Source organism: Schistocerca americana, chromosome 4, assembly GCF_021461395.2.
Source record: "Schistocerca americana isolate TAMUIC-IGC-003095 chromosome 4, iqSchAmer2.1, whole genome shotgun sequence".
Classification (NCBI taxonomy): domain Eukaryota; kingdom Metazoa; phylum Arthropoda; class Insecta; order Orthoptera; family Acrididae; genus Schistocerca; species Schistocerca americana.
Window position 1 is genome coordinate 333698242 of NC_060122.1, and position 144179 is coordinate 333842420.

The following is a 144179-nucleotide window of genomic DNA, read 5'->3' on the forward strand; positions in this document are numbered from 1 at the left end:
CAACATTTCGATTTTGTCCATTTGAGTAAAAACGGATCTGGGGGTTGATACCAGCAATGTCTGTTAGTGCAAAAACGATTACCAAAGGCCCCCCTCCTCATTATACGAGCCACAGAATATGTCTCACACATATGGTCAACTGTATCAACACTACCCTTAGTGGTATTGTAACCTAATACAATCTCTAGCTTTCGAGAATCTGCATCGACAGTACCTGAATCATGCATAGTTGACAAAAGCGAAACCGGCTTGTTCTTCCTCGGTACATAAGAGACCAATGTCAAATCGTTTTTATATCTGAAGGCGGATGAAGCAGGTGCTCGATTCTTCTTAGGTAGGAATATCAAGGGAATTTCTTGTCCATTCTTTCTGAGTGTCCCAATACACATAAGCCTTTCACCTACTAGCGACATAGCCAAGGGGCAACTTGTATACCAATTCTCCTTAGTTATATTCCTGTTGGATCCCTCTATATGACTCACAAGTCTGTGAACTAATTTCGACGCTGAATTTGAGCCTGCATACTGCCCTTTGGGCTGTTTTCCATAATATGCCTCAAGGTTGCTCGTGAAAAATGTTTGCGCATCACAAAGCGCAAATATCTTAATGCCATATTTGGCAAGTTTGTTGGGGATATATTGCACAAATCCACTACCACGATAAGCTTGAAGTTTCTCATGAATGGTGACAAGCTCACCGATGCTGTATGTATTTTGCAGTTGGTGACAAACTCTTCCAGAATCGAATGTACTGCAGCCAACTTATCAGATCTTGTCCTCTCTTCTCTTGTGTGCTTATCGTCGAAACGAATACAACGCAGAGAGAATAGAAACCGCCTGTAGCTCATCACATCTCTTCCAATTCCAATTCCTGATCCATCAGTATTCCCATTTCCATTACATTCGTGTGGTTAGCTTTCTTCATTCTGAAGAGATAAAGTAACCTAAGGAGTGCCAGTATTTCACTTCTCATCGTTTCTTTCCTGTCTCTTTCTCTCTGATAATCAGAAAATTCTGGTTTGAGCGGAATATATTTGTTTGTATAATTCACAATAGTATCGATCATTTCCGTATTAATTATCTTGTGGAATCCAGAACTCTTGGTTGTTACATCCCTGGCAATAGCCTTGGGTCCAGGTAAAATGATTACAATATTTTTCCTTCTTGCTTTGCTTGTGGCAGAGCTAGTACTTTTCCTCCACTTAAAAGTATGGTCTCTTCCCACAATCCAATCACCAATAGAAACTGGTTGACAATGATTGTCTTCATTTTCGTCGGACTTTCTCAAAATCTGGATCTTCATTCGAGAGCCGTTCGGTGTTCCTCGTTAGTTAAACACTTTCTTGCCTTAAAATAAAAATTTATATTGAACACGGGCCATAGGAACGTTGTAAGTAAAATAACCGCTATGTTCGAAGATATAAAAAAAACACTTACATGACCAGTCGCGCTGTGCACCAAATGCGCCGGAAGTGACAGTGTTACACTAAATTCTCCGTTTAACAGATTCTTTAGCACCGGCAGTTATTGCACTGCACACAACAGTCGTTAGAACAAGTATAATATATTGAGTTTCGAAGGTCTCCATTGTTGCCAACACTTTTAATACGCCTATTATATAAATTTGGCACACTCTCTGTGCCGGCGTGCCTGCTCGAGGGTTAAGTTTTGTGGAACAGTATATATAACGTCGATATTTTGAATTATTTGTACAAACTACTCAATAGTTTATTAGCAGGTATAACATTTTCAAGAACACGCATTGTAAATTTTGGTATTGCTGTAAACAAACTTTACGGTGTCATTGCTGCTTTTTTAATTGAGATACTGGTACTATATTTCGTTTTATTTTATCACTGATGACGTCTCATAACACCTCTTTTAAGGTTTAGTACTGGGCTACGAAAAGTGATGTTGTGGTGACTTTACTTGAACACACAACGATTTGCGGAGACGTCCAGTTAAATACAAACAAATGATTAAAAGGATTTGCTGTAGGCTATAATGAGATTCCCTACTTCACGAAGTATTTATTTACAACCTGCGGACAAAGCGGTATTTTGCCATGACGTTACTGTTCACGTACACAGAGGACTTATGATCTACAGTGTCGAACGAAGGAAATTATAATGAGAGCAGTCCACTTAATGGCATTCGCTGAAGTATTTGGACGGCGATGGGAAGGTCCACGAGACAAGTGAAACTGCATTTAGTTTCTCACTGCCATGTCAGCTAGCTTGACAGTAGCCTTGTCGCATGTTTTCAAAGTTAGGTTTACTGGCTGGTGTGACGCATGTGCAAGTTTTCGTTGCGTGTGGGAACGCAGCTTGATTGGGAGTGTGCACTGTGCAGTGTAGCTTTAGAGACAACAAATGGGGCGGCTATTGGTAGCAGTGGTATGGGTAGTCTGCGAGATGTTATAATTGTATGTGCATGGAATAGGAAATGATGTTTCAAATTTATTAAAAATGGGGTTGTCACATTCCCAAACAAAGCAAAATTTATATTATCCGTGTACATTTTTATATTCCACTGTACGCCACAGTAAAGAATATGTCATAGGTCGAAAATAATCACCTCACTGCTTACCGCTGTGCCAAGTCTTCACTGCACTGCAAACACTTAAAATTCGATTTAGCGTAATACATCCGAAATATTTGCTTGATATCCAGTGACCCATTCACAGATTTAGCGTCCCTTTTATTCACGTTAAGGTATTTTTAACCAACGCAAGTATTGAATAAGTTCTTTATTTTGATGAGTAGTTGTATGTTGAAAGAAGCCCTTCGCCTTTTCTTATAGGTAGTATTTCCACAGTGTTTGTCTCCTTGATATACGACCTCTAGTTCACCTAGCCTCATAATTGTTCTTCAGACGCTGTGTAATAAGTAGAGTGTTTCATTCTAATAAAAACAGACCTAAGTTTGGCAGCTTAGCTGGCCAAAGTAAAAGAAATGGCATTGGTATCGTGTACTAAACACTGGAAGCTAGTGGAAGTAAACCTAGCAAAGTGTTTATCATATGCTCCTTACCAGTTTACAAACCATCTGAATAAACCTAGTGAGTTCCTTGCTTCACCCCCCAAGAGGGCAAGAGTAGTAATTTGTGGAGGTGGTGTTATGGGAGCAGCAGTAGCATATCATTTAGCAGAAATGGGTTGGGGACAACACACAGTTTTGATAGAGCAAGGCAGGTGAGCAAGAATTACTTTCATTTTTTCAGTTTCTATTGCACCTTTTGAATTTGGAAACATACAGAATGAAAGAAGTGTCTTTTACTCAAGTCTTGACGTATAATACTTCATTTAGGTGGAAGCAAACTTGTTATTAGTGTTGGCCCAAGAAACTGATGCTGCTAACCAGTATCAATTAACTAAAATTCCACAAGGAACAACAGTGCTGCGTATATAGGATAAGTAAGGAGCAAGCATCAATGTTTATATATTAGATATGAACATCTAAAAGTTGGCTACTGCTTTGTGGAATAATCCTCTTACCAAGTAGATGAAAATTTAAGTTTTCAGTTACACATCTGTGCTACAATTCAAATAACTTGTTGTTTTTAATTTAATGTCTAATATCTATTAATTGAAACCAGACATACATATTTATAATTTTTGTTGTGAGATGTGAAAGAATAATGATATGGTACCTATTAAAATTGTAATTCATCTGCAGGTTATTTACACACAGAGTATTTTGTCCATTGTAAGAGTAATAATCATCAATGTCTGAGGTAATATTTCAGATACCTATTCCATAATAATAATTTTGGCTTAAAATTATGTGCTCAACACATATTGAGAACAAACTGAATCTAATGTGAGCAAAATGTAACTTTTTCAGACACTACAGCGTAATTAGCTGAGTTACAGATCACTGATCACTGTGTAACAGATCGTTTATGTACATAGAGAACAAGAGTGCTATCCTTATGATATTTCCCTGGGGTACTCCTGACTGTGCACTTGACTCTGATTAACGCTAACCATCCATGATAATATATTGAGCTCCATTATTTAAAAAGTTTTTGTGTCACTCATATAACTTAGAACCTATTCCGTATGCCTGGACCTTCGTTAACAGTCTGCAGTGGGGGCACTGTGGAGAATGCTCTGCAAAAATCTATGAAAATGAAATCTTCCTGTTGCAATTCATCCACAGTTTGTGGGATATCATACTAGAACAAGTCAAGCTAAGTATTGCAGAAGTGATGCTTTCTAAATCCAATTCAATTTGTGAACAAAAGCTTTTTGCTCTCAAGGAAGTTTATTGTATTCAAACTTAGAATATTCTCAAGAATTGTGCAGCAAACTGATATGAAGAGTATTTATCTGTCATTTTGAAGATCCATTCTTTCATCTTTTTAATGTAGGAGTCACAAGTACTTGTTTCTGGTCTCTTGGTACCTTGTGATAGGTAAGAGATTTGCCATAAAGGCAAGCTAAGAGGACAGTGCTAAAGAGTAATCTCTGTAAAACTGAATTTGGATTCCAGTCGGACCTGTTAACTTATTTATCTCCAATTCTTTAGTTGCTTTTCATTGCCAAGGTTGTCCATTTCTATGTCCATCATGCACAAGTTTGTGCATCAGTCAAACGATATGTTAGTACGGTCCTCCTGCATGGAAGACTTCCTGAATACTAAATTTGAAACTTCAGCTTTCAGTTTGCTCTCTTCTGTTATTGCTCTAGACCTATTTTATGTAGGACCAAATTTTTTTTAGGATTCTCATAAGATCTCTGTTCTAACGAACAGTACAGCACTGAAAGTTGTACGCATTGCATATCAATCTTTTTATACGCACACAAATTTCTACTAGCCTTTGCCTGATGACATTTCTTCCAATAACTGAATGATTAAAACACATCAGCTCATATGATGAGACATACTGGATTAAAGTGTGTAACCTCCACAACAGCCATTTAAAGACAAATAGCAGCAAGATATTCTGTTAAACTAAACTGTAGATTTAGTTTATTAATTAATAAAATATTTATCTTTAAAGCAACAATTATTGAGAAGAAGCAGTGTTTTCTCTTAAAAATAATCCCCACATGATTGTGAAAGAATGTTTACGCACCAAAGAACTTTGTTTTTCAACTTCAGCGTAGTCCCCTTCTGGAACTATGCATCTTGTTCACTGTTTTTCCATGAGTAGGTTCCATATCTGAAGTTGATTCTGAGGGGTCTACAACATAGTCTTACGTCTATGAGTGTCATAACTGGACTCAAAATATTTTCCAGTCACAAATTTCCTTAAGTGAGGCAATAAGTGGAAGTCAGAGGATCAAACCTGTTGGCTGGGATGAGGTTCTAACAATTCTATGTTCAAATCATTTAATTTTGTCATTGTTGTTCATAACTTTCTCTTCTTTCCCTTACCGTTATATTGTGTAGTCAATATTCAGCAATCACATTGTGTTTCCGTGTACATCTTGTGAAATGACCATGACAGGGAAATCAGAGGAGTTCTAGCTCATGCATAGGCCATATGTAAATCAAGTGAAAGTGCTGGTCCAATACATCATTATCTTGCTGTGTGTAATGTGTAGTAAAGTTAATGTTAGGAAAACAGAAAGAACATTGAAATTATCTTTTTGGGATATGCTGATGATAAGTAGCAGAGTAAGACTACATCTAAAGGAACTATCTACACTGTGCTTGGGTGTCCTCTTCTATATTGCTGTGCAGCATGGAATCCATACCAGATAGAATTAACAGAGGGCATAGAAGAAGTTCAAAGAAGGGCAGCTTAATTTGTAAAGTCACAAAATGGGGAGATATTGTCATGGGTATGGTACGTGAGTTGTGGTGGCAATCAGTAAAACAAAAGCGTTTTCGTTTGACTGAGAATCAGTTCACAAAATTTCAGATACCAACATTCTCCTCTGAATGTGAAAATATGTTATTGACGAACACCTACATACAGGTGAATGATCATTGCAATAAAGTGAGAGAAATCAGAGCTCACCCAGAAGGATTTTTGCTGTCTGCTGTTTGAGAGTAAAATGTTAGATAAATAGTGTGAAAGTGTTTTGATGAGCCCTCTGTCAGGCACTCAAGTGTTAATTGCAGTGTGGTCATGTAGGAGTAGAAATACTACGTTGCAAGGTGTGGTAGCAACTGATCTACAATGCCTGATACCCAAACAAATTATTTACCTCAAACACACCAGAGGGTTTAAATGAATATGTGAGCTGCAACATTTTTTTAGTTGTCTACAGGGAATGGGTCTGGAGAGCTGGTGTTTTCAGAAGTGAAAGTAGTGGATGTAATGTTGTGTGTGTACAGGTTGATGGAAAATCCAATCATTGAGAGTTTTTGTTAGTGTGCATAAAGAACATCCACTCATTGTTGGGATCATACTAAATCTAAATCAGCTTTAGAAATATTTGTATTGGAATGAATGGAAGATCAACTAATATCAGTAACACAGAACAGAAACAACATTGCAAGATAGTTACATCTGTATCCATACCCTGTAAGGCACCCCATGGAGTGTGGCGATGGACACCTTGTGTAACACTGTCACTCCCCTTTCCTGCACCAATTGTGGATATTACATGGGAAGAATGAGTGTTGGTGACCGTTCATGTGAGCTCAAGTCCCTGTGTTTTACTTTTGTGGTATTTTCATGAGATATATGTAGGAGGAAAAACTTTATTGGTTGACACTTCTTGGAACAGTGCTGTTGAAATTTAGCAGCAAATCAAACTGTAATGCACTGGGTCTTATAGCGAGTGGAACTGAAGTTGGATGAGTATCTCAGTGACACTTTGGTACTTAATAAATGAACTAGTAATGAAGTGTACTGCTCTCCTCTTTTCTGTTTCCTCTATCATTCTAATCTGGTAAGAAACCCATATCACTTCTACAAGGATTTTTTAAGCCACATTCTTAATGGGTGAGGTACCATCCTGATGATTAATCCAGTGACATTTTGTCTTGAAATTGCTATTTCTATGATTAGTTTTATATGGCTGTTTTATCACTATATAACAGCATCATTCACAATCAGCTTCAAGGGGCTTCCAGAGCTATCCGCTACGTCATTTATCTATATCGTGAACAGTAATGCTCATATCATGGGGAGCTGCATCAAACCAGTCTTTGGGCCAAAGACTTCAACAACAACAGCAACAATGGTCCTAGATACTCCACTGGGGCATGCATGAAATCACTTTATACCTGAAGATTTTTCTCCACGGCTACTTGTCAGGAACTCTTCAGTCCAATACAAAGATGAATTGATATTCAGTATGCTCCTATTTTGTTCAGTATGCAGACGTGGTACCATATCTAATGCATTCCAGCAGTCAAGGCGCAGATGATGAGGATAAACTGACTGTGACTAAGCCTGTTCTGCGTGATAGTGTTCATACAATAAACAGTGTCACATAGGTTCTTCTCTTTGTGAAGAATTATTATCCCCTTCTAAAGAACACTCAAACAGGAAGAACCAAAAGAAATGAAGAAGAGAAAAAAGAAAAATATGAGTTAGTGAATTTAGAAATTAATTTCATATTAATGTAAGTGTAATTACATGTATGACTATGATATTAGTTATTAATAGTGTAGTGTGAAGCTGATTTCTTTTTCTAGGCAAATCTTTCTGTGTTGTTTACAAGCTTGTACAATTCCTCATAATTTGAAGTGTCCCTTATACTAAACAAAATGATCCAAGGGCAAAGAATATAGTATTAATAATAGTTATAATAATAATGAACAATAATATAAATCTGTTGTGAGATCCAAATGGTGACAGTATTAACAGCAAATGAAAAATTGAGGAATGTACAACGTCAAGCTGTTAAATCAATTTTGTACCTATTTCAGGATGGAAGGCACCTGTGGAGAACAGTTTAGAAAAGCATTCTACAGTTACTTATCGCAGAATCTGGGCTGTAAATCGATAGAAAGAAGATTAGTGTTTAATGTTCTGTTAGTAGTGCCTGATAACAAGCTATAAAGCATAAGTAGTGAAATGCATACATGGGGCAAATGATAGTTACTCTGTCGATTTTCACCCAAATCTTTATCAACACTTAACTATTGCAAGTGAAGCACATGTGCCAGAAGCTTTTTTCAATTACAATCAGACAGAAATGCTGACCATTACTTATCCTAAGATGGTACATCTCCAAATACTACCAGTAGAATCCCTTGAATAGGAAATGGTACTCCTAGCATGGGTGTCTTCTTCAGGAATAAAAAAGAAATTGGTTTAAGGTGTAAAGAGAATGGACAAGAGCTGAAGTAGAAGGGTGGGGGGGGGGGGGGGTGCAACAAGTATCTGAGATCCTGGGTTAATAGGGGGCCACAAGTTATGAGGAAGAAATGAGGCGAAGATGAATGAAAATGTATCATGAAGTGTAGATGGTCCAAGATAATATGAGAATCGTGCAATACGGAAGTTTCCCTATTTTATTTCTCTGCAAAATATACTTCCCATGATGTAAGGGCTAGTGAGTTCAACTGGTAAGTGTTGACAACACTCACACCAGCTTACGAAGCATACCGCAGCATCTTGCCAGTACGGTGCCAGCTAAGATGGAGTTACCACTACAAAATGTGTCTGCTTGTGGGTTGAACTCTGTCATTTGTTTTTTCACAGCTATCCACTGTCAACAGCCAGTGGAATTTACATCTGTTCGTGCAAAAGCTGTATGAACATTCAGATGGTTGTTCTGCGGTGTGTGCAGTTTGTGGAAGGACGTGAAGATGTGCATGATGACAGTGCACAAGGAGATCCACTACAGTAACATGATGATTACAATTCGTAATATTGTGGAGGAAGATCATCCCATTACCGTTCATAATCTCCTAATGCAGCTACCTCCTGAGCCAACTGGATGCATCCATAATGAAGATCCTGACAGACCATCTTCACTATCAACAAGTGTATGCAAGATGGTTGGTTGATGTCCACAGATGGAAATGGAATGATCGGGGCAGAATGTTTCTGGGAATGCATCAGATAGAGGGAGATCTGCTCGTCTGATGGCTTGTCATTGGGGATGAGACCTGGATTCGTGATTTGACTCCCGAGTCAAACCATCAGGACATGGTGTGGAAGAAATCTGACACAAGTGCTCCAAGAAAGGCAATGGAAAAGTTATGGCAACCATCTTTTGGGACCATCAGGGGGTTTTACTCATTCAGTTCCTGCCTTGCAACACCACAATGAAAGCAGAAAGGTACTGTAATAACTTGAGGAATATGTGAGCTGCCATCAACAGAAAATGTCTTTGATTTTTGTCTCACAAAGTTCTCTTCCTTCAAGACAATGCTCGGCATCATAGAGCCTGAATGAGCCAGTCAGAGTACGAAAGATTCAACTGGGAAGTGTTCTCACAATCTCAACATTCACCAGATCTTGCCCCAAGTGACTTTCACATGTTCCCCTAACTCAAGGTCATTGTGGAGGTAAGCACTTCAACACTAATGATGAAGTTACATCAACAGTGAAGAGCTGGTTTCGAGCAGAGCACCTGACTTGGTACAACACTAGTTTGGAAAAATTTTTGTTACATTACCAAAAATTATTGGAAAAAAATGTGGCAACTATGTAGAAAAGTAACAGAAGTATACTACAATGTCAATAAAATTGTTTCAGCATGATAAATTGTTTAAAAACTTACTTATTGGATGCCTCTCATACATTAGTATGCACTGAGCTAGCTTCAGTTTAATGATGCGAGGACCAGGGTGAGAAGTAAAGGTGGATCAGATGATGGCGAGAAAAAGAAAGTTGGAAAGAATTATTGTCATTAAGAAATAGAAAGCAAAGGGAAAGAGACAGGAAAATGAAGAGAGGTAATGAAAAAAAAAGTAACTAATAAATTTCTAGTAACTCAATAGTAGAAGAGTAGTCGAGAGGCACCCACATAAATAATGAAAACTTTGTTTCTAGCTTTCAGATGAAGTTCTTTGATGAGCTAGAGTACAAAATACACACACACACACACACACACACACTCCCCCCCCCCCCCCCCCCCCCTCCCCCACTCAACCCCTCCCCTACCTGCCTGGGCACCTACAGTGTGCTGGCTGGACCCACTGCCAGGATTGTAGTTTGCCAGGTGACATTGTGTGGATATTGACTCGGATGGGGTGAGTAGAGGGAGAAAGAGGCGGGAGCAAGAGAGGGTTTGGGGATGGGTTGCTAGCGGCTTGGAGATAGACAGCAGTTCTGCCTGATGCCTCCCTGCCAGTCATTATCCATCCCCAACCCCTCCTGCTCTCTCTCTCTCTCTCTCTCTCTCTCTCTCTCTCTCTCTCTCTCCCCCCTGTGTGTGTGTGTGTGAGTGATAGAGAGATAGACATATGTACTCTAGCTTGTCAGGCATTTTCTTTCAAAAGCTAGCAATGGAAGCTGAGCCAAGGATGTACCCATCTCTGGAGTTCAGAGAAACTGATATTGAATAGAAGGACCCAGATCTGCTGTGTGGTACAGTAGGCACTCAGGTCTCATGAGTCAAGTTATATAGCATGCTCAGCAACTTGGTTCTGGGTGACGAGATGAACAGTTCTTTAGTGACCATTCAGGCATTAGGCCACTTTAGTGGTGGTTAGCCATATAGAAAAAGCAATGTCGTGCACATATTTCAGTTGCTAAACATCGTGAGTAGTTTCCCATGTGGTACAGTAAATAATAGGTCAGTGCATGAGGCAGGTGTAGCTGTGGGAATGGCCGCAAGGGAAAATAATTTTTTGTACTGAGTTGGTAATTATCTCACTATATTTGACAATAAAGTTACTCACTTTCTCCAACTAATCTTCCTTCTTAAATTTGGTTCTGTTCTGTAAAAGTGAGTTTCATTTTAATAAATGCCACTTACATTGTAGAGTGTATTTTTTTTTAATTAATTAATTTTTTTTATATATATAGTGATACAGTGACTGATGGAGACTTTAGTGACATGCTAACTCTTAAGTGTTTTCACAACCTGAAGCAATAATTCATATATGACTAAACATACGAGAATGAAATAAATACTGACATTGTTTAATGAAAAATTACTTTTATAGGAATTGTGAGATGTTTTTTGCATTTTCTATATAGGTGTGGAGGTGGAACAACATGGCATTTGTCAGGACTGGTTGGCGTTTTCAAACCATCATTGACCCAGGTTAAACTTACTCAGTCAAGTGTTCAGCTCTATAAGCATTTGGAGGAAAGTGGACTTAAAACAGGTTGGAAAATGTGTGGCAGCTTGTGCCTTGCAAGAACACATGATAGAATGACAGTCTTCCGCAGGATGAAGGCACAATCAGTGTTAGTATCATACTTACTGGTGCAACATATAAAATTTAATAAAATTAAGTCTCTCTCTCTCTCTCTCTCTCTCTCTCTCTCTCTCTCTCTCTCTCTCTCTCCCCTCCCCCCCCCCTCCCCCTCCCTCTCCCTCTCCCCCCCCTCCCGCTCTCTCCCTCCGTCCCTCCACTCTCTCTCTCTCTCTCTGTGTGTGTGTGTGTGTGTGTGTGTGTGTGTGTGTGTGTGTGTGTGTGTGTTTTAAAGTATAATAATTCTGCTCATAATTCTAACCATTGATAGCTTTGAATACAGAGAGATCATTATTCATGCACTAGTATGAAACAATACTTAAAGCCATATTAAATGAGAATATTAAGGAGATTATTGTTAGTTTCTATGATTCTTTCTATATGTTTATTTTAAATGGAGTGGTGATTGATTTGTCGTAATTTGTTATGGCATTTAATAGGGAGACGAACAACATTTTTGTATACAGTGCAATAAGGAACTGGCATTAGATGTAACTACACTTTTTATATCTAAATGAAGAAAGCACAAAATTATGGGTGTACTGCAGTTTTAATTTATTTAGTTAACCAGTGCTAAGCACAAAATTATGGGTGTACTGCAGTATTAATTTATTTAGTTAACCAATGCTGGGCTTAATACAAGTTCATCATCAGGCTATAACTGACTTGCCGTCAAAGGGGATACAATATTTATGAACAACACTGAAAAAGACATTACACAGAGTAAATGTCATATTTGACAGTGCAATAGTAATACAGGGTGTTACAAAAAGGTAAGGCCAAACTTTCAGGAAACGTTCCTCACAGACAAGTAAAGAAAAGATGTTATGTGGACATGTGCCCGGAAACGCTTAATTTCCATGTTAGAGCTCATTTTAGTTTCGCCAGTATGTACTGTACTTCCTCGATTCACCGCCAGTTGGCCCAATTGAAGGAAGGTAACGTTGACTTCGGTGCTTGTGTTGACATGCGACTCATTGCTCTACAGTACTAGCATCAAGCACATCAGTACGTAACATCAACAGGTTAGTGTTCATGACGAACGTGGTTTTGCAGTCAGTGGAATGTTTACAAATGCGGAGTTGGCAGATGCCCATTTGATGTATGGATTAGGATGGGGCAATAGCCGTGGCGCGGTATGTTTGTATCGAGACAGATTTCCAGAACGAAGGTGTCCCGACATGAAGACGTCGAAGCAATTGATCGGCGTCTTAGGGAGCACGGAACATTCCAGCCTACGACTCGCGACTGAGGAAGACCTAGAACGATGAGGCCACATGCAATGGTCAAGGCAATTCTTCGTGCAGTTGACAAAAACCCTAATGTCAGCGTCAGAGAAGTTGCTGCTGTACAAGCTAACGTTGGCCACGTCACTGTATGGAGAGTGCTACGGGAGAACCAGTTGTTTCCGTACCATGTACAGCGTATGCAGGCACTATCAGCAGCTGATTGGCCTCCACGGGTACACTTCTGCGAATGGTTCATCCAACAATGTGTCAATCCTCATTTCAGTGCAAATTTTCTCTTTAAGGATGAGGCTTCATTCCAACGTGATCAAATTGTAAATTTTCACAATCAACATGTGTGGGCTGACGAGAATCCGCACGAAATTGTGCAATCACGTCATCAACACAAATTTTCTGTGAACGTTTGGGCAGGCATTGTTGGTGATGTCTTGATTGGGCCCCATGTTCTTCCACCTACGCTCAGTGGAGTACGTTATCATGATTTCATACGGGATACTCTACCTGTGCTGCTAGACCGTGTGCCTTTACAAGTATGACACAACATGTGATTCATACACGATGGAGCTCCTGCACATTTCAGTCAAAGTGTTCATACGCTTCTCAACAACAGATTCGGTGACCGATGGATTGGTAGAGGCGGACCAATTCCATGGCCTCCACGCTCTCCTGACCTCAACCCTCTTCATTTTCATTTATGGGGGCATTTGAAAGCTTTTGTCTACGCAACCCCGGTACCAAATGTAGAGACTCTACGTGCTCGTAATGTGGACGGCTGTGATACAATACGCCATTTTCCAGGGCTGCATCAGCGCATCAGGGATTCCATGCGACAGAGGGTGGATGCATGTATCCTCGCTAACGGAGGACATTTTGAACATTTCCTGTAACAAAGTGTTTGAAGTCACGCTGGTACGTTCTGTTGCTGTGTGTTTCCATTCCATGATTAATGTGATTTGAAGAGAAGTAATAAAATGAGCTCTAACATGGAAAGTAAGCATTTCCGGACACATGTCCACATAACATATTTTCTTTCTTTGTGTGTGAGGAATGTTTCCTGAAAGTTTGGCTGTACCTTTTTGTAACACCCTGTATAGTTGAAAATGTTAAATATTAAATAATTGTAAAAGGGATATGCAAAAAAATTTAACTCAGAAAAAATACATTGTGTTAATGGATGAGGCAAAGGAGGAGAATGTGCCAAAGAATTAAAAGCCTTGAAAGATAAGGTGTACATGTGGGAAAACAACAGAATAACCTATATAGCTGTTTAAATTAAATTTACAATTCCAATTTTAAAAACACAGCATAAGAGTATCAGAGCATATCTTGAAAATGTATTACATAAAGAAGGTGATGCACTAACAGAATAAAAGATACTGACAGTTATGATGTAGTTGGAAATACATAAGCTAAACTGTATAAAAGTGAGTGTGAAGAAATGTAGGGAAGATGTATATATGGTAAAACAACAGAATATATAACAATTTGGGATATGTTAAGAGTCACAGTAAAATAAATGGAAAGTAAAGGAATAGTCTGGAACTGACTGTATGGAAAGAACTGGAGAAAGGAGGATGTAAGTGAAGTTTAGGAGAGGGGGAAGTATTACACTGAGCTGATCATTTGGCATTAGTTGAGGACTGTGTGCCAGAAGTTTATTGGTCTACAGGGCTTCCAAAAGATTCAGTTTTGGCCCTTTGTTTGCCAAGTGGAGCACTTGCAATTGTGACTGGTAAAATTGGGACCTTCACTTAATACATAATCAGCTACTGTAGAATCAGAACTCTGCAACCTCCAGCTATGTTCATGTTCAGCCCATCTGATTGCATGTCTTTGCCTTGGTGGCCAACATAAAACTTATTACGATCTAGCCAATTAATTTTATATAGTCTGCTTCTGTCTTGTAATTGGGCCTTAGTTCCTCACAGAGTAGGAAATTTTATGGTTGCAGGATTTCAGTGCTGTAGGTACACTCTCTGATTTCAGTCATAAGAACGGGATTGTACACCACTTTCTGCAAACATTTGATTACCAGTAGAGGTAGAGCTAAGATATAAGTTTCAGCATTTGTGTCATGAGGAAGAATTGAATCAAGAAATCATCTTTAGATTTTGGAACAGGTATGAGATGGTGCACCCCTGAAAGGAAAACAGCATGTTCGTGTGCTGGTGGTTGCCAGTGTGTGTGTGTGTGTGTGTGTGTGTGTGTGTGTGTGTGTGTGTGTGTATTGCCATGCAAAATATATTCTTGTGAGAGAACAGGGAATTAGATTAGAGAAGTAATGAGGTCCATGAAAATTTCTGCTAGAAGTGGACTAAGAACCATTTAACTAGTTGTAACAAGTTCGTTGAACCCAGAAGTAGTTTTTTGCTAAGCATGTATAAATGGACAGTCTCAAGTTATCCACTTTCATAGGGTTGAAATTAAATCTGTACATGCAAAATTTCCTTTTAATGTGCCGTAGTGATTATGTATGTCACAATCTTTTTCACACTGCTTACATTGTTAATTACACTAAAAAAAATTATGTTAGTGTGTATCATTGCTGCTTCTACAAAGAACTGTGACAGATTCCACATGTAATGTAAACATGTATTCAATCCCAACAGGCAGATATTGTGAGAAGTTCGCAATACAGACAATTTAAAAAATTGAATATTTCCTAAAAATGTTAATTAAGGTTTTGATATTATTGTGATTAAATATTATAAGCAAAAATACAGCATTAATAAGGTACCCATTTGCATGATTAGTAACCTGCACAAGGAGGTGAATACTGTATCGCACCATGCAGGAGACCTGCAGAATTTCATTACAGATAATTCCGTAAAATGTTGAAGGCAGACTAAAACCATGCATTACACTAACAAAACAGCGAGTTCTCAGAATCATAACTTCATGGTGTGGTATGCAAGGATTATTAACATAGAAACAAGATGATCAATGTGTTACATCTGTACGGTAAAAAAATCTCATTCATAGAAAAAAATATAGTCATACATTTATATGTTGCCCATCAAGTGTGATAAGTAGGGATTAGCATAGCCATTATTAAAAAGGAATGACACAAGCATACATCAAAATGAAATGTTATAATACCTTACCGTAATTCTTTTGCTGTATCAAAAAGTGTTTCATTGTGGAGGTCTGTGTGTCCATCAGTGCTGACTTCTACCCACACTACTACCTACCACTAGAACATTACAAATTATTACACACAGTTGTAGTTTTATTTTCTTGGTTCTTCATCAAAAGCTGCAACATTTCTTTCCAGTAGCATAATTAGCCCACCCAAGATACTTTAGCAGAGAAGGCAGCACTCCAGTAACTGTAAGAGATAACTTCCCAAGGAACTCAACATTTTGCTTGAAAAACGTGAGTAGTAAAGTCAGTGAAATATTGTTTTAAGATGAAATTGACACTTGGATGATAACACGAGAGGTATTATAAGTTATAGGGTGCAGAAATCAATTATCCTTTTTTTGTAGGTTTTATTACGCAAATCCAGATTTTGGCTAGTGCCTAGCCATTATCAATGCAACATTTTATACTCTCAATGCATGTTAATTCCCTGTTGTTCGGGCGTGAGTCACAGTTATTTGAATACTACACATTATGTAACACGCATCGAGATTATAAAATTTTGCATTGATAATGGCTGAGCACTAGCCGAAATCTGGATTTGCGTAGTAAAACCTACAAAAAAAGGATGACTGATTGCTGTGCTCTATAAGTTATAAATCACATAACAGTTCCTGAATGCACCCACTTTCCTAATGGAAGGTAACCTGACTAGAGGTTTTGTTATTGGAATTTTTTGTTGCCAAAAGTTGTGGTATTAGTAATGGATTATTGCAGGTGTTTGCTTGAGTATACATGAAGAGATAGTGTTGTTGTTTTATGGACATGTAGACAGCAATTTGAAGGGTATGACATCATTGAGAAGATGATAATACAATTTCTTGACCACAGTTGCCTCCATTATTAACAAAAAGGACACACTGGTAGGCAAGTGTAAGTGGACATACTGGCTTACGGTGTGCATGAACATTTTCATAAAGTCTGCAGACATCAGTGCAAAGAACAATCACCATCAGCTGCAGTGTATGGGAAGATGTCACCCTTGAGTGACTGTAGGAGGATATGGGATGACTTAGACAAAATTTATAGTTGGTGTGATGAATTGTGGCTTGCTCTAAATGTAGAAAACTGTAAGTTAATGCAGATTAGCAGGCAAACAACCCAATAACATTCAAATACAATATTAGTAGTGTGCTGCTTGACACAGTCACATATGATTAAATATCTAAGCCTAACATTGCAAAGTGTAATGAAATGGATCAAGCACGTAAGGTTTGTAATCAGAAACAAATGATTGACTTCAGTTTATTGAGAGAAGTTTAGGAAAGTGTGTATATTGGTAAAGGAGGCCATATATAGTACACTAGTGCAACACATTCTTGGCTGCTGCCTGAGTGTATGGGATCCCCACCAGGTTGGATTAAAGGAGGCCATCGAATCATTTCAGAGGCAGTCTGCTAGATCTATACTTGCATGTTAGATCAACATGCCAGTATTACAGTGATGCACCAGGAACTCGAACGAGAATCTTTGTAGGGAAGGTGACACTCTCTTCAAGGAACACTATTGAGAAAATGTAGAGCCAGCATTTGAAGCTGACTGCAGAACAATTCTACTGCTACCAACATACATTTCGAGCAAGGACCACCAAGATAAGATAAGAGAAATTAGGGCTCGAGTGTAGGCATTTAGGCAGTTGTTTTTCCCCCATTCTGTTTACTCTTGGAACAGGAAAGAAAATGACTAGTAGTGGCGCAAGGTACCCTGTGCCACCCATGATATAGTGGCTTGTGGAGTATGTATGTACATGTAGATGTAAGGAAGATTCTTCAAAAACAGTTGCACTGGATCTTGTGTAAGCTGCTCCCTAATATTCAGTAAAGAGATATATGTCTTGTGAGTATTTTAGATTGCCACAAAGAGAACTATCACATGCCATATGTACCTGAACATGTTTGAACATAGTTTACATGATATCACAGGAAGGAGGACAGGGTTCATTTTCTAACAAGACAGATCCCTACCACACTGCCACACAAATCTCTAGCAGTACATTAATTGAAAACTGCGAAGTTGCATCAACCACACACATCACTCACACAAGATGAACCCTCCTACTGGATCTCTCAAGTGTGACTTTTTTTTTGGGGGGTGGGGGGGTGGGGGGGGGGGGGGGGGGGGGTTAGAGAGCAAAGTTTACATCCCTACATTACCTGCACATTTTGAGAATTAGCAAAGCACATTTTCACAGTCACAAAGAACACAAAACATAACAGGATCCCTGCATGGTTGCTGTCATGTTACACATGGATTTGACATTCAGTGCATTTAAAGATAGTGTAAAACTGATCCCTCTAGGATAGTAATAAGATTCGTATTTATGTTCAGTAATTATTAGAAGCAATCTGGTTCACCAGGATAGCTGTGCATGTTAAAGCACTCCATCTGGGAAAGGATGGTATGCCACCCCCAGATCAAATCCGCTCACTGGATTAATAACAAGGGTCAGTGTACTGGGCAGCCTGGGTTTGGTTTTTAGGTGGTTTCCCACATCCCACTAAATGAATACTGAGCTGGTACAGAAATCCCACATCAGTTACTTCAGTTGCAAACATTTAGAATACTTTCATCACCTTTCACATGAACAACACTACACATAAACAGTTGTGGTACACACATTCTGTCCTGGGGGATAATGGAGTGGCAACAGGAAGGGCTGTTCCACAAACTAACCATGCCAAATATGTGAATAATAATGCTGATCTTTCATGGACACAGAACAATGGCACATGGAAAAGAAGAATTATTAAAAGTAATCTCAAAGTTATTGATACCTGGTGACAAGCAGAGATTTGTACCAAACCAGGATTCCAATGTTGATATCTGCTTATCGATAGATGTTGCCATAGCCATCAGACTGTTTGAGCTTACCTCCTCATCAAACTCACTTTCTGTCCAGCATAATTTTCAGTGGTTTGACTGATAACTTTTCATGTCATTGCTCGTTACTGATTTCATCTACACCAATCTATTCATTTCATTTTCTTGCATTTCATCTGTATATCCCCCCCCCCCCCCCTTTCCCTCTTGTGGCTGTGAAAGCTGTAGCACTGTTCCCTCAGTGCTGCAATTCCAACATACCCTGTGGTAGCAGCATTCAGAAATCATAGGTGGAAAAATTAATGACTGTGACAGTTTGAGGCTTCCTTAGATAACATAATGATTAATGTAGCTGCTAGAAATGACCAGGAAGTCCAGGTTTAGTTCCCATTCTTCTACAATTTTTCGCTTTCCACTATAACTGCCAAATATGTTTGGGAATTGGATATACATCCTAAACTACTTACCCCACATCCCCCTCTGCCTATCATCACCTGTCCCATCTCTACAGGCATCTTCCCCCCCCCCCCCCCCCCCCCCCTACTATGTCCTTTTACCTCAATCTCTGATCGTGAGTCTTGTTTATTGTTATCCCAAACAAACCCTTCATTAGGAACGGAAGCTTAAAATGAATTCATTGAGATCATAGTTTACATGCCTTGCTACTATAATTGAAACTGATTGCAAGAAGAAAATGAAACCACACATTTCACAGCACAGCACATTTTGTTTCTCACAGTCACTTTACCAGAATACCTGTACATTGTCATTATAGAAAAAAATGTATAGCCTATGTCAGGAATGTTCCTTAGGATATCATGTAAAAATTTGAATAAATTGGTCATGAGCTTTTCAAGATTTTTGGTAACAACATTGAACAATGACATGTCTTCATAACACAGTAGTATAGACTGCATTGGAGGCACAGCATATCTGAACAGTGTGCACTGAAATCATGATTTCATGACACTGTTCTTCCTTTATTGAATTCCCATCAATCCATTCATGTCATTTTCATGTATTTTATTGATTTCATTAAAATAATTATGCTGTCTATTAATTACTGTATTTATCATAAGCGCAACAAGTGCTGCAAAGTGCACCACAAAAAATATATTTTTGAAATAGCTACAACCTTTCAGCTCATTTGAAGTTGCTATAGTTCATAGACTACCTTTTCATCATTGCATTTCTCAGTTCTACATCATATTATGAGTAATGCATTAGATAAATGTAGCTCTATGCAGAATGCCCAATCTTAGCAGATGCTGAAAGAATGCATTATGTTGGGGTAATTTTAATCAGTTAATAGTGAACAGCTGCTGCCACTGGTGCTTCTATTTTTAAAAAACGTGTAAGTGTATCACAGAAACACTAGCTTTTATAACTTCTTTCATTTCTCAAAATATAGCAAACATCTAGAAGGACAATTAATTATTAGTAGACAGACTAAGGATATGACGAGAGGAAATAGCACAAAGTGCCAACAATTATTGAGATTTGAAAACCTACACAGACATAGCAGGAGAAAGGCAGTTGGGATATCAACAAAGTAAGGAAAAGATAGATTGCTACTTACTATAAAGATGACACATTAAGTTGCAGACAGGCATAACTGAAAAACAGTTGCACATTAATTTTCGGCCACAGCCTTCTTCAGGAAAGGACACACACACACACACACACACACACACACACACACACACACACACACACACACCACTTTCATTCACATCCACATGACCGCCATCTCCGGCAGCTCGGACTGGAATGCAACGGTCACATAGAATGGAAGCAGCAATCTAGAGGGGGTGGGGAAGGGATAGCAGTGTACAGATGGGGGAAGAGAAGAGCGCTGTCTAGTGGAGTGTGCATTGCTAGAATGCCATAAGGAACAAGGGGAAGCTTTGGGGCTGGGAGATGGGGAGGGGGAAACAAGGAACGAAAAGGAGAGGAGCAGGGAAAGATAGGCAGGTGCACTGGCAGAGGGTAGCACGCAAAGAGGGTGGGAGATGGGAATAAGGTAGAGGTGATACAACAGAAGGGGGGGGGGGGGAACCTGTTGGTTGGAGGACGTGGGGACAGTATGTTACCATAGGTTCAGGCCGGGCTAGTTTCGGAAGTGGTTAATGTGCTCGAAGGATAATTCCTTCTGTGCGGTTCAGAAGATCTGATGGTGGAGGGGAGGCTCCAGATGACTGAGATAGTGAAGCAGTCATTGAAATTGAGCATGGTATGTTCAGCTGCATGTTGTGCCAATGTTGGCAGTGGCAGTTGATCGTGGTGGACAAATGGTTGGAAATCATACCAATATAGATAGCTGTGCAAGATTGCAGCAGCACTTGTATGGCTGCTTTCACAGATGGCCTGGCCTCTGGTGAGGTGGGATAAGCCTGTGACAGGACTGGAATAGGAAGTGCTGGCTGGGCGGATTGGGCAGATCTTGCACCTGGGTCTTTCACATGTATATCATCCTTGTTGCAAGGATGGGAGTGGAAGAAGGATGGACTAAGGTGTGGTGGAGGTTGAGTGGGTGACAGAACACCACTTTAGCAGGGGTGGGAGGGGTATTGAATAGGATGTCCCTCATTTCAGGGCATGATGATATCTGGGATGCCTCCTTTGAAAGGGCATGGTTGACTTCCTTCCCTATCCTTCCGTAATCCAATGGGACTGATGGCATTGCTGTTTGGTCCCCTCCCTCAGATCAACCAACTGACAACAAAGTAAACATGGTGAGAGACAATAAAAGCCCTGTTGATCCAGTTGTTCCAGTCTGGGACGATATTGGATGATGAAAGGAGCACTCTTTTCTGGCTGGTTCTAGCAGGTGGTGAAAGTATCGGGACTGTGAGGGGAAATGGCAGAGTAGATCTGTTTGGGGATTAGGTCTTGGGTATAGTGCCTGTCAACGAAAGTATTGGTGACAAGTTGTCACTGCAGATAGGCCATCCACAGGTGGTTGGGCTATATAGGAGGGATTTCTTGATGTGTAAGGGATGACAGCTGTTGAAATGCCGGTACTGATGGTGATTGGAGGGTTTAATGTGGTTAGAGGTGTGTATCAAGCCATCAGAGATGTTGAAATGCAGGCACTGTTGGCGGTTTTAATGTGAACAGAGGTGTGTATGGAGCCACTGTCACTGTTAATGCCACCTTCCAATACACCAACATCCTTCATGCCCATGGCCTTATTGTTACTGAACACTACCTTTCCCAAAGTCCTTCAGATTCCATACTCACTACCTCATTCCTCATACTTCCTACTAACTTTATCCTAACTTTCAACTACTTCTGCTTTGAAGGGAAGGTACAAAAACAAGTTGTGGCTCAGCCATGTGCAGCTGCATGGCACTCTCTTATGCCAACCTGTTTATGGTCCATCCACAGGAGACCTCCCTAGCCTGCTATGATGCCAAGTTGTTAGTCTCCTTCAGCTTTATTGGCCTAACTCAGGGCCACGACACCCTATCTTCATCCCTTCATTCGACAGCTATCATCCCAACAAAAAATCCCTGCCAGAGAACCTGGCCACCAGCGGGACAACATATTTGCAGTGACAAGAACTTCCATGCTCAGTATGCTGAGGGTCTGACCAAGGCCTTCACAGACGGGCACTACTCCACAGATCTAGTCCGCAAACAGATCTCCCATGCCATTTTCCTCACATGCCCAATCCTCCCATTAACCCCAAGAACCTGCCACAAAGGAGTACCCCTCTTCATCACCCAATGGCACCCCAGACAGTATCAACCATTCTACATCCTTTGCCACAGTTTTGATTACCTATGATCATGCCCTTGTATGAGGGACATCCTACCGAAGATCCTGCCCTCTTAATGTAGTATTCTGTCACCAAACCAATCTCCACAACATCCTAGTCCACCCCTATACCAATCCCAATCACTTCCCACAGGGATTGTATCCCTGTTGAAGACCCAGGTGCAAGGCTTGCCCAATCCACCCACCCAGCACTTTTTATACCAACCCTGTCACAGGCTTATCCTTCCCCATCAGAGGCTGGGCCGTCTGCAAAAGCAGCCATGCCGTATACAAACACTGCTGTATTTATGTGGCACAACATTCAGCTGAATAAACATTCTTGATTTCAAGGCTGCCTCACTACCTGAGTCATCTGGATGCTCCACTCCACAACCTGCCATTGTGCATTGTGCAGATGGGAGTAATCCTTACAACATATTCTCCTTTCCCAGAATTATCCTGCTCTCAATCTATGGTAACATACTGTCCCCACATCCACCTCCCGACTGTTTCCACGCCATTTGTCCTGTCACCTTCTTTGTGTGCCACCCTATGCCAATGCACCAACCCAACTTTCCCTGCTCCTTTCCCTGTTCACTCTGTTCTCCCTCCCCACAGTGCTCTTCTCCCCCCCCCCCCCCATGTCATTAGCAGTGAACCTCTGTACAATCTACACAAATAATAAATCTGTAAAACCGGATTTTTAATGGGTTTTCATAGACATCATGAACATAGTTAATGTCACCATATAAGCTTTAGTTAATAAAAACTGGATCATGGGAAACAGATATTCATAAATAGTAATAAAAAAAATATGTGTATTTATATATGTTCCACACCTCCGAAATCGCAGGACTGATTTCCACAAAACTTTATAGACATATTACGTACTGTCTGGAAAGAATACTATGGGGGCAAGAAGTACCTAGCTATCAAAGGGCTGGGGGTTAAGGTGGGGGTGAAAAAGAAGTGTAGGCCACAACACATGAATACCCAGATTTTATTAATCTACTATTTGGGAATGGGAGCACTTAATGGCTTGCAATAAACTTTACACATAATTTCAAACATTTACATCATTTTTTCTCACTGACACCCAACATGATGATGAAAGGAAAAAAATTTTCACATACTACATTTTTTGCTGTTTATTTTCACACCAGGCATAGGGTTTTAATGTATTGCTTCTTTATTACTAATTGTATTCGTGACTAATTCAGCTGGCGGTGTGCACATATACCAATGAATGGAATGGAAATGAAGTCCCATGCTTCTTGATACAGCATAGGGGAACGATGTGGGAGACCCGCACCGCCGTACTAGGCTAGGTCCTAATGGAGGTGGTTTGCCGTTGCATTCCTCTGACCATAATGAGGATGAATGATGATGATGAAGACGACTCAACAACATCCAGTAATCTCGAGGCAGGTGAAAATCCTTGACCCCACTGGCAATTGAACCCAGGACCCCATACTTGGGAAGCGAGAACGCTACCTCGAGACCACGTGCTGCAGACTACCATTGAATATACCTGTAAAATTATATAAATATAATAGAGGGAAACATTCCACGTGGGAAAAATATATCTAAAACAAAGATGATGTGACTTACCAAACGAAAGTGCTGGCAGGTCGATATACACACAAACAAACACAAACATACACACAAAATTCAAGCTTTCGCAACAAACGGTTGCTTCATCAGGAAAGAGGGAAGGAGAGGGAAAGACGAAAGGATGTGGGTTTTAAGGGAGAGGGTAAGGAGTCATTCCAATCCCAGGAGGGGGAAAAAAGGACAGGTATACACTCGTACTCGCACACACACACACACACACACACACACACACACACACACACACACACACACACACACGCGCGCGCGCATCCTTTCGTCTTTCCCTCTCCTTCCCTCCAAACATATCATTGAGGAAAAAGACCTTGTTTCACAAAGGGCCTAGCATCCAGCACACGTTGGTCAATCAATTACTCATATGATTTTCGACGCACCCCTGTTGGTTTTTGAACTTTTTTTGATCAAATTCTAAGTTGATTTCTGAATGAATCGTAAATTGATTTTTGAATGCGTGCATAGTGTATGTGATGTCTCTGCCAGGGGAACCCCCATCGCATCTAGAAAAATACTGCAGACAAAAGGGGACGGGTCTATACGAGCTGAGCGAATAAAGCCGAAAGGGTGAATGACAATCGCTGTTTTATGTGGTTGACTGGGTTTGCAAATCATCAGCATTGTTATAATTACTAGCGAATTCCATAGATTCAGGCTTCCAGAGTGGAAATAAACGACTAACAGGAATAACAGGCAACTAAGATTACGTGTTGTCTTCTCCGTGTATCCAAGAAAATGAAATTTTGACAGAAAATTTTTGGCCAGACCGGTACACTACAGTCCCCGGCTAGCAGCCGCTAAAGTTCTATTCTGGGAGTAGCACGGAAAACGCGTTGTACGAGCACTTAATATCTCCTAACCGGAGAACAAATGCGGGATAACTAAACTGGTGATTGTGGCAGGGTTAGTGAAGTAAACCAGAGAATAAATTTTGACACTGGCAGGAATAGTTACAGATTTAGTGATGACAAGATTGTTTGTTAGAACGAGGAAGGAGAAGAAATGGAGACTGTCACAAATTATGGAAGTATATGACGATTCCAAATTTATATAAAAATTACATACTACTACTTTTCGATCTCATGCTTCAGAAGCTAGAGAGTATGAATGAAGGGGACTGATGGCCGCAGAAGTTAAGTCCCATAGTGCTCAGAGCCAAGTATGAATGAAATTATTTCCTAACATGAAACGTTTGCTTGTAGTAGGCCTAATGGGCTTTTGGTATTGGTACTTCCTGAATCATATTGTGTCGTGTTATAAAAATGACCATTTGTGCCAAAACAGTCTCATTTATTTGGTGTGTGTAACAACTGCTGCAGTATTAGGCAGGCCTATTTCGTTTTATCGAGCAGACAGTGACAAAATACATGTAATCAGATCGAGAAACCACACCAGTCTTGGGTACTATTTGTATTAACAGCTTTTCTGGTATTAGACAACGACACTTTGTTTTTTCATGTAGCAAAATGTTGACGAACTTTGATGGCGTAATAGATTCTTTCCCAGAAAGGGAAGTACGCCATATAAAGCTGTGGCAAGATTAGAGAGAAAAAAAAAGCTGGGACTTAAGGATTGAATAAATGTGTACTGTCTTGCTTGTCTCGTTTTATGTATCCTGTATTTAATTTTATGTCACAAAGAACAGCAAGTTATTAGCTAATAGGCAGTAAAGATTGCAAATTTTCTGGAGAGTTCTTGTTCTCCCGGTTACAAATAATCCCATCCACTATTTATTGCGAGATTTTTTTTTTTAAGTGGGGCAGGATGACAAACTGGCCGACTGCAGGAGAGGCACCACAGGACAATTTCCACTGTCCTGAATACAGTTTGACGGCACCCATTACAAAATATTACACGTTTGAATTCCACAGAGCGAAATAGAGAGGCGTGCGATGGAAGAACGCTGTGTGAAGAGGCATAGCACTGCACTTCGGCACACTTACGACCAAATAACATGTCTTACGTTGCCTCGATCATATATGTTTTATGTATCATACACTTCAGAAAGACGTGCGCTACAATATGTAGATATTTTTGAAAAGTCGATCTTTTAAATTTTTGGTGTCATACCTCAAACGCTCGAAGGATGGGGAGTGCCACTATCTAATATTGGCCCGGTTCGGGAATATCGTAGATCCAGACCTGGTGCACAGAGCAGTCTAAGTTGTAGTGGGGAGGTGGTAGCCTCCACGTGACCCGTCTTTACGTTAAGTAATTTTGCTGTTTCCTCTTCGTTTATTGCTCTCATGTCAAATGAAAACAAAACGGATTTCTGTGGTTGGAAGATATCAAGTGAATTAAAATACATGCTCGTAATTATGGAAGGCTAAAATAAGTTATTAGTTTCAGATTTTATTTTGTTCTACCTTTCTGACAGTCAAGCATTAATCGCCTTGCAGAACAATGAAGTTATCTTTGTCGGTTTGTTAAAGGAATTTGACTTTTATATTAATCTTTTCTGCTGAGGCACACTGTTGCCTAGTTTCAACTGCTCGCTACATTTCAAGTGCATGTTTTCATTGTCTAGCACATATGGCATTATGCCATAATAAAGAACCAAACATGAGATAATGCGGTACTGGTACATCTGAATCTGGACATACGAATGTGCACTTTAAGCCAAATTATGCATTTTAGTAGGGTTCACAAAATTTCCATGCTCTTGGAGTATCCTCTAATGTCTTGTTTCTTTTATGACATAATGTAAGATCTTTTAATGTTTTACACGTACGAACGTACGGGCTTCCTGCGTCATCATAGCTGCGCAAGTGCGGCGATGCCTGTCATCTGGCGCAACTACTGAAACGAATCTAACAGGTCACGGGAAAATATTCCGAATGTTTGTTTGAAAAGCATTACTTTCAAGTAAAGCAAATTTCCTTTTACACAAGATGAAATCTGTGCGCGAATGTCCGATGAATTTCTTAAATCACACAGCGTTTGACTCTCATTCAAAATTCAAATCTTTGAGAACGACCATTTAGAATATTTTCAAACCCAGTTCATCAGACATTTATACCATTGTTAAAAAATTTGCTGGCACATTTCTGTGATGTATCTTGAAGTGTAACACGCGCAAAAAGATCAACATTACGTGTGAAAGCCTAGCTTCTCTTGCAGCTTATTAATCTTAGAGGCCAATATTATAGGGTACGTGAAAGCTTTTCTTTTCTTGTAGCAACACTATGTATATTAATTTAAACCATTAACTTTTCCTGCTTGTGTGTTCGCGCTACTTAACAGTGATGTTGCTATTGGCTGACCACATCGCGTGTCCTGTGGTCTGAATATCTGCTGTCATCGGCTGGCGAGATCGCTTGACATGAGCTACGATCGGCTTACAAAAGCCTATCACAATCTCGATCGCAATCCTTCGGAAAGTAACATGTGTGGTGGAATTCCAATGTATACTTTCGTAATACGAAAATACGCAGCGTACGTGTTGCTGCACATCAGACATCTTTCCAAAATTGGTTTTCCCCCCCCCCCTGAGTTTAGTTTTCTAAAGTGTTGCGAAATTCTACGATGGTGTATAAAACCACAACCATTGAAAGGATTAATAAGTTTTACAGTTCCGTGGAAAAGTATACTGTTACTTAAGACGGAAAAAGTGTATTTTCATCCGGGAGAAAGTGTATTTTTAACCGGTAAATACGGAAAAAATCCGGGAATTTTTTTTTCCTCGGCCACGTATACACCCTGTTGGCTGAGATGTCCTATATGATATGATTCAAAAGTAATGAATACAATGCTTATACAATCTTCAGTGTGTTTATTCCATACTTCCACATTATCTGTTGCATAACGTATGTGCCGCATAATGTATAGCTACTATGTGCACTGTCCAGTGTTTGAGCCTGACAGAACGTAGTGACTTGCAGCAAACTTTACACATAATTTCAAACCTTTATGAAACTTTTTATTGCTGACAAGCCCTGCAAAGTAGTGAAAGGGATGTCATTTATCACTTAATACATTTTTGCAGTTCGTGCAGTAAAACTGTCGCATCAGGCATGCTGTCATGTCATTTACATCTATTGCTTCTACAAGAAGCACATATTAATGAAAATACTTTGGTCATAATGACAGTACACCTACTTTACCATTTTATTAACATTTTTGAGAAATAATTCAATGTAAGTTATTTATTTATCCCTCCATAGACAATATGAATTGTATGGATGCTGTGAGTTACTCATTAGTACATAACAAAATTGACATATGGGAGAATAGACATATTTCTTTCTTTACAAAATTAATCTTCTGTTTCAGGCCCTGGGGGATAGAATGTGAGCTTGTATCTCCAGCAGAAGCAAGAGAATTGTGTCCATTTATAGCCATACATGATATTCTTGGAGGGCTGTGGATACCTGGTGATGGTGTTGCGGATTCTTATCAGACTTGTCTGTCACTGATAGAAGCTGCCAAAAAAGGCGGTGTGTTTTTGTACATAAGCAAATTTTTTTAGCAAATGAATAAAATAACATATCCACTTCAAGCTCGCAACCCCCTGTGTTAAACTTTACTACTGTTCTATCAAGACACAGTTTTGTGTGAAAATATCTACAATGTGCATGAGACGCTCCAAAAATATTTGTAATTTGTGTTTCAGGAGTCCAAGTATTTGAAGGCTGTTCTGTGAAGAGTGTTCTTAACCAGGATGGAAAGGTTGTTGCTGTTGAAACAAACAGAGGAATGATAGACTGTGATTTCTTTGTGAATGCAGGAGGTTTCTGGGCACGACACATAGGCAAGAAAAGTGAACCATATGTCAAAGTGCCACTTCATGCTTGTGAACATTATTACCTCCATACAAAACCCATCCCCGGCTTAGATCCAATGTTGCCTGGTGAGTAAATCAATGTATTCTGCCTTGTAAAAGTTTTCCAATTTTTTATATGAATTATGACTTAAAATTCAGCAGAACAAGTAAAACAAAAATTTTTTTAGTATTCAGTCAGATATTTTTTCCCTGCATAGATTTTTATTCTGCATGTAGTAAGGTTAGTCAAAGAACCTGTGTACTTTTTGTGTAGTTTGTATTTTGTTAAAAAAAAATACTGAAATTTAGTCTCACTAAAGAGTATATAAAAGTCTTTCATGTCCTCTCTCAGTTCAATGATTTCAAGAGGGAAATTCTCATCTTTATGATTTATAGCTGTAGTTAGTTGTGCCAATTACCTTTTACATCAGTTGCATTGTATACTGGTTCCCATTTATCATTCTGTAATGCCTTCTTAAGTTTATCATAATTAAATTATGTTTTATGTATAAATCTATCACTTTTTGATATATCTACAATCCCTTCATCAGTTTCCGTAGTAAGGGCTCTGTAGTCAGATATGTAGTTTTCTGTGATTGTTATGTTTATTTTCTTCTTTGTTATGTTTGCGAGAATGTAATCAATGCATGTGTCTGTAATTTAAGTACTGTATTTACTCCAATCTAAGCCGCACTTTTTTTCCGATTGTTGAAATCCAAAAGACCGCCTACGGCTTAGAATCGAGTGCAACGTAAGAGGAAGTTCTGAAAAATGTTGGTAGGTGCCGCCACAACTAACTTCTGCCATCGAATATATGTAGCACTACACAGGCATGCTTTGCAGTCACAATGATAAATACTGGCGCCAAAACCTCTGCGCCAGTAAATAAATTTTTTAAAAAAAGGTGGAAAACGAGCTTTTTTCTCCGCCCCGAGTTTCGACCACTGCATTTTCATACATTATCCAACGAAGTAAATACAAATTCCGTATTTTTCATCTTTGAATGTAGCAGTCTTTCAATGTACTACGAAAATCCGACTGGCAAGACTGTTCGGGATGTTTATCAATATGGCCAACTCTACGTTCTGAATTTTTTCCTACCTGTGAGAAGATATGGTTGCTAATAGTAACTTTTGTGAATTGTGAATCACATGCAGTATTCTCTTCATCATAAGAATAATACGAATATAAATATTTTGCCATGTATTGTTTCGTGTTTGCTGCTATCTTATTTAAATCCTGTCTTCCTAATAAACTACGAAACTAGATGAGACAACAGCAAACGCGGAAGAATGTACATATCATGTCATGTTCATATTCGTATTATTCTTATGCCTAATAGTAATACAGTCAGAAATGAAGCACGGCAATTGACTAGATTTTTAAATCTAAGATGACTCTAATTTCTGTGCAGAATGTTATGTACTAAAGAGGTGTGTGCAAAGATTTATGAACGGAGAAAAATTTTCGCTAAACTCTCGTTCAGAACATCATCTACCATACGCAGTCTATTATCTGGTTCTTGTTGATCCTCTCTTTTCTTAAAAAAAAAAAAAAAAAAAGAGCGGCTGTAGCACGCACAAAAGTAAGCCATGCCACGAGCGGCGACAGGCCGTAAACACTCATTATCAGAATGCGGCAAACAATGCATGACACAGTACAGTAATGCGTTTTCAGCTTAGAGTGACGTAAACACCTATAACAAAGAGACCGGCAGTTATCAGATCAAAGAAAAATAAGCAATCAATTCAATCCAGATGAAGCACGTGAAAAAGGGAGGGTACCGGTACCCGTATAAATATGGACGGAGCGCCTGACACATAGCAATGGCTACCTGGTAAAGCGTAACTGCTAAATTTGTGACTCGAACCACACTACCGTAGCTGTATCGTCATTCATTCTACCTAAATTGTGTCTCATATTACAATGGACCAACTTTGTTTCTCCCCTTGAATTTCGAGTCTCAAATTTCAGGTGCCGCTTAGATTCGTGAATTTTTTTTTTCCTTGATTTCGAGTCTCGTTTTTCAGGTGCGGCTTAAATTAGAGTGCAGTTTAGATTCGAGTAAATACGGTAGGCTGCGGGTGCCACATGCGAGTACTAATAGTAATCTTCAAGGGTGTAAAAATAATACTGGTTAGTAAATTTCCAATGTAAACTGGCAGCTTCAGCATTGAAAGACTTAAAATAACACTGGACAATACAGTTGCTATCTGTTTCATTCAACAGTGAATTCTTCCCATATAATGCTTTCCTGTGGATATCAGTGTGGTATTTCTCTTTGGTTCTCATTGTATGATGGTATAGATTAGAGTTTATGGTTAGTGACAAAGCTCTGACTGAGTAAACCACTCTTTTTATATTTGGGATCAGTACCCTATTAAATTACACAGACATGCATTGATCACAAACATGAAAACGGACAAAGTAAACTTAACCAACTTAAGAAAACTACATATCTGATGGCAGAGCCCTTATCATGGAATTGATGTAAGAAATGTGGGCTCAACAAAAAGTGATATAATTATACATAAAAGACAATTTAATTATGATAAATTTAAGACATGGGGAAATGAAAAGTAGTAACCAGTATACAAAACAATAGATGTAAATGAAAATTTGCAAACTACATCTAGAACTTTACTCTGCAAACCACTGTGAACAGCATGGCAAACAGTATGCCCCATTGTACCAGTTATTAAGGTTTCTTGCCATTCCATTCATGTATGGAGCACAGGAAGAATGACTGTTCAAATGCCTCTGTGCATGCTGTAATTAATCCAATCTTGTTCTCACGATGCCTATGGGAGTAATACATAGGGAGTTGTAGTATATTCCTAGAGCCATCATTTAAAGCTGGCTCTTGAAAATTTGTAAATAGGTTTCCTCAGGATAATTTATGTCTATCTTCAAGAATCTGCCAGTTCAGTTTCTTCAGTGTCCCTCTGACACACTCCCATGGGTCAAACAAACCTGTGACCATTCATGCAGCCTGTCTCTGTATACATTCAGTATTGCCTGTTAGTCCTATTTGGCACAGGTCCCACACAGTTGAGCAGTATTGTAGAATGTGTTACACAAGAGATTTGTAAGCAATCTCCTTTGTAAACTGATTGCATTTTCCCAGTAGTCTATCAATAAACCAAAATCTACCACCTGCTTTACCCACAACAGAGCCTATGTGATCATTCCATTTCACATTCCTACAAAGTGTTACACTCAGGTATTTGTATGAGTTTACAGATTCCAGTTGTCATTTACTGATATTGCAGTCATAGAACGACACATTTTTTTCATTTTGTGTAATACACAGTTTTACGTTTCTGACCATTTAAAACAAGTTGGCAATCTTTGCACCTCTTTGCAATCTTATCAATAACTGACTGAATATTTACGCAGGTTCTTTCAAATAGTACTTCATTATAGATAAGTGCATCATCTGCAAAAAGTCTGAGGTTGCTATTAATATTGTCTGCTTGGTCATTAATATACCGGGTGATCAAAAAGTCAGTATAAATTTGAAAACTGAATAAATCACGGAATAATGTAGATAGAGAGGTACAAATTGACACACATGCTTGGAATGACATGGGATTTTATTAGAACCAAAAAAATACAAACGTTCAAAAAATGTCTGATCAGAATAGCAATAATTAGCATAACAAAGTAAGACAAAGCAAAGATGATGATTTTTACAGGAAATGCTCAATGTGTCCACTATCATTCCTCAACAATAGCTGTAGTCGAGGAATAATGTTGTGAACAGCACTGTAAAGCATGTCCGGAGTTATGGTGAGGCATTGGCGTCGGGTGTTGTCTTTCAGCATCCCTAGAGATGTCAGTCGATCACGATACACTTGCAACTTCAGGTAACCCCAAAGCCAATAATCGCATGGACTGAGGTCTGGGGACCTGGGAGGCCAAGCATGAGGAAAGTGGTGGCTGAGCCACGATCATCACCAAACGACACACATCTGTCGGACATTTTGTGAATTTTTTTTTTTTTTTTTTTTTTGTTCTAATAAAACTCCATGTCATTCCAAGCATGTGTGTCAATTTTTACCTCTCTATCTACATTATTCCGTGGTTTATTAAGTTTTCAAATTTATACTGACTTTTTGATCACCCGGTACATCATGAACAGCAAGGCTCCCAACACACTTCCCTGTAGCACACCTGAAGTTACTTGTACATTTGACGACAACTCTCAATCCAATATAATATTCTGTATCCTTCCTACCAAAAGCTCATCAATCCAGTCACAAATTTCGCTCAATATCTCATATGATCATACTTTTGATAATAAGTGTGGATGTGTTATTGAGTTGAATGCTTTTCAGAAATCAAGAAATACTGCATCTCCCTTAGAGTCCTGATCCAAAGCTTTCGGTATTTGAAGTGAAATGAGTGTCAGCTGGGTTCTGCATGATTGATGTTTTTGGAATTGATGCTGGATGCTGGTTGGGCATGGAGGAGCTCATTTTGTATGAGATATCTCATTATGTTTGAGCTCAGGACATGTTCTAAGATTCTACAAAAAATCTATGTCAAGAACATTAGACAATTATTTTTAATGAAATACAAACTGTAGTACTCAAAAAATACACAGAGCCATAGAGAATTCCCTGACCTCTTGAAAATCACTGTCTTTCTACCAGTGTACAAGAAGGGAATAAAAACTGACACAAAAAACTACAGCCAGTATCATTAACATCAAAACTTGGTCAATTGCTAGAGAAGTAATATTAAAACAAATTGAGGCATATTTCATCAGATATAAGTTATTCAACAAACATACAGCATGGTCTGAGAAAAGGAATATCTGCTGTAACAGCAGTACCAACTTTTAAACGTGAAGTGCTAAACAAGCTGGATAAAGGAAACAAGGTACAGTTTGCTGAATCCATTTGTACTGCCATGTGGAGCATATCCAGGTGGGCAGTGCATGATCACTTTTGGGAGATTTACTTCCACATCACAAGAGTTCATTCATAATTGCTCTCTAACCAGCTGTGATGCCACAGGCATACCAGAATTTTTGACAACAGTACTATTCACCTCAATCTACTACCCAAACTGCCATCCTTGAGCAACTGGCTACATGGTTTGCTACTGCCAAGTGGATTCTCTTCAGCCATGGCATTTGTGATGAACAGCAAATGTGCCAAGTTATTTATGATCAATGATTAGGCACCAAGACACTGTCTCAAATTTGGAGACACCTTCAGATATTATCGGTGCCACACTTACGTTGAACCACACCCTATGGACGCTGTGGATTGTAAAGTTATCTCTTCAGTTACAACTAGCAATGATATTGTATGAGAGCGAATCATTAGAAAAGAAACTAATTTTGGTAGATAAAACTTCTCACCATGCACAACATCAAAAATGTATTACTTCATCAGACAACAATTACCGGCTCTGCCTCATTGCATGAACTCCAGTTTGCAACTCTTCCAGTTGTACAAGAAAGAGGAATAACTCCAGTTCAGAATCTAATGCATTAACTGTGGAGCTATTTACACACTAGAGTCTGTTAGAACTATAAACTATTTCCTGTTTGTTAGGCAAGATTTAGTCAGCTCTTAGGTATTACCTTTAATCCAAATATTCCACAATCAGCTCATAGGTATTACATTTAATTCCAGTGTTTCACGATTTATCTAATAATACTGTAAAACTAACAAAGTTAAAAGCTTTTTCAAGGTCAGACTTTGCAAGTTTTTAAGAAACCATTTTGATTCTCAATAATTATGTTTGTGTTTGTAAAAAAAAAAAAAAAAAAAAAAAAATAAGTTTACTGTAGACCAACTTTTCTATTACCTTACAGAGCACTAGCAGAATGGTAATTGGCCTGAAATTTTCCATTCAGTATTTATCACTTTCTTAATAGCTGGGTTACCAATTTTACATATTTCTGGAAATGTACCAGTTTTAATTAAATTAATCACTGCTGCAGATAGAAGTTCACAAATACCTTTTTACAAAAGTTTTTGATGTGACACTGCTTGGTCCATCATATCCTGCAGAGAGGGAATATATAATGAACTGATGATGTTGCTTGCTTCTCTGCGGCCAGCGGGAGTAATGCCTGCTATCAGATTACCTTTGAAACTGTACTGAAGGTGATCATTGATGCTTCTACCAACTGAGGTGAAATAGTCGATATTCATCATTTCATAACAGTGGCATTTGTCTCCCACTATGATTAACGGTGAAAGCCCTCTAGCGTTTGTCACTCAATACTCTAAAACTATTAATTACATTTCGTACATCAACCCCTAGGTTATTCACAGTAATTGATGAAGACAGCAGTAAGTTCACTATTTTTACCTTCTTGTAGAATAGTTATAATTTATATGTAAAAAATACAGTGTTATTCCTGACCCAGATACTTTTATTTGTGTGATTCACAACTTTAGTTTTTGTAGGACATAACAGCTATAATAGAAATCTATGGTAAAGCAACATGCTCTTAAGGCTACTGTTGTCACCATCGAAAATAAGATCAGTAGTATTTGAGGTCTGTCCAGTAATTGTATCAGTTCCTTCCCAATAAATCTTAAGCAGGCAGTATGCATGAAGCGCACAAATATCAACTTAAACTCTTATTTATGAACACTTGTCAAAATACAGACTAATTAAATACAGTGTATACCAAGGACTAGTAATGGTGCCCCTTCTTTTAAAAATGATCCAAGCTTGAATGTGGATGCTTATAAAATGAACACATTTGCAGATGATATCACTATTCTATTAAAAGAGGGAAGTATGAAAGAATTATAGCAATCGGTAAACACTGACACAAAACAAATTAGCAACTGGGTACATTCTATTTGTCTCTGTCAATAATGAACCAATGGGTAACAGTACGGAAACCAAATTCTTATGTCAATGGCTGCAAAGCAATTTATAACGGTTGATCAAAATGTTTCCATCGAAGGCTTTACAGTCCAAAATCATTATGATTGTGAGCATTGAGGCAATGGTCTCACTGTGTCCTGCTGCATGAAGAAGTCTGTAACTGTTTGCTGCACATCTTTGTCCCGTAAGAATCGTCAATCCTTCAAAGTCTTTTTTAAAGGACAGAAGGTGTGAAATTTTGTGGGGAGAGATCAGGACTATAGTGCAGCTACTCAAGTGTCTAACACATGAGTTTATTTGTAGTAGATGAGACTGGCCTCCCAGATCAGCTGATGTCTTGTGTCGAATTGCGCCCAGCATGGAACTTGGTGCACCATTCCACAATGATGCTTTTCAACAGACATGCTTTCTTCATTGTCAGATGGATGTCTACCACTGTTTGTCATTTGGCAGCCAAGAAAAGAATAACAGCATGTTGGTCCTGTTTTGAATGCATTTGGTAATAACGTCGCCATAGTTCACATTTCTGCATTTACCACAAACACATTGGAAAGACACAAATTCCACACTAATACCTTACTGCTTGATTGCCATATTATAAAATGAAATAAACACACTATACGTTAACAGAAAACTGAGCAAGAATGCTACCTTCTTTGCTCACTAAAAGTCTGCTGCAGTGAGAAAACAATAACAAACACATGTAATGCCTACTTTCATTCTTGTCTTAAATATGGGGTTACTTTATGGGGAGACTCTAAAGCAGCTATCAGCACTTTCAAACTGTAAAAAAGGGCAATTAGAGTAACATTTGAACGCAAACCTAGAGACTCCTGTACCACTCTATTCAAAATCTCTGGCATTTCTCCTTTACCATGTATCTACATCATGAAAACCCTTACATTCTTTAAAATAAATATAATAGGTAAGGGCTGCAGATTATGTTGGTTTGGAGAGATGCTGTAAACATGTTAAAGGGGCAGATAAACTGCATTGCTGAAGAGCTATTTTCCATCTTGTTAATAAGATGAATGTGAACACTCTTCAAAGGAAATAATATAATGCTATGCGTGTTCCACCATGCATGAAAAAATATAGTTGGGGACTGTGGAAATCTGTAATACATTATTAAACACAATTGTAATAGTTAATATGATACTTTCAAACTAAATATGAAAGAGCTGGCAGTTTTATCTGGTTATGTTTCTGTGTATGTTGCTTGTATATTATACAAAATGGCCTATATGGTAAAATTTTCAGTGAGCAATCTGAAGATCTCATAAATTGTAAAGGAATGTTGAGTTTGTATCTTTTCCATATGTTACCTAGAAAGGGACAAACCTGTAATGATGTCCGTCTAAACCTCCCTGTTTAGTAACAAACTCCTTCGCAGCAGAATTTCAAGATTTGAATAAAATTACTCTTGTGTGTCATAGACGTCTTGGAGTTGCTTACACAAGTGAGTGTAACTGAGTGTTCTGCCTTTTCAGTGGTCCGAGACTTAGATGGCCACATTTATCTCAGAGAAAATGATGGAAGGCTGCTTGCAGGTGGTTTTGAGCCAGTAGCCAAACCAGCATTTGAAGATGGAATTATTCCTGGTAAATATAATTCACAATAATTCAATTTCATTTTTTTAAATGCCAATGATAAAGTGTTATGTTCTTACATACTGTGTGTACAAAAAGTCAACAAAATAAAACTGTGCCACACTGGATATTGAAGCTGTCTTCTCTTCCTTTTTATAGGCAGTAATCCTATCAAATTATTCCAGCTCATTTTATGATCTGATAAGTGAATGAAAATGTTTGTTTGTCAGTACCTCTCTCCCATCTTCCAAAATCTACTAATACCTTATGCATAGCTTACTGGACTAGCAATGCTAAGGCTTATTAACATCATACAAAACATAAGCATCAGTAATTTGAAACCTCAGTTAAAGATAATAATTTCAAAGTAGAATTTGTTAATAACAGCCATACTGCTTCTCTCCTACATTGAGCAGCTGTGAATTGTAACAGTAGCAAATTAAATTTTTGCTGGCCTCAGATGTTTAAATATACCTCAGCTTTAGGATATGTTTTTAAGCACAGAGACCTAAGCAAAGAACATAGACAAATAGCACCTTGTTGAATGGTAACATATACAAAACTTCTTTATGTAGCTAGCTACTGGAAATTTTATTAATTTATATAACCAAAAAATGGCTGTTGGAACAACTACATTAATATAACTAAGGAGCAGCACCTCCTTTCAAAGTAGCAGCTGTCTTAACACATTAGTGCCCATTGTCCTTGATTGAGGACAGTCCATTTTCCCGTCATTATTGCAATGTATGCTACTCCAAACAAACAATGGGTTTTTGTTGTAAAGTCAGCTAAGTAAGTAAAGTAAAGTTGGCTACCATTGTTATCTGTCTACTACAATTATTCAGTTGAAAACTGTTAACAGAAGTGGAGTGTTTTTGCAGAGCCTGCTGGTTTTTTCTATTTTTATTTTTGTGGCTGCATCTAAGGTAAGGATCAGTGTCATTTTCTGGCTGCTGCATAATTGAGTACTGTGATATTGTTTGGTACTTATGAAAGTGAAACTAGTTTATTACATTTTGAGTCCCAGTGCATGAAAAGTTGCTGTTCTTGTTTAAGGGCATGGGATGTTTCCATGATAAATGTTATGTTTTTCAGTCTTTTCAGATTTATTTGCCATGATTTTAAAAGTGTTGAAGAGGCAGTAGAATACTTATTTCCTGAAGGAATAGAAGCAAACTTAGTAGCTCTACCTCCAGATGTAAATGACCAGACTGGCAAGGAAAATATTGAAGACGACTTGTCAGGAAATATGTATCCAAGTGATATTGCAGGTACCACTGCAGATTACAGGAGAAAGACAATGAAGACATTCCTCATGTCTCTTCTACAAGAGCCCATAAAGAGGAAGTTTAATGGTGTTACCAGGTTCTGAAATATTCATGTCCTGACTTAGGGAAGAAAGCTTCTTGTCTGTTGGATGAACTGAAAGAAAAGTTGTAGTGTCTCACTCCCGTGAAGGTTTCTGAAGAACTCTTTTCAGACCAAGTTGCAAGCATTATTGTAGAGGAAACTGAAAAACGCATTAGGAAGTTTAAAAATAAAATAAATTTTTCAGTTTTACCTGATGAAATTTGTTTATTTGTTAGGTTCTTGAACTTTACTGTCTGTCATAAATTGTCCAGTGAAAGAGATTATTGGTCTGATAGTGGTAATCTCAGTGTTAAAATAGTGAAAGATGCAATGAGTTGTAACAGGTCTTGAACTGCAATAACAGGTCTTGAACTGAAATCTGTAATACATTTCAATGATAGTAAAAAGGCCAATGAAAACAAGATTGACAAATGTCTCAAAATAAAACCATTATCAGAGGCTATGATTAAAAAAATTATCAAAAATGAGGAGTATTTCAGAAAAATATGGCAGTTGATGAAATTTGAGATACTATGGGCATTATTTTATCAGACTGAAACCCAGGTGCTTTGGCTATAAACTGTGGGCCATGTATGATACTGATGGCTATTGTTACAATTCCTTACTGTATTATGGGAAGGACCAGAATGATGACAATGCAAATCTACCACTGGGTTCCAAAGTAGTTTTGAAAATATTGTTCATTATTGATGAGCCAAACAGTTGCAAAGTATTTTTTGACAATTACTTTATGGTACTAGTCATGACCTGCTTCTCCAACTGAAGGAACTGGGATTCCTTGCAAGTAGAACTACAAGAGAAAGCAGAACAAGGCAGTGCCCTCTATCGCCAGAAAGTGTTATAAAAAAGAAAGAAAGGGGATATTTTGAGTTCAGATTTGACAGAGAGAAGGAAGTTTTGACCATAAAGTGGAATAACAACAAGTGTGTTATACTAGCAACTAATTTCAACACTGTGATTCCACTGACAAAGTCCAATGGTGAAATTCATTCGAAAAAGAAATGACAGTGTTCCCTTGTCATGTTTCCTAGGAAGCAGTTTAATTGCAAAACAATTGCCAAGCACGCAGCTTCCTCAAATGAGAACAGTCAATAATTTTCACATTTATGCTCCAAGAGAACAAAATTTCTTCATATTTCCATAAACTGGATAGGCAGGACACAGTTTTCCAAAAATACAGTATATATGTTAACTAAAAATAAATTGGGAGCTAATGCTTTTATAATTTAATTGAATAAGTTTAGCTGACAGGGCGCTGAATAGCATCAAGCAGTTAGTGACACTATATTGTTAGCGTAGTATAATTCCTAAGTTTTTAAGTTTTGCTTTCTTTTCTCAATGTACATCTTGGCTTGTCCCAAATCAGTGGAAGTTTTTCTTCTTGATGGAGCTATAGAGTATGATGAATGAATGAACATACAACCAAGTAATTGCTCCATAACAATTTCCTTAGCTTTAGCTTTGGCACCAGCATGTGTAGTAACCAAGTAATACATAAAATCGATCCAAGAAGCTCAAATATGGCTTTATTCATAAACCTCTGAACAATAATGGAAATAAACCTCTTGTGAATCCACATATAACAAGAGAAAAGAATCATACAGAAGGTGCAACATAAGTGATACACAGAACAACAACTGATGCCCACTACACTTGGTGAACTCACACTCACATGCACTAGTATCAGCATATGACAGCATGTTTCTACTCACACTAAAACTTTCTTTACTGTGTGACAGATTCCCCTTCAGAACGCTTGCTGCCAGAAGACTGGGATCACTTTCATGTCTTGCTGGAACAACTACTTCTCAGAGTGCCGTCACTGGGAGATGCTGTCCTTGAGAGGCTGTGTAATGGTCCGGAGGCATTCTCACCAGACTGCAAATGGATTGTTGGAGAAGCACCAGAGGTTAGATGTCATATCTTTAGTAGTAGTGATTGCGTCTGTTTCACTGTAACAACTGTACAATTTAACCATGAAATTTATGTTTTAAAATACAAATAAAAATGTTTGTTGAAAACTCACAGGTGCTATAATGGATGCAACTGAACTTGATACAATAAAATGTTCAATATCCATTTGAAGCTCAATATTTTACCACATGAAAGTATTACTTAAGGATAGCACTGTCGATGAAAAGTGCCGTAATATACAATGAAGAGCCAAAGAAACTGGTACACCTGCCTAATATTGTGTAGGGCCCCCAAGAGCATGCAGAAGTGCTGCAACATGACATGGCATGGACTCGACTAATGTCTGAAGTAGTGCTGGAGGGAAGTGTCGCCTCGAATCGTGCAGGGCTGTTCATAAATCCATAAGAGTATGAGGGGTTGGAGATCTCTTCTGGACAGCATGTTGCAAGACATCCCAGATACGCCCAGTAATGTAGGTGTCTGGAGAGTTAGGTGGTCAGCAGAAGTGTTTAAGCTCAGAAGAGTGTTCCTGGAGCCACTCTAGCAATTCTGGACGTTTGGGGTGTCGAATTGTCATGCTGTACATGATGGGATGCAGGTGATCAGACAGAATGTGTACATAAGTGTCACCTGTCAAGAGCCGTATCTAGATGTATCAGGGGTTCCATATCACTTCAACTGCACATGCCCCTCGTCATTACAGAACCTCCACCAGCTCGAACAGTCCCCTGTTGACATGCAGAGTTCACAGATACATTACGTTTTCTCCATATCCATACATGTCTATCTGCTCGATACAATTTGAAACACGACTCGTCGTACTAGGCAACATGCTTCCAGTGAACAACAGTCCAATGTCAGTGTTGATGGGCCCAGGTAAGGTGTAAAGCTTTGTTTTGTGCAGTCATCCAGGGTACAGAAATTGGCCCTTGGCTTTGAAATCCCATATCAATCATGGTTTACTGAATGGTTCGCACTGCAGCAATTTGCAGAATGGGCAGACTTCTGTCACATTAAATGATTCTCTTTAGTCGTCGTTGGTCCTGTTCTTTCAGGATCTTTTTCCGGGTGCAGCAATGTCAGAGATTTGATGTTTTACCGGATTCCTGATATTCATGGTGCACTCGTGAAATTGTTGTATGGGAAAATCGCCACTTCATTGCTACCGTGTCCTATTGCTCATGCGCAGATTATAACACCACATTCAAACTCACTTAAATCTAGATAACTTGCCATTGTAGCAACAGTAACTGATACAACAACTGCGCTAGACACTTGTTGTCTTATATAGGCATTGCTGACTACATTGCCATATTCTGCCTGTTTATGTATCTGTGTATTTGAGTTTCTTTGGCGCTTCAGTGTATGAGATATGTGCCTGATGGATGGATGAGTTGTTTGTATAGTATAGTGGAAAATAATTTCAGGGATGTAGTTCTTTACTAATTGCCAACAAAATTTTATTTAATATAAATACAGAAAACTGCAACCACTCACTTTTTTGACGTAATTATTTATTCCATAAAGCAGTCTGGCTCATCTTTAGATGGTGCATGGGAGCTTACATGACAATTACAAAGTGTAATGCTGGATGCTGGCTTGTGACAATACCCAATATTACACTTTTAAATAGATATTTAACATCCTGTGCATCACCTGAAGATGAGCCAGAAAAGGCTCAAAAACCAATTTATGGAATAAATAACTATTTCAAAAAAGTGACTTGTTGGCAGTTTTCCGTATTTATTTTGAATGAACAGTTTCGGGTTCTAAAACATCCATAACGGATAAGCTTAACATTTTATTTAAAAGTAGCTATCAGTGCTTGATAAACACAAAAAAGCAATATTTCACTATGTGCTCAGGAGAGATTTAATATTGGTAACTGGAGACAAATAAATAAATATGTGAATAATATAAATAGTAAGATTGCTGGATATGACAGGTGTCTTGATTGCTTTATGGAAGAACATCTTCATTAATGAAAAGAGAACAAACAATATCAGCACTCAGAAAAACTATCAGTCACATATCTTGTTGGTTAATTTAATTTCAGATAATTGTCACCCAGTGCAAGCTTGGATAGTTAAAAATAAAAGGCGTTTGGTTTATTTTTGTGACCTCTTTATTATAAATTCTGTGTGTGTAAGTGTACGTACACATGCATGTGTGTTCCCTACATTTTCCTGCCCTTGATTTCATATATTGCTTTCTGACATTAACACCAATTCATAACTCCTGTGTCAAAGTAACTTGTGCTACAAAGAGAAAGCTCTACCTAATTCAGAGGACAAACTGTAGTCAAGAGTTTAAACTCCATTACAGCCATTAGCAAAATTGATCAGTGTGTTATTAAAAATATGAAACTGGAGCACTAAGCTCATAAAATAAAACACTTTAAGAATAAGATGAAAACAATGTGGAACTTAATTGAACAAAAAAAATTGACAAGGTGAGAGCAGAACTCTCACATTGAGGGCTCCAGGGAAACATTCCACGTGGAAAAAATACACTACTGGAAATTGAAATAAGAACACTGTGAATTCATTGTCCCAGGAAGGGGAAACTTTATTGACACATTCCTGGGGTCAGATACATCACATGATCACACTGACAGAACCACAGGCACATAGACACAGGCAACAGAGCATGCACAATGTCGGCACTAGTACAGTGTATATCCACCTTTCGCAGCAATGCAGGCTGCTATTCTCCCATGGAGACGATCGTAGAGATGCTGGATGTAGTCCTGTGGAACGGCTTGCCATGCCATTTCCACCTGGCGCCTCAGTTGGACCAGCGTTCGTGCTGGACGTGCAGACCGCGTGAGACGACGCTTCATCCAGTCCCAAACATGCTCAATGGGGGACAGATCCGGAGATCTTGCTGGCCAGGGTAGTTGACTTACACCTTCTAGAGCACGTTGGGTGGCACGGGATACATGCGGACGTGCATTGTCCTGTTGGAACAGCACGTTCCCTTGCCGGTCTAGGAATGGTAGAACGATGGGTTCGATGACGGTTTGGATGTACCGTGCACTATTCAGTGTCCCCTCGACGATCACCAGTGGTGTACGGCCAGTGTAGGAGATCGCTCCCCACACCATGATGCCGGGTGTTGGCCCTGTGTGCCTCGGTCGTATGCAGTCCTGATTGTGGCGCTCACCTGCACGGCGCCAAACACGCACACGACCATCATTGGCACCAAGGCAGAAGCGACTCTCATCGCTGAAGACGACACGTCTCCATTCGTCCCTCCATTCACGCCTGTCGCGACACCACTGGAGGCGGGCTGCACGATGTTGGGGCGTGAGCGGAAGACGGCCTAACGGTGTGCGGGACCGTAGCTCAGCTTCATGGAGATGGTTGCGAATGGTCCTCGCCGATACCCCAGGAGCAACAGTGTCCCTAATTTGCTGGGAAGTGACGGTGCGGTCCCCTACGGCACTGCGTAGGATCCTACGGTCTTGGCGTGCATCCGTGCGTCGCTGCAGTCCGGTCCCAGGTCGACGGGCACATGCACCTTCTGCCGACCACTGGCGACAACATCGATGTACTGTGGAGACCTCACGCCCCACGTGTTGAGCAATTCGGCGGTACGTCCACCCGGCCTCCCGCATGCCCACTATACGCCCTCGCTCAAAGTCCGTCAACTGCACATACGGTTCACGTCCACGCTGTCGCGGCATGCTACCAGTGTTAAAGACTGCGATGGAGCTCCGTATGCCACGGCAAACTGGCTGACACTGACGGCGGCGGTGCACAAATGCTGCGCAGCTAGCGCCATTCGACGGCCAACACCGCGGTTCCTGGTGTGTCCGCTGTGCCGTGCGTGTGATCATTGCTTGTACAGCCCTCTCGCAGTGTCCGGAACAAGTATGGTGGGTCTGACACACCGGTGTCAATGTGTTCTTTTTTCCATTTCCAGGAGTGTATATCTAAAAACAAAGATGATGTAACTTACCAAACGAAAGTGCTGGCATGTTGATACACACACAAAAAAACACAAACATCACACACAAAATTCAAGCTTTCGCAACCAACGTTTGCTTAATCAGGAAAGAGGGAAGGAGAGGGAAAGATGAAGGGATGTGGGTTTTAAGGGAGAGGGTAAGGAGTCATTCCAGTCCCGGGAGTGGAAAGACTTACCTTAGGGGGAAAAAAGGACAGGTAGACACACACACACACACACACACACACACACACACACACACACACACACACACACACACACACACACATATCCATCCGCACGTACACAGACACAAGCAGACAAAATGGCCAGTCATGGATTTGAGCATGAGTTTGAATGCGAGTTCAGTGTGCTAAGCACTGTGCCAGCTGGCACGGTTCCATGTTTTAAGTCACTGAGCTCTCCTGACCAACCCATTCTGCTGTTACTGCTTCCCTACTGACAACACAATACTCCCTGCCTCCATTATACTGGTGGGTCCACCTCTCATGAAATCTCGTGGTGAGTTCCGCATTGCATAGAATTGTCGGAATGCTTTTGATCAGATAGTACGAGGGGCATTCAGTAAGTAATGTAACACCTCTTTTTCTGAAAACAGGTTGGTTTTAATCAGGATTCCAATACACCATATTACTCTCCACTCTCTTGGCAACATAATCGTATTTTTCAACATAATCTCCATTCACTGCAAGAGCCGCCTTATGCCACCTTATGGGGAGGACCTGTACGTCTGCATGGTACCACTCTACTGGTCAGTGTTGGAGCCAACATCTTGCTGTGCATCAGTAACCTCCTCATCATCCACATACTGCATTGCTTGGAGTGCATCCTTCATTGGGCCAAAAAGGTGGAAGTTGGAAGGTATGAAATCAAGTCTGTAGGGTGGGTAAGGAAGAACAGTCCAATTGAAGTTTTGTGACCTCCTCCTCGTATTGCACAGACTTGTGTGAGGCCTTGTGTTGTAATGCGGAAGGGTAGTTGTTTCTTCAATTTCCAGAGGGTAGTACAAACACTTCAGAGATGATTGCTGCACCATGGAGGACATCAAATAGAATAACCCCTTCAGAGTCCCAGAAGACTGTCGGCATGGCTTCATTGGCTGAGGGTGTGGTTTTGAACTTTTTCTTTGGAGGAGAGGTGGCGTGGGGTCACTCCACAAATTGCCATTTTGTTTCCAGTTCTTTGCCTGTGATGATGATCAACAAAATATGGTAATGATCAGCCTTGTAATGTGCAAGCAATTCTGCACAAATGGTCCTTCATTGTTATTTGTGGTCTTCCCTTAGGCAGCGAGCAGTCTAGTGAGCACACACTTTTGAGTACCCCAGTTGGTATATGAGTGTATCAGCACTACCACACTATCAACAAAGACGTCCAGTTGTGTGTGCAGTGAGGTGCTTGATTGTCATCCATCGATCACCTCAAATGAGTGTGTCCTCAAGTTCCAACATTGCAGGAGTCACAGCTGTGTGTGACTGGCCAGTGTGCAGGAGATTGGACAGGTTTGTGTGATCTTGTTGTTGTGATGACAGATGCCTCACCCAGTGACTCACAATTCTTAGCTCAATGCCCCTCTGTAGACATTCTGCAAGCACCTATGAATATCCGTGATGCTCTGGTTTTACTCCAAATGAAACTCGATGACAGCTCTCTGCTTGGAAAGCATCACCAATACAGACACCATTTTGAAGGCTACGTGTAGTGCCTGTACCTGTTGGAACTTCATGTAACTATTGGGGCTGAAGCGGGAATATTCCATGATGTCCTACAGCAAATTCTACATTTTTTCAATCACAACAGGCAAGAAAAACATATATGTTGCATTACTTTACCCTTCAAATTCAACTGTCAGCTTGAAACAAAGCAAAGTGGATCATCACCACTTGCTAAAGGTAAATAAATGTTCCGTTTTATCTTTCTTGTTTTTGTTTTCTTTTTGCACATAATTTTGCACAACAATTAACTACTAAATATCAAAAGTATTTCACAAGCTGTAATGTCCAACTTCTTATTATTCAGACAATAATTTATGTTTTACTGATTTGTATCAAGTTCTTAATTTTGCTGGGGATTTTTTAATGCACAGAATAATCTGAAATTTTGTGGTACTGTGTGTTCTAAAAAGTCTACTGTATTAGTAAATTTTTGCTATAAAAATGACCTATACTGATTTAGAGGCATCTTATAAGCTTCCTAAGTATAGAAATGTGTTTGATCTTACTTGATATGCAGCAACCTGGAAGTTATTTTGGTGTAAACATTTTATTGCCCATATAAAACTTAAATTTTGCTCCATAATAGATAGATCTGACAAATCAGTGTTCAAAAAGCATACAGGTATAAGGAAATTCATATTTTTTGAATGATGTTATTAACTATAATTATATTACCATAAACTGTATAAGATAAGGCTATTTAAATAATATTTGTATACATATTTGTATAAATATGCTCCAATTTAGATTATGTAACATGAAACGAGGTAGAGTAGGAGTTGTTATAGAGTATTTTTAGTAGTAGCAAGTAATACCCTGTATGTAACTGTTGCAAAATGTTTTTGAATACAAATACCTCATGCCATCCAGTGAATTGTAATTTATTAAAGGCTTGGTAAAAGCCGTTGTGTCTACAACCAGAACTCTGCATAACAACAACACAAGAAGTGGATTTGTATGAACAACAATTGTTTAAGTGTGTTAGGCTTTGGACACTCAGTCACTGACTTGCTCTTTGTTGAATAAATGACAAGTCAAAGCTTATTGAATGTCAGATTTATCATTAACTGTAAAATTTATTGGAGAATTGAAATTTCAGTAGTAATTGGACTGTCAGCTTTAGAACATTAATGGGAGAGAACATTACAAGATGATAGCCTGATGTTTAGATTTATATAAAAATTGTACTATGAAACAGTTCAGCTCATTCTAAATTCACTCGTGAAAGATGAATTTAATTTGGCCATGTTCATCTCATTAACTGTGATACTTATATTGACCCCAATAATCTTGTGTTTTACAGTGCACAAAAGATATAAAATGTGTCATGTACATAGAAATATAGAAATGTGGCCAATGAATATCATAATGTACAAGAATAAGCTATAATACTAAAAGTATATAGTACAGCATGCAACAGATATTATGTAACTTACCTGTCACACTTATACAGTGCAATATAACAACACTGTGCCATTCAAAGTAATAATTATATTACTAACAATAAGTGTAATGAAGGTTAAAGTAGAGACAATACAAGTAATTGGCCTTTATATATTCATCAATTAAGAGGAGTGTTTGAGTAAATTGTTCTTAATTCCTGAGTGTGTTGTTGTTTTCATGAACTGAAAGGGATAATTTGTTGTAGAGCTCACTGCTCTTATTTCTTACCCCAACTAGATTCCTGTACAGCTTTTGGCTTGTTCGATGATTGTTTACCTGGAGCATGTATTGTGAACAGACTTATTAGTCTCACACAAATCTGCATTCCTGTTAACATAGGCCACAGTTCATGGAATAGCCAATGCTTTTAAGTCCCTCAATATTGGCCAAGCAGATGTGTTGAGGAGACAGCATTTCATTCTTGTTATGAGCCCCTTTTGCATTGGTAAGTTTTCTTATCTATTGACCCCAGAATGGAATGCCACAAGAGATAACTGAATGTATTAATGCAAAATAAAGTGTCTTCAGTATTGTGATATCGCAGGACAGACTAAGAATTCAAAAAGCATTACACGGATTGCTCACTCCTTTAGCTGATTTCATCTGTGAATATTTTATTGTAAGTTATTGTTTGTCAGCACCCCAAGAAATTGTATTTCCTTGGCTTGATCTATTGCTTCATTAATGATTAGTGAGAGTTCCATAGAGGTAGGGTCATTTTTGGAGGCACTGAATAGCATATGTGCAGTTTTGTTTGTATTTAGTAGTAGTCATTACTGTACAAATGTGAAATCAGTTTGTTTATTACATCAGTTACTTCATCCCTCATTATTTGAATTGATGGTTTTTGGAAAAGGAAATCTGCATCCTCTGCAAACAAGACAAGTAATGCTTTAGACAGATCACTGATAAATAAACAGAGAAGGAGGGGTTCCAGAAATGAGTCTTGAGGCACACCTTACCCAATCACAGTTCCACTGAACAGAACCGTATGAGCAACTTTACTAGAAATTTGAACGAACTGCCTCCTATTTTTGAGGTAAGACTGAAACCACCGATTGTAACTGCCTCTGACATCATATGACTTCAGTTTTTGTAGCACCATATGACTTCAGTTTTTGTAGCAGTAATGAATTATTAAGTCAGTGTAGTCAAAATTATGCAGTAGTTGTTACTGGTTTCAGATTCAGAACTACTATGTTGCAGCAGGAATGAAAACTGTTGGAATCTCAGCAGCTGGTGGAGTAGGCCGTGCAACAGCTGAAATGATAGTACATGGCTCGACACAATATGACATGTATGAAATAGATATAAGCCGCTTTCTTGGCCTTCACAACAATCGTAAATTCCTTAGAGACCGTGTAAGGGAAGTCCCAGGTAAACTGTCTTTTTCTTTAATTATCTTTTTTGTTAATAGTTTTAGTGTACTGATTAGTTTTTGAAAAATTGTTTTACATAATTTACAAAATCAACATGCTGCAGTGATAGAGATTATTGTATTTTATGTCCATGTAGAAAAAGCAACACAGATAGCATTTGAAGAAAGAACCAATAAAATAGCTAATGAAAGTGATGAGCCAATGCAGTGGAATAATATCAAGATGAGTATCATTGGAGCAACAAATGAGGCTTTAGGAAAAAGGATAGTAGAACCCAGACAACCTTGGATAACAAAAGAAATACTACACCAAATTCAGGAAAAGGAGTAAGCTCAGGAAGGAAAACAATGTAGTTGACAACAGAAGAATTAAAAATCACATCACAACCACATTCAGAGAAGAGAAAGGGAAACAGCCCAAAACCATTGCTGAAGAGACAGAAGAAGGCCCGAAAAAAGGGAAACAGGACCAAGTTTATAAGAAAGCCAGTGCTCTCGAGTAAAAACCTAGAACAAAATCTGTAGTAGTTAAAAATAAAATGGGTATACCACTGATAGACAATTACGAGATATGTGCTCATTGGCTAGAACACAAGGAAGAGCTGTATGATAGGGATTTCACGAATGAAAGTAATCTAATTGGAGACATCATTGAATGTGAAAGAGAAATGTAATGTCTGTCAGTAATTAGACATGAATTTTAACATGTCCTTCAGAGTATCAAAGAATCAAAAGTGACTGGTACTGATGACATTCCTGCAGAATTGCTGAAAACTTTAGATAACAACTTGAAAGACCAATTATTTAGAGTAATAAATGACTGCAACAAAAGAGGTGTCATTCCAGAAGACTTCATACAATGCATAACCATTACCATGCATAAAATAGGAAAGGCAGTTGACTGCACCAATTATACAACAATATCAACGTTATCAAGTCTCCAAAATACTTTATTAATATAGTTAACATGAGGATAAAAGAAAAAGTAGATAAGTGTACTGGAGAAGACCTATTTGGATTTGGAGAAGGCATAAGAACAAGGGAAGTAAGGCCTTGTGGATGCTGTTGGAGAGAAGTCAAATAATGAATAATCCAGGATGGAATAATGTCATTATTATGAAAAGGATATAGTGCTACTCACTATATAGTGGAGATGTTGAGTTGCAGACAGGCACAACAGAAAGACTGCTAAACTAGTAAGTTTTTGACCAAAAGGCCTCCTTCTGAATTTGATGACATACATACGCACACAAACAGTGAGGTATGTGTGTGTGCATGCGTGTGTGCGTGCATGTTGTCTAATTTGGAAGCAGCCTTCTTGACCGAAAGCTTACTTGTTTATCAGTCTTTTTGTTGTGCCTGTCTGTGACTCAACATCGTAATATTGCTATTGGACAGGATGGATGGATATGAATAGAAGAAGGTATTCTATTTTCAGACTTAGAAAAAACTTTTCACAATGTGAACTGGGAGCTCCTCTTTAGCACTATGAAGAAACAGGACTTGACTGGAAAGACCAAATCATGAACATAACAGTCAGTAAGCACATGCGTATACATCATTAAGGTAGAGGAAGAGGTCAGGGTTAAAAAAGCAGTTACACAGGGATGTCCTCTATCTCCATATTTATTTAATGTGTTCATTGAGGAAGCTATTCAAATCTTGAAGATGAAGACAAAAGGAATAAAAGCCAATGGTGGAGGATATATTGTATCAGATTTTCTGATGACATTGTGATATGAGGGCTATTCAGAACGCAGGGAACATTTCTGACTGACGCCGCTAGGCACGCGCTGATTGCGTATATTTTGGTATGTGCATGCTCGGCAGCTCAGTTGGCATCCATCTGTGACAGTGGTAATGTCTCTGGGCATCTGGTTTTTTTTATATTCAAATTTGAAATTTGCGCTGCAATCTAAAATCCTACCAGTTGTGAGGTCCAATCTTTGATACGGTTTTTGTTGGCAAAAAACCTAAAACCTACAGAAATTTATCGTGAACTGTGTGAAGTGTATGGAAACAACGTAATGAGTGAATGTTCCATCCTGAAATAGTGCATTTGGTTTTAAAATGGCTGAACCAACGTTCATGATGAAGAGAAGAGTGGACGTCTGAGTATTGTGATTGACGATCTTGTCAGTAAAGTCGAGCAATCAGTTCTTTAAAACCGTCACTTCCCAATAACGGAGCTTTCACTTTCTTTTCCACAAGTTTCAAGGACTTTGTTGTTTGAAATTGTCACTCAAAAGCCAAGGTACCTCAAATTTTGTTTTTGCAAGAAAATGCCCGATCTCGCACAGCAAACCGCACTAAATTAATTCATTCAAATGGGAAATTTTCCCTCATCTGCCCTACAGCCCCAATCGTGCACCAAGTGACTTCCACTTGTTTCCCAAGATGAAGAACTGGCTTCCAACGCAGCACTTTGATGACGACGCGCAACTCCAGGCAGGCGTGACTCTTTGACTGAAGTCTCAGGCTGCAGAATTTTACGACGAAGGTCTTTCAAAGCTTGTCCACCGCTATGATAAGTGCCCCCATATGTTTGGTGACTATGTGGAAAAGTAGTATGTCAGTTGCTCTTTCAGATGTATATAGTAAAATGTATTTCTTGTATTTAGTGTTCTTGTTAATGCCAAAATGTTCCCTACTTTCTGAATAGCCCTTGTAATTACAGATATTCCTAAATGAAATTAATGGAATGCTGCAAGTCCTATCACACATTCTTAAACTATGGAAATTAAAAGTGAACAAGCAGAAAGCAAAGGTAATGACAGAACAGAAAAATATGGGAATAATTAAAACCAATATAAAAATTGGTGACATTAGAACTGATCAGGTGAAACAGTTTTGGTAGTGTAATCACAGAGGACAATAGATGCTTAATGGAAGTGAAGAGAAGAACTGCACTGGCAAAACAGCCATTTGAGACTAAGAAAAATTAAATCAGAGAATCCTGCGATGAATCATTTGTATTGAGTACACTGCTCTATGGAAGAGAAAGTTGGAAGCTGAGTAAACTGGAATGGAATCTACTTGAAACTGCTGAAATGTGGATTTAGTGGAAAAAGACATGATTGAGGTAGACAAAAGGGAAAACTAATCTGTAAGTCTAAATGGGAGTAAACGAAGAGAGAAGATTAGCAAAGGAAATGAAAAAGAGAACAATGAAATTTTCTGTCTGTGTCATCATTAATACTGTTGAAGGGAAAGTGCTGCCATCGAAAAGAAAAGGATGGCCTGGGATGAAATATTTGAGACACATCGTGAAGATGATAGGATCTGACAATTACATGGGAACTGAGATGAACAGCTAATGACAGAAGGGAATGGTTGCTTGACAAGGCATTAGCATTTAGTGTCTGTGCCAATTCGGCAGTGCTGTTCCTGTGTTTGGAATCCTTATAAAGTAGGCAAAAGTGCCATTACACTTTACAATCATCAGGGAGCAAATAGAATGATTATTTACTCCCAGCGGCAGCAAACATTGCTCATAATGATAAACACTGAAAGACAGAACTATTATATTTACTTTGGCAAACACTGCCTGCACCACCAACAGATACCAATTTTAAAAAAATCAGCCCTTAAGAAGATTACAAAAATCATCAGACCACCAAAAACTGGCAATTCTTCTAGTTAAGGGTGTTTTTAGGTGTAAAATCATTGTAATCAGTCAGTTGTTGAAGCATATTTGCAGAGAAGCTTAAATTTGGTGTAGTATCATCGATATATAAAAATCATTCTAAGCAATCAACTACTTGTTACCGACCCGTTTCACAGCCTCCAGGCTTTTCAGAGACTTTTGAGAGCATGGCCTATGATAGAATATGACTCATTTTTCTGATCAAAACTTTTTAATTGTTTTCCAGTTTGGCTTTTGTCAAGGAACTTATGTCTAAGACCTTACAAACAAAATCCTGTTGGAGCAAGCAAAACTAAGTATGCTTTTTGTACACTCTGTATGCTTTTATGTAGTATCTGTATCCATTTGTGTACTCTGTGACCTTATCGAGGCCTTTAATGTGCAAAACTTACATGTTTACTTGGTAAGCAGAACTTTGTGTGCCATTAATGGAACCCCTTTTCATCGATGAAGACTTACTTTCATAACAGAAGGAAGAAGGTTATGTTGAAACATATAAATAAAACTAAAATCAGAATGGGGCAACATAAAATACACAGACCAACAGTGTTCAAAACTGCTTCCACTCCTTTTCTTAACATTCATAAATGGCCTTCCAATCACAGGTCTGTTAACAAGGTTTGCTGCTAATCCAAGCAAACTCTAACCACATCAAACACAGGACATGTAAGCGAATAAGGCTACAACTGGCTCTCAACTGTTAAAAGCCAATGCAGGTGTAGGGTGGTCATGAAATTATAATTATCACCTTAAAAAAAAAAAAGCTGTCATCATGAAACTCTGTGATTGGGAGAATCATCCTGTACATACACACTCTTCAATTTGATACATTTTTTCCAATCATGGATAACTTGGTGGTAACCTTAGTGGTATAAATCTGCATGTTTACTATTTAGAAACTGTTTTGCTTCAAAAAACCACTCATTGCTGTTCTGAAAATGACTGCCACACAGCCGTTTTTTACCCACAGGAGGAGACAATAAATGATAGCTCAAAGGAGCAGAATGGGTGTGTGTGTCCTTAGCAGAATTACCTGGGGTGTCGTTAAGCAAAGAAACCCTGTTGGACAATTTGCCATGATGCTTTATCTTGACAGTCTCACACACCCTAAACAGAAGTTTTGCAGGCCAAGGCAGGTTCAAAAAAACACTGAGTACCCCTTGCCCAATAACGATTTGGACTTCACATTTTTCAGCAATGGTGAATACCCTAACTGCAAGAATGTACATAGATTGTCACAAACGTTTATTTTGACAAAATACTACTCACTTTTCATCATTACCAATGAAAATAAAAAAATCATGTAACCATTAATAGTAAGACAATCATGTAACCGTTAACAGTAAAAAGGTTCTCAGGATTGTTACTGAGGTTTTAATTGTGGTTGCTAAAGGGACAAACAAAACTGCCAGGACTTTGATGGGAGTGCTGTAGTGCAAGTCATTTACCAGACAATGGTTGGGCTGCTGATGGCATGGCTGAATGCTGGCTGGAGTCAGCTGGCAGCGTCAGCTTGAAGCAGCATGAATGTGGTGAGAAGTATGTCTTTCGGCAGTAGTCAGAGTAGAATGTTTGGCTTTAGTGGCAGTGACACTCACAAGCGAAGTCTCACCCAGGTCCCTTCAAGTGACCACTCTGGAGTCTCAAAGTGGAATTCCTTCTCTCAAGGCTTGCCGAGAAGTGTCTCTTGTTTAGTCTCAAAGTAAAGTCACCCACGTGGGTTATCTCTCTCCTAACATTCTGCAGAGATGTGACCATGCATCTGATTGGCCAACTGATATTCTTTTTCAGGCCAATGAAACTATTTTGCAACAACTTCCTTAACTGTAGAATAATGCCCACAATTCCCATAGTAGGAGGACCACATACAGCTGCCAAAAAAGTTATTCTTAGAAGACATTCCCTTACTTGACAAGTTGTGTCTTATGTGTAAAGTTTTAATGTTCTGTGTCCTGTAGACATGTCCTTTTGTCATTCCTGCCTTTGAAAAGTGCCTTTACATCTGCGAATGTCTGCTCTCACTCCAGCGTGACAATATGGACCCACGTCCAGTCAGTGCCCACTCAAACATACAATGGAGGCTGGGGAGGAGAAGGTGGTGAACCCTATGGCATCCTTCACCCCATGGCTCCAAGCTCCACAGATGCCAACAAGTGGTTATTGTACCTGGGTGCCAGGCTGAGTATCTCATCTGGCTGATATCTTACATATCCTCAGTGGAGTCCTACCTTCATCTTCAGTTTTAATCCTGTTTATGTGTTTTGATTATCTACTTTATACAGCATCTTAACCATTTGTTTACTGCAACATAATACTTTGTCCTTCCTTGAAAACTGTTGAAAGAACTGTTATTTTTAATGGTACTGCAAAAGCCCCCCTTTCTATTCTTCAGGAATGCATTATGGTATTAACTACCCGTTCCATGAGTTTAAAACTGGCCGCAAACTGCGAATGTCACCAATCTATCCAAAACTGAAAGATGCTGGAGCAGTCTTTGGACAGGTCATGGGATATGAGAGACCTTCTTACTTTGATCCAGAGAACACTGTTCAGAGTGGTAAGTTACATGACAAATTTCTTATATAAGAGTAAATATATTTTGTGTCTTGATATCAGATATTCTTTTATTTTATGCATTGTAACAGTGTTGATCTCATATACACTGTTTTCAAAGTAACCCTTGTCATATCCATGACTTTGAATAAATTTTGTGGGATTGTTTGTTACACCTCAAAGCAATATCATATGTGGCCATAACTTGGTATTCGTTATCTGCCAAATTCTGTAGTATTGCTTGGAAGAAAGAGCAGATGAGTGTGTTAATTCATATGCCTTGTAACCAGACGTTCATTATTGTGTTAAACTGTACTTTCAGTAGACAGAAGCTATAAAATTCATAAAAAACAACAAAATGTAAGACTGTGAAGCAAATGAGTGAAATCATAAAGTAGACAGATGAAGCTTTTGTAATCTGAAACCACACAATATATCACCTTCTGAGTTATTTTACTCAATGATGCTACTGAGAAAATATTTATTAACAATATTGGCTTCATTTCTCGCAAAATACTGTGTAATGTATATTAACACAATTACTTATGTTATCATCTTGAGTTTTCCCTGTTTAGACTTACTTCACCTAATCCCTGTTTGCATTGCATCTTTTCTGCTAATTTTGGAAACCTTCTCTTCACAGTTCATCTCTTATATTCTGTTCTGTTATTGCTGGCATTTCCATTAAGCTCACTGTCAACAGGATGTTAAACCCTGGTCTTCTCTCCTTTTGTGATTTTCCTGTTCTGCTTGATTCCAAATGTTAAATTCCATGTCCTTGTATTTGTTGTTCTGCAGTTTAGTATAACTGTTGGCTGTTGTGCCATGAATACAAATTTCCACCATAACTGAGTTGAGACAGCATTCTTGTCCTGGCACCAGAAGTGTTAATTTAGTAAGTTCATGCACAGGCAATTTGGACGTTCAGTAAAGTATTGACTGTGAGAATCTCTAGCCAGTATTGTAGCTCTTCTTGCTGCAGCCACTGCACAAGTATACTCAACTCTTATAAATTAAAACTGAGAGAAAGTATTAAATGTGCAATCAACTCTAAAGAGAATAAGTCAACTTCTCATCACATTCTTAGGATAGCATACAGTTTTTTCTCCTGGTTTGTTCTGACAAGGAAAATGAGAAAATTAAAAAAGTTACCATAATAGAAAAGTCAAAAGATGGAAGAATCAAACAAAAAATGAGGAAAAGCAGACACTCACTCACAGCTGACTGTCATATGGTGCACACACACATTTAACATCTCAGAAAATTGAGATAGCTGTTGAACGATCACTTTTTTTCTAGTTAATGTACTCAGGGTACCTGCTCACCCCTTCCACTCACACACAGATTAGTATAAATGACCAGACCCATTAGTATCTCCCTTCCAGTTTCACAGCCTTTGTTCATATCCCCTATGGTAGTTCTGCATTCAAACCAAAGCTTACCTCTTCTGCTTTAATATTCTCAATGGTTTTGTCCTGCACACCTACCATTATTTTGATGTCTTCTGTGTTAGCACTTCATCTCACATGACAATTTGTGTTTGATCCTGGAATTTTCACTCTCTCTTTAAAATTTGCAGATTATTCCACCATTTTTTTCTCATAAAGTTCATAGTTCAACTGTAAGCTCCTGCCTAAGGCCTTCCAGTGATCTTGTGCATTACTTCAGATATTATTTTAATTATTCTAATATTATTTCCCGTTAACCATTTCCTGTGATTCATTTGATGTTTCTGTTTGCCCTTGCTTTATGTATTCCGTAAGATATTCATATTAATTATACCATGTTCTGCATTTTTGCATTTCTAAAGTGGAACTGGTTATATCATTAAGTATCTTCAACAAATACCAAATTTGAGAGTAGTTCTGAAATGTTTTCAGCACCATTGGATATTCCTTGTTTGTTGATTATATTTTTTCTCCTGTTTCTCATTAACCAGTGAATTATATTTTTTCTCCTGTTCCTCATTAATCATTGAGAGTGTCTTCTACTTCCTGTCCACAGACCTGAAAAGGTCTCAGATTTGGTGTAGTCACTGTACACAATCAATTTACAAATTGCACGGTGTATTCAGAGAATGTAATAACTTTTGATGTGATTTACCACAACACTTTGGTGCACACACAATAGTTTTTGATTTGCAGGTATTGGTCGCATTTGAACATCTCACCATATTGTTGCTTCTCGTTCTGTCGATAGCGGTTCATTGCTTATATCATTTTTCAGCTGGTAGTATTTGGAATTTGAAATTTCTATAAGTAATGAGACTGACTACATGTGGGAGAATGTGTGACTTGCTATTCAGTCTGCCTTCAACAGTCTGAAATAGATACCTGAATGAATTCATTCTTCTCTTGTGGAAAAGTGGGTGGAATGATTTCCTTAATCCTAATTGGACAGCAGAATGAAAGCTGTGATAGAGTGAGATAATAATTCTTACTTGGATGGAAATACCATGGAACAGAAGAATCGTTGCCCTCCTTGTTTAATTTTTTTCTGTGACTGTGTTGGCTGTTCCACATCATGAAAGATCAAAAAAGCTGAGTGTTTATATCGGCATCTAATGAATCAGTGTACACTCAGTGTTCAATTGGATTTCTTCTACCGCACACTTTAGAATGTCTTTCTATCAATTACAGTTTGTTTCCAAATTTGTCACAAAGACTCTACAGAAGTTTTTCAGTCGTTCTTCTGCAGCAGTTATTATGCCACAAATATGACTCAGTATAGCTATGAAGTCAAATTACAGTAAAGTAAGAGAATATTGATATTTAATACATTCTGTAATGATGTATTTTTTGCAGTGGATATTTTGTTGGAAATAATATAATGCTTACACCTTTTACAGACACTTGTGGACCTGTTCATGGGTACCAAAAAGGTAAAACAATTCCATTTCGGATAGCACGTACAGGAACATTTGTGAAGCCCCCTTGGTTTGATGTTGTTAGTGAAGAATATGCAGCTTGTCGGGAGGCAGTTGGTCTCAGTGATTATTCCTCTTTCACAAAAATTGATTTGTGGGTATGTAAATACTACGTAGACATTGAAAATAAAATTTTGAAATCAGTAAATAACTTAATTTCAAATTTGCAAGAGACTGGGAGGCTTTCAATAAGCAAAGAAATTTCTTATTTAATGTGCTGATTATTTAAATCTCATCATGAAAAACATCAACAAAAATAACCAATTTTTGAAAACATAATGTAATTGGATGGATAAAAAAAATCTACACATGAATCGACAGTAGGAGGGAGTGTTCTCCTGCCACCACCATGTGATGAAAACTGATTTTGAAAGCTTTCTTGGGATGATAGCTAACACACACTCCTCAAATAAACTTTACGCAATATTTCAGCAGCTTTATAAATACAACTAGTGAAAATTGAAAACAGTTTTTAAAAAATTGGCTAGATGTGGGTAGGACTCGCATTCTGTGGGTTCTGTACAAAGTTAATTATGTATATAGATTGGTTATTCATCCCAAGAATCGAGAATCTTGATGATTTTTGCCTGTTATCAACACTGATACTGGCATGATATTGGTCTCATGATTTCCAAGACTTGTGAGAATGTTTTAATTTTACAGTTGAAGTCAGGTAGCAAATGACAAAAGAAATATTTTTTTCCTGTATCATAATTACAAATTAATAATTTTCAAATTTTTCCTTTACTTGTAATGTTAAACATTGCTTCCTGCCAAATTCCATGATTATAGTCAACAAGAAGTACCTGGTATTGATGAGTGTATTTGCGAGTATCAGAATATGTGACGTAGACAGACTTATCTTTTGATTGCATTAAGTTAGATGATTACATTTTTTAGAGTGCCGAGGGACACTTGACCTTAGTATTTGAAATAAATTTCAACATGATACCTTTACCCGACCACAAGAAAAAGGGGCCCTAACAGATGGACGAACAAACAGACAGGCAGTTGGAAAAGAAATGCAAAATTTTTTTTCATGTGGTATAATTACAGATTAACAGTTTTCAGACTTTTTTCTTTAGTTGTACTTTGAAGCCTTGCTTCTTCCAAAATCTCGTGATTCCAGTTGTACAGGAAATACCCTATAGGTTTTGATGAGTAGTTTTTTGAGTATGAAAATATGTGACATAAATGGCCACATTTTTTGACTGCACTGGCTTAGAAACTTCAGTTTGTATACCGCCAAGGAAACATAGACCTTAGCGTGTGCCATGAATTTCAAATGATACATCTGCCCATTCCTCAGAAAAAGGGCTTTTAAAAGGCAGAGATACAGAAGGACTGTAAAGGGTTCCATTTTTGTCGATTGACGTACAGCACCCTAAAAATGGATCCTTTAATGTAACTGACTGCCCAAAAAGAGTCTATTAAAAAGATGAATGTTTAAATTATAGTCATAAATAAGACAGTTATACTGCCAAAAGTTTGTATATGTTTTCACAATGAAACTGGTGGAAGTAAAAATGATGAAAAGAAGGAAAATTCCTGCAGATATATAGGGCGATTATAATTAAAGTTTCTGTTTCCAAATGCTGTAAATAAAAGAACCGCTGCTCATAATGGCAGCAAATTTGAATGGAATATTATCAAAGGAGGGGGAAATGTTATGGAAACAAAAATTCACAAAAATTTTAACACTGCTGAAAGCAGCAGAATATGCAAAGTAAAAGATGCGGGGTATATGGCTGTTCCTCAGTTTGCACCCGAGATACTCGGTGTGACTGTCTCAGTGCAGAATCACACACTGCTGGGAAACCTTTACAAGAATGGTGACTTGCACCAGTAGCACTGCAGAACTTCTGGACACTGGAGGGCATGAAAAAAACATTGGTCCAGTGCCTGCCAAGGGTCTGGAGAAAATGATTACAAAATTTGAAAAGACGGGTTCTTTTGAATTACAGTGTGGCAGAGGGAGGTAAACATTTGATCCCATGCCAGTAGAAGATGGAGCCACAGCTTTGCAGTAATGTGCAAACATGCAGGGAATTGCCTGAACTTTGCACGTGGCTATGAACATGACACATAAAATTCTTTGAAACGTCCTGCATTTCAGTCCATACAAAATTACCCATTTTCAGAAGCTGCTTCATGCTGACCTGTTAGTAAAACAAATGTTTGCTCTAGAATTTCTTGCTTGCATGGAAGTGGGCAATGAATGACATGGAACACACTGTGGACAGATGAAGCCCATTTCCATTTCTAAAGAAAAGTCAATACACAGAATTTCAGAATATGTGCAACAGAAAATCCACTCACATATCAACTGGTACCACTTCATTCTGCAAAGATAACTGTGTAGTGCAGGTTGAAGGCATTGCTTATCGTAGATCCATATTTTTTTTAAGGGGATGTGTCTACTGGTCCTGTTACCTGTATTGCCATGGGTAAGTGCTATGAGAACCATTTGCACACCAATGTAATTCCAACCCTTCAACAGCATTGATGTGTGGGTAGGATTATTTTCTTTTTGCAATACAGAGATCCTCCACACGTTGCACAGCCATTGTAGCAGTTGCTGCAGACGCAGTTTGGAAATGCTAGAATTATCAGCCATCATTTCCTACATCTTGGCCATCCAGATCACGTGATCTTAATCCTTGTGACTTTTGGCTGTGGGACTATCTGAAAAATATGCTTGTGTTCAGTGCTCTGATTAGAAATGTAGCTGAACTGAAGGGCACATTGTGCTACACATTCTGAACATGACCCCTGACACACTCAGATCTGTTGTGGAACATATTTCTCGATTTCAGCTTGTGGCAGAAAATGGTGGACGGCACACTGAATATGTCTTGTGCCCATCTCACATCAATTAAAAACCCATGTCATTGTTGCTTTTAATGCAATTTTTGGCCTCAGGGCAATTAAAAATCAGTTTTTCCCGTACGGTGTTATATGACATTGGCACGGTGGATTGCCTTACCTAACGAACAGTGTCACACCTGTTGAATTTAAAACTTGTGCAGTCATGCCCATTACACAGTATGGTTGGTTTAATGTGCAACTCACACCATAGCTGTCATATTGCGTTTCATCTGTCATTTCTGCCAAGTCCATTGACATTATGATGCTAATAATATTATCTACTGGTAAAAGTTTTATTACATATTATTTGTTTTCTTAACATTTCCCACTTTTTTGATAATATTGCATTCAAATTTGACATCATTCTGAGCAGTGGTTCTTTTTTTACATTGTTTTGTAACTGGAACTTTATTTACAGTCACCCTGTAAATCAGATTCCTGCACAGATGCATGCAAATGAAACAAGTTAGCTACAAAAAGTCAGAGATTAATGTGATCAACTGGCTTGCACAACAGCTATTATTATTTTGATATAATGTTTTAATTGGTAATTATGTTACGCTTCTCTCGTGTTGCTTTTAGTATTTTAAAAATTAGCTCCAGTGTCTTACTGGTAATCATCATGGCATATCTTTACACGTTATAACAATATAACATAACTCATGACATGTTCTGCATCTGAATGCTTCTGGTAAGAGGCTGCTTGCACACCTAATTGGCTAAGAGCATACAGTCTCACCAGAGTAGTAATCATCTTACCCCAATTATTTCTAATTTTTACATTTGCTGCCTTTTATTTTACATTATTCTGAAAGAAAGAGCTCAATAGCAAATACAGTTACTGCTGAAAGGGGTAGTAGCAAAGTGAAACACTTCACTTTGGAGTGAGCCATGCCTCTGAAACAGCAATCTTTTAGCATCTTCTGTGTGTGAAATGGCAAGCTGCACTGCACAGTGGAGGTCCCCTTTAATTGGCTGCGTAAGTGTTACTGCAAAGGTCAAAGGTAGGGCCAAGCTGAGTGAAGCATTGTGATGTTCAAGTCAATTGTCAGATTGATGGCTGATTTACCTTTTTTATCAAAACATAACAGCCTCATAAAATAGCATTTATTTCTCTTATCACTGTAAGTGACTCAATTGGCAAATGGAATATAAGATGATGTGTTTTCTTTAGCAGAATACTGTTGAAATCACTATAACTTTTTGAACACTGTGTCACAGCACTGGATCTAGAAATATACATGCTAGTGGCACTGACAGTATACATGCTAGTAGCAGAAAATATCTGCAGTTTCATCAAACAGTTAGAGTATCAATAAGATTATGTAGACTTAACTGGAGACTTGATTTTTTGTATGTTAGTACTGAGAACAGTTTGTTACTGGTGTCCAAATTTGAGAATTTTTCATACACTTTAGATCCCAGTGGCTACTAAAAGTAATAGTGAACAGGTATTCACTTCTTATTTCTGAACTGAACTAGCTTCAGTGAATTACATGTAAAAGTGGTGATGAACTATTTGTCTAATTAAGATGATAAAACGAGCCTTAGAGAAGAGTCCTAGTGGCACTAGTGTTATTGTTTGCTTATTAATGACATGGTAGATAATAACTGCAGTAGCTTCAGATCATTTTCAAAGTCTGCAGTTATTTAAAATAAAGTGTTTTCTGATGCTGTTGCAATATATAGTGCAAAGCTCAGTATCACACCAGTAATGTAAGGCAGAATGTAGTTTCTAGTCAACCATTGATGTCGAGGAATGTACAGCTGTGCATATCGCTAAAAATATAGTGCCAATTAATTGAAATATCAGTGAGTCAAAATTCTGATATGTGACACAAATTAATATCTGGAATAAGAATGTGTGAGGTTACTTTAAGCAAATGGATTATCTTTAAATTTTGTTCAGTTGTATTCATAGAACTCCAGAAGCTATGACCACAGTCTGTTCAAATAATGAAATACAAAGAGTGGATAATACTCAGTTTTCCAGATTGCTGTCAGTAACAACCTGAATTGGGAATACAGTACCCTAGAAGTAATGAAGCACTGTAGCTCAACTGAAGGGTGTCCACAATTAAAGCTCCAGTTTCAAAATACTGTAGAAAGTGAACCACTGCTCAGAAAGATGTCAAATTTGAACAGCATATTATTGATGCATTGGGAAATGTCATGGAACAAAAAAAATAATTATAAGAATATGCACACCATCAGATGCACTGCACATGGCTGTTTCTCAGATTGCATCTGAGATGCCCTACATGACTGTCTCCTAGACAGATCGTGCACCATTCGTAAGAACTTCCAGACACTCAAGGGCATGAAAAAAGGCATTGGTGCAATACCTGCTAAGGGTCTGGAGAAACTGATTACAAAATTTGATAAGACAGGTTCTTTTGAAGTGCAATGTGACAGAGGGAGGAAAGTAGTTGATCCGACATCTGTCGAAGGTGTGGCCACACCATTGCGGAGGAGTTGTGGTGGTGTGTATACATGCAGTGCATGAGCAATTGGCTGAATGTTGGTCAGGGCTGAAAATGTTGGACGTGGCTCCTGTGAAACATCCTGCATTGCTATCCATACAAAATCATCCATGTTCAGTAATTTCTTTCTGCTGACCTGCCAGTAACACAAACATTTGCTCTAAAATTTCTTGTTCACATGGAAGTGGGCAATGAATGGCCATGGAACATTCTGCAGACAGATAAAGCTCATTTCTGTCTCCAGAAACATGTCAATACAAACACACCTCAACTGATACCACTTCATTCTGTAAAGGTGATCATGTGGTGCAGGTTAATGGCATCTTTCATTGTAGGGCCTCATTTTTTTTTTCGAGGAGATGAGTCCTGCACGTCCTGTTATCTGTACCATCAGTGGTAAATGTGATGATGATACTCCTTCGCACATTGCACAACCAGTAAAGTGCTGCTGCAGAGGCATTTCAGAAATGCTAGATTATCAGCCATCATTTTCCTACAGTCTGGCAATCCAAATCACTTGATCTTAATCTGTGTGGCTTCTGGCTGTGTGGTTATCTAAAAGATGTTATGTTCAGTGCACCAGTTTTGAACACAGCTGAATTGAAGGCACACATTGCATAATAAACTCCAAATGTGACACCCTCCAGTACACTCCAGTGTGTTGTGGAACATGCTAGTTCTCTATTTCAACTTGGGAAGAAAACGGTGGCCATTGTATTGAACATGTCTTTCGTCATTCTTGCAAAAATTAGAAACCAATGTCATTTTGCTTTTTATGAAGTTTTTTCCCCAGAAAAATTAAAAACTGACACCATTTCACTTTTAATGCGGTTTTTGACCGCAGAACAATTCGAAACAAATTTCTCCCATCTAATATGGTGCGACCTTGCAGTGACAGATGAGCTCGCCTAACTATTATGGACACCCTGTACATTTACAGTATGCATGATTATAGTTATAGCAAATTTAAAACTGAAGAAGTAAGTTTATTCTACATATTTTCATTAACTAATGAATAATATAATTTTTTGGTTGGGGGTAGGGGGGAGGGAGGAAAATAACTTACAGGGATTAAGTTCTATAAAAACTTACTACTCCCAGAAGGTTTGTTACCACCTGTGGGGGGACGTCATCAGTGATTAAACAGTGGCAGTAGAAAGCAACAGAGGCCTTGAATTTATAGGAATGAAATGTTACTGAATTATATTCTGCATTGAAATGATCCCTCAGTCCATAAATTTTAGCAGAAGTAAATACCAGCTGTGAAACATTCATTGTATTATTACATGGCTAAAAGTTTCAGAATGAAAAAGCGTCTTGAGAGATTTTTATGTGGTATTAGTTCTAGTACATGCAACAGAGACCTCTTCTGAAATTTGTATTATGACAACTATTTCACAATACATTCATTAATTTTAGTATTTTATCTATCCTGTAATCATATATAATGAAATAATAAGCAACCAGTTGCAGAAAAAAAATTTAATTTCTTTTCCAGTTTTGAGCATTTAATACCCTTCTTCAGGTAAAGAACTTAAATTTCTTTTATGCAACTGGTTGCTTAACATACAGTTATATACATTAATGTCCTTTTTTGTTACCAATACTTCTCTTTCCTCAAAAAGTAGTACAAAGTGTGATTATAATAATACTAGGAACAAAAAAATATCTGAAAAGACTACATGAATTAAACATTAGAGTAGAAAGGAGTAAAACATGGGTAAACATGTATTCAGCTACCTGCCAGAGCATATTAAATGTCATGTGGGAGTTCAAAAATTAATTAAAGGATATTCTACAGGCCAGCTCCTACTCCACTGAAAAGTATCTTTACAGGATCACCTAGCATTAATACATTAGATTATGCATGGTGCTCTAAAATTCTCTTTACAAAGTTCTAGAACTTTTGGGCAGACTGAGAAGACAATCTTTGAACTGGAACTTACATCTGGAAATACACCATTTCTATCCTACAGCCATCTGACAACATGTTTGCTAGTTAGGTATGCAATGGAGTAGCCATTGTGGGATCGGTGGGTGATAACATCGGATCAGCTAATGTCATCTGATGTCTGTCTTACCTCTCTGACCTAGTTCAAGCCTCATTCATTTGTTTGTGAGTGTTAGAGCAATGTGACAGCATCCACTCACTTTTCACATAATGTTCAGGAACATCTGGACCATCAATTTGGACACAGATTGGTAGGACAAGGTGATCCAGTCTCATGGCCTCCATGACCACAGGGTATGACTCCATTGGAATTTTTCCTCTGGGGTCAAATGAACATTTTGGTTTACAAGACTCCTGTAGAGACAGAAGAAGATCAGGTGGCTTGACTTGTGGTCAATGTGAGACAGTTGGAGATTCACCGGGTATGGTACTGTGTCTGTACCCCATCATTCATAGGTACAATGTATGCACTGAGCTTGGTGGTGCCAGCTTACTTGTAGTGGATCAGAACAACAGTGTTTATGAAAACTGATGCAGTTTCCTATTTGTTTCTTTGGTCATCCGTGAATGGAATTGTAAAACAAATGAAGTACTGGGCCATATCTAATAAATTACTTGTGAAAGTGGTCACATTACCAACACATTTTCAAATGGTTGTACCACAGAAATGGTTCATTTCCATACCAGGGCTCCAATTCAAAATATCATCTATTCAGACCCCTCTACCAACCCTGGAAGTTTGTAAGGTGAATTTTAGAGCACCCTGTGTGTAAGTATATTAACAATTATGCAAAGGATAGTTTGCTACTTACGGTACATATGACATGTTTCATTGTGTTTGTTTGCAACTCAACATATCATCTTTATCATGAGTAGTCATTTTTGTGGTGAGCAGCAATATATTTTTTTCACAACTGTTTATATTCCAACCTGAACTTTTCGTTGTACAATTAATATTAGCACTGTAATACTATAAAGTTAAGCTATTTCATTGTATTACACAATAAAATGTACACCGTTGACTTCTTTCCACAACACAGCTCACTCCAATCCTCCATGAAATATGATTTATATAATATATAATTTAGTGTTCACACTTGTGGGTAATGAAAGGAGAGTGTTTCCATGTATAAGAAGGATATAACAGAATGTTTTATCAAAGGGATTACTTACGAAACACACACACACTTTTATTAGATACTGCTTCCATTTATGATATACATATGAGCTTGGCCTGACAGAGTTGCCAGTCATTTAAAAATATTGGAATAAATAATAACTTATAGAAAAGCTGAAAAACCTGACTTGGCAGACACATGAACAAAGATACCAAGTATCACTCAACAGTCTGCTTACAAAATATCAATACCATGTTCTCAGTGAGAAATTCAGCAAAATCATTCAGCTTTCTACACATTTTTTTGTACCAGTTGTTAAGATTAGGATACTTAAAACGGGCTTATCAACTTACAAACAATTATTCTCTCTGCAGTCTGCACGTAAGTGAAAAGAAGAACCATTAATTAATATATGATAAGATCTAAAGTATTCACTGCCGTACACTTGGTGACTGTTTTCCAAGTATACAGGAAAACGTATAGACAAAAAACTGTGTTGTGATTTGTTAATGTCTCATTCAGTTTCATGTGAAATTTGAAAACCAAGCAAAACAGCTGCTGATTTCAAAATTACGTGTCCTTAATTCGTAATTTTATCTGTAAAATAAAGTCATTCTTCCATGTTAGGTAGGACCGTTGGGATCTTCTGGTATCACTTATTTTAAAAGAGGCACAATAATTATGTTGTTGAATTATTACACTCCTGTATAAAATACGTACTTATGTTTTTAAAAGGTTCGTATGTTTAATTCAGATTCACATTTTTTACAGTGTGTCTTACAAGATTCCTTTTGTATTGCAGTCCAAAGGAACAGAGGTGGTGGATGCTTTACAGTATTTGTGTTCAAATGATGTGGACATTTCTATTGGTGGCATTATTCACACTGGGATGCAGAATCAACGTGGAGGCTATGAAAATGATTGCAGCTTAGCAAGACTGGCCGAGAATCAGTAAGTGGACCACAAAATCCCACACCAAAGAAAAACTGTGCCCCAGGCTTTTAAACAATTAGCTAGGTTGAAATAAATTCACTGAATGTGAATAACTTTGTGTCAGCCGATTTATGTACAGATGGTCTACCTGTTTCTGACATTTGAAAATTTGTGCCGGGCTAGGACTCGGACCAGGATTTCCCATTTATCACGAGCCTTGCCATTAGGCTATCAGTGCATGCCTCCTGGACTGATCCAGACTTCTGTATGTCGTATTGTCTGCATCTTTGTACCGTAGTCTCTTATTTGTTACTCACATTCAGTGAATTTATTTCAGTCTAATTTCAAGTGGCTGTCAGTCATCATCAGTGTAAAAAAAAACATTTTTTGTAACAAATGTATTTACTAGGATATATAGGGTCATGTACAGGTATTGTGTAGACAATAAAATTTTTTTGATTAAAACAGGGGATGGTAATCTGCTCAGACTTCCATTCATTCTCAGTAGCAGAAAAGTTCTTTGTGATATTTCTCTTTGAGTAACAAACAGCTACAGAATTATTTCCACAGAGATTTTCAGGATATAAATTCAATAAGGCTTCATGGGGAAAAACTGCTTTTAAAAAACTGAAAAGAAAATATTAGGGAAGAACTGCTTTTGCTGTTTAATTTTGTGTTTTGGTAGTTGTTTAAGCAGTCATTTTACTGAAATAGAGTGTTTGTCATTGACTGTAATGCTCTTCTTTTCATGTCCTATAACCCTTCCCCTTCTCTCATTTCTCCTGAAATTTGTCTATGTCCTTATGCGACACAGACATGTGAATTATGTATTCACATCTTACTAAGAAAGTGTTAATGGCGGAAGCTGCTGCAACTGCTACAAATTAAATTTACAATCTTGACCACATGTGAAAAAATTGAAACAAAGTTGTCTTTGATTTGTGCAGTGGGATATTAGACAGTGGTTATATTAAAAATAACTTGTTAATTAACACAATGAATGTAAGTTTAAAGACGCAATGCTTATAACAAAAGAATTGTTTTGCCATGTAAGTATGCATTTTATTTTCATTGGGTTCCAGTCACAAGAATTTAAAAATATGTATATACTTTTAAATTTGTAGTTACATGATGATTGCTCCGACAATCCAACAAACTAGATGCAAGTCTTGGATAAAACGACACCTGCCCTCTGACGGTTCTGTTATGATGTCTGATGTTACATCAATGTACACTGCAATCTGTATAATGGGACCTTTCACCAAACAACTGCTTTCTCTACTAACAGATTCTGATCTAAACCCTAAGTCATTCCCCTTCTTCACATTCAAGGTAAGTGCACATTACATTGTAGTTATGCAGTACAGATCTTAGTTTTAAAGAAAGGTTATTTGGCATTTCGTAAGTTGCATTCCATTTCCATTAGCCACATGTGTGGTGCCTAAAGGTGGACTGATCACCGTATTCTTCCTAAAAATGAGAATACAGATTGAAACACAGTTAATTGGAATTATGCATTTACTCCTAGGAAAAGAAAAAGAAGTAATATTTTGAAGAATGTTGGCAAAACTTGATTACATTACATTCATTGCTATATCTAAATTTTCTGGTCAGGTCTCATATCATCAGATGGTTAAACGAAAGCAAAAAATTTAACTTTACATTTAGTGATATTCTCATAGAGAATGTTCAATGTCATCTTGTGTTATACAGTCTTAATTTGGAAATAGAAGTTTGTGGTATTTTTTATGTTTTCAAATCTGGTGATAAAAAAACAACCAGTAACTCAAACTTTTCTGCATAAATGCTAAAGTTATGCATATGCTGTGTGCTATCAGAGCACTGATTTATTAAAGCTGACTTGTAAATCAGGTACTGAGACAGAATTTTTTTTGTGTATGTTAGGAAAATACAGCTAACTCAAATGAATTCTTCTGTGGATACAATATTTTTACTTTTTGGTAGATTGTAAGCCACAATGACCATTTGTATTGAGTTGAAAGTATAAGTTGCATGGGTTTGAACCCAGATCCTTGTCATTTGTGCACAGTGCACCACCAACTGTGCTTTTCAAGCATGCTTCACACATAAAATCAAAGCTTCCAGTTTCACTGCCTCACACATAAAATCAAAGCTTGAAGTTGCCACTATTTTCTGAACTTGGTGACTTATTTGTTTAATACTCTTTCAGTGGCTTCTGTGTGCAAGGGATGCGTATTTTTATGCCCTCCATGTGGGAGGCAGTACAACAGTCAAATGATGGTGTTTGTATGATCCTCCTGTGCGAATGATTTCTTAAATGTGAAACTTAAAACTTCTGCTTTGTTCTTGCTTTCTTCTAGTGCCATCTCAGACTAGTCAGTGAGTGACTGGACAGAAGCCTTTGACCAAAGGGACCAGGGCATCAATATTGGTCTAATTACTGGGCATAGAGAGGCATTTAAGCAGTTATTCTTCTGTGCTCCATATGTGATTGATATTAGAAGAAAACCTAATATGTGTTACAGTGCTAAACATCCCTGTGATGCATTCCACAGTAGTTTGCAGTGCGTGTTTGTAGATGTAGATGAGCTATGGTTATCTCCTAATAATGCAACATAGGTGGAAATGAAAAACTTTACTGAATTAATATTATTGATAATGGCTGTTCCAATTTCAAAGAATATGCTTGTTCATTGTTCATTAATTAGCATCTTTCCCCACAGGAACTTGATGTTGGGCTGGCAAATGGTATTCGAGCAATGAACTTGACACATACTGGAGAACTTGGTTATGTGCTTTACATACCAAATGAGGTAATGTATATTAATTATTCATGACTCATAGAGAAGGTTGTCTAAAGTGGTCTGGATAAATATGATATAACTCATTCCTCACCATGTGTTGATTAGTAGAAAAAACATATTAAACAAATAAATTCTCTTTGGGAGGATTATTATAATTGTTCATGCTATTCTTCTTTTAGCTTTTAACATTTACTAAATACTGCCTTCAATAAAACCAAGACTCTTGAGTATCTGAAGCAAATGATATTAAACCAGTAAATATGTAAACAATTGTGACCACTGTCTAATTTTTGTTTTTATTTTAAGTCTCTTTTCTTTTTATTAACACTGTACTGTTTGTATTATTTTTCAACAGTATGCTCTTCATGTTTATACAAGACTGATGGAAGTTGGTAAAGAATTTGGAATAAAACATGCTGGATATTATGCAATGAGAGCTATCCGAGTAGAAAGATTTTATGCATTTTGGGGGCAAGATCTGGACACAACTACAACTCCACTAGAATGTGGTCGCTCTTGGCGTGTTAAGTTTAACGTGAGTTTTTTATTTTGCTTGTCTTCTGAATCTGCATTTCTTTTTCATATCCAGTTGCATATATGCAGAAAGCACACTCAAATCTACTTCAAAAGTTAAGCTACACCGTGAAAAGTATCAAGCCTTGAGTATGCTACTGACACCAATTTTGTTTTGATTCAAGTTAGAAATGTTAGTCAGGTGATTGTAATGGAGTTATAATTTAAAGCTTATAATCAATTTTTTCTAATTAACAGAAAGACCTGGATTTCATAGGCCGAGATGCTCTTTTAAAACAAAGAGAAGAAGGAGTAAAGCGAATGTATGTGCAGTTGCTCCTGCAAGACCATGACCATGAAGTTGATTACTGGCCTTGGGGAGGGGAGCCAATTCTTAGAAATGGTCGCTATGTCGGTGCAACTACAACTACAGGTTATGGCTTTACCTTCAAGAAACAGGTCAGTATGATACACAGCGATCATCCAGAAAGTGATTTCTGAATGCACCTGTATTCTGTGCAAAATCAAAGTAATTTTCTCAGTTCATATATTGTTTTATACTGAAATTTACATAACCAGCTTATACTGATGTTTTGTACCTTGCACACAAATATAAAACTTTTGCACAGTCAAACACCAGGAGGATAAGTCATGTGAAAGAGAGAAGGTACCAAAGTCCACTTTTGTAGTGCTAGTGGCTAACAGAGGATCAATGCTTCCAAAAATGATCTCCAGTGCTTAAAGAAAAATGTCCAGAGCATTTTACAATATTCAGATGGCCCTGAGACTTACCAGATGCTCATTCTTTGGGTCAGCTTTACCCATCAGGCACTTTAAGTGAATGTTGATGAAATACAGGAACTAACAGAGTATAATTTGTCATGTATTTATCCGTTAACCACTTAACTTAATAGAGTAGGATATTTAAATACATATTTCGATAGTTACAGATAAACAACAAGATATCCTGCAATATAGTACTAAATGCTTTATCTGAAAACTACTTAGGACAGGTAGTTCAGAAGTGCACTAATGATGGAAATATAATATTAGATCTAATGACAACAAATACACCTGACCCCTTACCAAACTTTAGAGGGTAGCTAAAATGAACAAAGGTTTACATGGCCTGTAAACTAGACAGAGATAGGAATGTGAATAATTTAGCTTTGGGCAGGACCATGTAGATAAACTTCGCCTCAAGTTTAAAAGACTAGTTAATCAAGCCTCTGACAACTTCTGTAGCAGAGTATAGCTGCAAAGACTTCTACAAAATGTGAAGAAATTCTTTCCATGTGGTAAGACTGACAGTGGAACCAAAGTTAATGTCCAGACATTCATGGATACACAGGAACCAAAATTCAGAGTAGGAAATGTGTTGTTATGCCTCTTTTGCCCTGTAGTTGTCTTCCTATTATTTTAAAGTATTGTGCCTCCTATTAAGCAGAAAGTCACACATTTGCAAACCATCTTTCACACAGTTTGCTTTGTGTACTTGTGTGTGCAAATTTATGAGTAATGACAGTACTCTACAACCACAACAAAACTATAGGGCAATAGAAACTTACCAACACAAACACAGTCATCACATGCAGTAATAATGTAAACACCCAAAGCTCTTAAAAATGGGAGTAGACTCCTGAAACGCATCATACTAAGTGTGAAAAAACATGAGTGGTGCAGTATGTTGTCATTTAAATAATTAAATGCAAATATTGAACTTTTCAAACATTCTTTTAAAAAGAAAGATCCAACAGTATCAACTCAGTTTAATTCTTGCACCACTGCAAATCTGAGTAATACAGATATTAGGAAGTGAGCCACAAAACTACCATTCAGTATCGTTGACATCCCTCTGTTGTAGAATCTTAGAAAATAATCTTGAGTTCAAACGTAATGAGGTGTCTCTGAGAAACTGACCTCCTCTCTGCCAACCAGCATGGAGTCTGTAAACAACATATTGCAAAACCCAAATTGCACTTTTTTTATATCCATGAATCAAGCAAATACACACAGGGCTTCTTGACCTCTAAAAAATTTGTCTTTGTACCACATCAACACTTATTAATGAAAGTACCATCATAGGGAATATCAAGCAAAATTTGTGACTATATTGAGGATTTCTTGATAGGGAGTATGCAGCATGTTAACTTGGATGGCATGTTAACTTGGATGGATAGTCATTGACAGATGTAGGAACTTCAGGAATGCTCCTGGGAACTGTGTTGAGATGCTCCTCTAATGTTCTATATGAAATTAATAGCGACTTAATACTTTTTGCAGATGATACAGTTAGCTTTAGTTAAACATTAACCAAAAAATATAGAGAAATGTATAACAATGCACTTCACAAAATGCAAAACCATAGTTTCCTACAAATACAATATCAGTGTGTTGCAGCTGGAATTGGTCAGTTCATTCAAATACATAAAGAGGTGGACAAAAATAGGGGAACATATGAGAAACACATGCTTGAACATAAATGCAGATGCTAGCCAAGTCTGCAGGCTGCATTTGACCATGAACGGCACTTGTGTAATGTTCTCAACATGTTGCATGTGTCAATCATGGTCAGAAAAGAGTTCTGTGTAGATGTGTGTCCTCTATGTCAGAGCTAAGTGAATTTGAGCATGGGCAAATTGTTGGTGTTCGTATGGTGGGTGTTTTCATAACTGAGGGAGCTGAAGTGTTTCACGTTTCAACAGGTACCATATCAAGGATTTCTATCACATACAAAGAAAGGGGGGGACATAATCCGTAAGTCATAACATGGACGAATGTGGGTGTGTGTGTTTCGGGATCATTACAGATGATCATTGAAAAAGATTGTAAAGAAACAGAAGAGGGCAAAGGCTGCAAAAGTAATTATAGAATTGAATGTCGCACTCGTGAACTGTGTCAGCATCAAAACAACATGAAACAAGCTGCATAAGGTGGGAATCGCAGGGCAAGTTAGAATTCCAAAATCACACGTTGGTAATGCAAATTACTGTGTCAGGAAAACATGGTGTTGAAGCCTAAAAGCTGGACTATGGAGCAATGGAAAAAAGTCTTTCATTCGAACGAGTCTTGTTTCAGACTTTTTCCAACTTCTGGAGCTGGCAGCCCAGGAGTGAAATATAGTGGGTGTTTAGCGATGATTTGGGCAGCCATATTGTAGTATTTGTGGTGTGCAGTTAGGACTGCAGTATTTTACAAATCGTGGGCAAGACTACAACAAAACCAATTACTTATTATCAGTGTAACATGAGGTGTCATTTGATCACTGCCTCTCCTGGCTAAAGATAGTTATCCTGTTAAAGAAATCTCCACCTAGGAACGTGTACCAATGTTGTCTGTCATGCAGTGTAAATGGCACAAAATTTTTTCACAAGTGTGATCTCACACAATTTAGCAAACTATTATTCAAGATGGAAACACTTTTCCTTAAACAAAATGAACTATTTTTACACAGAATACCACACGCGCACAACGCTAATGTATTCCCTCCTGTCAAAAAATATTTCCTAAAAGTTCTTACAAAATAATCAGGGTTTATACATTATTAGAGAACAATTTTGTCACATAAAATGGTGTTTGGACCACATTTAAAGATTATTCATAATCTAAGTTGAATTTATGATTTCTGAGACGGTTCTGGGCCACCAATACACAATTATTATTGCGAAAATTGGCCATCAAGATTCATGTGTCCTTAGTAGTTTGATTTAAAACTGCCGGTGCAATATTTCACCAAGATGGTGGCTAATATAAGACAATCATTTATCGAATCTGGTTCAGGCATTGTTTGACTCTCAACAAATAATATATATTAAATCTTTTCTATACCGTAACTACATGCATTAACATTTAAAAGTATTTCTCCATGTTAATCACTCATTATTCAGCATTTTACCAATAATCCGTGCTGTAGATCAATAGTGCTAGAGTGGGCGTCATGTAACTTGGCGGGTGAGGACTGGATGCGCAGTAGCATGGAAGTCATGTGACCTGCCGACCAATAGGAGTCAGTCAGCCATAGTGAGCACCTGACTTAATGTTGTTCTGTGCGGAGCAAGTTTTCAGCTGGTTTTAGCATTGTGTGCGGTGGTTTTTCAGAAGTTACTGCAGGGCATTGTAGTAATATGAATGGTGACAGCAAATCTCACCCAGTATTACACAGGCAGGCTGGAGAAATAATATTTCGTGTGTATGAGGTCTATAGATGGGAGCTGGAAGCGGCAGCCACAGCTGACAAAAAAGCGTTGCCCCCAAGAACGAACAGCTGAGGTGTGTTGTATTGGTTTGAGAACTGTAGAACAGATCGCCAGTGAAGCCAAAACATCTACTGAAGAGAACGAATCACCTATTTTTAAATAACCTGGTAAGTTGCTGAAATCGAAATAAATTCGTAAGTGAGCTTGACGATTTCAGCAAGAATGTGTTACAGCGCACAAACTATTCAACATGTATAGCCACGGTGAATATCCTACGGCAGATAAATTATGTTCCTACATGAAACAGGCCAAATGTTTCAAAGGCAGAAATACTATCATGCTCAGAATATTAAGGGAGATGGGCTTTAAATACAGAAAGAATAATGACGGAAGAAAACTGCTCTTAGAGAGAAGTGACACTGTAGTAGCAAGAACTGTGTTCTTGAGAGAAATGCACGAGATAAAACAACCCAGAAAATCATGCATTTATATTATCTCAATGAAACGTATGTTCACCAGAACCATTCAAGACCAATGTGCTGGAAAACAAGTGACGATGTTGGTGGCCTGAAGGTTCCTGTGGGAAAAGGGACACACCTTATTGTGCTTCACGCCGGTTCTGTAGAGACAGGCTTCATACCAAAGAGTAAATTAATATTTAAAGCATCGAAGATGAAGGAATCAGATGACTATGACTCTGAAATGACCTATGCTGTCTTCAAGCGGTGGTTTGTGCAACAGCTACTTCCATACATGGCAGAGAATTCTGGTATTGTCATGGACAACGCAAATGTGCACTCTGTACAGGTGAATAAGGCTCCTACTTCAAATACCAGGAAGGATGAAATAATTTCATTGTTACTGTCTAATGGAATTCCTCACACAGTGTCACAGACCAGGGCAGAGTTACTCATGCTCGTAAACGCATATAAGACTAAATACTGCACTTACGAGATAGATGAACTGGCAAGACAGCATCATCACCGAGTAATCAGGTTACCACCATATCACTGCCACTACAATCCTATTGAGCTGGTATGGACGCAAGTTAAAGCCCACATCTCAGAAAGAAACAGCACCTTCTGAACTGCTGACATGGCAAGACTCATACATGAAGCAGTGGACAACGTAAACATATCTGCATGGGCAAACTGCGTCAGACATTCGGAAACACTCCAGGAAGAAGATTTTAAAAAGGAAATCGACAGAGACTCTGTGACGGAGCTTTTCATAATTAATCTTCACAATTCAGATTCATCTTTATCAGATAGCGAAGATGAAGACAGATTTTTTGGGTTATCTGTGACAGTATTGCAATGCTGTGGTAAGCATTTAAACATATATCATAAGCCTACATTATGTAACTTGAGTCTAGGTTTGCCTGGCCGGTAAAGTAATTATAAAAAGATATTAGCTTCTTATGCAATTTCGATGTGGGCTTTGTTTAAAGCTTGTCTTCAGTGATTAAACTAGTCGATTTTCTTATTGAATTATCTATCAAAATTTGTAAAATTTTGATTGTATTTATGCTAGTCGAACTGCTGACTTCATTTTTGGAAAAGTAATTGTTCTTGCTTTCCCGAAAATTAGTCCCAACAAACAGCATGTGGAAACTTGTTTTATATTATGTATGACAATAAATATGTACAATAGACACAATATCAACAACTATAAGTTATTTGTTGTAAGTGAGGTGTCTAGAAACAGAAAGTGCCTTTGATTTTTTTAATAACGATTTTTAATGTACGACAGACTCTTTTTATATTTTCTGAAATATGATTCTTTCAGCTATGTACCGAAAAGATGCTCTACATGTAGACTGCTCAGGCATTTGCTTAGGTCACGTAAAAAAACTGGCATGTAAAAATTTCACATGTTTGACTATTTCCCCTGCAATCCAAATAAATAATTTGACTACAGATGCCAAGCCATCACAGGGTGAACGTATTCTCTGGGTTCAAAAGGGAGACAGAAATACTCCTTTATGTGCTGTGATTTTTCCCAGTACTCACACGTATTGCAAAACATTTTATGTGTATTATAAAAATCGTTTGAGTATCAGTAGGTATACATTTTTTCACGAGGTTTCTTCTACTTTTCAAATTTTATTTTTCAAACAGCACAAGAAGATTGTATTTTCTGAGTTAGAATAGGGAAGATAAATACATGCACAGCAGTTTTTTCAAATTAGTCAACATGGTATTCTTGTGTTGATCGACAGACACAATAAACAATGCAAGTCTGTCTATTATTGTTACCAATGTTTGTAGCTTTCTTATTTTTACACATTTTATACAACTCCATATTTTAAAGGCAAACGATTCGATGACAATGCCTTTTTCACAAAGACGTATAGATATTATTGCGTTTGTCACCTTTCCTGAATGCACGCGTACTTCAATGTGTGGTGGCCAGTAGCTGACAGTCGAATGGAGCGGTAACGTATAGTGTGGCTACACTGCCGCTGCTGGCAGCTGGCTCCCACCACTCCACTGCGCAGAATTCCCCCACCACCCACAAAGATACGTGATGTCCGCTCTAATGGATGCGCTCCATTGTAGCTGAACAGAAAACTTAACATTTATATAGGACGACTATCATATTAAAATAAAAATTCAAACACACACATTGATCTCAATGACACAGAAACTGTACTTTTCAAACATTACTTAACAACATAATACAGTCTTTTACTGATCTCAGTGCTACAAGACCTCAATCACATCTGATCATTACAACAGTTCGAACAAGAATTATTCTAGAAGAATCATAGATAACAAAAGATGAAGATTTCCATTATCTTATGAGTATTGTCTTGAGATATAGGTTTCACAGAAAATTAAATAATTATTTAATATTGTTTTAGTATTGATGAAGTCCTTTTTTATTAAGATCATGAGAATGTTTGCTCAAATTCCATGTACAATGCTGTCGTTCTGAATAAAATATAGTCGTAGATATTACATATTCCATGGGCCCTATGGTTACTTTCAAGGGCACTTTGTTACAAAGGATAATGTAACCATTTTGGCTGATCAGCTACATCCCATGATACAATGTTTGTTCTCCAATGGTGATGCGGTGTTCCGAGATGAGAAGGCCCTTATTCACATACCTTGCATCAACCAGGACTGTTTTGTGAGCACGAGGATTGATTATTGCATCTCCCCTGAGCATCAGAGTCTCCAGATCTCAATATTATTGAGCATCTGTGGTCTATTTTGGAGAGAAGAATTTGTGACTGCTATCGATCTCCATTATTTTTACGTGAACTTGCCACTGTTTTGGAGGGAGAATGGTATAAGACTAACTTGAAAACCATACAGGACCTTATTTATCCATACTGAGATGATTGGAAGCTGTTTTGAATGTCCATGGTTTTCCTGCACCGTATGAGGTGCGATTTTAGTGTTTCCTTGGTTTTTGTCCACCCCTGTAGGTGTGATAGTTTGTGTGGGTAAGAACTGGAATTATCACATAGGTCCCATCAAAGGTAAAGCAGATTGTAAAATTATTTCCTTGATAGGATACTGAAAAAATGCAGTTTGTTTACAAAGTAGACTGCTTACAAAATACTCATGTGACCCATCGTAGAACTCGTGAGTGTGGAACCCAACCTGACTAACGGGGGATATTGATTGTTTACAAAGAAGGGCAATACAAATGGTCACAGGTTTGTTTGACTCATGGAAGAACATCACAGAAATGCAAAAAATCTGAACTGGCTGATGCATGAAAATGGAAGTCCATCATCCCACTATAGCCCAAAGTCCCAAGTGAGTGGATAAAGCCTAGGTGACTCTATTAGTTAAGAAGGGTAAAAGAACAGATCCACATAGTTACAGACCAGTATCTTTAACATCGGTTTGCTGCAGTATTCTTGAACACATTCTGAGTCTGAGTGAAATAAATTTCCTTGAGATGAGTCCCTATTCATTAATGGTAGTAAAATCAAGAAAGTAACCAAATTTAAGTATCTAGGATCTGTGATAAACTCGAAACTTGATTGTGATGTGGTAATTAAGATTCACTGTGACATTGCCAAAGAAATGTTCTGAAAGCTATGAAATGTGTTGAAATTCACAGACATGCTGCTCCATCTGAGAATATGGGTGGTACAATGTTATATTATCCTTGTCCCGCTCTATGGAGTTGAAACTTGGTCAATTAAAGCAGCTTCTGTAAAGAGATTAGAAGCAACAGAAATGTGGTCCTTGCGCTGATTACTAAAAATACCATGACTTGAGAAAGTGAGCAATGCTGAAGCACTGCGTAGAGCCGGAGTGGATAGAGAACTAATGGGGACAATTAAAAGAAGAAACACAACTTACCTGGGGGCACATTATGAGAGGAAAGAAATATGAACTTCTGCAATTAATTCTAGAAGGCAGAATAGAAGGAAAACACCCACCACGTAGAAGGAAGTGGTCACAGTCACGGAATATCAAGACATGGACTGGCGTCAACAATCAACAACTTTGAAGTGCTGGTTCAAGAAGCAAGGAAACGCCACCTGTGAGCAGCTGACGCATTACAAGTGCATGGCACCAAGAAGAAGAAGAGACAGAAAAGCTTCCACCTAGAAATCAACAGGGATTTAAGAGAGTGTTGCTTGTGCAAAACTCAGCTTGCCCTTTTCTCACTGATATCCTGTGAACCATGGATGAAGGGCGAGAGGCAGATTCCGTATTTCTAGATTTCCAGAAAGCATTTGACACAATGCCCTACTGTAGACTGTTGATGATGATATGACTGAAGCATGGATTAGTTTCTGAGATATATGAGTGTCTGAAGACTTCTTAAGTAATAGAACCCAATACATTGTCCTCAATGACGAGTGTTCAACAGAGACAAGGATATTGTGGGGAGCGCCACAGGCAAGATTGAAAGGATTGTTTTTATTCTCTATATGCATAAATGACACGACAAACAGGTGAGTAGCAATCTGTGGCTGTTTGCTGATGACACTGTGGTGTATGGGTTGTTGAGTGACTGTAAGAGGATACAAGCTGAGTTAGTCAAAATTTCTGGATGGTGTGATGATGTAAGTTAATGCAGATGAGCAGGAAGGACTTGGTGTGCTTGGTGGACACTGTCATGCCGATAGGAGTAACTACACATAGCAATGTGAAATAGCATGGTTAACTTTGGTTTATTGTGCGAATTCCGGGAAGGTGGTGTTTATCTGTAAGATAGACCATGTGTAGAATGCTGGTGCAACCTACTCTTGAGTACTGCTTGGGTGTTTGGGATACCCACCAGGTCATATTAAAGGAAGGTGCTGAAGCAGCAGAGAGGTGGGCTGCTAGATATGTTACTGGTTGGTTCAATCAAGATGTGAATATTATGGAGATTCTTTGTGAACTCAAATTGGAATTCCTGGAAGAAAGGTGATGTTCTTTTCATGAAACATTATTGGGAAAATTTAGAGAACCAGCACTATGGGACGATTCGGCTGCTATCAGCATACATTTAATGTGAGGATCATGAAATTAGATAAGGCCTTGTATGGAATCATTTTTCCTCTCTCTATTTGTGAGTGGAACAGGAAAAGATGTGACTAGGGGTGGTACTTTGGTGCCCTCCGTTATGCGCCATACACTGGCTTGTGTTGTATGTATATATGTATGTAGATGTTGATATCCTTAAAAATGCCTGCACCAACAGTTTTGTTAATTTACAACACACCATTAGAATGAGGAAGCCTTGCACTTTGTCAGCACCTCACCTTCGTAACCAACGTCACTAATGCACACTAGCACATGGATCCCAGCACAGAAGTACAGGCTGAAACACTTACATGCCAGTGTCTTGGATTCATCTCCCTTGGAGAGTGTGACAGTGACACTGGCTATGGCATATGGCGAGTTGAATGAAGTCATTAAGATCTGTGACAGTTCTGGTGTAATACAAGAGAAACAAGTGGCTGGACCTGGATTCACCCACTACCTTTTTTAACTGCACACTCGTCAGTAACTTTACAAACATGACGCTTCACTCAACATGTGATTATTACCCTCGTCCTAGTGAACAATCGGCACTGACACTGACACATACTTTGTGTTAAAAATTTATTAACTCTTTATCAGTAATAATTCAGGGTATTTTTTGGTTTACACATAGGTGACTTTTTTATTCCATTATTGTTGATGAATCTGTAATATGAGGACATAATTGTTGCCACAACACATTAAGATAAATACTATTTGCTAGATGTTCCACTGGTCCATAAACACACGTATTTTCTTGTGTGGCTCATCGGTCCTTAATATATATTTTACCCCTGTTTCACACACAAATGACAGTTTTGGAGAAATTGTAATCTTATTGCGTCTCGGGAGAGCATTCAGCTGTTGAGCTCTTTACTTGAACTGCATGTTCCTGACGTTTTGTAACAAGTTTTGATGGGAGAAATTGTTAGTCCAGTGCGCAGCACCCAGGCATTTTCAATAAATGACAAAGATGTCTGATAGCAAGTTTTTACAGTTGAGTTTACAGTTCACTAATAGGTTTTGTTCTTTCTTACTTTTTCTAGTTCAAAACAAATCGTTAACAGTAGACCTGGACATGTCACACCAGTGAAATCACTGACAGAATGTCTGAAATTGTGCTTTGCTACAGTAATATTATCCAGTATTTGAATTTAGTGATTTCCCTTCGGTGACTAGCTCTGACTGTAACCATATATGCAATAGTGACACATTATTCTTGCACACATTTACCTCCAAATGTGTAGCCTGACATCACACAGAGCACAGTTACCAAGATATCTGTAGAATTTTATCCATGTATTGTATAAATCAGCCACATTTGCTGTAATTTATTCATATATCTTTCATGAGTAATCTCATTTAAGATTATCTGATGTTATGATTAATCTATATCAAGGTCATACCATATTTTACAGACTATAAGATACTACAGACTATATGTTCACCTTAATTTTTAAGCAATTTTTAAATAAAATAATATTTTTAACATTTTTATCATTAGTTTGCAAAGCTAGACTAGAAAAAAATTCTTAGTTTATGAAACCGAACTGACCTTTAAAATCCCTGAAAATCATCATCTGAACTTTCTTCTTCTTCTTCTTCTTCTTCTTCTTCCTCTTCTTCGTAATCATCATTGTCCTCTTGATATGTAAGATTGTCTTCACTGCCATTGAGAGCATTAATTTCTTGAAAGATTTAACAATAATATCTTTTTATCACTCTACACCATCACTATTTTATCTACTGACACACCTGTTTGATTGTAGGTAGTTTTAAAGCTCCCTTCACCGTGAATTCATATTGGGCTTCACCCATCATCCATTTCTTCCATTCCTCTCTCATATACACTTTAAATGATTTATTTATCAAGGCATCAAGAGGTTGCAGTTGTGAAGTAAGTCCTCCCAGAGCAAGCTCTGTATTTCTCTGTCTCAATTTCGTTTCACAGAATATTTCAAATGGCCTCTAAACTGATCTAGCAAAAGAAGAGAACTCATTTTCAGTAAAGCACCTTTCCTTCTCTCCCACACTCAGTTAATCTATAACTTCATACCAGCCTTGTCCATCCAACCATTATCATGTATATGAACAACAGCATCTGCTGGTATTTCAGGTTTTTGCACTGTTTTGCACTTGGAAATGATCACTGGAGGTTAAGTACTGTCAGCACAACATGAAAGACCAACAGTGTAGTGCATTTTTTCATGTCCACTTGCAGTTTTAGCACTTTCTTGACAGCAGTTCTTTTACTTGGCACATCAAATGTCAGAGAAGTTTTATCCATATTTGCTATTGGGGTTAGTTCTAAACTGCTTTTCTTTCAATGTTAAATAATAAAGTGATGGAATGGTAATATTTTCTCTTCATACTCTTATGGTATTTTCTGAGATGTTTTGGTTTTGGTGTATGCTAAGTCGATGACGCTTCATAAATCTGTAGCAACAACCAACTCCGCCCTTAAAGTTTGTTACGCTGCACTGTAATGCTAACTTACAAGTGTATATTTGAATTATTTTTGTATTAATTCCATTGTCATTTTGTCAGTGTCCTTGAATCCATTTCTTCTATTTTTGGCCATTTTGCATTCAGTCCTCTATTTGCACATTTATTTTTCATAATTTTTTTCAGTCCTTTTTTACTAGCCTGCCAATTGCAAATGGTATTTTCTGTTGGCAGAGTGCCAAAATGCCACTACGCTGCTCTGTTTCCTTGTTCTTCTGCATTTCAATTTATAACATGCATTGTATGAATACTTTTTATTTTTTCCGTTACGAAAGTAGCTACTAACAAAAATATTGTACTATTACTGATAACACAAACCACAGACTGGAATAACACACATCATAAGCTAGATGTTCTGGGATTGTGATGGTGAGACAGGAGGGAGGCAAGTGTTAGCAAGCTTGTAAATCCCCACAACACATGTCCATAGTGTTGGTTAACAGGTGCTGCCCGTTGAATCCAATATTGCCAGATAGAGATATGTTTCCTGTGGCACTGAATATATGGCCATTGTTAGGTTTGGCAGAAATTTTAAATCAAACACTGGACATTTTTATATTAATTTCAAGTATAAGACGAACCTGAATTTTGGAGGCCATTTTCCTAAACAAAAGTACATCTTATAGTCTGTAAAATATGTTAATACGATGAATGCGTAGTACAAAATATGATACAGGTAATGCACTTTTTGCAGGTATGCTTGGGCTTTGTACAGAATTTTGATGATGATGGCCAAGCACAACCTGTTACGCCGGATTATGTTATGTCGGGCCAATATGAAGTAGATATTGCTGGCATCCGCTACTCCGCAAAAGTGAATCTACATTCACCTAATCTGCCGACACAGTATCCAGACAAGGAGAGGAGTGCCTACAGAGCAACACGTGACATTGCTGTAACTGGGTAGATTCTCATTTGCTGGCACTGGTAAAATGTGTGTATAAATGTACCTGAGATGTTATATTTATTGTTGCTATGATAGAACATTTTCAGTTCATTGTCTGTGGTACTGGATAAATCAGAATATTTTCTTTATTGATCATTGTTTGGTAAATGCCTGTACATATTCCTTGTCACCTTAAATTAAGCACACCAGAAAAAAAAAGTTAGTCACCCGCAGAAGACCACACATTTATACCATGTAACGCCAATGTCTGGCATTGTTAATGGCTTCAGTTTAGCAAGGAAGGAAGCCCACAAGTTCATTTATGTGCCATGTCCAGCCTGCAGAGCTACCAAATTGTGGGGATGATAGCTGCATGCCACCCACTGTTCCAAATAATCCCAGACATTTTGTATGGGCTTATTATTACGTGATTTAGCAGGCCAGTCAAGGTGCCGTACAGTGCTTGAATGTTAGTCAAATTAGGAACACATGCATGCAGCCCTGTCAATGTGGCTGTTGTCATGTTGGAAGATAGAAATGTTTTAGCTCACCATCAAAACTGCGCTCTTAAAAAAACAATAAAACATAGTATCGTATGACTATAATATCAACGAGTCACTGTTGAAATTGGCCAACTCATACAAACACCTGGGTGTAACACTTTGCAAGGATATGAAATGGAATGATCACATAGGCTCTGTTGTGGGTAAAGTAGGTGGAAGACTTCAGTTTATTGGTAGAATACTGAGGAAGTGCAATCAGTTTACAAAGGTAATTGGTTATAAATAACTCATGTGACCTTTTCTAGAATATTGCTCAAGTGTGTGGGACCCATACCAAATAGGAATAATGGTGGATATTGAACATATACAGAGTAGGTCAGTATGAATGGTCACAGGTTTGTTTGATCCATGGGGGTGTCTCACAAAGATACTGAAGGAACTGAACTGGCAGACTCTTGAATATAAACAGAAACTATCCCAAGGAAGTCTATTAATAAAGTGGGTCCTGGTGATGGTAAGAATATACAGCAACCCCCTACATAACTAACACATATGGATGCACCCAAGAACGTTGATGTAAACATCATGTTTCATGTCCAAGGCAACTTGAGGGAGTGGGTCCAAGTCATGGTACCAAAAGGACCCCCAAAACACCAGAGAGTCACCTTCAGCCTGAACTACATCCCCCACACAGTGTGAGTTAAACACCTTATTGGACCATGGGTGTGCTCAGTGCCTTGCGTAACTTGAAAAAGGAGCAAAATCATGACTTATCAGACCACATTATTTGCCTGCAGTTAACTACTGTCCAGTTTCTGTATTGTTTGGCCCACTGCAGATTTGTGTGCCATTGCAAACAATGACCTTTTGCAAGGTACTCAACTCCAAATTCATGCAGTTTTCTTCACAGTGTTCACACAGAAACAGGTTGATATGGACCTCAATTCACTGGAACTAGCAATTTCCTTTGGTTTGAATCCAACTGTCATTGACAGGGCTTAACACCTGTCTTTGGTCCCTGTTGATCAGGTTCTTTTATGACCATTGTTGTTACACCACGTTACATGGCACTAAGTTGTATACCATTCATTTTGGACATATTAAACTACCCGATCAGTGGACACCTCCCCGACATGATAACTTCTTTCTGTCATTCTGTCTCAACTCCACGTCGACTCACCTTGCTGTGCTGATTTCTTACAACCAACTGGCATTTACATACTACTTCACTTCCATGAATGACATCATTGATGGAGGGTTCTACACCTTCTGAAGTGCTTCAAATTGTCCATTGTGCTCTTTTAAGGGGGTGACCAATATTTTGACCGGTGAGCTTATCTCCTTACTGGAATCACAATTTTGCGAAGTGAAATGGAGCCATAAGATCGGTGACTCTGCCTATGAAAACGGAGCAATTGTTCTTGCTATTGTGGTTCACGGTTTCCAGAGGTCAAGCTTTTGCACCATTTCAGTTGGAGTGTCATACTTGCTCCAATGAGATGCAGGTATTAAGTTCATTTTTTAAATGGAACTTATGACGTTTTTTGGTTTCAGAATAGTAATTATAATTGATTTCTACTGCTCTTTGTGAAGTTTCCATAAATTAGTACACTGTCAGCCAATTTTTTTTTGCTAATATAAATCATTGTAGACCTAAAAAAATTACAATTAATGTTACAATGCTGAATATTTTGTGAGCAGCATAAATTAAATGAATTTCAACATATGTTCCAATATGGCTGACCTATGCAGTCTTTGATCCGACTGTGCTTGATTTACATTTTCAGAATGGAAATACACAATTAATCAAGTATTTCCTCTCTCAACAAATCTTTTTCTTTTCTTTTTTTTCATGTGGTGTGTGTAAGTTTTTCATTGTTGCAGCAGATTGACATTTTGTGGCAAAATGAAGCAGAAATAATGCCCAAATAATTAAATGTAAGGCTCGAGAATGAAGTTATAGATACAAGACATGTTGTACTAAAACAGGAAAATTAAATATTGTGACTGAGGATGGCATATTAATAACAAAAACATTGCCAAACTACAAGTTACAGTCACAGACAGCCCAAGACAATATGTCTAAATATATGACAACCAAGTCTTTTCTTGACTTTATTAAGTGTGCCACTGTATGTGATAAATGCACTAGGTACAACTTTCCCCACCTCCCCTATTAGTGTAGGGCATAGTGTCTGCCAAATCTATTGCTTTGTGTTGTTGTTATTATGTGAAACAACCTTTAGGTGTTTGAGTTCTTTGGTGAGATTCTCCATCTCAGAGTGGATGTGAGTCCTATAAACAAGTGGTTTGAGCATTACTTTCCTGTGTGGAAAGTGATGGTAATTTAGCGTCAATGTACAACTACAAGTTATTTTGTGTCTTCTTGTGGTTTATGCTGTACCTTACTGTGCAGTCTATTCTCCTGTTTACTAGAAGATCCGGACAGAGAAACACCTCATTCGCTTAAACTTTTATGGTAAAGTCGATCTCCAAATGTACAAAGTTGAGATATCTGAGGAATTCATCCAGCTTGTCTCTTCCATGTGCCATATAATGAAAGCATCACCAATGTGACTGAAGAAACACATCAGTTTCCACCAAGCTGTTTCCAGGATCATCTTCTCAAAGTGCTCCATGTATGTATCGCTGACAACTGGTGAAACTGGAGTGCCCAAAACTGCTCCTTCTGTTTGTGCATGGTAATTATTATCAAGAAATACATGAAGTTGCAAGTGGTCTCCAAAGTCAAGCTTCTGGCCAGAAAGTTTTAGCGATCCATGTACTGGAACTATGGTAAAAATAGGAATAATATCAAAGATAACAAGAATGTTGGCAATTGTTACTCTAAAATTGCTGAGACATTACATAAAACCTAAGGCTTAGTGAAAATTATGTGGACCTAGGGGTGTGTAAGCCTGATACCCATCAACTCTCCTGCTAGTTTAGCGTGATGCATACGGAGCAAACTGTACATATAATAGAAAATTGCTACAACAGACAATAGCAGCTTCAGCGTCTACTGCCGTCAAAAAAGTCTGCAGTCAAAAAGCACTGTCTACCAGAAATACAAAAAATGGTACTGGCACAGATTTCTTAACTATTTGGGCAGTCTCATTAACATGGTGACTGTCATGTAGCTACCAGCAACCACAGCAGATCCACATGCCTGATGCTGTGTGGCCAAGGTCTGCCACAGCAGAGCCTCATACTTAACACCATGTGCCTGGCATGGTCATGAAACGTCCATCAATGAACCAACAACTGTCAACATGTTAAAGAATCTGTTGAGATACAATAAAGTGACCAGCTGGTCAGCTGCAACTGCAATATAAGTGAGACAATTGGAGTCAGTCGACTCATACCCATGTGTAACTATTTGCAGGAATGTGAAACAGAGTGATCACATAAGCTGAGGATTAAATAAAGCAGGTGGCAGACTTCAGTTCATTGGTAGAATACTGAGAAAATGTTGTCTGTTTGTGAAAGAGACTACTTACAAAGCCAGCTGGAGTGGCCGAGCGGTTCTAGGCGCTACAGTCTGGAGCCGCGCGACCACTACAGTCACAGGTTTCAATTCTGCCTCGGGCATGGATGTTTGTGATGTCCTTAGGTTAGTTAGGTTTAAGTAGTTCTAAGTTCTAGGGGACTGATGACATCAGAAGTTAAGTCCCATAGTGCTCAGAGCCATTTGAACCATTTTTGAACTACTTACAAAACTCAAGTACATACTGTCTTACAATATTGTTCTGGAGTGTGAGCTCTATACCAAAACTACTAACAGTGAGTATTGAATATATACAGAGAATAGCAGCATAAATGGTCAGATGTTTATTTGATTCATGTGTATCACTGAAATGGTGAAAACCTAAACTGGCAGAAGCTTGTTGGTAGATACCAAGTATCCCATGACAATCAGTTTACTAAGTTTGAACTCCATAGGTAACACACAGACAAAATTTGACTAATCAAAGTGTGGACATAGGCATGTAAGTAGTTATTCTATCTGTGTCCCATACAAAATGGAACATGGAAATCCTATAACATGTTTTACAAATGAAAACATTTAGAGGCACACAAGGAAACAAAATCCTGTAAAACATGATACAGTTGAAAGTACCCTCTGCCACGTGCTTTATAGTGGTTCAGGAGTAGATTTACATGTAGATGTAAACAGTATCTACAAACTTATTAAGGACTGGGAACCTACATAGAGTTTAATTAAAAAACGGAAGAGAGACCATGCAACAACAGTAGACTGGCATTCGAGACAGACAGTGTACCTGCAGACACATCTCCAGAACACATCGCCACATACAAACGTCAGAGTGGCAATGGCAAGCAAAGGGGCGGGGGGGGGGGGGGGGGGGGGGGGGGGTTGCAGTTGATCAACAAACCTGAGGATAGGAATATGGTTAGCTGCCAAATGTACCCATTGGACATCAAGTTCTGGCCCCACACTAGCAAATTATTGTATCAACAATTATGCAGAGAGAAACTGGAGAGACACTTGACTTTCTTACATTCACAAAATATTTTGTATGTAATGAGCCCCTTTTGTGGTTCATGGTGTGGGTTCCTGTAGTCATGTCCTAGTTCATGAACCACGGGCAACGTATGAGTAGCCAAGTAAGTGGTCCCAACAGTCGGGATACCAGTTACTTTGGAATAAGGCTGGGCATCTCGGACATATTCAAAGTCGTGGTCACCTTTGTGCTCATACGGCAAAGACTACCAAATCCACCGGTTAGTCCCTCAACCGTTAGGGGTAAAACTCAATGGGACTCGGGGCAAGTAAGGCTAGCAACCTGCTTCCCTGGTACTTTAAATATGATTCTGGCAACAATCAGAGCAAAATGCCTCGGACCTTGGGAGGTGACGGAGCCCCACCTCTAACTGACAAACCAGGGACTCCTAAGATACGACTTGGCAAACATATTGTAATTAGATGGGGAGCTACTAATATCAATGGGGGCTACTCTGGGAAGAAGGTAGAGCTGGCAGAGGCTGCAAGTAAGATGGGGCTGGACATTTTAGCTGTTAGTGACATTCGGGTAAGGGGTGAGAAAGAAGAGGAAGTGGGAGAATACAAGGTCTACCTGTCAGGAGTCAAAGCAGGAATAGCACAATTGGGTGTAGGGCTTTACATCAGGAAAGAAATGGAACCCAGCGTAGTTGCGGTAAGGTATGTAAACGAATGACTGATGTGGATAGATTTGACAGTGTCTAGCAAGAAAATTAGGATTGTGTCAGTATATTCGCATTGTGAAGGGACAGATCAAGATAAGATGGCTAGTTTTTATGAGGCACTCAGTGATGTAGTTGTTAGAGTAAAGGACAAGGACAGTGTTCTGCTCATGGGTGATTTTAATGCCAGGATTGGAAATCAAACAGAAGGGTATGAAAAGGTTATGGGTAAATTTGGAGAGGATATAGAGGCCAACAGGAATGGGAAACAACTCTTGGATTTCTGTGCCAGTATGTGCTTAGTGATCACAAACTCTTTTTTTAAACATAAGAACATTCACCGGTATACATGGGAAGGCAGGGGAACCAGATCTGTCATTGACTATATAATAACAGATCAGGAATTCAGGAAGGCTGTGAGGGACACACGTGTATTCAGGGGATTCTTTGATGACACTGATCATTATTTAATCTGCAGTGAAATTGGGATTGTGAGGCCGAAAGTGCAGGAGGTCAGGTCCATATGTAGGAGGATAAGAGTGGAGAAACTTCAGGATAAGGAAATCAGGCACAAGTACATAACAATGATCTCAGAAAGGTACCAGTTAGTTGAATGTAGTCAATTACAGTCATTGGAAAAGGAATGGACAAGGTACAGGGACACAGTACTAGAAGTGGCTAAAGAATGTCTTGGAACAGTAGTGTGTAAAAGTAGGATGAAGCAAACAGCTTGGTGGAATGACACAGTCAAGGCAGCCTGTAAAAGGAAAAACAAGGCGTATAAAAAATGGCTACATACTAGAACTCAGGTAGACAGAGAAAGTTATGTTGAAGAAAGAAACAAAGCCAAACAGATAATTGCAGCATCCAAGAAGAAATCTTGGGAAGACTTTGGAAACAGGTTGGAGACTATGGGTCAAGCTGCTGGAAAACCATTCTGGAGTGTAATTAGCAATCTTCGAAAGGGAGGTAAGAAGGAAATGACAAGTATTTTGGACAGGTCAGGAAAACTGCTGGTGAATCCTGTGGATGTCTTGGGCAGATGGAGGGAATATTTTGAAGAGTTGCTCAATGTAGGTGAAAATACGGTCAGCAATGTTTCAGATTTCAATGTAGAATGGGATAGGAATGATGATGGAAATAGCATCACATTTGAGGAAGTGGAGAAAATGGTCAATAGATTGCAGTGCAATAAAGCAGCTGGGGTGGATGAAAGTAAGTCGGAACTCGTCAAATACAGTGGAATGTGAGGTCTTAAATGGCTACACAGGATAATTGAAATGGCTTGGGAGTTGGGACAGGTTCCATCAGACCGGACAAAAGCAGTAATCACACCAATCTTTAAACATGGAAACAGAAAAGATTGTAACAACTACAGAGGTATCTCTTTAATCAGCGTCGTGGGTAAAATCTTCTCAGGTATTATTGAACAGAAAGTGCGAGTATTAGTTGAGGACCAATTGGATGAAAATCAGTGTGGGTTTAGGCCTCTTAGAGGTTGTCAGGACCAGATATTTAGCTTACGGCAAATAATGGAGAAGTGTTATGAGTGGAACAGGGAATTGTATCTATGCTTTATAGATCCAGAAAAGGCATATGACCGGGTTCCTAGGAGGAAGTTATTGTCTGTTCTACAAGATTATGGAATAGGAGGCAAACTTTTGCAAGCAATTAAAGGTCTTTACATGGATAGTCAGCCAGCAGTTAGAGTTGCCGGTAAATTGAGTTCATGGTTCAGAGTAGTTTCAGGGGTAAGACAAGGCTGCAACCTGTCTCCACTGTTGTTCATATTATTTATGGATCATATGTTGAAAACAATAGACTGGCTGGGCGAGATCAAGATATGTGAACACAAAATAAGCAGTCTTGCATATGCGGATGACTTAGTTGTGATGGCAAATTCGACTGAAAGTTTGCAAAGTAATATTTCAGAGCTAGATCAGAATTGTAAGGACTATGGTATGAAGATTAGCATCTCCAAAACGAAAGTAATGTCAGTGGGAAAGAAATATAAACGGATTGAGTGCCAAATAGGAGGAACAAAGTTAGAACAGGTGGACGGTTTCAAGTACTTAGGATGCATATTCTCACAGGATGGCAACATAGTGAAAGAACTGGAAGTGAGGTGTAGCAAAGCTAATGCAGTGAGCGCTCAGCTACGATCTACTCTCTTCTGCAAGAAGGAAGTCAGTACCAAGACTAAGTTATCTGTGCACCGTTCAATCTTTCGCCAACTTTGTTGTATGGGAGCGAAAGTTGGGTGGATTCAGGTTACCTTATCAACAAGGTTGAGGTTACGGATATGAAAGTAGCTAGGATGATTGCAGGTACTAGTAGATGGGAACAATGGCAGGAGGGTGTCCACAATGAGGAAATCAAAGAAAAACTGGGAATGAACTCTATAGATGTAGCAGTCAGGGCGAACAGGCTTAGATGGTGGGGTCATGTTACACGTACGGGAGAAGCTAGGTTACCCAAGAGACTCATGGGTTCAGCAGTAGAGGGTAGGAGGAGTCGAGGCAGACCAAGGAGAAGGTACCTGGATTTGGTTAAGAATGATTTTGAAGTAATAGGTTTAACATCAGAAGAGGCACCAATGTTAGCACTGAATAGGGGATCATGGAGGAATTTTATAAGGGGGCTATGCTCCAGACTGAACGCTGAAAGGCATAATCAGTCTTAAATGATGATGATGATGATGATGATGATGATGAGCCCCTTAAAATGTATTTGTGAACATGACATTACAGGTTTGTAACTTATTGTGTTTACGTTCAATAATTCATCTGTGGTACAGAAGTAGTTTTCACCAAGAAACAACTGTAATTTATGTTGGTCAGTAGTTCTGCTGTCTGTCAAATGTCTTATATTTTGTGAAAGTGGTTAATGAATGGAGAAGAGTTTATTTTATACATATGGAAAATCTACTCTCTGACTGCCAGAAGACGGAACACAAAGATAGATGTAAAAAAAAATATAGCTTTTGGAGCTGGAGACTCTTTTTGGTGGAAGAGAGGAAAGGTATGGTGGAAAAGATATTGTTAAGGCTGAAGGATACAAGCACTGTCACAAGGAAAGTTGACCAGGACTCCAGATCAGGTGAAAAGACCATAGAGAACAAGTGTGAAAGTGAGTTGTTGGTAATGGACAACATTTGAAAATCTTAAAACGTTGAAATGAAAGAGAAGGTGGCAAGCAGGTCAGAAATGCCATAAATGGGTCAAAAATAGGGGAAAATAAGTCCAGAAAAATAAAAAAAGGGAGAAAAATTTAATAGAAAAGACTCTTTGACAAACAAGAACAACAAAATTAGAGATATTACTATAAATTGGGATCAAGTTGTGGCGTGTAGCACATATTGTAGAAAAAGTTCCTCTCTAAAATACTCACCAAGTACCAGTGCTGTTGTGACTGTTGTCTTGAGGCAGCACAACATGCCTTCCTAGTGTTGATTTCCTGTTAATGTGTCACCACTGTCAGTGATCATCTTTTGTACGTCAATGTCAGTCATTCCAGAGGAGAGGCGAAATGCCATCATTGTGCATTAATGAAGGGAACTACAGTAACCAAATAAATATTAATCTAATAATATTGTGCTTGCAAGGTTGTTCTGTCAGAGTAAGCTGAACCTAAGGGAAAGAATTTAAACCTTTCAATGGTCTTGGCAATCAAAAATCTCTATATGGTAAACTGTTCTGAGAGACTCAATGCACACAGGATAAAAAAATAATGTTTGTGGAACCCAAACTGACATTCGGTGTGTTGGCTGATGGGTGGGAGCAACTGTAAAGTTGTTTCCCTTTTACTGTCACTTTTTCTTGTAATGTGGATATAGTCTCACACAATAGTTTACCATATAGAGATTTTGCTTGTCAAGACCAACATTATTTGTATCTATTGGCTGACATACTGATCTCACAAGATGCAGCTGCACTGGCCCATATCAGTAATCACAGCAACAGGAAGTATTTATTATCACCTAACTCTGTATCATGTTGTTTCACATAAAACTGATGTGAACAACATTATAAAATATTCTTTAGTGATGTTAAATACTACTATGTGGGAAAAATACTTTTTATGCCCCAAAAACTAACATTTTGTTTTAAGTACAATGATTACAATTACCAGCTGCCATCCAAATTTATAAAGAAGAGGATGTCAAGGGGCTGTGGAATCCTTCAGTTGTATAGAGTAGACGCTGGATGACCTGGCATAAAGGCGTAAGCACAAACTGGATAAATTAAAAGCTCGCGTGAGCTGTAGTTTTGTAATTGGCTACTTCCTGCCCAGCCTCTGTGGTTAAAAACACACATCAGGATTTCGCAGCCATATTTGCAGATTTTTCCACATGTTCATTTCTTTGAAGCAGGTTATCATCATCAGTTTCCTGATGATTTGCTGATATTCACAGTCAGGATTGTCAAAGACATGAAGGGAAACATTACTGAAAATGTCTGCACTATCAAAGGTGTGAAGGGATGTACTTCAGATAATACAAAGCTGTTGGCGAAATGTCAGAAGGCAAGCTGTACTGCAGACAATGGCCGCTCTGTTGGAAAAACGAACCTGTGGAGGATTCTGCACATTTTTGTTAAGCAAAACCCACTGAAAATTATATGTTCTGAGCTCTTCATATAGGCCAGTACTTTTATAACCTGCAGTGTTCATTCTAAAACTGCTTACAGAAAAACAAATCCAAGAATAAAAATAAGTGTTGTACTGTACACATTTTAAGGTACTGGAATAAGCAATAATGTTTGACTTAATTATATAAAAGCAAGAGGTGCTACTTAGGGATATCAAGGCAGACTCACTAATGCAAGACATTCACAATGCAGCAGTTTTGCAAGCTTACTACATAGAAGAGTGAAGAGTGAATGTGTTCGGCAGTGGTCGGGTGCATCCACGTGAGGTCACCATGGAGATAACAGTGCAAGTCATATTCTCATGTCCAGCTGTGGTACTATTCCACTTAAACTAATATTGATTTGTGAAAAGTGAAGGGCAATGTAATGAATTATGAGGTGTATGTAAGCATAAATACAAAGGGTTTGAATGTTACTACTTTCTGTGGTAGGGTGACCAAATTTTCCACATGTAAAAATGGGATGCTAGCAAAAAATTAGGATAAAAAATGGGACACTAGATAAAAAGAAAATATTCTGCATATATGACTGCATCGCTTTACTAAAATAAATAAAAACTAAAGTTTATACACATAAAAAGGCATACATTGTAACAACACACTTCAAAACATACTTGTAATGGCACTGCATCATTGTTTTTCCAATACCTGATTATAATTCAAAATGTTGAGAAATTAATAGAATGATTTCTAACACATGAACACTAATGTAGACATCAAAAATCTATACAATGGGTAGCTACTGTATCAGGAATTGCTGCTACTAATTTTGTACTTAACAGAAGTCTAATATCTTTCAAGAGCTTTGAATTAGTTAATAGCTGATTGTAGGACCTCTTGCAGATAAGGTCTTGATAATGAATCTTAACCATTACAATTGCTTCAATAGTTTCAGCAGTAAAATGGTTTTTCTCATCAATCCAAAGGGAATTCACAATTGAAAATACTCTTTCCAAAACAGCATTTGTGCCTGATACAGCAAGAGCAAAACTCACATACGTCTCTCTATTTTTTCATGAAGTACCTGTACTTTTAAGTCTGTGGAATACATTACACCATCTGTTATCTGTTTCCAAAACAGCTTTTTCCCATTCCTCAAGTTTCTTGGATACAATTATGTTCACGCATCCTATCTCATCAAACAATATGTGAAACGTGTTTTATTCATCTCATAACGTACATAATTTCAGAACATATGTCTGATGTATGGGAGACATGTCGAGGTTACAATCTGCTTATTTAAAATTTTTTCACACTTACAGTAATACTTTGTGGAAAATTTACTTGCTTAAAATGTGTCACATTTACAGTATAACTATCATAAATTTTTATTCCATTTTAAGGATCCAGCTCAGAGTATCACTTCATTCTTCATGAAATCTCTCACAGAATAGTAGCATCATTTAATTACAAAATCATGTAACTTGCTTTTTAAAATATTTACCGTCATATTCATTATGCCACACCCTTTTATTGTGTTGTGAATTTTCATGGCTATATACTGAGGAGTCTGAGCACACAGATTTGAATGATGAAAGGTGAGCATAAAGTTTCCTTTATATCTTGTGTTGTATGAGTGTTCAAACTGATTTTTTAAAATAGATCAGCTCTACTGTGTAGGAAAAGAACCACCTCAAAGATGTATAAAAAGGAGACAGTTAATATTTTAAGTCCTTAAATAATGGTCTACTTGATGCCCTCGACTGTGCAGAACACATGCGAATGGTCCTTTTTTGCAACTTTAAAATTCATGTAATGTTTCCTGAGTTTCCCCAAAAAATCCTGCCATATTGAATGACTGATTCAAAGTAGCTAATAATTTGCTATTTTCCTGGTGACCAAATCACAGGCACAGGCTAAAATTTCCATTGCAAATGCAAGGCTCTTCAATTTATTTGTTAGATATTCTACATGAGAATTTCAACTCAAAGTTGTGTCTAAGTTTATTCCCAGGAACCTGACTGAGTCAAGTTCTTCCATTTTTTGATTTTTGTGAGTGATACAGATTTCTTCAGTTTATGACTGTTTGGTTTTAAAACTCATCATGGCCTTAAGGCATTTAGACTGAACTACGTTTCCAGGTTACTTAACGTATTCAAGACACACTGTGGTACATTGTCCGAATTTTCATTTTCAATTAGGGCAGAAGTATCATCTGCAAACAAAGTTAAATGAGTATTTATATTGAGAGGCAAGTCATTTTCATAGAACAGGAATAAAATGGGTCCAAGGATTGAGCCACAAGGAACACCTTGTGACACAGATTTCCACTCTGAGAAGTAATCTGCTCCATTTGATATGATTACTACCCTTTGTTTCCTCTCCAAAAGAGATGATTCAAACAATTTCAAACCAATATCCCATTTCCATACCTGATGAGTTTGAAAAGCATCAGGACAAGGTTTACAGAGTCGAATGCTTTTGTAAGATCACAGAATATTCCTGTGACCTTAGCTTTCTTATCTAGTGATGAAGTAATTTTATCAATAAACTCATTTGTCGCTAACATCTATCTGAAATATTGCACCTGAATCTACTGCCTTAAGAATTTTCGGACAGTTTAAAAGTTCAATCCAAGAAACAGAATTTTTCAGTTTTATCCAATGATATGATTTCAGAGGCTGAAATGGAGAAGTCCACTTTTCTAAATAAGTCACAAAAGTGTCATAATATAAATTGGTAATCATCTCGTATTTTGACTGAATGAAAATGCTTTCCTTTACCAAGTTAACTAAAATTGAAGAAATAACTGAAGTTAGAAATTTTCTTAATTTCCTGTTACTGATTTTTTTCTTTAAGCAACTGTAACTCCTCAGCTGGTTCTGTAGCTCAAATTATGGTTCTTTCCACCTTCTGGATTGACTTTGAAAAAAAAAAAAAAAAAAAAAAAAAAAAAAAAAAAATATTAATTGGCTTTGTGTGAAATGAAGCCAAAGAAGTGACTATGGATTCTCATAAAACTGTTTCAGCAATGTAAGACTCATATCCTGAGACAGAAAATAAGATTTCAAGCACTCATTCATATCAGTAACTCTTGTAACTCCTAGCAACGACGACAACCATCTAGTTTTAATACTACCTAGAACTTATTTGTATTCAGTATCAACAAAATCACAGAATGGTTTCATTTCCTCCACATGCACAGTGTAAATGTGAAAACAATGAAAAATTTTATTCACTATTGTTTCTGTGTCAATGGGAAGAATGTCTGCACTTGTTGAACTCCATTTGTACTACATGAGCTGCACAACTGTTGCCTTGAATGTTCATCTTGAGAACACTGTTCAGTTTGGAATAACCACTGTTTGTTCCTGTCCTCTTGTACCCACCAAAGTTGGTGCTACAGTTATCTGCAAAGTTAGTATTACAGTTATCTGCACAGTACGGGACAATCTGTATTTTTATTTCTTAAAATGTCTAGTTCATAGCTGGCTAATAATTCTGCCATTTCTCCACCAGTGTTCAGAAGACAGATTACTTCGCACTGAACACCTTGGATAGAAATGTAATACCTAGATAGAACTGGCACTAGCTTTAATCTTTTGTGATTTAATGCATTAACTATCACAGCAATGGTGTATGTAGCTAGTAAGTGTGGCACCCGGGGGCGGATATTGGTGGTATTGACCGTGTAGAGAAAATTCATAAAATCAATAAAACTGTATACATGTTAAGTATAAATATAAATAAGACCAATAGAGGCCTTAGAGTCATTAATCATCAAACTGCAATATATAATAGTATATTTTATTAAGCATTATACATTGGCATAATTATAGCATTATACACTAAATTAATATATCATATTTTACTCTATACATTAACATACATCCTTCAAAAACTATTTGCTAAAGCGAGATAAAAACACTAAAAATGTCTTTCTAGCTTTAACAGCCACAAACTCTGATATCACATCTTCAAAATTAATATTTTGTGTTGCTTCATGTTCGATAGTTAACATGGCAAGATTATTTAGACTTCTGCTGCTCATTGTTGATCGTAAGTAATTTTTAATTCATTTTAATTTACTAAAGCTCCTCGCACATGAAGCAACTGATATGCAAATCATCATAAATAACTTTAGAGTGAGTGTAAGGTTTGGAAAAGTGTCTTTAGAATCCCATTCCACGATAAATTCGAAAGATCAGTGCATGCCCAGTCAGAAACTATAACATTTGCCACTTTTAAATGTCTTGTCAGCCTTAGAATCTCATGGAGTTCTCCATCTGATACTTCATCATAAAAACCAATGCATTTTGAAACAGCTACTTTCAACTCCTCATTGTTGACCAAAAGCAGTGCAACCTCACACAATGAGGCGGCATCTTGAATGGACTTTGATCTGGTTTGTAGTTCAATAGGTCGGAATATTCCAACATATCCTCTTGATGCTCTGCTCTCAGGCTGATTCCTGTATCGGTGGCCAAGTCACCAGCCATTCGTTTTTTATGACAAATTCTTCTTTCTGTTGGAATGTTGTACTTCTCTGACTTTTTCACAGCAAGGCATATTGCCTCTTCTGGATAATGACCTTGTTTTTGTTCAGTATAAAGACGAAGTGCCTCTGTTTTTATAACTAATCAATTAAGACTGAAGCCTTTACTTTGCAGTGCACTTGAGTACAATTTAGTTCTCTCAACACATCATTCCAAAAATAAAGATAGCAAAGAAATGTGAAATTACATACAGCTGGCATAAGATTTTGTGCAGCACCTCCTGGTGTCCAAATTTTCTTGTTTGCCACATAATTCATCAATTGCACTGACAAACCCATCAAAATTTTCTGGCAGCACTTTTTCTGCAGCACAATGAGCACTCCAACACATTGTTGAAAGTGTTTTAACAGATGCTTCTTTGCTAGTGGAAGCAGGAAAAAAATGTAAAAATGGTCTCTACTGTTCCGAAAAATGTTACACAAGATACATTTTCTGCAAAGGAATATTGGTCACATAAATTAAGTGAATGATCAATACATCCAACAACAATGGCTTTATTCTTCTTAAGAATTTCATCACTTAGATCAGCCACATGTTTTCCTTTTAGAGGAAACGATCCAAGGAATACTTCTTGTACTTCCTCTTTTCTATTATCAATTTTCATGAAATGAATCACTTCAGATCAATATGTGAAATGTCAGCTCTGCTATCAAACATAATACCAAAACATTTAGATGATTAAAAAAAAAATTTGTTGACAAGCTTAGATATTACGAGGTTTTCTCAAACATTTATAAATTCATTCTGTACTTTTAGTGAAAATATGATACTTTTTGAGATTTACCATGTTCCAAGTTCAAGACGTGTTCTTTCAACACTACATCATACTTTGACAGTAGTTTCACTAGTTCTAAGAAATTGCCTTCATGTGTAGAGCCTTGTACTTCATCAGGTCCACAAAAGGGTAGGTTTTGTTTAGCTAGAAACAAAGTTATATCCAGTAATCTTGATAAAAGATGCTTCCACTTCAGTTTTTCAGCATCCATTAATTGCAAGACTGCGTCATCTATTGCTTTATTCAATTTTACAATGGAAACTCCAGGTAGGAATATCAACAATGTAGAAACAATAGATTGCTACTTACTGTAAAGAAGACACGTCAAGTTGCAGACGGCACTATTAAAAGACACTTATTTATAGCTTTGCCACAGCCTTCGTCAGTAAACACACACACACAAACAATGTTCACAACCACACACAGGCAAGCACACCTCATGCACACATGACTGCCAACTCCAGCATCTCTGGCCGGAATGCAACATCACGTGGAATGTAAGCAGCAATCTGGAGGGAGTGGGGAAGGGGAAAGCGAAGGGGAAGGGATGCCCACTGTCTGGTGGAGTGTGTAGGGACTAGACTGCCAACAGACACAGCATCAGGAGGTTGTGAGGCAGAAAGGTAGTAAAAAAGGAACAAAAAACAAGAGGAGCAGGGAAAGACAGATGGATGCAAATAAACAGGGTGGGAGACAGGACTGGGGAGGAGATGGTAGGACAGAGGGGGTGGAAACTGTTGGGTGGAGGCTGCAGGGACAGTATGTTACTATAGATTGACACCGGGATAATTACTCTCATCTGTGCAGCTCAGAAATCTGCTGGTGGAGGGTAGTGAAGCAATCATTGGAATCAAGTGTGTTATGTTCAGCTGCATGTTGTGCCACAGGGTAGTCTACTTTGATCTAGCTACAGCTTGGCGGTGGCCATTCATGCTGGTGCACAGCTGGTTGGTAGTCATCATACCAATACAAAAAGCTGTGCAATGATTGCAGCAGAGCTGGTAAATAACATGGCTGTTTTCACAGCTGGCCGGTCCCTGATGGGGTAGGATAAACCTGTGACATGACTGGAATAGGAAGTGTTGGGTGGGTGATTTGGGCAGGTTTCACACCTGGGTCTTCCACAGGGATATGATCCTTGTAGCAAGGGGTTGGGATGGAGAGTGTCATAGGGATGTACTAGGATGTTGTGGAAATTGGGTGAGCAACTGAACACCACTTAAATAGGGGTGGGAAGTATCTCGGGTAGGATATCCCTCATTTCAGGGCAGAATGTAATCAAACAAAGCCCTGACGAAGGATGTGGTTCAGTTGTTCCAGTCCAAGGTTGTACTGGGTGAAAAGGGGACACTCCTTTGTGGCTGGTTTTTTGGGGATTGTGGAAGGATTATGGCTGTGAGAGGAGATGGCATGGGAGATTTGTTTGTGTACTAGGTCTGGGGGATAGTGTCTGTCTGTGAAGGCCATCATGAGACCCTCCGCATACTGAGCAAGGGAGTTCTTGCTACTGCAGGTACACTGTATGTGGGTACCCAGGCCATATGGGAGGGATTTTTTGGTATGAAAAGTCTTACCGGTATTGAACAGACCCCAAACCCATCGCCTCATTCCTCATACATCTTAATAACATTATCCGAACCCAGAACTGCTTCTCATTTGAAGGGAAGGTATATAAACAAATCCACAGCACAGCCATAGGCACCAGCATGGCAACCTCCTATGGAAACCTTTTTATGGGCCATTTAGAGGAGACCTACGTAGCCTCCAAAAACACCAAACCCCCTAGTCTGGTTCAAGTTCATTGATGGTATCTTCAAGATTTGGACTCAGGGCCAAGGCATCCTATCTTCATTCCTTCAAAACATTAACACCTTCTCTCTCATCCACTTCATGCGGTCCTCTTCAACCCATTGTGCCACCTTCCTAGACGTTGACCATCTCCTCTCAGATGACTCCACCCACACCTCTGTTCACATTAATCCTACCAACAACCAACAGTACCAGTATTTTGACAGCTGCCATACCTTTCACCCCCACCCCTACCCCCACCCAGCCCCCCATATAGCCTGGCTACCCAGGGACGGCATATGTGCAGTGACAGAAACCCCCTCGCGCAGTAAGCTGAGGGTCTCACAATCGCCTTCACAGACAGACCTAGTCCGCAAACAGGATCTCCCATGCCATTTGCCCATCACAACCCCAATCCTCCCACCATCCCCAAAAACCAGCCACAAAGGAGTGTCCCCTTTGTCACCCAGTACCACCCTGGACTGGAACAACTGAACCATGTCCTTTGCCAGGGCTTTGATTACCTGTCACCATGCCCTGAAATGAGGGACATACTACCCGAGATTCTTCCCACCCCTCCTAAAGTGGTGTTCAGTCGCCCAACCAACCTTCACAACATCCTAGTTCATCCCTATGCCACTCCCAGCCCCAACCCCTTGCTACAAGGGTCATATCCCTGTTGAAGGCCCAGGTGCAAAACCTGCCCAATTCACCCACCCAGCACTTCCTATTCCACTCCTGTCACAGGTTTATCCTACCCCATCAGGGACGGGCCACCTGTGAAAGCAGCCATGTCATTTACCAGCTCTGCTGCAATCATTGTACACCTTTTTGTATTGGTATGACTACCAACCAGCTGTCCACCAGGATAAATGTCCACCACCAAACTGGGCAAGAGCAGAGTAAGACACCCTGTGGCACAAAATGCGTCTGAACATACATGTTTAATTTCAATGGCTGCTCACTACCTGAGCCTTCTGGATCCTACCTTCCACCACCAACTTTTCTTATCTGTGCAGGTGGGAGTCATCCTTACAACGTTTTCTCCAGTCCCGTACTTATCCCGGCCTCAACCTACAGTAACATACTGTCCCCATAGCCTCCAACTAACAGTTGACACCCCCTCTGTCCTGTCATCTCCTCCCCATTCTCGTCTCCCATCCTTTTATTTGCAGCCCTCTGCCAACGCATACAGCCGTCTTTGCCCACTCCTCTAATTTTTTCTTTTTTCCATTTTCCCCACTTCCCTGCCGCACAACTCCTGACACTGCACCTCACACTCCACCAGACAGTGTTTGTCTCTCTCCCCACCCGTACTCTACTATCCCCTTTCCCTTTCCCCTTCCCCACCCCTCCATACACACCCATGCCTGAGGGAGGACTCGAACCTCCAACGGAGACAGCCGCACGGACTGTGACAAGGCGCCTCAGGCCACGCGTTACCCTGCATGGTGCATTATTATTATTATTATTATTATTATTATTATTCTATCGATAGGATTGGGGAAACATCACATCTATTACTGTTAGGGAAACAATGTAATTCAAAACCGAACATTTCACAATTAGCAGTGTCGGGGTGAATCATGCAGAACAATATCTGTCAGAAGGGTAAGGTGCATTAGGTGGAACAGTGCACAGGACTGACGGCGTGTTTATATGTATGCGCTGTCCACCAGACAGGGACTTGGTGCGAGAGGAGTAACGCGCCCGTGGCAGACTCCAATATACATGTATACACTTATCAAATTTTCTCATTGTAAATCACTAAATCAATGTGGCATACATATGGCATAGAAAAACAATGTATATGTGGATATGCTTCTGGTCCTTGGTGCATCTGATAACCGGCCTGGTGTTGCCGCTCATGAATAAGCTGCTAGATATCCTCGTCGACGCCATCCAGAAAAAATGTGTTTTGTCATCTGGAGCTGCGCCTTCGGGAGTCAGGTTGTGTCCTTCCACCGTCGCGTGACAGAGGTCATACACAGACTCGCTGCATCCAATCTACTGAGGAATCTATTCTGGAGGTTATACACCAAGAACCTCAGCGACGTACACGTAGCGTAGCAAGGCAGCTGCGTGTCTTGCGAAGCACGGTTCCAAAAATAACAGGAAGCCAACAATGACTTTGTGAACATTGTAATTTGGTCAGATGAACCAGCATTCACTCGTAAGGGTGGCTTCAATATGCACAATGCCCACCATTGGTGTGAGGTTAACTCACACATCACCCATGACCGTGGATACCGAGTTCGCTTTGGTATCAATGTCTGGGCCGGAATATTGGGCGACAGGTGGTTGGGCCCTACATGTGCTGCCTGACCGGTTGACTGCACAAAGGTATCGTGCATTCCTCTCTATCTGCCTGATACGCTGGAAGATTTACCACTACATGTTCGGCAGAGGGTATGGTTTCAACGTGATGGTGCACCTCCTCACTCTGGAATTAATGCGCGACAGTATTTGGACAGAACATTTCCAGGGAAATGGCTTGGATGTGGAGGTTCAGTTGTATTGCCACCGCTTTCACATGACTTAAATCCCTTGGAGTTCTTCCTGTATGGATACCTGAAGGGGCACATGTGCTCTACTTCGCCGACTAATGTGGAAGAATTGGTAGCGTGTGTTCATGCTGCTCTTGTTACTGTGGATGCACCTTTAGTGTGAAGGCATCAGAGCATTATGATCCGGCGAGATGCGCAATGTTTGGACGTGGAGGGAGATCGCTTTGAGCATCTGTTGTTCTGAGGACAACGTATTCTGTTGTGAAGGTCATGTGGTCGTTAATATGGACATTATTATTGTCACTGGTGCTAATGTGCGACATCTGAGCGCTCATATTACATGTAGTATAAATGACAAGTGCACTGTGCGGTCACCTTTAGCATTTCGAAACTGATATTGTTTTCACAGTCATTCTGCCCTATGACAGGTCATTTGTTTCAACTGTCTATTTCTTATTTGTCTAACCATGTATTTGTTATGTTCAGCGTTACAAAATGTCGTAAATTTAGTGTAAGTGTGACCTGAGAAATGGTGTATATTACAGAATAAAATGTCAGAATGAAATTAGAAAAAAAAAAAAAAAAATGCACCCCAACCAAGGGTCGAACCCTCAACTTCCTGCATGCTAACTCAAAACTTTATATACTGCACAAGCTGCACAGTACAACTAATATGTGCTGCCAGAGGAAGTCACCATACATGTGGTTACAGTGTTGCCAGATTGCCACTCTTTAACGTCCTTTTTCTGGCGGATGTATTCACCAGACGAAATTTTGGAAGACATTTTTTTATCACTGACATGTGAGGAGTTGCGCTGCGAAGCCCAAGTGCGCGAATTTCGTTTCACTCTGTATATGTTAGTTTGTGAATAAAACATGCTGAAGAGGAGTGACAAACAGATTCTATTTAATATATTTTAGTTTCAAGAGAAGTATTAGCATGCTGCATCATTAAATCTTCCTAACTGCTAGACTCAAGCCTCTCCTGAGAACTGCCTGTCTACTACTGTACAATATATGTATCTTCCGTTTGCATGGATTTAAAGTTAATACAAATAGGTATATTAAGAAGTTTCATTTTAACATTACTAACCTCACTTGTACATTTATTTTATCATCTCCCTTCTAGAACATCTCAAGATGGCGCCGATAGATGAGTGTTGTGACACATCTCAGTCCTCAAAAAAGGTTAAATAGTTCATCGTGTAGGGAATGTTCGAAACGCGTCATGAAAGGCATCTTTTGTGTGAAGTGTAACTACTGGTGTCATGAAAAACGTGCGAAAGTGAATTTAAAACTCATAAAAGACGAGTTTCCATGGTCGTGTCCACATTGTTTGCGTATTGAGACGGCTGAACTCGTAAGTACCGTGAACTCAAAAGAAGAAATTATTAAATTGCTTCAAAGTGACATTGAAGCGCTGATGGCGGAAATTTTAGCATTGAAACAAGAAAATTCTGAACTGGTTATTGAAAGAAAATCCTGCGTGTTTAGAAATTAACCCATTACTGAACAAAGTGGCAAACATCCGCATATGTGTAATACGGCGAATAATACCACAGAGAGCTCTGTCAGTGAAACAAGTGATAAGTATAAATGGAAAACAGTTTCCTATAATAAGGACAAACGTAATAGAGCAACGAACAAAGAAGATGACAAAAACGATTTTCTGTTAATAGGTGTTTCTATATTAAAAAATGTTATTGTGCCGGACTGCAAGGTCGATGTCCGACCTGGAATCCGATCGCATCAACTCAACAAACATTTTAAGAATGTATTGTCCACGAAAAGAAACACGGGCGAAACTGGTAACCATACTTTAAGTACTGATGATTACAGAGGAGTCTTAATCCACGTGGGCACAAACTCCATCCGCAGTAACAGTGAGGAAGAAATCTTGAATGAAACACGGAATGTGATTAGATCGGCGAAAACTGTATACACAACATCCAGGCTGGTAATTAGTGGAATTATTCATCGAAGATCGGTAAGTGATACTTACATCAACAGGATAAATACCGGCATTAGGGAACAGTGCAACACTCGGTGCAGTATTCATTGACCCAAACAAATTCTTAAACTGCAAGTGTCTGGGAAAAGACGGCCTGCACTTGAATAGATTAGGCTCTGTGAACCTTAATAAAATGTTCATAGACGTGTGTAAAGTTCTAAGAAGCAAGGGAAACTAATTCATTCTGATAGGGGTGACAAAGAAAAAATTCAAACTGCAAATAAAAAGTTTAGGTACCAAACAAAGGATGCACGTGAAATAACTAAAAGCAAAAATGATCTATTGATGCACTGGAATATAACTGGCTTAGGGGCAGAACTACCAAATCGTAAATTCTCAAAAATCGACGAACTAAAAATTCTGCTTTCAGAATCCGTAAATATTAAAATAATCTGCCTAAATGAACACTGCTTAACAGAAGATAGTATAAAAGTACTAAATAGTATTAATAATTTTAAGGTAGCTGCTAGCTTTTGTAGAATAAGCAAATCTCGTGGAGGCTCCTGCATTCTTGTCAATTCTTCCGTAAAATATATAAAGTAAGAGATAGTTTTAATTATTTAAATGAAGAGAGCGTGTTTGAAAGTTGCTCTGTAGAACTAAGTGATCTGAATACACCGGTTATAGCAATCTACAGAATTCCTGGATGTGCGGTAACAAAAGTGTTTATAGCCAAATTCGAATGCCTCCTGGAAAAACTCCAGAAAGAAAGTAAGAAAAAAGTTGTTATAGCAGCAGACTTCAACTTAAATGTCTTAGTTGAAAGCAATGATTCCACAAAATTTCGTGACTTAATTCAGAAATCTGGTTTCAAGCTAAATTTTTCTGAAGGCACTAGGGAAAACAGCAGATCAGTGACCTGCATTCATAATATTATTACTAACTACAAATTTGACAGTGGAAATAAGCACAAATACTGCTTAGACTTGGGTATTTCAGATCACTCAGCTCTGTTTATTGACCTCCCAAAATAAAAAACCTAAAGCCTCCAGAAGTGTGTATAAAAAAGGATCTCAGTAAAAGTAAAATGGATTTGTTCTGCAGTAAATTAAGTATAATAAGCTGGCCTGTAGACTACAATAGTTCAAGCTCAATAAACTATGACAAATTCTTAAATTGTTTCTTATAGGTATTTAATGAATCATTTCCTCGTAGATATAAGCAAAAGAAAGTTAATGGTAAACTCAAATGGATTACAACAGGAATAAAAATCTCTAGTGCCAGAAAGAGAGAGCTCCACAATGAGTTAAAATCAAACAGAAATCCAGATTTTGTTATTTATGTCAAACAGTATAAAGCTGTATTAAAGAAAGTTGTAATGGCAGCTAAAAAAATGGCAAATAATAAATTCATACGAGAACACAGAAATAAGACAAAAGCAGTGTGGTCAGTTGTTCAGTCTGAACTAGGAGCCAACGTAAAAATTCATGAGATTTTGAAAATTAGACATGAAAATGAAATTATAGTAAACCCTGTTCAGATGTCAAGTTGTTTCAATGAATTCTTCCTAAATGTAGTAAGATCGGATGTGGATATGACATTCTATCAGGGCATCACAAATTTGGAAAACAGCTAGAACACATACTTTAAACAATTTGAAAAAATCACCCAAAGGAATGTGGAAAAGGAAATATTGTCTCTAAAAACCAAAACCTCACATGGGTGGGATGAAATAACAACATCTGTAATCAAGTATGTGTACGATATTGTTTCCTAACCACTGTCAACTATTATAAATCAATCTTTTGAACAGGAATGCTTTCCAGAGGTATTGAAATATGGTGAGATCAAACCTCTATTCAAGAAAGGATCGACCAAAGATCTGGGGAATTACCTCCCTATCTCTCTGTTGCCAGTCTTCTCTAAAGTGTTTGAAAAGATTGCAGCAAAACAAATTAATAACTTTCTTACTGTAAATGATATGATTTTTAACAACCAGTTCGGATTCCAACAGGGTAAAAGCACTGTGAATGCTATAAATGAGTTTATCCAAAAAATATGCTCCACATTAGATAAAGGTAGAAAGGTCACAGGTATATTCTGTGATCTGACTAAAGCTTTTGATTCAGTGAACTCCTCCACAAATTACAGATGTATGGAATCAGAGACACTGCTTTAAAATGGTTTAGCTCTTACCTGTCAGGTAGGAAACAAAGAGTAATTTTAACTTCAAATGGAACCAATTATTCATCAGACTGGAAAACAGTTCCCCAAGGAGTCCCACAAGGTTCGATATTGGGTCCCTATCTGTTTCTTTTTTACGTAAATGACCTACCACTTGCTACTGATGTTCATTCAGTGTTATTTGCTGATGATACATCAGTTCTAATTGAAAATGAGGTATCTGAAAATATTCCAGAAAAAGCCAAAAATACTTTAGAAAAACTTGAATCTTGGTTCTTTCAAAATGGACTAAAACTAAATGTAACTAAAACCAAAATGATGCAATTTGAAGCTAAATCAGTACAAAAGGAGTGAAATAAAGATAACTTGCAATGATCATGATATCACAGAAGCAAAGCACGTGAAGTTCTTAGGCCTAAATCTTGACAAAAATTTAAATTGGAAGGTACACATAGATTACTTAGCAAATAAACTGAACAGCTTAGCATTTGCAATGTGTATTTTGTCAGGTGCCACAAACATGGATACCAGAAAGATAGTTTATCACTGCTACTTTGAGTCAGTTATTCGTTATGGCATAATCTTCTGGGGAAATTCAGCAAATGTAACTAGGCTCCTAGTATTACAAGAGAAAGTAATTAGAAACATGTGTGTTGCAAAAAAACGAGAATCCTGTCGACCACTCTTAAAAAATTTAAAAATACTATCTATCCCCTCACTTTACATATATGAGATGATGGTGTTCATACATAGAAATCAACATACACTAGACCCTTTCCGTTTTGACCACATCTATGGCACTCGCCATATAGATAACTTCAAACTTCCAACACATCGTTTAAAACTTTATGCCCAAACGCCAGAGTATATGGGGTTAAAAATTTTCAATAAAATAAAAGGCAGTAATATATTTAAAATGGAGATGGGTTCACTGAAAAGATTGCTCTTTACTCTTCTGGTGGAAAAGTGTTATTATTCTGTCGATGAATTCATTGAGGACAGCTTTACAATCTGAACACAGGGATTGTATTACATTTATTATTTTATGTACATGTAACTTAGAAATGTAAAATATAATCTAAACTTTTGTATTTCTCTTAAAAAAAGTGAAAAAAGTTTATTTTGTGAACCTTGACATGTCTCCTGTACATCAAATCAAATGATTTGAAAATTGTATGTAATGAGATGAATAAACCACATATCACCTATGTAAACGAGTTTCTGCCATATACGGTTTGACTGTCCACATAGACTAGTTTTCGGAACTCCCATTTTCCCTAATTAGTTCAGATAATCGACACTGTGCCATACTTAGCCAGCAGAATGTTGGCTCCTCTAACAGCTTATTTTCACAGAATGAAATGAAATATTGCTTGCTACTTGTGTCTGCAAAGTGCAATGTTAAATACTAAAAATAATAGGATAACATGGCAGTCATTTTGGGTTAGCATAAGCCATCCATTTTGTAAAGTTACATGAGATGATTTGTTTGTGCTTACATAAACCTTAACAGAAGTGGTATTGTCAGCATGGGCAAGCTGACCACCCTACAGTTAACTGACAAGTGATTATTATCACTTCTGTTATGACTTAGGTATGTGATATGCTGCCCCCACACAGACATGTCAGAAATATGTCTGATGCAGCTTTTGAAAACAGATAGCTTGATGCAAACTGAAACCAGCAATAATAATAATAATTCTTTTCAAACTCAACTGGTCGCTGCATTTTTCATCCTGAATTACATCATAGTTCCTGAAGCAATGGCAAACATGTATAAATAATTGATATATTTTGTTACAAATTATTAAACCATCCTATCCACTTACCTTGGTTTTAGTTTCTTACACGATATCTCTTCAGCTCTTTTAGAACACATTGAAGTAACAATGAATTACTTCACGTCAATCAGAATTCACAACATGAAAGACATATAAAATGCAGTTATGCTGATGAGAAGTCGTTTCCTCCCAATTTTTACCCTTAAAACAAATATGTGAATGAAGCAAAAGCGTTATGATTGCTGCTAGAATATCAATATTGGTCACATTGTGAGTGGCATATCCTAGAGGCTAGGATACAAAATTAATGTTGTGGGAGGAGAGAATGTAGGGAGAAGTGTTCTCCATAGAGTGGTGCCACCTCGTGGAGTGTTTGGTACTGTTTCTAGTCGACTGCAGCTCGCAGTGAAGTCACCGCATTACTACGATGTGCTACAGATAGCCCAGTACTCGACCCTGTCCCAATTTAGATGGGCTGCGCTGCCTGCCAGAGAGATGCCGTAGGGTGGCAAGTCCCTTGAGTTTGTGTTAATGGTACAATGTTAATGTTTTCTTAAAGAAGCAACAATGTATTTCTTTGATTTGTGTTATCTTCTGTCTCTAGATGCTTTGGCTTTTCCTGTTAATTCTGTGTGTGTGTTGTTGTCTGCTATTACTTGTAAGCTGTTACACATTGCCATAAACTCTGCACAAACAGGCTTATTCTCATGCTTCAGTTACTGCACCTGATCACAGGTTATTGGACCAAGTGCATAAGCCTGTTTTTCACTGTAGTGGCAGAGATTTGTTTGGGGTGTCATGCGCAACAGCAAAATTTGATGTTATTGGCGTAGGGTTGGTGTGGCGCAATAGAGAAACTATGCATCAGTTTAAGTTGTCTGGAGGGGACAACTGGGCAGTGTGGAAATTTCAAATGGAAGTGATATTCAGGGAAAAAGGTCTTTTAGATATTGTCAACTCATTGTTATTACACCACCACAGGAGAAAGAAACTGAAGTAAAAACATACCTGGAAAAGGATACAAAAGCACAGGAACTTATGATGCTGGTGGAGGTAGCACCACTCACTCATCTGCTTTTGTGTCCAATGTCAGCCAGGACGTGGAAGACTGCGTATTAAAAAGAGTCCGCAGTGAGTATTCACCTACTTCAGCAGAACGTTTTCTTGCCCCAGTTTGGCGATGACTCGGTGGTTACTGTTGTGTTGAAAATAGAAGTAATCAACACAAAACTGAAGCAAGGGGGTGAACCACATTCAGGTAAAAAGATAATAACTTAAGTGTTAACGTCATTGCCAGAGCAATGTAAACATTTCCATTCAGCATGGGCATCTGTTCCCTTTGAGTAGCAAATGCTTAATGAGTTAACTTCAAGATAGCTCATTGAGAAAGAAAGAAATAACCAGTCCGATCAGCCGGAGGCTGCTTTGGCCGGTGTAAGCAGGCAGCAAAAAATTACGTGTTAAGCTTGTGGTAAGGAGGTCCATTATGCAAAGGACTAAAAGGAAAATGAAGAGAGAAACACAATGCTGCAATTATAGTAAGAAAAGAAGTCATCTGAAAGATTGCTGGCTGTTGACATTGATGGAAGGCGAAAAGGTTCAGGACGTGAATGCCTTCATGTCTATGAATCGTGGAGTTGACCTAGAGGATTACTGAAACATGGATACAAGTGCTAGCGAGCATATGTGCAATAAGAGAAAACTGTTTATGAAACTGTACAGTGTGCAAAGCTCAATGAAAGTTACTGTGGGCGATGGTATACGTCTTGATATGATTGGGCTTGGTACCGTGGATCTGTATACATGAAACAGAGTTACATTTATCGAAACAGTACTTAATGGAGAACTTTTTGAGCCTGAACTGAAATTCAATCTGTTTTCTGTATGAACTGCATTAGACAAAGGTATGTGTTTAGTGTCAAACAAGGAACAATGTGAATTCTTGAACAGTAAACATGAAGCTCTTACTTTGACGTGTGCAGATAAAACACACACTATGGTTGACAGTAATGACATTAGTGAGCTTTGGTCAGTCAATACTGACAGTGGCCTGGTAAATTTGTCTAAACGTGTTGAAAACTTGAGTGTCTGGCATAAAAAATTGTGCCGTCAGAGCTTTATGCATGCGAAAGAATTTTTTGTCATGTAAAGGAGTGAGCTTCATTATGATTGTGTCACTTGTGAAGAATGTTTGACAGGTGAGTTCGTCAAGAGTTAATGCCCCAATTGAACCATTTCATGCAGATGTCTGTGGACCCATGGAGATGCATTTGCTTGGAGCAGGAAGATTTTTTTGAAGGATGGCTACTCTGGTTATACCAAAGTATTCTTTATGAAACAGAAGAATGAAGTTAAAAGTTTGACTAGGAATTTTATTGCTAAAACTGAGAGAGAAACTGGTCTGAAAATTAAAGTTTTAAGGAGTGATAATGGACTGGAATTTATGAATACTGACTCAGGTATATTTTTGAGTGAAAATGGCATAACCCATCAAAGGAGCATTGAGTACATGTCATAGCAAAATGGAAGAGCTGAAAGGGAAGTGCGCACCTTGGTTGAAGCTGTTCGTTCAATGATTTCAGGAACGCCAAAACATTTATGGGCCAAAGCAGTTCACTTGGCAGCTCATGTACTAAATTGAACTGGTCCAAGTCCTGTTGAAGCTTTTTAGGCAGAGAATTGCCCTTAGCAGATTTGAAAAATATTTGGAACCCCTGTGCCTGTCCTTGTACCCAAAGGATGGAGACTGAAACCAGACCTCAAAGACAAGATAGATTTATTTATGGTTTATGCCAACGATATCAACGGGTACAAAGTATTTATACCTTCAACAAAGAGAATTGAGGATAAAACTTCCTGGCAGATTAAAACTGTGTGCCGGACCGAGACTCGAACCCGAGTTCGAGTCTCGGTCCTGCACACAGTTTTAATCTGCCAGGAAGTTTCATATCAGTGCACACTCTGCTGTAGAGTGAAAATTTCATTCTAGAATTGAGGATGATCGAGAGGTAATTTTCTTGCCATCAGCAGTATCTGGAAGGGAGAAGAAAACTATTATTCATGTAAAAGAATCAGTTACTATTTGTTGTGATGAAGAGAACATAGATAAAACTTCAGATTCAGAAGATCAGAAAGAAGAAATGAGGACTGAAGTTGTGGAAGAAGATAAAAGTCAGCCTTGAGAAGAACGAGAAATCAATAAAGATTGTGAAAACACTTCTTTTGAGGATGCAGAGGAAGATGTAGTTTTTGATGACAAGAAGATATACAATCTTAGACCCAGGAGGAAAATTCAACACCCGAATTACTTCGAGGATTAAAAGCTGGGCCTGTTAACAACAGTGAATGATCATGATTCTAGCACCTACACTGAAGCAATGTAAGTAGTGAAGCTAAAAATTGGAAAGATGCTATAGCAAGAGAGCTGCAAGCCCTGGAAGAAAACAATACATGGGATTATGTTTGTAAGCCAAATGATTGTGATGTTATTTGCAGAAAGTGGGTTTTTTGGCAAAAAAGAGATGAAAAAGGTAATGTTGTCCTTATAAAGCTCGTCTCATAGCAAAAGGTTTCCCACAAAGCTTGTCTTATTCAGAGATATACAGTCCAGATGCAAAACTAACGCCAGTGAGACTTTTTCTGGTTTTTCATAATAAGAAATAACTTTCCTGTCTATCAACTGGTTGATTGAGTGCATTTCTTTATGGAGAAATAGTCAGAGACTTTTATGTTAAAATTGCCTACTGGATGTTGCAGTAAAATGAATGGTAAAGTTTGTAAACTTAGAAAGGCTCTGTATGGTTCAAAGGACTTACCCAAAAATTAGAACATTAAATTTCACACAGTAATAACTGGCTTAGCAGTTGTAAGAAGTGGTTTTGAGTATTGCTTATATGTAAAGACATAAAATAGACATAAAGCATACATACTTGTTTGTATGCATTATCTGCTGGTAACTTCCTAGAGACGATTTTAAGCTGTTGTTGAGTGATAACATTTAAGTGAAAGGTTTTGGTATAATTAGGAAGTATTCGGGAATGAATATTGTTCAAAATGTAAGGGTGGGTACTACTACTATGTACCAAATTGCCTAACCTGAAAAAGTGTTGTAAGTTTTTGATATGCTTGAATGTAATTCTGTTTCAACCCATGGAGGAAAATTTTGATCACAGTATGTTAAAAAAAAGAAAGAAAATCCTGAAAATGAAGACATTGAGAAAGGTGTAGAAAATTAATAAGTTCATTTATGTACACTATGTTAGGTTTCCACATCAGATATTTGTAGCTAGTATTGTAAGCAGATACCAATCATATGCAAGCTTGGATTTATGGAATGCTTTAAAACATGTCTTGAACTATATTATGGGTACCCTAAAACTGAGTCTGTTATACGCTAGGTATGAAAAATTATGTGGACTCTGATTGGGCTGGTGACAGAGTAGACAGAAAGTCCACAAAGTTTCAAAGTTTTGGGTTGCAGTGTTTCATAGGCATCTTAAGAAGCAACCCACAGTGTGTCTGTCATCAACAGAATCTGTATTACCTGAGCCTTTTGGTTCAGTAATTTGTATCATTGTCTTTGTGCCAGTCCAAGAGCTGTTGTACTTTATGCAGACAATATGCCAGTAATAAGCCTTTACAAGAACCCACAGTTCCATGACAATATGCCAGTAATAATAAGCCTTTACAAGATCCACAGTTCCATCATAGACTGAAGCATATAGATGTGAAAATTTTATTTGTTAGAGAGAAAGTGTTTACTAAGAAAGTTGTGTTAAAGTGCATTAGCACAAATAACCAAAAAGCGGATGTTCTAAAAAAGCCACTAGGTAAAACAAAATTTGAAAAATTTAGAGCCTTGTTAGGGCTTATTTAGAGCTTGTAATTTGTTTTTGTAACCGCTGATAATTAACATTGAGGGAGGATGTTAATGGTACAGTGTTGATTTTATCTTAAAGAATCAACAGTTTTTTCTTCGATTTGTGTTATCTTCCATCTTTAGCTGCTTTGGCGTTTGCTGTTTATTCCATGGAGGAAAATTCTACCTCCATGGTTTATTCTGTATGTATATCATTGTCTGCAGTGAGTATAGAGATCACTGGTTGTCTGCCATTAGTTGTAAGCTGTTACCCAGTACAATACTCTGCACAAACAGGCTCATTTTCGTGCTTCATTTACTGCGCCTATAATCAGTTTGCTTCAAGCCCAGTTGCGTTTTTGAGTCCTTTATGAGCCAACAGAGCGTTGCACGACCAAAGGTAACATATTTCGTGGAGCGTATTAGGCTTATTGAACCAAAAAGTATACAAGACAAGGGAAAACATGAAGTATAAAATTACAGGGAATAGCTTAACACTGCAACAACACCACGCACTGCCACTGCTTTCCAGTAACTTGGTTCGATGTATTACGCATGAACTTTGTGTGCTGTTGCTCCCATATTATTTCACATTTAAATGTGAGAGACCTTAAATTCCGCTTACACAATTTTTATAGTTCTGTGAGATACTAATACCACAGCAAATAATCAGCACGAAGCACCGCCAATCCTCTCCCGGGAGTAATATTTCCGCAAACTTGAATGGGGTGAGCTCATTATAGACATACAGACAATATACATACTTGTGTCGGTATTCTACCTAATCTCGAGATCACCAACAGAATTTTCACGAAAATAAACGAACAACGGTATTTAATAATAAAAGTATTACTTCCATAGGGGTGGCACTCGGGGCGCATTCGTGCATCCCCTAGCTACGCCGCTGCATCACACATACATACTTAGCATCTTTTGAATTCTCACAGAACTTCATGCGTTGCATACAGCCATAAGACATTCACTAAGATCGACTCGCATTTTGTCTAGGAACACGTGAATTTCTACTCATATAGGTGTCTGATGAGAAAAGCCGTGCAGTCTGTTGAATGGAAAGGATGAATGTGTTTTGCGGTATGTAACGCAAACAGCCCTTTTTCCGCAGCGATACGTTTATCTTCCTGTGTTTGTACTTTATTCATACTTACAAAGAAATTATGCTGCTAGAAGTTCTCACAGAAACTGGCAAAAAGTGCTGCTTCTTTCTGTATGTGCTGGGTTATGTCGTCACGCCCTCCATGTTATTGTAAAAAACGACTAACGTATTATATGTTCTGTCTTCGTACTCTTGGTTTCCGTCAAGAAAGGGGAATCTTCTTTCGTGGTTTTCAAGAAAGAACACTTTATTTTCCCCATATTAATGGACAAGAGTTAGTTTCTCACATAGCAAACAACATACAATGGAGCGCACTGAAGCAAGCTTGCCGAATCCAGAATAGTCTTGTGTAGTTTGCGAACGAACTAGTTTGGAAGAGCACTCCCACAGGCGAACTAGTTCACGGATAACCTCGCTACTTAGTTCGTTCGCTCTTTTTCGAAGAACGACGGACAATAGCGAGACGGAGCGAGAGCCCGCAGTAGGCTTAAAAAAAAAAAAAAAATCACGTGCTCCCCCCCCCCCCCCCCCCCCCCCCCCCCCGCCAATGAGCGTCATATCGTGCTGAGCGTCTGCCAGCTGCAGTTACGTAGTTCAGTGCTGCGAATTTTCTGTTTTACGGTATTCTGCACTGCAGTGTCTGAAATATAACCATAGTGTCAAGAAGTAAAATCGTACACAGCGTTAGGTAAGTACAGTACCTAAAATGTGTAATGTAAAATGACAATCATCATATAACAATGGACTTCCACAATGCGATGATGTGGAGTACGGTAATGCGTATCGGTTGACTATACGGTTACTATGTTTTGTTTTAGGCTGTTTATTACGATGTCATCAAAACGGAAAAATAGTTCCCTGTGGACACATTTCACTGAAGAGACAGATAAAAGAAATGCAAAATGTAACCACTGTTCAACATTAATAAGTATTGCAGGAGGCTCAAACGGAAATTTAACCCGGCATATGAAAACAAAACACGCTTTAATCCCAATAATCATGGAAAAACAACCACCGATAATGTCTAGTTTGAACTCACTGCAAGCAAATCAAACTACATCCTTATTGCTGAATATTATTTCGGTATCAGCCTCCCAACAATCAATGAACCAATATATTCGAAGACCATCGTCAGTCCGAAAGGTTGAAGAAATAGACAAGTTGTCAAGATGGTAGCTAAAGGGCATCACACTCTACGAATTGTGGAAGAAAAAATTTTCGAAAACTGATAGAACTAGTTTTTCATTGCCCAAACTACAAACTTTCATCAAGAAAAACATTATCGGAAAATTTAATATCAAGGGTTAACAATGACATAATGGATGAAGTACAAAAGAAGCTGCAAGCTGTATCTGCGTTATCTCTCAGTACTGATGGTTGGACGTCGAGGAATAATGAAAGCTATATAGCCATTGTAGCCCACTTTATAGATGATGAGACTAAACTTCAGTCGGCGTTACTTGGTTGTATTAATTACAGATAGCGGCATACCAGCCAAAACTTGTGCAATTTCATGAAAGACGCTATGACAGACTGGCATATATCCCACAAAGTTGCTGCTATTGTTAGCGATAATGCTGCAAATGTTTTATCTGCTGTCAGACTTGGTGAGTGGCGATCAGTCTCATGTTTCGTCCACTCTCTAAATCTTGTTGTACAAGAAGCTACCAAAGAAATATCTGACGCTTTGGCGCAAGTTAAAAATATTGTCGAGTTTTTCAATAATAGTACACAAGGCCAAAAAAAACCTGATTGCTACTCAACAGCAAATGAATCTGCCTGTTCTCAAGCTCAAACAGGACGTCCAGACCAGCTGGAATTCTACTTTTGACATGCTTCAGCGAATAATGAAGGTGAAGGATGCAGTGATTGCTATGTTAGCACTTCTGCGTTCTGACCTAACACTAAAAGAAAGTGACTGGCAAATAATAGAAGGAGTTTTGCCCTTCCTCAGTCCATTCTATGAAATTACGGTAGAAATAAGCGCCGAAAGAAATGTGACTTTGCCAAAAGTTATTGTGTTTTGTAACCTGCTCAACTGTTTTCTGCAGATGAATGCTTCTAACAATTAAAAAATTGTCGCTGTGAAATCAGTGCTCAAGAAAAGCATGGAAGACCGTTTTAAAGATTTAGAGAATAACATTCTATACACTGAGTGTACTATTCTGGACCCCTGATTTAGACAGAGAGGATTTAGAAATCAAAAAGCTTGTGAAGTTGCAATACAACGCCTCAAAAATAAGGTTGGCAGAGTGCAGCTACTTCAGAGGGAGAATCGAGATATTTTAGTGGCTGATCCTACTGCTAGCGACCCTTCAGCGTCTTGTTCTAGTAGCAGCAGTAATGAAAATAAAAAAGACTATATGGGACGCGTATGACTAAAAAATAAGAAAAATCACCAGACCAGATAACCAACTTGCTGCTAGTATTCGCGAACTCGATAAATACCTCAATGAAGAGTATTTAGATCAAGAAGATCCGCTTGGTGGTGGCACGAGCGTCGTCAGTTATATCCTCATGTATATGCATATGTGTTAAAGAGATTTTGCATAGTAGCGACATCAGTGCCCTGCGAACGCGTTTTTTTCGGCGACGGGACAAATCCTTAATGAAAGAAGAACACTATTATCAACGAACAAAGTTTCCAAATTAATGTTTTTACATAATAATATGTAACTTTTGTAATATTTCACTTGAAAATTAGAAGACTGATCATTTAAAGAATGATACTGCAAAGCACAAAAAGTATGCTTTAGAATACGATCTCACTCAGGGGTCATAGTTATTTTTTCTATGTCTAATTGTTTGGTAACAAATTATAAGTGTTAGTGTTTCTTCAGTTAACGATAAAGGTATTATTGTTTGTGCCATATAGTACTTAACCTGTACCTAAAGCAGAAATATTTTTTGTTGGTTATTTCCAAAACTTTAAAAAAATAGATCATTTATGAAAGTGTATTTTTATTCTGTAAGTAATATTCCTACAATGAACTAATAAATAAATAAATATATTTTAAAATTAAAATACTATGAGTGCACTGTATGTAAAGTAGTTGATTACCCCATTTTACCCATTTGTGTAAATAACTGGTTTATTTGCCCTTTCGAAGTCTAATTACTCGACATAAAACTGTAATAATACAGGCATTATTTAAAAGACTAGCATAACGAATAAAAGGGCGTGTGCAGTAGCGGTAGCAAAGCGAGTGAACCATGGAGGTATAAGGAGGGGAGATGCCATGACGTCACAAACTTGAAGCCGACAGAAACCGAGCTCCGCCTTTGCAGTTTGGTCAGAAGACTCGTTTCTGATTGTGCTACTGTGTAGAGCTGCTGAAGGTTTTTTTCATTTTAAAATGCCGGTTTGCGTTGTTTACGGGTGTACTAACCGTTGGAATAGTGCTACCAAGTTAAAAGGAATCACGTTCCATGCGTAAGTGGCCCCGTTCGTAAAATATTGTCGTTTATATTCGTGAGATGTGCGGCCTTGTTTACGTTTTGTGAAACTGTTTTCTTCTTATTTTATTTCAGATTTCCGATCAATGAAGGTCGTAGGGCTCTGTGGGTTCATATGGTAAGAAGGAAAGACTGGATACCTAACAAATGGAGCAAAATATGTTCCCAGCATTTTCGAGAAGAAGATATTGACCGAACTTCAGTTTCGAGTGTTCGGATCAGGGAAAATGCTGTACCATCAATTTTTCCTGCCTTTCCACCTCACTTACAAAAGGTAGTCTACGTGAAATCAGCACATTGATTCTGAATTCCTGTAAAACTAGGAAATAAACGTACAATGCCAGAAAGTATGAATGTTTTAATTAGGCCTCTAATTTCAGTTGTGTTTTTGTCTATAACCAACAACATGTGCGGATTACAGTGGGATTAATCCATGTAACAATATTTTCATAGTTTTATCACATTTTCGGGCGTAAATTTCTATTTTTCTCAAGAGAGATTGTGTGTTTTGTGTAATTTTATTTCTGTGTCATATGACTTTAGGCATTAAGTTATAACTGTCTTAATCTGCTCTTCCTCTTTGTCATATTTAATTTTACTTATTTCGGTCGTTAATTACTTAATCATCCATTTTGGAAAATTCAACAAGTTGAATCAGTATTCTTTGATAATAGTTTCACCCCAGTAAGCATTGGTGTCTGTAGTGAAAGAACACTAGTTAAATGCCACAGTAACAACATTGCATTTACTCTTGTTATGGGCAGTGACAAATTATCAATTAGAAAAAAGTGCTTAATTGTGTAAGATAGTTTGTCTATTGTATCATATGTTCACGTGTATATTGCTACTATTTCAAAACATACCACTGAGAGTACATCGCCGCCCCCCCCCCCTTATGCAGCTTTTCATAAAGGCAGGTTTCTTACCCTCTCACATCCACAGGTGTTTCTGTACTGTCATTGTAGTGCAAATAAATAGTAACAAGTCCAATCAGAATCTACAAACATTGTAAATGCATTATGAAATGCAAATAATTATAAGTAGGCTGTAAGGTGTAATTGAACAGTTTTTATTTGTTTTCAATCTTTGTTTTCTGTAGGAACAGAAGAAGAGACGACCACCAACACAAAGGCAGCAGACATCAAAATGTACAGTTAATTTAACTGCTACATGCAGAACTCAAGATGAAGGCACTACCAATGGCTTTCAGGCTGAAGCTTCTCAGCCTGCTAATTCCACCACACCATTGAATGTAAATCCTGAAGAAACACCAATTGTGAGGAACCTTAAGGGGATACGGAATCGGATTTTGGGTTAAAAAATCGAATTTTTTTTTATTGGCGTATTATATTCTGCCATGTTTCCTCTTTAAAATGACGTATCATACATAGCTCTACTACAATTATAACTATTTCATTTTTATATATTTGTGAGATCGGGTATTGCGCTTTAGTTATACACGTCTCTCGTGGCTGACCATGAACTTTTTGGCAGTACCTTTAAAGTGACATGAATTCAAATATCCCGGTTTCCAGCGACTATTTATACACTAGTTGCCCGAAAACGTTTCTCTCTGGTTTCCTCAAGTTACTCTTTGACTTTGTGCCGGGACTGTTTTGTAAACAGTGTGATATAAGAAAGTAGTTGTTGTTGAGTTATTTCGTATTCAGTGCTTCATTTTTCGCAGTGAAAATGCCTAGAGCTAAAGCAAAAGTATTTAAAAAGCGTGTGAACTGGCAAAAGAAAAGAAATAATGATTCATTAGCAAAGCAAAGCAGTTCATCATCATCACTGTTGGAAAATGTGAATCCACTTATTACTGATTTGCCGAACGAACTTACACCAAATGAAAACAGTGCTTCTCATAAAAAACTAAGAGATTTGGAAGAGAAATATAATTTACTTGATAGAGGGAATGAAGTTTTTGAACTCATTGATACGAATATATTGTGTGAAGCTCTTGAAAACAGTTTGTGCTGCAAAAAATGTCATGGAAACGTTTCTCTGAAAGTAGAATCCCATGTTGGCCTGGCTGCCCAGTTTAATTTAATATGCAGTGTTTGTAAATACAGCTGTAAGTTTCCAAGTTCGGTTTCAGTAACTGTAAATAATGGATACAAGAAAACTGAACTTTATAGTGTAAATATTAGGTTAGTTTATGGATTGCGAGCAATTGGTAAGGGCAAAGCAGCTGGTGATATGCTATGTGGTGTTCTAAATCTTCCAAGTGCACCTTCAAAGTTTGAAGCTTACAATTATGTACTAGGATCTGCAGTTGAAGATGTAGCACAGAAGTCAATGCAGGTTGCTGTGGAAGAAGCAGTGGAAGAAAATGACGGCAGTCGTGACCTCACAGTGGCGTTTGATGGCACGTGGCAGAAAAGGGGCCACACCTCCAACAATGGTGTTGTAACAGCAACTAGTGTTGATACTGGCAAGGTTATTGATGTTGCAATAATGTCTAAATACTGTAGGTGCACAGGCAGGCTGAAAAATGAACACAGTGATGACTGTATTGCTAATTATTATGGTAGTAGTGGTGGCATGGAGGTTGCTGGGGTGAAGAAAATTTTTCATCGCTCTTCACAGTGGTATAATGTTCGCTATGTCAAATATCTGGGAGATGGTGACTCTAAAGCATTCAAAGAAGTTTTGGAAAGCAAACCATATGGGAACAGTGTAAATATAAGCAAACTTGAATGTATAGGACATGTGCAGAAGAGAATGGGTGCCAGGCTGAGAAGGTTAAAATCAGTTATGAAAGGGAAAAAACTAGATGATGGGAAAACCTTGATTGGCAGAGGAAGAATGACTGATTCCATAATAGACCACATTCAGAACTGCTATGGCCTTGCAATCAGGCAAAATACAGGCAATCTTGAAGAAATGAGGAGAGCTATATGGGCTTTATATTTCCACACCGCATCCACGGATGAGCATCCACAACATGGTTTGTGCCCCAAAGGTGAAAACAGCTGGTGTAAATACAATAGGGGACTAACAACAGGAGAGAAATACATTCACCACCACAGTCTACCATCAGCCATCATGGCAGAAATAAAGCCCATTTTCAGAGATCTGGCTGACAGAAGTCTTCTGATGAAATGTCTTCACGGAAAAACGCAGAACCCCAACGAGTGCTTGAATAGTGTGATATGGCATCGTCTCCCAAAAACAGTGTTTGTCGGAATTAATACACTACATTTTGGTGTGTATGATGCTGTGGCAACCTTCAATCTTGGAAATATAACTAAATGCCAGGTCCTTCAAAAGTTGGGTATGTGTGTTGGTTCCCGTACGGTACGTGCTATGTTCTTTTTAGATCAGCACAGACTAAGGCATGCTGATAATATAATCAAGACATTAGTGAAAAAAGCAAGACAGGTGCAGAGGGGTGCCAAAAGAAGACTTGAAGATGATTATGAAGACTGTGAAGGGCGTATTAGCTACGGATCAGGAATGTTTTAATCTTCTTTCTCCGTTTCCCGTAAGTTTACTTTTTACTTCATCTAGGAACATTATCTCAGGTACTGGTCAACCTAAAAGTCTGAAATTTTTATGACGTAGTGACATAGGTCCCTATTACATACTGAAACAACGATTTTTTAATTACTTGATTTACAAAAGACTTAGGGGTGATAGTCTAGTAAAAAGCGATGGAAAAAATTTACTTAAAAATAAATGTACAATATCTCTGTAAGAAAATACTTTGACAATAAACTGTTGTTTCAGTATTGTTGTAACATATGAATGCACATACAGTAAAATTTTTACCTCTCTGTCTCCAGTAGTTTGTGAGAAAATGTTCCCTATAGTAGGCATATATTAACATTGCTAGGATAGGTGATTCCGTATCCCCTTAAGAGGGATGTGTCTGTGCTGCTGACAAAAAATGAAAATTACAGGAAGAAAGTAAAAGTTCTTCAGCAATCCAAACGCCGTTTAATAAAAAAAGTGGCATGTTTGAGTACAGTGATGGAAGAACTGAGAAAAAAACATTTTGTGGATGAAGACAGTTTAAGTGTTATTGCAAGCATACCTGGAATGCACAAGCAGCTATTGCAACGACAGGCAGCAAAGGCAAACTGTAAGAGTGTACCTAGAACTTACAGCCCTGAGCTACGTTCGTTTGCTCTCACATTAAACTTTTATTCCCCACAAGCGTACAAATATGTTAGACGCTGCTACGACACGTGTCTGCCACATCCGAGAACATTAGCAAGGTGGTACCAGGGTGTGGATGGTGCTCCTGGCTTTACCACGGAGGCATTTGCCATTATAAAATCAAAAGCTTCTCATCAGGGCCAGACTAATAAAATTCTATGCAGTTTGTTAATGGATGAAATTGCAATTAGGCAACACATAGAATTTGATGGAACACAGTATTATGGATACATAGATATGGGGTCCTCTGTTGCTATGGATAGTTTACCTGTAGCTAAAGAGGCCTTTGTATTAATGTTAGTCGCAATTAATGGGTCATGGAAGCTACCAGTAGGGTATTTTTTGACATGTGGATTGACAGGGGAGCAGAAAGCTCATTTGGTTAAACAATGCATTAGCCTTGCCAGTGCCAGTGGCATTCAAGTAGTGTCTCTTTCGTGTGACGGTTGTGCCTCCAATATGTCTATGGCCAAATGCTTGGGGTGCAATACTGACGTTGATGGATTAAAGACCACCTTTTTTGTTCAGGGTAACAATTTTGAAGTTGCATTTCTGTTAGATCCACCCCATATGCTGAAACTTGTAAGAAATGCATTAGGGGAGAGAAAACATTTTCGGGATGGGCAAGGTAATGTAATTTCATGGTACCTATTTGAACTACTGCATAAGTTACAAGTGAAAGAAGGTCTCCACCTAGGCAACAGCATTACGAGCAGCCACATCAATTTTGTGAATAACAAAATGAAAGTTAGGTTAGCAGCCCAGCTGCTCAGCACTTCCGTGGCAGACGCAATGCAGTACTGCTGCGATATGAAGATACCAGGATTTGAAGATGCTTCTGCCACAATCAAATTTATAAGGATATTCAACTGCCTGTTTGATATATTAAATTCCAGAAGCCTTCTGCAGAATAAGTGGAAGCAGCCTCTGAATGTCCACAATTTCAAGGTTGTTAAAGAATTTTTAATGGAAGCTCAGGCATACATCAAAACACTTACTGTGTGTCAGGGACAAAGAGTTGTGGACAGTAACAGGAAAACAGGTTTCATTGGCTTCCTAGTGTGTATTTCTAGTGTCTTGCACCTCTATACAAAGCTTGGACCACAATCCTCTGCATCTTTGTTGAAGTTCCTCCCCATTTATAAGTGCTCCCAAGATCATTTGGAGATGTTTTTTAGTGCCATCCGTAGTCGTGGTGGATGGAATAACAATCCAACAGCTCGACAGTTCATATCTGCCTATAAGAAACTCCTGATTCACAATGAAATTCGTGAATCAGACAGAGGCAATTGTATAGCCCTGGAAGAGATCCCTATTTTGACATACAGTGGTCAGACTATAGAACAACAAATTAATTTCACCACTGAACGTAGGCAATTATTAGATATGGAAACCCATTTGGTGAGCCATGATCATGATTACGTTGAAGCTGAAATGATTCTCTCTGAAGTGGCAACCCATATTGTTGTTTATATTTCAGGATTTGTGGTTCGTCACTTAGAGAGAACTTTACAGTGTGAAACATGCTTGTCAGTGTTGCGAGGGGAAGGGAGTCATACTGCCTATTCTCTTATACACAGAAAGAGTAGAGGTGGTTTGATTTCACCATCTGACGATGTTGTGGACATTTGTATGTGTTCTGAAAAAGTATTTAGAAAATACAGTGCTGGAAATAGGAGGGTTCCTGTGAAAGATCTTAATACTAAATGTGTGTCAGAGGTACTTGGCACTTTTCTGTTCAAGCCTGTGTTTGAGGAATTGGGAGAGCACATGAAAGATCAGCACCCATTAGATAATCACTTGGTACTGCTGATCAAAGCTATTGCGAAAAGGTACCTGCTGACACGTCAGAAACATGCTGCAAAATGTGTAACAGATTCACTCCATGAAAAAAAATTGAGAACAGCATACACCAAATTAGTTCTTTTTAAAGGTCAATAAATTTGTGAACTTTGCTTTCCACACTTCTTTCCTCTATGTTATTTAATTTTCCCTTTTAAAGCTGTGTTTGAGGGTACATATGAAAGCTTTACCCCCTTTTGGAGAACATTTCTGAAGTGTTTTAATGAGGTAGTGTGTGCTTCTGGTGGCAGTGCATTAACCAGTTTCTTCTACAGGGTATATATAGCCATTGTGAATTTTGTAAAGGGCTGGTCAATTATTATTTGTGACATGTATTTTGATGATGAAATGATTACCTTAATTTGTAGCTATATGTAGTTTAAAGAGTACTGCATTTAGTAATGGAGTTCATTATAATGAGAGTATAGTGGTTAATATATGTAAGTGCTTTGTTGTAACCCAAATGTCAATATTAATATTGTACCATATACCAAGAGATTAAAATGTTTCTCAAAACTACATTATTTATAACTTTCCCAAAAATTTTGTTAGTCCCACACTTCACATATAAGATTACACGGAATGTTAGTGGATAAGCTATGAGATTGAAACACTGACGATTTGATAATGCAAGAACACAGCTTGATAATTTGTACTTTAAAATGTTGTAGTGAGTTGAAAAGTACAAAAAATCATATTATGCAATTTGTTTCTCTCCTATTTTATCCTTTACTTTTGCAACTTTATCCCATGGAAGTCTGCAGTGTGTTACAGTAATTGTAAAAGGTGAGTGATAAAAAATATTATGTAAATGTAATACTAGTTAAATGCTATGTGCAAGAAATGGTTCAAAGTGTACCACTGGTTTAAGATATTTTGCTTTATCCAACATTGAAGCAAATAAAAAACAGAGGTAGGTTAAAACAGTCAAGGTGCTTTGCTCTTTTCCATTATGTTTTATACATTGCAGTGAAATTTAAGACTATTGCACATAAGTACCTATCATCAGCAAGTGTTTAGCTTGACTTGCAGGTTGAAATTTGAGCGTGCATGTTTGCAGGGCATCCTAATTTAACTATTGGTGATTTTAATAGCAGTGTTGTCCTTTACACAAATTTGTGTAATTGAGATTTGTTTAGCAGTTCATGATTAGTATCAAAACTGCTACTTAATGACATGTATTGACTTATACACTAAAGGAAGGTTTCCTAATTATCATCTGACATGTAGGCCTATTGTGCTATTAATAATCTCACACAGAGCAACAGTTGTGATTTCATAGTGTTCAGATGTTTAAACTACAATGGTACTGAAAATCCCATTGTACATTCACCAAAGCACTATCATATGCTTATTTTTCTTGACAAAGCACAAACGATATTTGTATTTACAAATGAAATTTTGTATACGTGTGTAAACGAGTAAGAGATATCATCCGGTATGTAAACTAGCATAGCTTTCGGGTTCTGCTTTCAGTTTACATCGACACAAATACAATAAAAGGTGATTTGAGTTTGAAAAGAGCTTTGTACGCTGTTATTTTTCATCATTCGAAGTTCGTATCCAAAAGAAACACTTAAGTTACGTGACCAAATCAGTTGTATTGCTGGGGCAAAAACGCATTAAAAACAAGGCGAAAACACCTGAAAAAGCTATTCTGACATTGTGTTACGCATGTAAACATTGTAACACTCATCATCTGAAATTATTTCGCAGACATAACGTTAAATATGAAGAACACGCAATTCTAACAAGAGCTCTGTCACTGTTTTGACCAATCAAACATGGCGGCCGACCACGCCCACCGGCTTCAAACAGACGTACAGCAGACGGCCATAGTGCCATCTCCCCTCCTTATACCTCCATGGAGTGAACTGTCTTTCTGGAAATCGAGATGGGAGCTAACGAACTAAAAGAGCGACCTAGTTCGCGACGGAACCGCGAACTAAACTGAACGTTCCCAGTCGCGAACTATTATGCGCAAAACTAACCCAGAATTAAAACTGCCTCATACTTGTCACTGTTCTCTGTAACAGTCCAAAGACATCATGTCGGTTGCATCTACTGCAAATTTATGTCATCAAACAGTCAAAAATAACTAATTCGTAACTACAAATACAGTAGAACAATGATAGTCCTACAACGCTCTTTAAAGAGAATTTGTTACATTCGTCTGTAATTCCTCCAGTAGCAAATAATCGATACGAATCTCGTCACTCACGTGTAAGTCACGCACTGAGCACGATGGCGAAAAATCTTCTGTTCATACCTCTTCTCATTCCGTGACCAATACAATGCTTCTTTATTCTATCTTTGCGATCAAGACTCAAGGAAATGTTAAAAACGATGTCTATGACATTAAATTGACGTAAAAATATATAAAAACACAAAATGAAACTAAAAAAGGTTAGGTTGTTATGATTACGAAAAAACGGGACATTTGACATCCTGTTGAGTATTTTGCAAGATAAAGGGACCAGAACGGAAAAAGGGGTCGTTTGGTCACCCTATACTCTGGCTATAAAACTTCATTGTCTATTTAGTGCAGTAATGACAAGAGTAAAGCTGTATACTGTGGCTCTGGTTGACATATTGGGGAAAGGAGGGTAAATTGGCCAGGTTGGGGAAAGTGGCCACTGCGTACCTGATGTCGTCAACAATGCTTCCTACTACGGAGAAGTGGCCAGACTACGGGGCCGACAAGGGATAAGGGACCTGCAACGTACCTGTGACGTCTCGCTAGTAGGCGTGTCATGCACACTTCAAGATCGTTCGCCTCCATGCAGGATCCACCGGAAATCAATATATACTTGAAAAGGTACCCACTAAAGGTCTTAATTTTGTTGTTTTTTATCGAGAACTTGCGCGCATTTAAAAACACAGTTAAGAATTTCAACTCCTCTGAAACAGTTACTCGCTGGGTGCTGGCACTTGTAAGACCTACAGTGTCACGTGCTGTGACGTATGCGGTGTGGCCTGTCTTACTCATGTGCTTCGTAAAGTAGATGTAATCGACACCATTAGTGTTGTCAGTGACGTTGACAAAGCAAGCTTGCTCCACTATCTTTCTGCGAAAACGTTTAGGTTTTTCGATCGTTTGATGTAAGTCGCTCATATTACTTTATATGCTTCACTTTTATGTGGAGTAATAGGTTTTCCCGATATCACAGTCCACACAATGCCTTTTAGCTTATAAATATATGTCACTGTCGTTTCCTTCGGTTGTATTGTTATATGTGTGAACCACCGATACAGACAAGGCGTCCGATGGGGAAAATTGGTCACGCTACACGCTGGAAAAAGTGGCCACTTTTCCCAAATGATGCCCACTATTCCCGGCAGTTCATTTTCAATCTGTTTATCCCAAAGTGATTAACTAATTCCAAATTTATGCATAGTATAAAAATTGAAATTAAAACGTTACAAATCGTTTTATACACAAAACTAATATCCATTATGCTGCTATTTTGGAAGGGTTTGCAAGAGTTTCCAGAGGCCAAGAAAATACATCCGGAAAACAAAGGAACAAACATGTGACCCTGTTGCGATGCCAAAGGCTATTGAAGCAGTAGAAAATGATAGCATGCCCTTTTCAGCAGCATCGAAACAATTCATATCCCGCTTAATACGTTAAAATGAAGAATACTAGGGAAAAACAGAGGTGAAGTTGACAGTAAAAGTATTATGGGCAGCTTAAGGGTAGTGTTGAGTGAAGAACAAGAGAAAGAAATCCAATTACATTTTTGAATGTAAAAGCGATTTTATGGAATTATAATGAATGATGCGCAGCAATTAGCATTTCGGTTGGCAGAGTGTAACAAAATACCACATCAATTCAACAAAGAGTTTTAAATGACAGGCAAAGTCTGGATGGCAGGCTTTAGAGAACGCCATCCTAATATTAATCTTGGGACAAGTTCTTTGATACCATTAAAACACTGCAAGATAAACGATTTCATCTTGCTCGTCGCATTTATAACGTAGGTGAAACCGGTCTTCTGGCAGTTCAGTCCAAGAACAGAAAAGTGTTTGAACTCAAAGGGAGACAACAAGTTGGAGCCGCTAATTCAGCTGATAGAGGTTTGTGCCGACTTTTTTAGTGTGCATATCTTCAGGAGGAAATTTCATTCCCCTTTTCTGATCTTCCTTGCGCGAAGACTGAAGATTAAACGTAAAAAGGGGCTCTGTCAGGAAATGAATTTGCATACCATCCTAGTGGGTGGTACCAGAGTGCAAGTTTTTAGGATTGGTTTGAATTTTTTTATAAATATGCAAAACCAGCTGCTCAGGATCCAGATCTATTAATCTTAGATGTTCTCTACCCATACTAAGAACATATCTTTCATTGGTGACGACAGAGAAAATTATACAACTGTTGTGTGCTTGTCCCCACACTGTAGCCACAAGCTCCAACCTTTGCATGAGGTATTTATGTGTGTATTTGAAACCTTCTACACACAAGCTTGTGAAAAATTTCTTCGCAATAGTCCAGGAAGAACAATTACACAGCCTCAAATAAATGCAGTCTTGGGTGAAGCATTTCTTCATGCAGACGTTCCAGTGATAGTAATCAGTCGTCCGCAACTCGTGGTCGTGCGGTAGCGTTCTCGCTTCCCGCACCCAGGTTTCCGGGTTCGATTCCCGGTGGGGTCAGGGATTTTCTCTGCCTCGTGATGACTGGGTGTTGTGTGATCTCCTTAGGGCAGTTAAGTTTAAGTAGTTCTAAGTTCTAGGGGACTGATGACCATAGCTGTTAAGTCCCATAGTGCTCAGAGCCATTTGACCCATTTTTGATAGTAATCAGTCGCTTTAGAAAGTGTGGAATATTTCCTGCAGACCCTAATGTGTTTACTGATGAAGACTATACTGCAGCTGAAGTTGCTGATATCCCTTTGGGTAGGGATTCTAATATTGTGCCATGTTCAAATATTGGTTCTTCTCATTGCAAAACTACTGAGTCTTCTGTGACTAGTCCCTCTGAACGCCAAACTGCTGTGGCTGCTTCAACAAGGCCTACTGGTTCATTTCTGGAATCAACTTATGAGCTGTCTCCAAGTGCAAGCTGCCTTCGGATTGTAGGTGATAAGCCTTTTCCACAGTAAGGTTCCCCTCAGCATTGGACCACTAAATACCGTCCTCTTGATTATCTAACAGGTGGGTTCTATGTAAGCCCAAATGATGTAGAACCTTTGCCCCAGAACAAAGAGTGAATGAAAGACAAACTAGGAACAAAGAAGGAAAGACTGACATAATCACTTCAAGCCATTAAACAAATGTGTTGGCTAAAGCTAAAAGAAAGGAAGAAAGAAAAAAAAGTGGTTCAAATGGCCCTGAGCACTATGAGACTTAACTGCTGAGGTCATCAGTCCCCTAGAACTTAGAACTACTTAAACCTAACTAACCTAAGAACATCACACACAACTATGCCCGAGGCAGGATTCAAACCTGCGACCGTAGCGGGCGCGCGGTTCCAGACTGTAGCGCCTATAACCGCTTGGCCGGCAAACAAAGATAAAGAGATTTTGACGAAAAAAGGAAATTCGAAGAAAATCAAACAGATAAGGCCAATATTCTACAGTGTAAGACAACACAAAATAGAGGTAAGAAGCTAAAAGTGGAACCAAATGTTAAAAGAGTTTCTCCTGAAAAGAAACTTTTTCAAGACGAACTGGAAGAAGTAAATCCTACTGATGAGGACAGTGACACAGATTTCTTTTACTGCAAGAAAGCGTTTTCTAGATCTAAAGAAAATGAAGGATGGACAAAATGTCAGAGCTGTTAAATGTTCGGCTCATGAACTGTGTGCTGGATGTGATGAAGATGATGAAAACTTCACGTGAAAATTTTCTACATTACTTAATATTGTTTCTACGTGGATAAACAGTGAATGAATTAGACCAAAATAGTAACTCATAGTTAGTCGTTGATTTCTCTATTTACACCATTAGGAATAATTAATATTTCTCATTTGTTGACATTTTTGTACAAACAATGTATTGCAACACGTTTCTTTCTCTTCTGTATTATTGTTCTCCTAATAATAATCAATCATGAAATAAAAACTATAAGTCTGCCCATTTTTTTAAACTAAATAGTCTGGGAATGTTGGCCAAGGACTGGGCACTTTACCCCATTTGGTAGGGAAAAGTGGCCACAATGTAATCATTTGGAAAAACTTTTGTATATGTAATAAAATATACTTTTACCTTAGCTCTAAATATTTGATGTGATACGTTACAGTATATAGATTTGAGATATATATGCAGATGCTCATGTTAGCTGTGGTTTTATGAAAATTCAGTATCAATTAAAGTGGCCACTTTACCCCACCTTCTCCTACTGCTACTAAATATTTTCTGTAATATAACTCATGACCTGACGTTCTTCAGTCAGTTTTTAAGTATTATACAATTTTCTATAGTACTAAAGACATCACAATTACAGGAACTTTCAGTTTCATAAAACATTTTGTGCCCTCACAATCAGCAATAGTGAGTAACATCTATTCATGTAGTTATTAAGCAATAAGGAAACGCTATAATTCCAGTTACTTGACACATTACTATGCTTGAAGATACAGAAGGTTGGGATTGATTGCCTTATTTCCAGCATTTTTTCAAGAAGAAATAAAATACTTTAATTTGATATGTGGCTGTAGGAGCTATCCATATGCTGATTTTTTTCTGCTGTTGTTTAATCCTCTGCATTTTGCATTTAGGTGCCTTATCCTCATGAAGGTTTTGGTCTTGGCGTGCATTATAATGACCTCTTGAGAAATAGTTGGGCACTTCCCTTTCAAAATTCTCGTCCAGCTTTAAATAACTATAGCAACTTCACACAAATCACTGAAAGGAAAATTTAAAAATAGCACCTGCAACTGTTTAACAACTTCAAAGCGACTAATGTGAAGTAGTGATTAACTCTTTCAGATACAGGGATATGAAATGAATTTCGATACTTGTTGCACAAGGGTTTTATTTGTAGAATAATTTTATATGAAACTGATGAAACATTACACAATTACATTAGAATAAGAACATTTAACAGACATTGTGATGTTTTTCGAAACAGCTTTTCGAAAACAGAGGTCATACATTACGTGCACCACCACTCAGCAAGTTACATAGGAGTACTGGATGAAAAATATATTTTTGCACAAATAGAGTGATCTGACATGTGCAGCACTTCAATCAGCGTATTCAGTGTTGCAAATCAGCTTTTTTAGAGCTAACTCTGGCTCCTCTTTAATACCTTTTCGGTGGCAAAAGAGAGATTTAGATGGGAACATTGCTTTTTTCACAGTTAGTTGCCTTCTTTTCTGCCTTTTTTCTTGACGGTAGGAAATAATTAAAATCCACGCTGATTTCCTAATTATTTACGTTGAACTAAGATTTCATAACTATCTTCAATATTCTGCGAAAATGTACTATTAGACTGAATTAAAAAGCACAACAGAAGTAAATAAGATGTTTATTTAAATTCATGTTTCGTCAAAATATCGACATTTTAGAAATGGGCTGATATTATCACAGAAATAAAATGTCAAATTGTTATAAACATACCTGCATTCGAAGTACTAGTGCATCTACAAATCATTTCTCTCATGAGATGCAAGAGACACACCTCTAAACTTTAATTCTTTTGCACTTTTCTCTCCGCCTATTAAAGCCATTAAAATGAAACGTACACGCACGTAAGTTATGATCCAAAGTCCTGTGGAATAGTTATTCCCTGAATTTGTTTTAAAGTGAATTTCACATCTGATATGAGTAAGTTGTTTTTCAAGAATTTGAAGCCAAAGTAGAAAATAAAATAATATCGGAGTTGATTACATCAAGATGGTGTACTCAGTGATGAAACAAAGTAGTAGGCTCTGCCAGAAATATCGACTCTTAGACAATATGTCTAATAGAGTATTTTAATACGACAGTATGCCATCTTAGGCAATTTATAACACATAAAACACTTGAGAATGGCACTTTGACGCTGAAATCCTGATTGTGTAGGCGTAAATGTAACACTGTAAATAAACAACAGTCTAATTGTGGTACTGACTTTAAAGAAATATGTTACCATATGACTGTGGCCCCACATTATGAAAAAATTATTAAAGAAGTACATCCACTTTTATGATAGGGAATTCTGAAATTGTCACCCACCATAGACAAAAATCGTTGTAACTTGTATAGCTTATCATAATTCTTCCCACCCTGATTTGGTATGCAGCTGGTACGTTGGTTGTCATCACTACAATCTGCATCTTCGTCTGATGAACAGTGAGCCGGAGTATTGCCGTTGTCTCGTCTTTCAATACTTCCCTACAGCAATTCACTACGAACTCAAATTGAAAGTAATGTCTCGAATTACATATATGAAGTTCACTTACGCTCTCATGCAGTTTTGCACCACAAACAATGCACCAAATACTTAATAATCTTCCATATTCTACGCAATATCTAACATAGTGGAGGAACTTTGATGCATGGTGGTATATATTTCGAACTCAAGAGTTATTCGTGAAATAATCGTTTTCTGCAGAATGTATCTAAGAACTATGGATTCTACAGTGATTCTGAATGTATATAAGTCATTATCTTACCTGTAGTAAAAAGCAGAATCAAGAACATATCACATAAAGACAGAAATAATAACAAATTCGTTCCCAGTAGCCGAAAACGAGCAATACTGTGCGCACCATGACAAATAACAATCGCCACAGACTTCTGACCTCTCGAGGTTGTAGTCGGAACTACGTCATTGCATTCAATAGATAGTTCGACAAACATTCCGTCATGCTGGATGTGTCAGCACCTCTACCACCTACTCTAAAAGAGTTAAGCCACCAAAAGATAGTTTCTCAATGCATCTAGAACTTGTAGCGTTTTTTGACCGTCTTGTCTTATCACTAGGATGTCTAAGCGATTTGTCAGTGGATCCAGCGATGTAGTGGAGACCTTCTAGAGAACACTTTGAAGCCTCTGTCAAAGGTAATACGATTAAATCATGTAATGTGATCCCTTTCATTTGTTGTTCGCCTTATACCATTGACAATGCTTTCTCAGTGCCATTCCCGTATCTTGTAAGCAACTTGGAAGTCAGGTAATTTGCATCACTTTTTGCTATGACTGGTGACAAATGGTGTAACTGAATGTCACAATACTTTTATTCATAATGAAGGTACCATACACAAATCGCTTTTGAATTCCGCCTGTCAGGGATTATCATAAACTCTGCCATCTGAGAAAGTAAGTTTTCAATGTAGTCCTGGTTGAACACTGAGGTTAATACATATCTCAAATTGTAGCCAGGTTTTAAATCAGAAAAATAACTTAGCAATGACTGTATTGAGGTGAGTACATCATATTGGAAAGTGAGGTATCCCGGTGGTTGTGCCCACTTAGAAATTCGGCTGTACTGCAACAGATTCAGCCCACTGGTGTCTGTTTCGCTGTTAACACAATTGCTATAATAAACACAAGACAGTCAACATACGCTGATTATAAACATCAGCATATTTATGCCAGACTTACGGAAAAGTCAGCACAATACAGCTTCCCAGAATCACTCTGTGCAGTGCCACAATCTCAGCATTAATTTCCTACACTGGTAATGTGTTGCCTGTAAACTGATCTACTCTTCAACCTGGTATGCATATTACCATCTGCTCATCGCATAGCCAGCAGCGTTCTGTCGAGTTCCTGTGTGTGTGTTCACATGCAGATCTAGTCCTGGACACCAGCCTTCTTAGTGTGCAGCCAAGCAGTTAGCACTGCTGGCCACATCCTCACTGTCATGCTTAGTGGTCACTGTCACTGACCTCACCCTCATAGGTTCAGGTCCGCATGCTCCACAAGCTTTTATGCTGTCAGTATATGGCTGCTCCTTACTTGCCAACCATGGCTTCATTGGACACCACCTGCACTACATTCTTCATCCAAGTCAGCCATCACCAGAAGCAGCCATTGCTTACCACAGACCAATGCCTCATGGAATTCAACTTCATAATAAAGCATTGTTCATCACTACCAGTGGCATATAAATAAGTGTGCTTTTACCCTTGCGTTAATGGACAAGAAAGTGGCTACAAGGGACAGTGTAATGTGTGTAACATTTTCTTGATTCTTCCCCTCCTTATCCCCTTGATCACCATGGCCTTAGCTTTCCTGCAATGCTGGGAACAACAGTGAATCTCACAACAGGAGCTTGTCAGGAACCTGTGGAGATGCATCTTCCCTCACTGCCTCCACTTCTAAGGCCTGCACCATGGTCTCACTGTGTCCAGCGCCACCTGCTCCAGTGCCATCTACTCTGGCACCACCCATTCTGTCACCACCCATTCTGGCGTCGCCCACTCTGGCGTCGCCCACTCTAACGCCATCCACTCCAGTGCCACCTGCTCCAGCACTGCCTACTCCACTGTGGCCTGCTCCATCAGCTAACTGCAGTGCCACTGGCATACCAACCACCAACCTTCATGATCCCAGCCCTCACAACACAGGCCCTCACAGTGCCAGCTTCATAGACTGCTAGCCTTCCTCTACCCATCGACATCATCATACCATTGGCCTTTCTTGCGGTCTCTCTCATTTCTTTGCTGTCTCCCATCTTTTGTTGCTCTCCTTGCTCTTTACTCACTCCAGGCTGTGGCTTTCTCTTTTCCTTTATTTTCCTCCAATTGGTCCAACTCCCATCACTGCAAGCCATCTTCTTTCTTTGTTACACTCACTGCCTTCCAATGCACATCAACGCTCTCGTATGTTCTCCAATGAATTCCACTGGTTTCCTGCAAATACTGCCACACTCTGATGTGTTCCAACATACACCACCATGCTCCAACGCTCACACCCATGCTCTGAAGCATAAAACCACGCTCAGGTACGTTTAAACGAGTACTGGCACCATCAAATGCTCGCTGCCATGCTTTGACATGCTCCATTGTGCGCCACCACCCTCTGACACACTTCAACACACACCTCCACACTCCAACATGCCCCAACACACAGTACCCATGCCCAAGGATGCCCTCAAGCATGAGCACTCTCATCTTCCATGTTGCTTCTGTGCCCAATCAATTACTGGTCTACCTTTATGCCTCCTGTGTTTCCTTACATTTCTCGACGTTTCTCCACTATGTTTTCGATCACTGCCACCATTCTCAAACTTTCTCCCAGTTCTTCAGCACCTACTCGCAGTACATTCCCCAGTGGGTTCTGTTCCAGGCAAGCACCAGCCACTCCTGTGGCCCACCTCTCAGAACTTTCACTGTTGGCTGGCTTCCAGCTACCCACCTTGCTGAACTGTCTTGCGCCCCCACCACCAAGCATCCGCCATAAATCAGGCAATGCTCCCATTGGCTGCAAACGCCATACACGCTGGAGGCTCCATTGTCCTTGAGGTCCCACTCCCAGCTGCATCACATCCCGCCTATGGTCAATTGGCCATCCTCCTCCCCACACTGATGCTGTCCTCCATATGTTGCAGCTATGGCTGGCTGCATCCCGAGGGTGGCATTGCTATGGGCTTCCATTGGATATGAGGTTCCAGTCCTGTTTTTGCTGCACAAGTTCTCTTCTACCACCTAGCCTCTGCTCCCCACCAGCCACACCTGCCACTACTGGGCAGCTGTGGTTGGCTTCCCTTGTTAGGGCATCACAACCCACTCAGTGATGCACCAAGGGCAGACACCACATGGCATTCCAGTGCAATGTATCATATACCTGTACTGTTTTCAGGGAGAGGGTTCTGTACAGCATTGACCCCACCTTGCACTGGTCTCCTTCTTAAATGTGCTCCTCCATGGTTACCTCCTCCCTTACCAACAGCGTGTCCTCCTCTGATTGTGACCAATGCTGCACCTTCCACTCCAGACGGCTGCTATAGCTGGCCTCCCTTGAGAGAGTGTTGTTTCGTACCCTCACCATGACACTGCAATCGGTGCTTGTCACATCTTCAATGCAGCCTCCCACTGGGTGTCTACCACCAGCCCACCCACCTCTGCCACTGTCCTTCATCATGACGACATCTGCTATATTGCCTTGTCCCACAGACACACTAGTTTCTCTGCCGAAGTACCACAGGGTATAATTATCTTCATGATGCAGCCTCACCCCCTTGCCTCACCTCCTTGAGATGATTCATTTAATGGATAATGGTGTGTTATTTTTGTGTGATACCCCCAGAAATTTAGCTGTACCACAACACATTCACCCATTAGCAACAATCTCACCACAAGTTACTCCCAGTAACAAACACTAAAGATTCTAACTGTTGATAAACATAAGCATATTTACCAGCAGACTTATGGAAAGCTCCACACAATACAGCAGTATCACCACTGCACCAGGCAGCATCACAATCACTGGATTATTTTCTTACACTGGTCACATGCCAACTAGAAACTGGTCATGTACCCTTTTGCTGGGTATGTTTATAAACAGCTGCCTAATGAACAGTCAGCAGAGTACTAGTCCTGGCCACCAACTGTCTCCACGAGAAGCTAAGCAGACAACACCACCAACTGTAGCTGAAGGTCTCTATCTGCAATATGCTCCCAAATCTCTTTGCCATCACCCTGAGCAGTTACTGTTGCCACCAACCTCAGTCTTGTGGGTCCAGCTCCATGTGCTCCACAAGCTGCCACGAGTTCACTGAACAATGGCTTCCCTATGTTCTTCAACTTGCTCAACAATCATCAGGTGCAGCCATTGCTCACAATGAACCACTTCCTCGTTCGACTTGGCATTTATGTTGTGAGACATTCCTATTTCAGCGATTGAACAAAGTCTGTGTGAACTTCCTAGTGGTGGATATTTCCTTATCATCAAGCAATGACTCTTTATTATTCAATTATTCAAGTTCTATATTCAGTGATGTTATAAATTATTGTCACCATTACTGGTGGTATACCAATAAGTGTGCTATTTCCCTTGCAGTCACGGGCATAAAAGAAAGGAAGATCTTTTTTACCCTAATTTTCTCAAAGATGGAGTAGAATGTACAAATAACTTCCTCTTGTGTCTCCAGACACATTCATAAACCACTTAATGTAGCTCGTTTACATCCTAACTAGGGTTTACCAACTTTAAGAAAATCTGCAATGTCTTTTTCTTCAGGCATTACAAAAGGAATTAGTCCCAATACAATGTTGGAAGAGAGCTAGCAGACAACATGAAAACAATGTCTACTGGCCAGTGTGGCTGAGCAGTTCTAGGTGCTTCAGTCTGGAACTGCACGACCGCTACGGTCACAGGTTCGAATCCTGCCTCGGGCATGGATGTATGTGATGTCCTTAGGTTAGTTAGGTTTAAGTAGTTCTAAGTCTAGGGGACTGATGACCTGAGATGTTAAGTCTCATAGTGCTCAGAGCCATTTGAACCATTTGAACCAAAACAATTTCTATCTCTTCCTGGAACTACCAGAGGGTGAGAAGAAAATTTAGGGCACAGTTTGAGCTCACCGCTAACTTGCAGCAATTTTTACCGATTGCACATTTTATTATTACTTTTCCATGCTTAATGAAAAACCATCATCCAAAAAGTAATGTGATGTCTCAGGTTTTCTTGATTACCAAAGTGCTTCCAGATGTTCTGCAGGGTTGCTTTTTCCAGTTTATTCACATTTCGACAACGGACCCAACTATTTTCTTCAGTTGCTGTGAGTTTTGCTGTTATTATAACAGTGTCATGTGTATTAACTGCCTGGACTCCAACCAGAATGTGAGTTCACAGTGTGAACTATTGTTGGCCACACGCTGCTATTTGTAGCCGCGTTCGAGTCCCGACACCCACTACACCATTTGATGCTCTTTTGTTTTTCAGAACGTGCTCTGATATTCCGTGAAACGCAAATTCTCTTTGCTTTTTCCAGCTATAGTGTATGTGAAGAGTGACGAGATTTTAATAAATTGTGTGCCGGACCCCGAACATTATTTAAATTGAACCTGCTGTCCCTGTTTATTAGCTTTACTGACATCTTTATTTCGATCGACACCTTAATTATGTTATCCTAGAAACTTGGCGTTTGCACCACCATATTGGTCTCATCATATTTCATTTCATGATTATATTCGAGACAGTGCTCGTTGACAGCTGCTTTGCTTGGTTTCTTTAGCTGGGTATGTCGCCCATGTTCGTTGAACTCTCCTTGACAGTTCTTATAGTCTGGCCTCCATAAGACATGCCACACATGCATGGTATGTGATACACATGCGGCTTTCGGAGACATAACATTACAAAGAATACTTTTTATCTTATTTGAAGGCAGCGAAATACACTTGATGCCATGATTCCATAGGAGACTACTGATCTTTCCGCAAATTGGGCTGTCATAAGGTAGATTAGAGATTTTTTGCTCTCTTTCTCGGTCTCAGTTTCAACCTCTTTCTCAGGCGATTTTCAGTTTGACTGAATCGACCGTTTAGTTTGCTCATCAGAATACCCATTCCTTCGGAACACCATTAGTAGATGTTGTAATTCTTTGGCGAGATGTTCGAGCTCTATGGACCAGAGGCTTTAGCACCGAATTTCTTTGTGACGGATGGTGATGACTCATGGTGTGGATATAGAGATCATGTTTTTTGTGTAAACGTGACTTAGAGATCCGTCTGTTCTCCTCTTAACTAACATATCGAGGAAAGGTAGTTGACTGTTTTTTTTTCACGTTTCATCGTAAATTTTGTATTACAGTCGGTGGGGTTTAAATGTTCGAGAAACTTTTGATACTTTTATACTCCATGTGGCCACACTACAAATATGTTGTTCATGTACTGACAGTAACATGTTGGTTTCAGCTTGTCGTATTCCAGTGCCTTTGGTTCAAAGTGTTACATATAAAGATTCATCAGGTCTGGTGATAACGAACTACCCATCGCCACGCGATCCGTTTGTTCATAATATTTTTCGTAAAATGAGAAATAAGTAGATGTCAGAACGTGACTAAACTGTTCTAGAAACAGTCATCGAATGTTACTGCAATTAGCTCCAAGGAATCAGAAAGAGAAACCCTTGTAAAGAGGGACACTCTGTATCCTGGAACTGCAGTTGACTGAGGCGGAGTACAAAGTCAGCTGAGTTGCCGATGTGATACACGCACTTTCCCACACATTCACTGAGAATGCGTTTCAGGTATATTATCAGCTGGTGTGTAGGTGTGCCAATATTACCAACTATGGAGCCTAAAAGAACTCTTTACTCATGTAGCTTGGGAAGGCTATATAGCGGTGATGGCACTGCTGCTCGTAATTATAAGAACGTTAATGATGATACATGGCAAGCCTGATTCATTGAGAAGAGTCATCATCTTCCTCTCGATTTTATTCGTAGGACCAACATCTATTTGTCTGTAAGCAACGTCATTCCAAAGATCGAAAATCATCTTATTGCAGTCCGCTTGTAACATTAGGATCACATCATTGCCCTCGTCGGCTGGCAGAACTACAGTTTCCTTGCGCTCACCAGATTTCTCAGTGCTACTCTTTCTCGCTTGCAGAGGTTTGATCTTAGCATTGACACCTTGGTAAATGCTCTACAGGTTTCGCCGCAAGCTTCTGCTGCTGCTTCCACTGGGAGAGAAGCTACAACAAGATCTACAGAGCTAATGTAATCTGCTATTGGTAGTATTTTTGGAGTGAGCGCGAAATTTAGTCCTTTAGCAAGGACCTCCAATGTCTCTTTGTCCAAATATCCATCTGTATTCGGCAAACCATCTTGAAGCGCATGGAAGAGGGTACATTGTAACCTCCCTACCGCAATTTTAAAAGAAAGAAAATATAGCAATACTTAATAGAAATGGGGGCCGAGTGTAACCTCCCCACAAAAATTTTAAAAGAAAATAACGATACTAATTAGTAATGCTGATGGACATGGCTCTATGCGTAACCTGCCCACAATGAAATGTACTGACAATGGCAACAAAAACGTGAAATTCGCAATCTGACTCAAATATAAATTCCTCACGAAAAATTAAAGTCCATTCAGTGACAAGAAAATTCAATTAAACCGAAATATCGGTCTTTGGCCCTGTGTAAAACAATCAGAATTAAAGTCTTACCTCAGAATAAATCGATGTCACATATCTGCTCTTGTTGTTGCGCACCGCTTGGAGGAACTGCATTGCAAATAATAATATTCTCTTTTTTTGTGATTTTAGTGGAATTTTTCTTCAAAAAGAAGTGGAATGAAATGGGAAGTGCAACGAGATCTTTAGTTCAAAAAAAATTAAACTTTTGAGAAAATGCTTTTGAAATAAAAAATTATTATTGGGAGACTTGTTGGAGAATAATTACAATAAATAAAATTTTTCATTATCTAATGATTATATTAATTAACAGTATACCTTATTCCTCATCTTGACCATTGTTGCCGACCGCCTACATCACACAACCGCACTGGGCTGCTACTACTGACCGACCGCTCTGCATGACGACTACAGACTGAGTACTGCTCTCAACTAGACAGAGCTACAGACTCGCAACGACTGACTGACTGCTACTCTGCATAGCGACAACTAACAGAGAACCGCTCGCAACACTCGCGCGGTCAAGCGCATACTCTCTGGTCACAGATGCTACAATGCCTCGCCATCGCTGCTGCGTTACATACGTGTTTCATAACCCTCCACTCGGGGGGCAAAAATTTGGCAGCGATGGTGAGTCATTTGGACTTGCCAAGCGCGGCAAAATTTTTCTTTAATTAACAAAATCCTACAACTTACAGAATATTTAAATGTTGTGCACACGCACTAAGTACAAAATATATCAGACAAAGACAAAATGTGAATACTAAACATAGTAGCAAATCAGAAAAAAGTATATACAAACTTTTTGACAGATAAAGTGCACAGGCACTGAAAAAATTCTTTAGCATATGCAGAACAAATAAACAGACTGGCAAAAAATATTATGTTGACAAGTGTACATGCACTGAAAAATGTCTTTAGCATTTTCACAACAAATAAACATAATGGCAAAAAAAAATTCATGTCCAAAGTGCACATGCACTGAAAAATGTCTTTAGTATTTTCACAACAAATAAACATAATGGCAAACATCATGTCGACCAGTGACATAAGTGTACTCACACTGGAGTTTAGCGAATCGAAAAATGTATAACCTATGAACATAAATGATGTTACCAAAAAAAAATTTTTTTTTTTTTTTTTTTTTTTTTTATGTGACAAGAATCAGGATAGGAAAGGGAAGGATTGCATCATGGTTGTAGCACTTTAGATTGCACACAGCTGCTCTGAAAGTCCATATCTTTCCACAGTAGTACAACACCAAGTGACACAACTTGAAGTTCTTTTCCCATCAGAATTTATCAGTGTAGCCAAGACACTGAACTGTCGTAGTAATGTTCCATGTTTTCACTTTGGCAGTACATTAGGTACACCAAACAGTGGGACCATAATAATGTCTTCATCGCTCATGGTGGTGGACAGCATGTCGTGTCAACACCACACTCTTACAAGGCACACCAACGTAGAATTAGTGCAAAACCAAATATAGTGCTCCATGATCACTGGGATAAACAGGACAAATGGACATTGCAGTAATTCAGGGTAGTCAGCTTATGAGGTGAAGGACATCAAGTCACATAATATTGACAATTACAGTCTTCATTGATAGTTCGTGGTATTCATAGCCCAGTTATTGAACATTTCTGTACCAAGTATGTAGTATTACAGAAAAATGTTCATTAATTGTTTTACATAGAATCAGTAGCCTTCTTTTCCTGGTTACAAAATATTAAGAAATAATCGCATTCTTTTCAGTTACAGAGTATAATTAAGAATCATTAACCTTCTCCTAATTACAGTTAATTAATCATTTGTCATTAATTAATCATTTGTCTAATTACAGTTAATTAATCATTTGTCGTTAATTAATCATTTGTCTAATTACAGTTAATTAATTAATCATTTGTAGCCTTAATTAATTACAAAGCATTATTAAACAGTACCATAGTTAATTAATTATGTGTCATTCCAATCTATTAAGAATCATTAGTGTTTTCCTAATTACAAAGCATTATTAAACAATCACATTTATTTCCAATTACAAAGTATGAACATTGAAAACAAGAGTTAATTAATGGCATAATTAATAACAATTTCGTTGATTGACATTAATTATTGGCACTCAGTGGCCATCAAGTATTGAATAGAATAAAACATAGTTCATCATTCAGTATTATTCAGATCATTACAAAGTCATTATTAAAAATCAGTTAATTACAGTCAAATCATTAGTAATCACAGGCATTACAATAAACAGTGGCAGTTATTAGCTAGTGACAAAGCATTATTTTGAATATAGTCTCATTAAGAGGTCATTACTCGAGTGACATGCTATTCAGAGTTGATCAGTATTATTCAGAATTATCATAAACTAGTGACATTATGTGGGACTGGTAATACATTTTTTTGGTAGCAATGCATTGCGTTGGGATCGATAATTAATTGCTGAGGCATAATACTTTTTGCTTTTGACCTATTGCTGCAAATGAGGATAGGTAACGTCATTCGTCATGAGTCAGCTGTAGCAAGATTATGTAACAAGGCAGTACATGTGATCACATTTATAAATGATAAACACAAATGGGTAAAAAATATAAAAATGCAAGTACTAGAACAGGTATAATAAGTAACAGGTTTAGTAAGTGTCATGAAAAACTTCTCCTGGAAAAAATACAAAAACGGATTATTGACCTGAAAGAAGAAACGCACACTATGCTGAAAAGTAGTGAACTTCGAATTAACAAGTAGTGAAATGTGTATAAAATGTGTTCCATAGCTGTCCTTTCCAAAACTTTCTGTCATCCTACTATGCAATGTAACACCTGCTGTCAAAGCAAACCGCAACAAATACTTAAATAACTACGTGGCATAAAGAAAAAAACTTCATTATCCATATCATCATAACTTCACCATTATCATCACCTGTAAAGAAAAACTTCATTATTCATAATACCATTTCCTTCATCATTATTCATCAGTATTCATAAAGAAAAAAAACTTCATTATCCATATCATCATAACTTCATTATTATCACCACCTGTAAAGAAAAACTTCATTATTCATAACAGCATATCCTTCATCATTATTCATCAGTATTCATTATCATCTGCAAAAAATCACTTCGTTACTCATTACCTAACTATTCCTTATCTCTAGCATATTT

At 38.5% G+C, this 144179-nt stretch overlaps 1 protein-coding gene across 2 annotated transcripts; it reads left to right on the top strand.

Annotated features, from left to right (window-relative positions):
* The first annotated feature begins 2314 nt into the window (after window positions 1-2314).
* On the top strand, window positions 2315-83900 carry LOC124612383 (pyruvate dehydrogenase phosphatase regulatory subunit, mitochondrial). 2 transcript variants are annotated; one of them, XM_047140557.1, is made up of 16 exons: window positions 3054-3192; window positions 3308-3414; window positions 11067-11279; window positions 28156-28319; window positions 28496-28732; window positions 37003-37113; window positions 40212-40381; window positions 48701-48893; window positions 54933-55097; window positions 57942-58117; window positions 67242-67390; window positions 68497-68704; window positions 70078-70167; window positions 70514-70693; window positions 70930-71130; window positions 83556-83900. In XM_047140557.1, the coding sequence occupies exons 3-16, from the start codon at window positions 11206-11208 to the stop codon at window positions 83766-83768; spliced, it is 2331 nt and encodes a 776-aa protein (XP_046996513.1). In that variant the 5' UTR covers window positions 3054-3192; window positions 3308-3414; window positions 11067-11205; the 3' UTR covers window positions 83769-83900. The 2 variants fall into 2 exon arrangements, with proteins under 2 accessions (XP_046996512.1, XP_046996513.1); XM_047140556.1 differs by lacking the exon at window positions 3308-3414 and having other exon boundaries at window positions 2315-3192.
* The last annotated feature ends 60279 nt before the right edge of the window (window positions 83901-144179 follow it).

Excerpts from the sequence above, each read along its gene's own strand:
- LOC124612383 (XM_047140556.1), top strand. The coding sequence starts at position 2,954 with ATGGCATTGGTATCGTGTACTAAACACTGGAAGCTAGTGGAAGTAAAC. Across the intron at positions 68,705-70,077 it reads TCCCCTTCTTCACATTCAAG|GAACTTGATGTTGGGCTGGC; the intron begins GTAAGTGCACAT and ends CTTTCCCCACAG. Across the intron at positions 70,168-70,513 it reads TGCTTTACATACCAAATGAG|TATGCTCTTCATGTTTATAC; the intron begins GTAATGTATATT and ends ATTTTTCAACAG.